At 31.7% G+C, this 101,375-nt stretch overlaps 3 protein-coding genes across 4 annotated transcripts; 2 read left to right on the forward strand and 1 right to left on the reverse strand.

Moving 5' to 3' along the window:
- Window positions 1-249: 249 nt before the first annotated feature.
- On the reverse strand, window positions 250-44,192 carry LOC134715847 (uncharacterized). The gene is made up of 6 exons (XM_063578352.1): window positions 44,106-44,192; window positions 43,343-43,514; window positions 42,484-43,034; window positions 21,727-21,847; window positions 2,650-3,200; window positions 250-1,196 (listed from the first exon to the last, which is right to left on the reverse strand). The coding sequence occupies exons 2-6, from the start codon at window positions 43,495-43,497 to the stop codon at window positions 937-939; spliced, it is 1,638 nt and encodes a 545-aa protein (XP_063434422.1). The 5' UTR covers window positions 43,498-43,514; window positions 44,106-44,192; the 3' UTR covers window positions 250-936.
- An 8,490-nt stretch (window positions 44,193-52,682) lies between these two features.
- On the forward strand, window positions 52,683-63,300 carry LOC134715848 (cornifelin homolog B-like). Its single transcript, XM_063578353.1, has 4 exons — window positions 52,683-52,779; window positions 56,902-57,022; window positions 60,452-60,591; window positions 63,046-63,300. The coding sequence occupies exons 2-4, from the start codon at window positions 56,902-56,904 to the stop codon at window positions 63,139-63,141; spliced, it is 357 nt and encodes a 118-aa protein (XP_063434423.1). The 5' UTR covers window positions 52,683-52,779; the 3' UTR covers window positions 63,142-63,300.
- Window positions 63,301-70,170: 6,870 nt separating this feature from the next.
- LOC134715850 (cornifelin homolog B-like) lies at window positions 70,171-73,167 on the forward strand. 2 transcript variants are annotated; one of them, XM_063578355.1, is made up of 4 exons: window positions 70,171-70,306; window positions 70,880-71,000; window positions 71,357-71,496; window positions 72,905-73,167. In XM_063578355.1, the coding sequence occupies exons 2-4, from the start codon at window positions 70,880-70,882 to the stop codon at window positions 72,998-73,000; spliced, it is 357 nt and encodes a 118-aa protein (XP_063434425.1). In that variant the 5' UTR covers window positions 70,171-70,306; the 3' UTR covers window positions 73,001-73,167. The 2 variants fall into 2 exon arrangements, with proteins under 2 accessions (XP_063434425.1, XP_063434424.1); XM_063578354.1 differs by having other exon boundaries at window positions 70,173-70,306; window positions 70,877-71,000.
- Window positions 73,168-101,375: the final 28,208 nt, after the last annotated feature.

The following is a 101,375-nucleotide window of genomic DNA, read 5'->3' on the forward strand; positions in this document are numbered from 1 at the left end:
TATATTTTATTTTGCAGCAACCGCACTTCACACTAAACAAACAAATAACAAACGACAGAGACATCTAAGGGTCACATAGATCTGCAATAATAGAAAAGTAGAAACTGAAAATATTTGCCTTCAACTGGTTTGTTGCCCCGATTTTGTTTTTTGTCCATGAATTTATGAGTTTTGAACAGCGGTATACTACTGTTGCCTTTATTGAATAAGATTTAATGACGACTAGAGACTACCACTTAATGACATTAATAAATAAAAACAATACTTTATTTATACTTAGTTGAACTATCTATTATCTAAATAAAAAAGATGACAGTTTCATAAACAGTCGTATTGGTAAATCGGCCCAAACAGGACTCCTTTGTTGATTTTTTTAATCTTTATTATGTATATCATTAAAACAGTTAAACTGTATAATAGGAAGACAATCGTATAGAAAAAAACTTCTTCTACAAAAATTGATCACTGAAAATTTCTACAAGCCAAATGTTTTTCTTCAAAACTGTAAAAGATAGATATAAATTGCAATTTCATTAGGATTTTTACCAAACATGACTATAGATGAAGATTTAAATGAGCGACACTGGCTCTTTCTGGCCTATTGTTTGTTCCCTTAGAAAATTGAATCATTTCTATATCTGGCCTATAGATTTCAGAAGCTAAATGTACAGACTAACTCCTGCCGACAATTGGAAATGTAAGCGACACACAAAATGTCCGTAGACTAAATTTGTTAGCAACTATGTCTTTCTAAAAATAATAGTTTTCACGAACTATTCTTTTGGACAAAATGTATAATAATGAAATATATAGCATTAAGATATCTTTGCATTCAAAAGGTTAATAGCATAGACGTTCGTGTTCTGTTCAAAATTAAAATCCTTTTCAGTACCGTAATTTATCGAATACTGTTTGTTTCCTGATATATTAACTATATCAGAAGGCTTGAAAAGTTTTTAAAACAATGAATAAAACAAACATCACGTTAACACATAAACGGCATCCTCCATTCCCATCACCACTTTGATCATTGTTATTATTTGTGTCTGGTTGCTGTGGTCCATCAGGACAGTTTGCAGGACGATTTGGGTTGTCTGGGCGACATTCGATTGGTGGGGGCAATCCACCTCCACCCGTTCCTCCGCCTCCACCGTTCTCTGGACACTCACACAGGTAATAGGTCCATGCGTCCCAATCTGCAATATTTTCAAATTTCTTAAACGCAGGTTTTGCTAACTTATGCGCGCATTCAAAATAATTTAACAATACTTTTAGCAGTTAATGACATGCCTATATGTCCATTTTGTTATGAATAATGCCCTAAGCTAAAAATACTAAAACATAGCAGACCTGAAGAGTAAAAGCTTTGATTAAGCATGCAGGTTCGTGATGAATATGTGACCACTTAATACATTTTTTCAAAGCAATAGAAAAAATATAAAAATCAAGATTTATAAATATGTTAAAAATCAATAATTATTGACATGTTAATTATAAATTATCTACATATATACAACTGTTACCCGTAAAATGAACGCGCGCAAATGTATCTAAAATGCTTTGGGCTAACTATAATACAAATAAATATTAATCCCCGAATGCGCAAAAAGTAATTCTGTCAAAGCTATGTATTGAACACGATCGTGAGTTTTATAAATAACAAATGAGACGTAACTTATTTAAACCTGTTAGTCTTTCTGATATTAAATATCATGTGATGTAAATGAATTACTTCAAATAGGTTCTCTCCGGATGCAATTTCTCAAATAAATACTGAAAATTCCAATTATTCATTTAAGGAATAAAATGTAAAAGTAATTTTGTATTGAAATTTAAATAGGTATTCCAATCTTTGCATGTTAAAACTTATGAAAGAAATAAATGTGCATATTTAAGATATTTCGTATGAACACAAATCTAATTATTTAATCATCTAAAAGCATGTTTTCTCAGAGGAAGATAATGTTAAAAGGACAATGAAAAAAAAACCCACAACACATGAAGGAAATAACAGAATATGTCTTTTTGTTTAAAAGTGTGTTTAACACAGTTCGATGGATCAAATTTTACAACTACTGACAGTCAAGTAGATTTTTGGTTAGTTCACAAATTTGACCACAAGCATACAGTTAGATTAGACTGATAAGGGGATGACAATCATTTGGAAGTGACCATCAAATAAAAACAAAATGAAAATAAGTTTTTTTGCAATTGAATTGTATCATATTTTCATAGGTGTTATAGCCGAACATCGGGTGTTTTCCTCATGTTTGTCGACCGTACGTTTGCTATTTCATCCACTTTATTTGAACTTTGCTGAATACTTGTCTCATTGGCAATCAAGCCACATTTCTTTTTTTATAGAAAGAAAAGTTTCGTTTTCAAATAGTCTTGCAGTAAGTCTAGAAGACTATTGTGAATGACATTAAAAATTTCAGCGAAATTAAGAATATAGTTGCAATGAAATCAAATATAGGTCATTCGATATTTACCAAACTTTTTTGATCAAGGTTCTGTTAATCTTTAGAACATTTTATTTCAGCCATAATAAACGTGCATTAGTTTTCCTCATTGATGAAATTTACCAATTTTGTGATTTTACTAATTTTAGTTGTTGTAATTGTTTAAATGGATAAGTGTTATACTTACCATTACTATTCAAATCACAATCGTACGTAACGGTTACAACATCAGTGTAAACAGTACCGTGGTAACATCCGAGAAAATATGGCCACTGTTCGGTCACGTGGTATCGATATTGGCCGTCCACTTCTCTCCCGTGGCATTTGTCTAAATCCGCAGAAGTTATCCACCTGTCAGATATGTCCGATACATTTGGTCCATATATTGGGAATCCATCAAAAGCTACACCAATTAGTTCATCTACAGTATTATTATATAAGCAGCTATCGGGAATTTTGTGGTAATGATATGATCCATCGGGTGACGTATGTCCATCACAACTGTCAAACGTTTCTGCGCTGTCTCCTTGTACGGCATTGACTGACCCGCCGGCCAAGGGGTTATATATTGCTACGCCTGTTCTTGTCAGTCCTATCTTTCCAAATGGAACACATGCTTTTGTAGGTGATACTTCTGGTATTTTACGAATTTTTATATTGTAGTTTTGGTTTGTCGGAGTGTTTGGATTCACATTTTCCCAAGGATGATCTGGTATCCCAGATGCTGCGATCAGGAAACTAAAAGTGTAATAAAATCAAGACTAAAATATAACTAATGGTGATAAACATTATTGAACGTGAAGATTCAGGGATTATTTAATTGAGTCAAACCATTTCAATGGATATTTTATAGTGTGTCTTTCTATGTTGTGATGTTGCACTATTGTTTCGGAAATGGGTGGAGGTTGGTACCTGTTAAAATGTCTAAACCCGCTGCAATTGTGTGCACATGTCCTAATTCAGGAACCTAATGTTCAGTTGTTGTCGTTTATTGAAGTGGTTCATAGGTATTTGTCGTTTCTCAATTTTTAATTTAGATTATTAGACTGTTAAATGGTTTCCTTTTTTGAATGGTTTTACACTTTTAATTTTTGGAGTCCTTGATAGCTCGCTGTTCGGTGTGCACCAAGGCTCCATGTTGAAAACCATACTTTGACCTATAATTGTTTACGTTTATACGATTGTTACTTGGATTGAGAGTTGTCTTATTGACATTCATACCACATCTTCTTCTATAGAATCACTTATAATTATTTATGTTCATATATGACGATCAAACCGGTATCTCTTTTAAAGCTGAATTCTTTCTAGCATGAAATTGATAATAACACTGTATTAATACGAACTAAATTGATTTTGAACAGCAGTATACTATTGTAGCCTTTATTTATTGTTTAGGCGAAGTGCTTATATATTTTTGATGTATTTTTTTGTTTCCGTTTTTTACTGATCCTTTACAAACATTTTTAGATTTGCTTATTTTTATTTATTGTCAAAGAGGGAAAAAAGATACCAAAGGGACAGTCAAACTCGTAAATCTAAAACAAACTGACAACGCCATGGTTAAAAATGAAAAAGACAAACAGAAAAACAATAGTACACATGACACAACATAGAAAACTTAAGAATAAACAACACGAACCCCACCAAAAACTAGGGGTGATCTCAGGTGCTCCGGCAGGGTAAGCAGATCCTGCTCCACATGCGGCACCCGTCGTGTTGCTTATGTGATTACAAATCCGGTAAATAGTCTAATTCGGTAGGTCAAATTCATGAAAGGGAAGGGGATTGTAGTTACGACGTAAGGAACATATCCGATATCATTTGTGAAACGGTTATTCCATAACGGTCAACCAACTCGTGATGGCGTCCGTAAAATTTACGAAGGGATGATTTCAACTTCACCATTTGGAACTCTTGGTTTAATAGCTTCCTTGTGAGCAGTAACCCTCTATCAAGAAAATCATGATAGGAAATGCAAGCACGTGAATATCGTATCAATTGGGAGATATATACCCCGTATGCAGGTGCTGCTGAAATGTTGCTACTTAGAAATGGAACGTTCACAATTGGAAAGCTGAAATCATCTCTTTTGTCGTAAAGTTTTGTCTTCAACCGACCCTCATTGTCAATTTCTAGATGTAAGTCAAGATATGAAGCCGACTTAACTGTATCTGTAGTATCCTTTATCTCCAATTCGATGGGATAGATGCGATCCACATAGTCACCAAATTTTGAATTGTTTAGTGAAAGAACGTCATCTATATAGTGGAAAGTAGAGTTAAAGGATATTGTTAACTTCTTATCTTTCTTCCTAAGAAGTTGCTGCATGAAGTCAGCCTCATAATAATAAAGAAACAAGTCAGCAAGTAGAGGGGCACAGTTTGTTCCCATTGGGATGCCGACAGTCTGTTGAAAAACACGTCCTCCGAACGTAACAAATATGTTGTCAATCAAGAAATCAAGCATCTTGATAATATCGGTTTCAGAGTATTTTTTGTTTGAATCAGAATGATTCTTTACAAAGTATGATTTATCCCTCCCTAAGACAAGATACTTGTATCTACGTTGGCCGTTCTTTTTTATGAAGCAAAGTAATACCAACTCTTTTTTATAACGTGCTTTTCATTTTGTCACTTATGTATGGTAGTAGGATATGTACGTGTTTGATATGTGATCAGATAAATGTTGATAAAAACACCTACTATTCTGAGTTGGACTGGTCCACTGTTACTGTTGCCTCGTAATTTCCAGAAACAGTAAATTTGGATATTTCTTCGCTAGTTAAGCCTGATGATTCGGTATGCAGTGACCCAATACTTAGAATCAACCAAATCTGTAACCACATTTTTCGCTAAAGGAAAAGATACAAAATGTTTTGTATTATTTCGTAAGATGTATGTTATTGTTTTTGATGAATTAAAGGACTGAATTGTAAAGAAAAACAACACATTTTTGTCAACGTGTTTTAAATGCTAATTAATACGACGGAACCGTACCTTTAACTCCTTTTCAATTGTCAGCTTCTCATGGTTAAGTAGAGTTTTCTTTATATATTTAAATAAAATAAAAATCTATTATATGCTGAGCGAATTTATATCATCTATACTTTTCATTTTGATATACACTTTACTAGTTTAGTTTAAACATATTTTATTTGCTGAATTAAAGCAAAATGGATTAGACACAAGTAAATCATACTTATGAAGTCTTCTCCATAATACAATATAAAGTTACAATAACAGTATAATATAATGGACATGCATATAAAACAAACCAGTTTATACAATATAATACTAGCTTTCATAGGTGAACAAAGAGGAGACAAAGGAAAAAAGGAAAAAGAAAGTTTGAAAAATCGTATACTTCTGTGATGATGACTTGTGGATTGATGACAACGATGACGTCCTGTGTCAGCAATAATAACGCTCTATCAAGGCATAAGAAATCTGTTTAACCTTTTTATGTAATTCTGAACATGTTTGAAAATTTGAATATTTTGTTCGTTCGAAAGTTCCAAGTGTCCGCAAATTAATAGTTTTGTATCTAAAACAAAGTTTTCAGATAGCCAGTTAAGGTTATCGAATAAGTTTTTCCTACATAATGTGTATTTTGGGCAAACGAAGAAGTAATACACTTTACTACATCACTCATTTGATGAACTATCGACACAGGAAATTACTTGGCAAAAACAACACAAAACAAATTATAAGTATAAATTGTATTTAGCAAATCAATACCCATTATCGCTATCCTAGTGAAGATGACCAATACCACAATACTGCATGATCAATTTGATAAATTAAATTATATCAATAATTATTATAGCGCAGTCTTAGCAAAGAAACTGTATTTTGTAATAATAAATTCATGTAAATTTTAAATTATTTGAATTATTTTTGGTGTTTATACAGTAAAACATAACTTGCAAGTTTAATAATACTGACCATTGCTTCATATATCAAAGCATAAAGATTTTTCCAACATGATAATGCAATAATAAACGATACACCTGTGTTCAAACTATAAATAGACCAACTGCTCTATGAACTGGAACTTTGTCGTGACTATCAAACAATTGATTCTTTTTAATGCATAGTTTATTCTTAAACGGGTATTTTGTTACGGGTCAGATATTTTTTCACTGGTTAAGTAATGTTGTGAATAACATGACTTAGAATTTAGAAAAAAAGATTGTCTTATCGTAAACATGAACACCTTAGCTTTTATCCGTCATCGAATGGTATTTTTGACTTAAACGTGATTTGATTCCAATGTTTAGAAATTTTCTTTATTAAAAACAGTTGTTATACAATGCGAGTCCATCAATATCCATGCTAAGAATCCAAATGCATTTCCTACCCTGTATTGACATTTTTAATTTCGATTTTCTAGGTTTTGGCCAAGTCTTTCTTTTTCGAAAATGTTCAACAGCAACGACTTTTATAATCTTTTGAAAATTTCCTTTATTACTTTTATGATTTTTAATTATAACGATAACCTTCTATTTTGTGCATTTTTGGTTGCTATTTAATACATTGTTCTTCGTGATCGTTAGTATACTATGGTGTTGGGTTTTATCGTTACTTTTTCTATGGTGTGAACTTTTATCGGTACCTTACTTTTTTTCTTTTTGCCAGACCGTTAACTTTACTTTTTAGTGCTTCCTGACCGTTATCTTTACTATGCTGTGCCTATTGAGTGGTTAAGTGCTATAGAACCAGGTTCAATCCATTTTCTACATATGAAAACGCCTGTACTAAGTCAGGAGTATGACAGTTATTGTCCATTCGTTTGGTGTGTTTTATCTTTTGATTTTGCCATTTGATTAGAGACTTTTCGTTTTTAATTTTTCTCGGAGTTCAGTATTTTTGTGATTTTACTTTTGACCATTTCTTTCTACTGTGTTTTGTGATCGTCACTTCACTATGGAATTCTTTTTGGTAGTTAAACTTACCATGGTGTGGATTTAAATCGTTTCCCTTACTTATGTGCCTCTTTACCCTTACATTTATTATTTGTATGCCATTAGTGTAACCTTTACTATTTTGTGCTAATTGACCGTAACACATAGCTATTCTTTGCTTATCGGTCATTAACTTAACATTTTGTGCCTATTTACCGTAATCTGTACACTCATGGGATTATTGATCGTCACATTTACAATTTTGCGCTACTGACTGTTATTTCCTTTTATTTTTTTTATTTTTTTTTGTTGGAGTCATATTTTAATTCATTAAGTCACATTCTGATCAGAGCATGTTCATAATAAATTTTAAATAATACCGACCTCCCCTATACAGTTTGACAGTAACTTAACACTACTAAATCCCCTATACAATTTGACATTTACCTGACACTGGTAGGTAAATTTTCCCCCATACAATTAGACATTTACTTGAAACTAGTAAATCCTCCTCTATACAAATAAATATTTACTTGACACAAGTATATCATCCCTTATACAAGTTGACATTTACTGGACACTTATCAATCCCCTATACAATTTGACATTTACTTGACACTAGTAAATTCTCCCTTATACAAATTTACATTTACTTGACACTAGTAAACCTTCCCCTATACAAATTGACATTTACTTGACACTAGTAAACCCTCCTCTATACAATTTGACATTAGCTTGACACTAGTAAATCCTTCCCTATACAATTAGACATTTACTTGACACTAAAAAATAATCCCCTATACGAATTGACAATTATTTGACATACTATAAGTAAATCCTTCCCTGTACAAATTGAGGTTACTTGACACTACTGCATCCCCTATACAATTTAACATTTACCTGACACTACTAAATCCTCCACTATACACATTTACACTTACTTGACACTTGTGAATCCTCCCCTATACAAATTGACATTTACTTGACACTCGTAAATCCCCCCTATACAAATTGACATTAAGTTGACACTAGTAAAACCTCCCCTGTACAATTTGACATTTACTTGACACTAGTATATCCTCCCTTATACAAATTTACATTTACTGGACACTAATAAATCCCCTATACAATTTGACATTTACTTGAATCTAGTATATCCTCCCTTATACAAATTGACATTTACTGGACACTAATAAATCCCCATTACAATTTGACATTTATTTGATACCAGTAAATCCTTCCCTATACAAATTGACATTTACGTGACACTAGAAAATCCCCTATACAATTTGTTATTTTCTTATTGTTCACTCATTGGCCGTTATCATTACTTCTTTGTGCTAATTGACCGTAACCTTTATTATATTTTGCTTATTGACCGTAACTTTTAATGTGTAATGTTTTGAGACCGCTATTTGATTACATATGCATTGTGATCCTTACATTCAATACATGTGTCTTGTTTCCTTTTCTCACTGTTTTTGTTTTTGCGACGTGACATTACTATCTTCTTTTGTTTAGACCAATTTTACCATAATCATTTTCTGCTTTATTCATTTTGCATTTTGCTTTTTTTTGTGGTCGCCAGTTTATATTTGGGATCGGAAGCCATAGTGTTCAGAGAGAACGACCGACCTTCGATAGGAAAACTGACAATCCTTTGCAATTAAAATTGGAGTTAATTGCATCCGAACGAGCAGGGTTCGAACTCACAACCTTAGTGATGATTGGTTAGTGATTACAATAGTCACTACTTAGACCACTCGGCCACCGAGGCCCTTTTGTGGCTGAAAACGTTTCGTGCGTTAAATTTATCATATCGTGCTTATCGAAAGTTCTTGTTTGCGCTTTTTGATTTTGTCATTGTTATTTTCTTGTTCATCTTATGTACCAATTTGCACAAGAAACTAAAGAAACGATGAACAATCTTTCCAAATTTGAAAAAAATGTAACCCCAGGATATTTGTGTTCCGACTCGGTTGATGATTACCTGTTGAAGGCGGGTTTTGTTAAGTTTATATTGAGACGGTAGATGCCAAGATGTGGTTTTAGCTCAAACAAGTGAAAAACTTTTACCAGCAGTCAATATCTTTTTTCAAAATCTGTGTATAGCTTATTTTCAAGTGCATACATTCTTATCCAACCCAAGTGTGAATCGCTTATTGTGAAATTGTGAAATCAAATTTTATCATCATATCACTTCAATACTCAAATAATTCATGACAGAAAAGACATAAATAGTACATAAATAGTACATAAAAGTTTACGTATTGTGTTATTTAATTAAACAACGTGTTGTTATTTCGTTCTATCAAATAGTTTTCTTCACTTCGGGGATACATACATGAACAGAACATACAATGAGGACGATAGTTGAATCTGATGTATCGTGATCGTCAAACAAAACATGTATGTTGGTTATTTATTCCGTATCATGTATTTTACCTCAATACGCTAAATTTAAAGATGATCTGGACAATTGATTTAACAGATAAAATATCAAACCAAGACGATGCTATTGTTATATTTTTGCTAGTTCAACATTCATTCTAATTTCTTAACAGATTTTAAAAAAAATAAAAAATTTTAAACTCTATTGCAATGCCGTTTACTATAACTTATGAGAAAGAAAAAAATAACAGCAACAACAAAAAATGAAAGTCCATGGACAAATGACAAAATCAAAATCTCAAACACATCAAACGAACGGATAACAATTTCCATATTCTTGATTTGGTACAGACATTTTTTTATGTAGGAAACGGCGTATTAATAAAAATTCAGAATGGAAATTGGCAATGTGACAAAGAGACAACAACCTGACCATCGAGCAGACACCAGCTGAATCCTACAGTTGGTCTTCAAATCAGCAAGAAACTCCCGCAACCCGAGAAGTCCATCAGCTGGCCCTAAACAAGTAAGCACACTGGTTCAGTAACAAAGGACGTCATACCAAAACCAACAAGGACCAGAGGCTTTTGACTTGGACCAGACGAAAAAATGCGGCGGGATTTATAGCTAACTTTACCTCTCACTTGTATGACAGTCGCATAGAAAGTCTATTCTTTTTAGTTTATCACATTTCATAATATGTTAAACTTTTCGTATCATTTTTTGTAGTTTTTGTTGTTTTCATTGTGTTTTTACGGTGTTGGTCATTTTTTAAAAATAAAATTGAAAATGGAAATGGGGAATGTGTCAAAGAGACAACAACCCGACCACAGAAAAAACAACAGGTCTTAAATGTAACAAGAAATTCCCGCACCCGGAGGCGTCCTACAGCTGGCCCCTTAACAAACATATACTAGTTCAGTGATAATGAACGCCATACTAAACTCAAAATTGTACACAAGAAACTGAAATCAAAATAATACAAGACTAACAAAGGCCAGAGGCTCCTGACTTGGGACAGACACACACATGCAGCTTAGTTAAACATGTTTATGAGACCCGCTCCTATACATCTAGCCGATGTAGAAAAGTAAACGCATAACAAAACGCACATTAAAATTCAGTTCAAGAGTAGTCCGAGACTGATGTCAAGAGATGTAACCAAAATAAATAAACAAAATGACAATAATACATCAAAAACAACAGACTACTAGCAGTTTACTGACATTCCAGCTCCAGACTTCAATTAAACTGATTGAAAGATTATGATTTCATCATATGAATATCAGGCACGATGCTTCCCGTTAGGAGTTTAGTATCATACCGTCATTACATATATGAGAAGAACATAAACCATGTCATGCCAACAACTAGTTTTTGAATAAATGTGTTAAGTTCCGATGCAAAGACCCTATAAGTGAATCAATATTAACGTCAAAATATGCAATCTTTTATGACCAGACAACAGAATCGTAACCATATCCCGTCTTAAAAAGTCTATTACTGACATTTTTGTGCTTTATAAAGAATATTTCCATAAAAAATTGGATGTGAAACACCTGAACGTGTAAGAAGTCTGCATGTTGAGCTTTATTTGCGAATGGTGTCCATATACCGATGATAAAATTTAGTAAATGTTTTGACAAGTTTGTGATATTGAAAACCCTGGTGTAATAATTTTTCAGTACTTCATAAATTTCTCTCGTTAAAATCTAAAACATTGTTACATACACGAGCGAATCGTACAAGTTGAGATATATAAACACCGTGATGACGACAAGGGAATGTCACCATCTAAAACTGTTCTGATACGACGTCTTAAAGGAGTGTGACTATTTGAATATGTATTCTCTTTTAAAGCACCTACTATGACTACTTTTTTTCATTGGAGTTTGATTAAACAAATTGTTTTCACTGTTTGCATGAATCTTTTCAAGATTTACGTTACTTGCAAAGTTACTTTTGATTTCACTCGGTCGTATTATTCAGTTCGTGTTTGGCGGATAGTTGTTGAACTTATATCCTTAACCTATTGATAAGTGTGATGTACATGTCAGTATGCAAATAAACAGAAATGATAAGGAAATGTCTTTACTATAAAGATATTGATGGCATGGTGAATAAATGCTCATGTTGATTAAGTGTTAGTTAGATGGAGGCATTATCCACACTGCGAAAAAAAAATGGAAATGACAAAATGCTATTTAAACAAAGTTTACCAAAGTTGACCTGAGTCTCTATCGCTGTTATTAGGGATGTATGGAGTCAAGTACAGTTATCTTAGATGATGACTTTTGTTAACAATATAACAAAGGAAGATGTTTAATGATGTCAAATAAAAAACTGTCCATACAAATTTACAAATATGTTAATTATTCTTCAGTTTTAAAAATTACAAAATTTGGCCTCACTAAGATATACAGCAGTAAATGGTATTTAAAACAAGTCAAAACTTGAAAAGAGAGCTTCCAAAGAAAACTGTAAAGAAAACATATTTTAGAAATTAATCTACATAAATAGACAATTGTAATATTGGCCGGAAAATGTGCTTTGTTTATTGACTATCTAATTCTATACTTCTAAAATAACATATAAGTATATAAGTAAAAATATTTTAGCCGGGAAAGCGTTAAACGACGAATCAAAGAATTCAACTTTATATTTAACTAAAACAGGACAATGTTGTTGATTAAATATTACACAATTTCAGGCACTTTTGTTTTCAACATACTTATGATTATAAATAATAAACTAGTTTAAAGTCGCATTCAATTTTGAATGCAATAATACTTGTTAACTAATCAGTACGTCCCGCCTCTGTCAGATGAACCTACAAACGGTGTTCTGGGGATTTTCTATATATATATATACGTGTCACAAACCCACCTTTTGTCATTATACAGGCATAGACACTACTAAATTTAATCGTTGACCTAAGATATATTTCTTCAAGTAGTTAAGGATTGGAGTGTAAAAACCAGGATGGATTAAAACCGAAAGATTTTGAAAGCAAAGAAAAATGTGCATCATATTGTCATGACAACATCCAACTTCCAGCAGTTTCTTACACGCCTTTATAATCATTGTGTAATGGATGAGCACTTAACCCTAGTAGTATAAACATATAAGAATATCAAAGAGACACTTGCTTTCAAGTTCGTGTTCACCAATTTAACTCAAATCCTTCATATTTTAAATGTAACAATCTGAAACGTTTATCTAAATTATGATAAGTCTAAAATGAACAATTTATAGGGCATGGGCTCGAGATCTGTAGCTTTGTTTCGTTCGTATTTTGATCTAAACTCCTTCTAATTAACTATCTAGTTGACCTCCGAAAACCGCCAATAGTCATACAATAGTTATCAAAGTACCAGGCTTATAACCTTTTACGCTAGACGCGCGTTTTGTCTACATAAGACCCATCAGTGTCGTTCAGATAAAAACAAAATAGACCAAAAAGTACAAGCATTAAGTACCTTAATTCCAAAACGTTGTGCTAAATACGACTAAAGGTAATCTTTTTCTGGGATAAAATAGAACATCCTTATAAGCGTTGTAAACATAGATATAGATATAAATAGATATCGAAACTTGTGCAATTTGATTTTTCTTGGTCTATTTCATTTTATATCATAGATTAAAAAATATAAATCAAATCCTCGATTTTACCGGTATAAGAATGATTTTTGTGTTGACATGAATATGAACTATATTTAGATTTTAAACAGCGGTATACTACTGTTACCTTTATTTGTGGATTGAATCAGTAAATCAAATGATATACCTTTGTTTCACTTTCAATGCTGACATTATTTTCCTTTAGATAGCGGAACAGGCCTTAGGCATACCATATCCGTTTTGAATTGAGATTGAATGTGGTCGAATTGATGTCTTGCAAATGCTTAATTCATCATCAATGATTCTTAGCTTATTTTGACAAATCTGTACCATATTGGCTGCTAAAAGTTAATAAATATTTCTTTATTTTACTTTCTTAAATGATTGGTTAAAAAAGAATCATTATTAGATTTTGTATATGCTTAAGACCATATGAGTATTTGGACCGTACGCATACGGTCTGGACTGTGTACGTATACTCGAACGGTCCGGTACGAGCTGACATACATGCTACTAGTATTGGATCATATGGGTTGAATTTATACAAGCATTTATCACAATCCTAATTTATAGTTTTACAAATTGTTATTTTTATATTAAAAAGTAGATGGATGAAATGAACAAATGAAAAATTGAAATTAAATATTTGTTTTATTATATATCTGAATCCTTTTTTTGGTACTCTCGCCTAAGGTGACACTTGATACCACAAGTAACGTTATATTTTTTACTTTTACATGTTTGCAAACCATGTATGTTCCTTTGCATTTGCATTTTTTGTAAAGTTGTTAAATATTCTAAAACAATTGTCCTTCCACATGATGTTTACTTACGGTATTTTCAATTTAAGTTATCATAATTCATTTAATGTATTACTGATCGACATGCTAAATACAAGTGATTTAAAAATTTAATTAGCGTGAATTTTTGAAGTAGTTAAAATATAAAGTTTTTATCTTAATTACCATTGAACTTTTTTATATTAATTTGAGTTAAATTACGTTGATCTGTTATATGCATTTGTATCTAATAAAGTTTACCAACTTTCTGATATCAGTCAGACGCGTACGGTCCAAATACTCATACGGTCTGGAACATCTATACCTCGTATTTAGTGTGCCTGTTAAATAAACTAGCAAATCGAAAGAGTAAAAGTATCTATTTAGCTCGCAGGTTCGTGATGAATATGTGAGGCCCACTGGTTATGCCCGCGTCACACCATCCCGATTATTACGCCGATGGCAACACGATTATGGAAATTTTCAAAATCGGAACTGATCGTATCCCGATCGGGCTATTCGTAGTGCCATCTTTAACCATCGTAGAACCATCGGCCATCTTTTCTAGCCTTCTGGGACAACTTCGGAAAGGATTTAAATTTTTGAACATGTTAAAAAATCTCCACAGGTGCGTCCGATGTTGAGGGTTCGTATTGGGTTCGTATCACCGTCCTCACCATCGTAATGTCACCGGGAATGCATCTTTGAACATCGTATTGCATTTATGTTTCCATCGTTTCCATCGGGCAGTTTTGACATTACAATGTCTACACGAAGGAATCACTAAGCTACCCGATGTTCTTACGATGGCAACACGACTTCGTGAAGACCTCGTAATCCCGTCGTGTTGCCATCGAATAAAAGTACGAAGGCGAAAAGATGGAACTACGACGGCAATAAATCCAGCTAAATGTAAGTTAGTTTTCGCGCTAAAATACATTTAAAGTGCCATGCGCGATATGCACTGGTCAGTCTACTACGACAGTTAAGAAAGACGTTCACAAAACATGGAGCTCATATCATATGATTTTATGAAAACAGGAAAGGCGAAAGCGTTGTTTCTATTAATTCAAATGGAACAAGAAGAGCAGCTATTACAGGCTCAGGATTTACTTTTACAAGTAAAATATTATTTTTTGTCAATTTTTCATATCAAGAAACATAATGAAAATTATAAACGTGCCTCGTACACCAACACTGCAGGTACATGTATATAGGGACACCTACTTTTTCTTCATTATTCTGATTTTTTTATGTATCGTCTGAGTTATTGTCACACGAATGTTTACTCCATAACCATTTAGTTTTCTATATGTCATATTTTGCGGTATTTGTTGCTTTCCCCACATCCTTACTTTTGTCTATATTATTATGAGATTCTCCTGGAAAGAGCTCTTTTTGAATAAAAGTGATAAACGAACCCATTACCTTACCTTTAAGATAGACCAGTAAACATGGGCATAAGTATGGGTGATTATTCAGACTAGTGCACACATTTTACAGTTCAAAAAAGGCAATGCCGAGCGTGGCATCCCCTCGTATGTAACATGTAACTGGGGACAAATATGGACACTATATTTGTATAGGACACTTGCAGAAAATGGTAAATTGAATATGCATATTTGATACATAAACTATTTCTCTGTGCTATGGGTATCCGATGTCGAACTTTCCACTTCTGTATTTATTTTTCTTTTGGTCTTGTATTTTCCTGTTAGACTCATACCCCTCCCTTTTCCTTTTTTTTCCTCTCCCTGATTTTGGTGTCATGATATGCAGAGACTCAAAGTCAAGTTTAACCCTTCATGCCCACGGTCTTCCAGAAATGAATTGTACAATATAACATATATTCAATATTGATAAAATAATTTAAACGCGTGATGCCTTCGGCATATAAATTAAATGCATCGACGTCTTTGGACATCGTATGGTCATCGCGCCATCATCGTAATCCATCGTGTAGCCTTCGTGATCCATCCTGTAGGCTTCGGCTGAGATATGAAGCTCTAATACCAAACTTCGGTTACCCTTCGTATGTCCATCTTTTCTATCGTATATAATTTCGGCACCATCGTATATTCATCGTACTTGCTTCGGTCACATTTTGGTATTTTAACGAGATCGGGACCAACTTCGTACGAACTTACAATTTTTACATTCGGGTGTCCATCGTATATAAAAATCGGGACAGTGTGACGCGGGCATTAAGGAAATATCCACCAGTCAAGTTCTTTTTTCTGGTATTTTATTTTTAATTTCTCCCTCAGATATATGTATTCAGTTTTGTTTTGTTTTACTTAACATGCGAATTGCTGCTGATGTACAAACATCCGTTTAATTTTGATATATGTGGTGGTTTTGAAATTAAATAATAATGTCAAGAAGCAATATGAACACTCAATATAATTTTTTTAAATCAATAGAACAAATACATAATTTAAATATAGATATTTTCAAATTCGATAAATATCGACATGTATATTATAAGTTATCTTCTTTTTTATAGTGTATCCGGTAAAATGAACGCACGAAAATGTATCCAAAAGCTTCGAGCAAGCAATAAATTTCAAAAAAATATTAACAATCGATTGCGAGCAAATGTGATTTGCCCTAAGCATGAAAATGAACTAGTTCTGTTAAAGCTATCTGTTGGATATGATCACTGGCTTCATGACCGATATACGAATTCCTTGTCGCGTGGACATGACTTATTATGACCTGTTTGTCTTTCTTATTTCAAATATCATATGATGTAATGAATAACTTCGCAAATGACAATTGGAAATTCCAATCATTGTTTTTAAAGAATAAAATGTAATTTCTATGGAAAGTTGCTACTCTTTAAAATATGTCACACATTTATTTCAATCTTTGCTAATTAAAACTTGCCATAGAGAAGGAAATGTGCATATTTATGATTTTTTTCCATGTGAACATAAAATGTTAACTAAATCATCAAAATACATGTTTTCTGAAAAGAAGATAATGTTAAAGGTATAAAAGATACAATACCCCCCTTTCCGACGATCGAATTCAAAAAAGTTAAAAAGACCAAATAAAATACCAAGTTGAAGAGCAAGGATTTTTTGGGGTAATGAATAAAATATGACCACATGCAGTGGCCTTTGAGTACTGAAAAGATGATGACGGACTTCTGGAAGTGACAAGCAAATAAAAACAAAATAAAAAGAAGTTTTCAAAATAAGATTGTTTCTCATTTTATTAGATTTTATAGCCGACATGTTTATCATGGGTTTACCTCGTTGTTGGTATGGGTTTTGGTTTTCCTCGTTGTTGGTATGGGTTTTGGTTTTCCTCATTGTTGTAGGACGTTCGTATGCCACTTATTGTTTACATCTACTTCATTTAAACTTTGGTGAATATTTGTCTCATTGCATGATTGGCAATCATACCACATTTCCATATTCTTATTTAATAAAGAAAAAATGTCCAAAGGATGCTCTGGTATGTTGTTATCTGGAAACTAAAAGTGTGACAAATGCAAGAAAAATGTAATTTAAAGTTATAAAATATTACATGTAAAGATTAATAAGTATTGGCAAAAGTAGTTTTCAAAGGTACCAGGACTATAATCTTATATGCTAGACGCGCGTTTCGTCTACATAAGATTCATCAGTGACGCTCAGATCAAAAAAGTTATAAAGCCAAACAAGTACCAAAGATAAAGAGCATTGCGGACCGAAAAATTTCCCAAAGTTGTGCCTAAACGGCTAAGTTTTGTAAACAGGAAATTTATAGAAATGACCATATAGTTGATATTCATGTCAACACCTACGTGCTGACAACTGGACTGGTGATACCCTCGGGAAGGAAACATCTACCAGCAGTGGTATCGACCCAGTGATGTAAATAGGTATCAAAGGTACAAGGATTATGATTTAATACCCCGGACGTTTTGTCTAAATAAGACTAATCAGTGACCCTAAAATAAAAATAGTTTTAAAGCCAAACAAGAACAAAATTGAAATGCATTAAGAACCCAAAATTCCACAGGTTGTGTCAAATACGGCTAAAGTAATATATCAAAGCAATAACATTTGTCCAAAATAAACGACACACAAAATATAGATAGACTTTCTATTTATGACTGGAACTTTGTCGTGACTATCAAAATATTGAGTATTAACTATGCATAGTTTATTCTTAAATGGGTATTTTTGTCAGAGGTCAAACATTTTTTCACTGGTTATGTAAATTGTAAAAAACATGGCTTAGAATGTAAAAGGAAATGTGTTGCCTCAGCTTCAATTTAAAATCATGCAACAACAATAACCTTAAAAAGAGGATAGATACAGACAATATCTCTTGATATTGAATTTAAAAATTAGAAAGATTTTGCCATAAAGAACATGTGTACTAAGTTTCAAGTTGATTTGACTTCAGCTTCATCAAAAACTACCTTGACCAAAAACTTATATATGAAGCGGGACGAACGAACGAACGGACGGACGATGGGACGGACGCACAGACTAGAAAACATAATGCCCCTCTACTATCGTAGGTGGGGCATAATTAGAAACATAAGAATTCTTTTCAATGTTTATTCTTTGATAAATTATTAACAATCTTGTCAAATATTTATCTATGATCATATAAGATACATCAAAATCTATATAAACTACCTCGAGTTCTTTTTTTTTGTTCCCTTAGCCATCAGAATCTTTACTTTATCTCTCACATTAAAGTCAGGAACTAAATTTTCAAACGAACTAACAGCGAATGTATGGTTTGTGAAAACACTACGTAACATGTTAGTAGATTAATTTATTTACTATGACCTCCTTTTTATTTGTTTAAAGAATAAATTTTTGCTGAACTAACCATACAGAGAATATTTCATTTAGACAACAGTTGAAACAATGATATAATTAACTAAGCTTTGCATAAAACAGCTGCGTATCACATATAGCCGTGTGTTTGCTGTTCTAAATTACAATCTGTCTAAGTTCTGTAATTGAGCGAATTCTGGATACTGTGATACCAACTATATTAAAAGGCTTGAAGGGATTTCAAAACGATAAATATTACAAACATCCAGTTAACACCTAAGCAGCTGCCTGTATTCCCATCGCCACTTTTTATACTGTCGCTCATTGTGGTTAGTGGCTGCGAAGAAATCGGTCTACTTTGCATGTTGTTTATAGTTGTGGTTACGTTTTCCTGCGACGGTGGTGGTCCATCAGGACAGTTTGCAGGACGATTTGGGTTCTCTGGACGACACTCATATGGTGGAGGTAATCCCCCTCCACCACCACCTCCGCCTCCACCTCCTCCCTCTCTTTCTGGACACTCACACAAGTAATATTTCCATGTGTCCCAATCTGAAATATTTGAAAATATCTAAAACATAATAATTTCATTCTTTGTAAAACTATATATAAGTATTACCAATACTGTTCATGCAAACTTAATATTGAAAGGAGTTGGATGTTGATATTATTGTTAGGTAGTCATAGGAAAAGAACTTGGTGAAGATCAAGTATTTCATGGCTTATTCGTCATTTTTACGAGTTTATTCCGTCACATATGTTTTTCCTCCTTGCAATTTAGTTACAGCAGCTCCCATGATTTTTCACAATGACCACTATAACATGTTCTATGATGAGTTTATGTACAGCACCATGTGTTTTCGCATTTAATTATTCCGTTAAAACTATTTGTGGAACAAAATAAACTGCTTACAATTGGAATATAATATGCCAGACGCGTGAAAAAGTTTTGGAAGTGACAACAGAACTTTTATCAAAAAAGATAATGCCAAAAGTAATTTTGGATAGCTATTATAAATAAAATTGATATCATCTGTGACAAATTTTGTGATTTAAATAATTTTTGTTGCTGCCGTCGTGGTTCAAATGGATAACATGTCCATACTTACCATTACTATTCAAATCGCAATCATATGTGACTGTAACAACATCAGCGTAAACAGTACCATGGTAACATCCCAGAAAATATGGCCACTCTTCGGTCACATGGTATCGATATTGACCGTTCACCTCCCTCCCGTGACATTTGTCTAAATCCGCCGACGTTATCCACCTGTCAGATATGTCAGATACATTTGGTCCATATATTGGGAATCCATCGAAGGCTACACCAATTAGTTCATCTTCAGTGTTATTATATAAGCAGCTATCGGGAATTTTGTGATAATGATATGATCCACCGGGTGACGTATGTCCATCACAACTGTCAAACGTTTCAGCGCTACCTCCCTCTACAGCATTGACTGACCCGCCGGCTAGAGGGTTATATATAGCTACGCCTGTTCTAGTCAGTCCAATCTTTCCGAATGGCACACATGCTTTAGTAGGGGATACAGTCGGGGTTTTCGGAATCTTTATATTGTAGTTTTGGTTTATCGGAGTGTTTGGATTCACCATTTGCCAAGGATGATCGGGTATTCCAGATGCTGCGAACATGAAACTAAAAAGAAGATAAATTCAAGAAAAATAAATAATTTACTCCCAGTGATGATTAATTGTAAGAAAAAATAAATCAAAGAAAAAATATAATCTAATGACGATTAAATGTTGTAAGTAAACATGATTTCAAGAATTTGCTAATCCTATGGTGATAAATTGCTGATAATTAAGTTAATAAGTATAATAATGATATAAGACGATAAAAACTGAGACCTTTTATAATGAAAGTATGAAATCATCAATATTTTTTATTCAATACCAATAAAAGAAAGCATAATTGCAAAATAACTACAGTGTCTTCAATTATTTTTTTTTATGTTTACACGGATAAACATTATCTTGATTTAAATCCCATTTTTGCAAATTTTCATGAGTCGGTTTTTTTGTGGTGTTATCCATTCGTGTTACAGACACACAGTTCGTAAATCAACATTTTTGTGTACTATTCTAAATTAATTTTAGTTATTCGATGTATTTAGATCTGTGATTAGCATGTTGAAATGTACTTTTATATTATTTATTTATGTATTTCTCTGTCTTTGGTTTTCTTGTATTTATTTGTACTGTATTCCCGTAGTGTAACGTTGTCATTCTAACAGTATATATATACATTGCCATAAAGCGCGGAGGTTTGGCTAGCCACAAAACGTGGTTTAATCCATATTTTTGTTCTTAAAATGTCCTGCACCAAGTCAGGGATATGACAGTTGTTTTTTAATAGTTCGTTTCTATGCATGCTGCATTGTAGTTTGTTTTTTGTTGCACTTCAGTTTTATACTGTTTTGATGTTTTTCTTGTATAGATGATTTTTTCTTCGGTTTTAGTTTGTAATCCGAATTTGTTTTCTCTCAATCGATTTTTTTACTTTTGAACAGCGGTGTAATATTATTGCTTTTATTTACATTTGTTTTCGGTGCTTATTTTGAATTTTGTTTACACATTTATAGGATGTTGAATTTTTCATCTTCTCATCTCCATTGAAATCAATTTTTAAGATTTAGTTATCTATATTTATTGACAGATTGTGTATCGTGTTACCCTTTTTGTCACCTATGGGCGATAGTAGGTTGTATCGGTGTTTGTAATGTGATCAGATAAATGATGATTAAAATACCTACTATTCTGAGTTGGACTGGTCCACTGTTATTGTTGCCTCGTACTTTCCAGAAACAGAAAATTTGGATATTTCTTCGCTCGTTAAGCCAGCTGATTCGGTATGCAGTAACGACGTAGTGACAACTAACCATATTTGTAACCACATTGTATCGCTAAATTAAATATAACAAAATCTTACTAAATATGTTGTCAAATATTTATATATATATATGTATATTCTTATGAATTCTAGTGATACCACGAATTCAAAGAAGCATGTCAACATCTGTAAAACGATTATTTTTATCTCTTTACATTCTATGTTATTAAAAAGGCACCGAAAAGAAAAATGTGAATCAATGAGAATCAATTACAAAACTAACGCCATTAATTATAACAAAGCAATATAAAAAGAAAATGCAAACATGAACTAATTAGAACCACTGTACTACATAATTCTGACTAGGCACATGCACATTAAGAATATGATTGTGTGTTGAATATGTTTGTGTGCGCTTATAACCACTATTCTGGGACATTGATGTAACAGCACAACATATGAACAAACAGTACAGCTGCAGTTGGCTTAATTCCAATGAACAGTGCAAGGCCGCTACAAAAAACGGCTAACATCAAAACAGTAAGCACGGGAATAAGAGTACTTAGAGTTACTGAAAACTAATTCAAAGTTAATTACAACTTTTAAATAAATCATGGTCTTCCTTTTTTTTTCTCATTCTTATTTATACTCAGACAATTTGTGTATTCAATCATTCATTAACCTCTCGAGGAAAACACTTAGTGGTGTCATCATGGCTTATTATATATTCACGACGGGAATTAAAATATAACGTGCAAATATAATTAACAAAAATCTCAAAAGAAACAACATTTAAAAAGTTAAAAAAATCCGTACCAAAAATTTTGCTATCTGATAATTCAAATTTAATTAATTCATAGACACATTCAATTTGGTACATGTATAGTTGTGCTAATAACTAGTAAATTGATGCACATTTTAAAACTATTTAATGAAATTTAAATTTTATGCAATAAAATATAATATTAGTAATACTGACCTTTTATTTCAGATATCAAATCCTCAACATGTGTTCAAAAAAGATAATTCAATAATAAACGATATACCTGTGTAAAAAATATAAATAGACCTAATGCTATGTGACCTGGAACTCTATCGTGACTTTGAAACAATTGATGATATTCTATACATAGTTTATTCTCAAATGGGTTTTTTGTCACATGAAAGATATTTATGAACGGGTACGTAGAGTTGAAACATTGTAATTTAAATAATATGACTTGCATTTGGATGGCAATAGGTTGTCTTAGAGTGAGACACATAGGTTTGACCACCAATAAAATAATCCGCAATACATTTTGACGAGAATAAAATTGAGAACGGAAACATGGAATGTGCCAAAAAAGGCAACAGCCAAATTAAAGACGGGTTAATATCACAAGGCAAAAAAATGGGTCTTAAACACAGCGAGAAAATCCCGCACACGGAGGCGGGCTTCAGTTGGCCCAAAAACAATCATTTTTACTAGAAACAAGTAAAATCACAAAAGTACTGAACTCCGAGGAAAATTCAATCGGATAGTCCATAATCACATGTCAAAATCAAATGACAAAACACATCAAACGAATGGACAACAACTGTCATATTACTGACTTGGTACTTTAGTTCAGCGAAAATAAGAAGTCACAGGAAACTTCGAAACATATTAATGAACCAAAATAATGATAAAAACTTCAAGATTATCAAAGGCCAAATGTTCTTGACTTGGGACAGGCGCAACAAATCAGGTGGGGTTCAAAAAGTAAAATACAGTTCAGACACATCATCTTAGTATTTGGCCTTTAACAGGATTTCTTTTAAATGTTTAAAAAAATATCTATATCAAGCAACTGTGGTGGTAATTTTGTGCGGAGCAATTATTTAGTATAACTTAAGTCTTCAATACATATGCTAAGTTACCATTTGAACATCCAAATCTTAATATTTTTATTGACACTTTTCGAGCATCAATGTTTTGGTCATATGTTATGGCGGTTTGGGTATCTTACATTTCATGTCCATTCTCATATTCTTCACAAGAAAATATTTGAAATAACAAAAATACGGAACAAAGAGTACAATATGAAAGTCCGTAAACAAATGACAAAATCAAAATCTCAACCACGTCAAACGAATGAATAACATCTATCATATTCTTGACTTGGTACAGGCATTATCTTATGTAGAAAATTATTGATTAAAGCTTATTTTTACCTAGCTTAATCGCTCACTTGTATGACAGCCGCATGAAATGTCATTATATTGACAACGAATAATGTTTTAATAAGGCAATATCTAAAACATTCTTAAAATTTTACTTCCCGTTGTAAAATGGACCGTCATAAGGACAACATTCCGGTTGTTTACGTTATTAAGCTCATTACTAAGACACATGGAAACGTGCCATTTCTGTTCTGCATTCTAGATTCTATTTTCATGATGATTCTATGTGGATAAGTGACAATGATGATATACTGGTACAAAATTAAAGATTGGAAAGCTTGAAGAAACTTTTAAGTCTTTAATACTGAGTCATGGCATACAGTTGTTTCTCAATCTAATCCTTTATTTTGACCTACAGGGGAAACAAAACTAAAGCAAATACAGGTGAACTTTAAGACACATATAATGTGTCAACGTTCCGTCATCAGTAGCAATACAGTTCAAGTAGAAGGTGTTACATTGCAATAAATTACACCTGCCATTTTGATACTATTTGAAGACAATTTTCCTAAGTTCTCTGATTGTTTCCTTTGTCATTTTGGGGTTTTAAACTGTTACCTTCTATGTTGTACATTTTAGTTGTTACCTTTACGGCTTGTGTTCGTTTATTTACTATGTCTACCTTTTGACCGTTTCCTTATTAAAGAATTCTTTTGACCGGTGCTCATAATGGTGTTCCTTATGACTTCTGACTTGTAACCATTTCTTCACTTTGAATACTGACGGCCCAATTTAAAACAAAACAATTTCCGAAAAAAAAATATGATAAATATTTACTATGCTGTATTTCTATGGTGCATTTTCTTTGAATATAAGCTTTATGGTGATTGTGCACCCCATTTGGTTTCTTGTAATCGGTTAAAGGCAAGTATTGTTAAATTACGACGAGACGGTTGATGATATGAGGTGGTTTTAACTAAATATCTTTTGTCATGGAGACGATACATTGTTTACTCTGTGTAAATAAACTCATCATAGATACCGGGACTAAATTTAGTATATACGCCAGACGCGCGTTTCGTCTACAAAAATCTCATCAGTGACGCTCGAATCGAAAAAGTTAAAAAGGCCAAATAAATTACGAAGTTATAGAGCATTGAGGACCAAAATTCCTAAAAGTTTTTTCAAATAAGTGCGTACAATCTTTTTCAACTAGAGTGTGAATTATTTATTGTGAAATTAAATTTTACAAGTATATATCGCTTCATAATTTAAGTATGTTTTCTTTCAGAAAAAAACCATCAATTGTTTTTAAAAGTTGTTTATGTTAATTTTGCAAATTGTTGTAAGTACGGCTATCGAATAATTTTCATCAGTTCGGATATACTTTAACTTGAATCTGGTATATCTTGATTGTCGAAAAAAATCACTTTTGTTTCAGTTATCTGCATTTTGTTTTTCACTCCAAAAGACTAAATGAAAAGATGATTTTGGTTAGAAATGTCAAAACATAACAATGACATTGTCATACTCACGATGTCCTTTTTCTTTCAGAGCACCCACAATTACCTCTGATTTACATCGGAGTTTGATTTACCAAACTGCTTGTTATAAGTGTTCGTCGTTTGCATTAATGTTTTCAAGCAGGAGGTTTTATATGCCTTTAAACAAGGTCGAACCCCCATTTTTACTTAAAATGTCAGGAATATGGCAGTTGTTATGAAATAGTTTGTTTCTATGTGTGTTGGTGTTTGTTTTTGTTACACTTCGGTATTCCTGTTGTTTCTTTGTGTTCTTTATATAGCTAATGAATTTCCCTCGGTTTTGGTCAAGTGTGTAACCCGGAATTGTTTTCTATTATCGATTTACGACTTTTGAACACTGGTATACTTTATTTGCCGTTCTTTAAAAAAAATGCTTTTGATTTCTCTCGGTCAAATAATGTACTCGTCAATTTGTTGTTCTAGTTTCTTCTACGTATTTTTCATATTTTAGCATATGAACTCAAGTCGAGCTTGTAAATTAATCAACGTATTTTGTCCTTACACATCATTGGCTTTCAGATATTCAGTTAATAGCGTTCCTGATGAAGGTAGATCAGGAAATGCACTTCGGAAGCATGACATGTATAACGTGTTTTCATTTCTTTTACGACTAAAGGTCACACGACAAAGTCATTGATTGCAATAGAAATACATGGAAATGGCGACTAAATGTCATTATTGCTTACTGTGATGGTACATGTAGATAAGAACTAAATGTCATTAAAACAGACCCCTGTCTACAATGGGAATAAATGGAAATGATAAGTGAATGTTTATTAACACTCCACAGTGAGGATTGGATGAAAAAAAGTTTAAAAAAAAAGCAGAAGTATCATTGAAGAACCAAAATATCAAATGGATTTTCCCAATGTACATTTTGAGTGTAATACAAAAAGAAACAAATCAGTGGTTAATCAAGAATGAAATAATATTGTGTTTTAACATCTTTAAATATTCAGATATAAACGTTGAAAAAAATAAGATAAAACCGATATTTCTTCTTAAACCTACGACGATTATCTGATATACTGGAAACATAAGTAATATGCGGTTTATTCGTGACTTAATTTTTGAAAAACTCGTGACCATTGTTACATAGTTTTTGTCATGTGATGTTTACGATTTTGTACATCAATTATTTTTATTCCTTTCAATTGAATTCCTCCACCGAAAACTGTGCCAATTTGCATACTTTTATCTCAATTATATAAGATTCACATTCTAAATATATATTTAATATTTTATTCACAAAGAAGTTCGTGTGTGATTTAAATACCCATACGAATGAACATGACCCAGTTATCTGAATGAGGATATACACTGACATTTTTGGACAATTCTGAATATCTCAAATTATGCCACTAGTATATCCACTTGTATTAGAGAGAAGATATTTGCTAAAACTTGACATTGATTCAATTTCACATTGCGTAAGAGGTATATATTAGAATGACTCTGAAAAAAGAATAATATCAATCATTTTACTGATTATACAAAGAAGGCATAGTAAATGGGTCCTTTTTTTTCACAAACAAACGTGTTCGATAACAAACCGGTAAAAGCAATTTGATAAGAGCATGATTAGTTTGAATACAACTTTTATTTTAACTAATCTTCAATTGAAACATTAATTTTGTCTCATGGCATCTGGAAATAACTGATTTTATGTAGACATTTTGAAAAAGTATATGAATGGTCGGCGCCATTAGATTCGTGTTACAAGGTATATACAGAAGACGTCTCTATCTAGAAGCATATGTGGCATTGTATTTTCCATGTGCATGATGAGTGCATATCAATACTTAGTATATATAAAACGACATTTCAGTTATAAAGTCAAATAAAGCTTCATTACACATCAACGTCAATATATGTATATTTTAATGAGTATTTTCACTCTGCATTGATAATGGTTATCCATAAAAATTACAAAGAATCAATTATCAAATATGTCATGTAAATGAGAGAAATCAATTATACTACTTATGTTCAATTTGAAAAGATATTTTTAAAACGGTTATTCTATTCGATAATTGTTTTAGAATTCAGCAGATAATATTCCATCTGTCATAGCGCTTCAGGTCGTATATGTTGAATCATTGTAGCAGTAGGTCAATGCTCAGTTCTAGCATGGAAACATAGATATTGTTGGGTTTTTTTCTTTTTGCAAAAGGGTGGAAATGATTTAAAATTAAAGATTTTATTTCCCTCGTTTTGAAATGCCTCTTGTTCATCTCGTTGTTTAGCATGACAACGTTTCTATTAGTTTTTAGATCTTCATATTACTAAAGATGCAATTATTGCAATCTTTGCACCGCTGGTTTAATGTTTTTACTATATTAAATATTTTCACTATACCTCTTTCCCTTGAACCACGTAAAAAGCCGTGACTAAGTATTTTACAAGAAATTAAACAACTGTCGGGTTCTGTGAAAAGAATGCTAGTAACCTTTTTTTGTGTTTCTCACGATTAAAGTTCCTTCACCTTAAACCTGTGATAATCTGCATGTTTTCAGTTAGTCAAGGCTTTAATAGATGTAATTTCTTATTTAACAAAGGAAGTCGTGACTGATTTAAATATAGGTTTGAATGTTCATGAATGGTCAACCAAAATTAGAATGATTTACAGACTATTTAAATTGTCTTGAACTTTGATAAAATTGTTGTTTTCTATACACAACACCACACATAACGATGTGACAAAATTGCAAAATTTAGATCAGAATGCATGGTTGTATAGCTTTTCCCTTTTGCTTGCACTCACACTTTCCATATATTATGGTTTTGCATTTTTCTTCTTTTTCAAATCTTAAATTTCGTATTTTATTTTTCAATATATAACATGAAGTTGAAGCCATGGGTCAAACTATTGAAAACAATATTTAATTACTAAATTTTGTGCTTTTCTATATTTACCTTTATCAGAAAAGCACAAAACAAACACGTTGAAAATCATGAAATCGTAGATACACAACAACGTTATACAGCTTTTTATTTAAAAAAAAAATCAGGGATTTGGAACCTGATAATCTAAATAATTTCTTAATCCATGAAAGGAGAAAAAAAATATGTTTCTGTTATCAAACCTATATATATACAAATGATAATTATAACATGTATGGCCTTATTATCCATTCAATTATAATATTCAGCTGTTCTGTCACGCGGAGAGGAGTAAAAAAATATCATTTAATCAATTAATGCGAAAAAGCATCAATATTGAAAAGTATCTCGACAAACGACATTTTTAAGGATATTTCTCAAGTATGCACGATAGATCTGAAACTCCGCCTTAAACGAAAAATAAAATTAGTATCTGAATACATTATAGAAAGTTTGCAATCTTGTAATAAGTCCGGGAACTTTAATTATCACAGAATCTGTAGAAGTTTATTTAAAGCAGTCTAGGGCAAAAATAGTAGCCATTTAATGTGATTCTGACAAGAACGAATTCAAAGTTAATCAGATCCACTGTCCTAATCCTGACTTAGTACAGGAATTTTTAGGAACGAAAACGGTGATCAAATTGTACATGAGTTTTTATTCATAAAATTTAGAATGAAAACAACATTTACTTCACAACAACTGGTTTGATACAGTTTTCGTCGAGTCATTATAATATAATTGCAGGTCCATTTTTTAAAGAGACACTTGATATCCTTTTCGTGGTTAATCTAACAATTAAATGTCCTACTTAAAATATGTGTCAATTTGCGTTCTTTTCGTCCATCAAGATTATATTCAAATTAATACAAGTGTGGACACAGATGAGTGTGGATAGTATGTTTGGATGTTTGACAGTGTCTTATGACAATAAAGTTTTATGTTTTTCCTATATGGTGTTAATAACTGTGTTGCACGGTGACAACCGATCTGAGCATTAGGAGTGTTATTTATTTGATATTTTTTTATGTTCAATACAGACATGGGGAGACAGTAATTACATTAGTTACCAAATGATTATGATAGAACATGTTCTACATCTTTGGTTTTGGATACATTTTGTAGCTGGGAGAGCAATTGTTAATTTCTGTGTCGATTTGGTCTCTTGTGGAGAATTGTCTTATTGGCAATCATACCTCATCTTTTTTATATGTATTTGCTTACTATTGGTATGGTTCTATTTACATTACTTTGTGGTGGATCGTCAGTATCATTAGTAATTTTTTTTGTTAAAATGTCGAATTTCTTCCTCATATTAGAATACATTTATTGGTTTTAAGTAATGACAATGGCTTATGTCTGACATGATTATTGGGGCTAAATAAGATAGGAAGTAAACCTCTGTGCTGATTTATATCAATTCTTTATATCTCCTCCAAAGCTGGTCGAAGCAAAGACAAATTTTGACCAATATAAAAATGATTTCACCAAAATAACCTTTGTGAGCATGTTTCAAAGACATCATCAACATCTACTTAATAAGTCTTAATATGTCTAAATACCTAAAAATCTATTTAGTACTCAAAAGGTATTGCAAAATTATTCCTTTTCATTTTTTGTTTTGTTATATGGATACAAATATAAGTGATACATGTACCAATACAGTATTTGTTGTGGTATGCAAGTGGTAGTAATTAACATTTACTGTAACAATGTTAATTCACACAAATTAAGAAATAACAAATGAATGGAACAGATACTCCGCAGGGTGCTGCTTTATACGACTGCAGAAGTGGAAACCTGAACGGTTGGGGGTAGTATGGACACAACATTCAAGCTGGATACAGCTCTGAATTTGGATTGTGGTTAAATAGTTGACACAACATAGGTTTCTGGCACAGAATGAATGTGTTCTAATGAACTTAAAATTTTTGTTTTCTCTTAGAGCAATTCACTATGCTGTTAAATATTAATCCTCTCAAAAAAATGTTTGAAGAAATTTTCTTTTTATTTATGAAATTTCAAATGAGAATAAATAGTTGACACAGCATAGGTTTCTGAAACAGAATGAATATGTTCTAATGAACTTAAAATTTTTGTTTTCTCTTAGAGCAATTCACTATGCTGTTGAATATTAATCCTCTCAAAAAATGTTTATGAAATTTCAAATGATAAAATTGAAACCATTCTTTTAATCACATCCCCCTTTCCCTTATTCCAAAACTAATCTCAATTAAAATTTCTAATGGAGTTTGCAACAATAACTACTCATTTAAATACATCATAAAATATTAAGATGTAAAAAAACTGCTTGTTATCACTGAATTTATTAAATTGGACATTTACCTATTTTGGTCCAATATCCAAAATCTAAATACATGGTTAAATTCAGAATATCATAGAACTCGAATAATTCAATTTTTGATGAAATCAAATAATGTTTAATTTTTGACCCTTTAGACCTCCATGTGGACCAATTTGATAACCGGGCCCAAATATTAAAAATCTAAATACACGGTTAGATTCGGCATATTGAAGAACCCCATATATTCATTTTTTGTTGAAATGAAACAAAGTTCAATTTTTGACCCTTTGAATCTTAATGTAGACCAATTTGAAAACGGGACAATACTGTGCAATTGAATATTCCTGGCTATTGCCAATACTGTGCAATTGAAAATTTCTTGCTATTGTGCAATATTGTGCAATTAGATATTTCTTGCTATTGTGCAATACAGTGCAATTAAAAATTTCTTGCTATTGCACAATACTGTGCAATTGGAGATTTCATGCTATTGTGCAATACTGTGCAATTGAACATTTCTTGCTATTGAACAATACTGTGCAATTAAAGATTTCTTGCTATTGCAGAATACTGTGCAATTAAAAATTTCTTGCTATTGCACAATATTTAGTATAATAATTTTTGACCCCGATTGGGACCAACATGAAAACTGGGCCCATAATCAAAAATCTAAGTACATGTTAAGACTCGCCATATCAAAGAACCTCAAAAATTCAATTTTTGTTAAAATCAAGCTTATTTTAATTTTGGACCCTTTTAAATGTAAATCAATTTAAAAACAGGACCAAAAATTAAGAATCTTAACATTGTTAGATTTGGCATATCAAAGAAGCACGATAATTCATTTTTTGATGAAAGCAAACAAAGTTTAATTTTGGCCCCTTAATCCTTGGGACCAAAACTCCCAAAAATAATCCAAACCTTCCTTTTGTGGTCATAAACCTTTATAGATTTCTATTAACTTATATGCTAAAGGTATTGTTAAAAAAACCAAGAAAAATGCTTATTTGGGACCTGTTTTTGGTTCCTAAATCCTACACTGTTGGGACTAAAACTACCAAAATATATTCAAACCCTCCTTGTGTGGCCATAGACCTTATGTTTAAATATCATAGATTTCTGTTTACTAATACTTGAGTTATAGAGCAAAAACCAAGAACAATGCTAATTTGGACCCTTATTCCTAAACTGTTGAGACCAAAATACCCAAAATCAATCCCAGCCTTCTTTTCATGGCAATAAACCTTGTGTCTAAATTTCATATATTTCTATTGACTTTTACTTAAGTTAGAGTTCGAAAACCAAATGTCTTTGGATGAAGACGATGACGCCAACGTGATACCAATGTACAACCAAAAAAATTTCAATTTTTGCGGTCGTATAAAAATGATCTCAAATCAAATTTCTAATGAGGTTTGCAACAATAATTATTCAACTACTCATTTTAATAAAACAAAGTATTAAAATATAAATGTCATACAGTCATGGTGATGATGCCCCCTCTAGCATAAAACGTTAAAAAGGTACATAAAGTAAACTTAAACTGATTTTAGAGGTAATAAGCATTATATACACATTTCACTAAATTTAGTTGAGACAAAGTTCGAGAAATTTTTCCATTTGTGAAAGGGCATAACCCTAGAATGATAATCAAAGTGCTTGTAATCACTGAATGGCTATTAAAGACTGCTTAAATTAATCAGTTGGTAGTAAAGTGAATTTTGCATTGTATATTGTATATACATGTATAGCATTATTCTAAGTTGATTCAACTACTATTCTGGACAGAGAAAACTAAACTCCAATTTTTAAAGAAGATTTCATAAAGCATTGGTTTAAGGTAATTCAAAAACCATTCTGGACAAAGAAATAACTCCAATATATTGTCTGGAATCTACAAAAATGTTTGTTTATGGCCCTTAATTCCTAGACTGTTTGCCCCATAACCCACAAAATAGACCTCAACCTTCTACTTATGGTATTCAATATTATGGTACAATTTCAGAACAATTGAAATACTTATACACGACTTTTTGTAAAAATTAAAGATTAATGCTTGTTTTGGTCACCTTTGGAACCCTTATTCCTAAACCTTAGGGACTATATAATATAACCCCCCCCCCCCCCCCCAAAAAAAACCCCAATGTTTGTGGCTTTCGTGGGAAGAGTCTAACCACGAAATTAAATGTTCAACCATTAACAAATTTTCTATAGGCTTGTATGCAGATTTCGGCAAAACCACAAAATTAAATATCCATGAAAATGCAAATTTTCTTTAATCCACGAAAATTGGTACCCACGAAAATAAATGAATCCATTACGAATGTTATAATTTTAAGGCTTCCTTTTTACTTATACTGAAGTTATTATCTGGAAACCATCCATCTTGGGAAGACGACGACAGGATACCTACATGTATTTCAACTGCAAAAATTTGTGTGGTTGTTTAAAAATTTCAAACATGTACAATGAAATATTGTTTTAGAAATTGATAAGCCTAGATATGCCTTATAATTTTTCCCCGCAGAGTTGAAGGACCATTTACACTCAGAACCAAGTCATCAGTAGGCAGCTAGTACAGATGTATTAAAACAACCTAGCATCATATTGCTAGTAGTGGTAGTAGCATTCTCGGGTAAATTTGTTCCTTTTTTATAATATGTTTGGTTCAAATCAAAATAGAATGCTTTTATCTCCCTAATACTTACATTGTAAATAGAGGTGATACTACTTTGACAAATCCTTGTACATGAGAGTTTTCTGTCAAATCTTTATTTCACAAAGAATGATTTGCATAACAATGAACTGAGCTCAAAGCAAAGTATTCAATAATACACTTAGACAAAGAGCTAAATTCAGTGATATACTTTGTACTACAGGTCCTTCATTAACATCCATCGACCAAAACCACATCTCAAAAACATTCCATACTACATGGTTGGATTCAGAAGTCCTGAAATAGACATGATTTTCTTTATCATATTTTTTTTAAGTATAGATACACAGGTTAAAACTTTCTTGTGGTACAATCATTCCGTACCTAGCAACTATCAATTTGCTTCATGCACATATTGATATGTGTTGAGTTTATTACCTCTGTTGGAAATAACAACACACAAACCATCACCTAATTTTAGTCAACGACAAAAGATTCAAAAATATAAAATATTATCTAAGACTTGTCAGTGTCTATTTACCATTGTCACTGAATATATGTACACATAATTATATACATGCAAGACTAAAATTATAAAGTACATATATAAGACTAAAACTGACATTCAGTCTTTACGATATCTTCATTCCCAAAGTCATTTTCAAATTTGACTTCATGGTAAAATAAGATTCCATATCTACAACCAATGAAAAGGAAATATCCCTCTAATAGACTAGCATTTAAATCACAGTTTTCGAAAATGGAAGCTAGGTCACCGTGGAACCTAGAACTAAAAAAATCGAAACAATATATCTTAAATATTTCAAATGCATGTACATGAAATAATATTAATCTCTAAAATTCACCATATTGTTCCCTTTTTTATCTTCTGTTCGATACTGTATATCCAGTGGCAGATCCAGAAATTTTCTTAAGTGGGGGCCCACTGACTGACCTAAGAGGGGGATCGCTCCAGTCACGATTCAGTGATTCCCTATAAAAGCAACCAAATTTTTTCTCAAAAAGCAGGCCCCCCCCCTTAATCCGCCTCTGATATCAACCTCTAGACGTCTTTCAATTACATTCAGTTTAGTGTGGGTTGATGTTTGATTGTTGTACAGGTTACAATGAGCAAATTAAAGCCCATACCGCAGTCAGCTATAAAAGGCCCTGATAAGACAATGTAAAACAATTCAAACGAAAAAACTTACATGTACATGTCTGTTTAAGGTTACATCATCAAAATATGCAGGGTAGGTAGGTAGGTCGGTATTTTCTTTTTATTATTTTGTCCATTTTATTTTTTGCGCCATGATTTTTAATTGTGTGGTCCGTCTTGCATGGTCCGAGTAATGTCAATGGGGCGAGAGTTCCCCTATTTATAATGATTGGATTATTTCTTACGATGGCAATAAAATGGCTAAGGGTGGGTGCTCAAAATAGGATCGGTCAGGTACCCGTAAACAAACATAATTTTTTGGCCTTACCGAGAGCACCATTGAAATATATACAAATCACGGATGGGATACGCATCAACTATGTAAGACCTAATTTCAACACCCCTAAACAGTGAATATTTTTTTTATTGCAAACAGTAGAATTTCATTACATAATCTGAAAGATGAAACCTTGAACTTCACAGGAAAAATACTCCCATTGCTGGGAAAAATCATTTAAAAAAGTATCAGTTCAATATGTAAAGCCATTATTATAGCATTTTTTCAACTATAATAGAATTTTCAGCTAAATGATAGCATCAAAGGCATACACCTTGCTACTTAAAAGTAGCAAAAATGTTTTTGTCTTTTAAATGTACATGTACTTAATAAAAGATATCATTTAAATCTATTTGTTTTAAGTTTTGAAAAACTAAAAAATCCCAATTTGTGACTAAACCTTGCAAATTGAATTTTCTACTAAAAAAAGTGATTTAAAAATCACTGATTTCAGTAAGTCCCCTGCAATACTGAACATACAAAAAACTTATGATAATGTCATGTTTCTGTATACCAATTTATCTGTTTCCTTCAACATATATTTAGAAATTATTTACATCGTTTTCATTATAAGAATAAGAATAAGAATAAGAATAAGAATTTTATTAGTTTGAAATCCAAACAATAGGATTGTTACTAAAATACACAACAAAAAAACAAACAAACAGGCATATTAAAATTACAAAACGATAGTCAATAAACAGTTACACTACAAACATGTAGCATTGAAAGAAAAACAAAAACATAGATCAATAGTATTAATTATAATACTATTTTTGACAGCATGCCTCCTCTTTAAAGTTATGTATTAAAATATTATGCTTATGTATCAAAAAATATGTTATAATATACATTACACAGTTCATATATTGACATTATAATTGTTTCTCTCATTATACATTTCACTTATGTAGTTAACAATGATAAGTAAAATATCACATTCTTCGCAGGAAAATATAAAATCAAATTTATTTTCTTCACTCATGGAATTAAAACAGGGGACAATATTAGAAATTTCATTAAACATTTTGATCCTAGTTTTATTAATTTCTGAACATGTAATGATGAAATGAAATTCATCTTCCAACTCTTTATGGCATAAAGGACATATTCTATTTTCTAGAGCTGTTTTGTTGTATCTTCCACGTTCAACAGCCAACATACTATTACTTATTCTTATTTTAGCATAATTTTTTGTAACATTTTTATCTAAATTCAATAAAAGGTACTTTTCTAGTTCATACTTAACTTTAAATTTTCTGTAGGTTCTTAGTTTATTTCCATTTATTGAATTTTCATCATTAAAGAGACAATTTTTCCAAAATATAATGTAATTTTCATTGAGCTTCTTCACGACGGCTAATAGTAATCGTTTTTTAGAGAAGGTACATTGATTTTCCCAAACATGAGTGAAATTTAATTTTGAAAGTAGCATTTTAACTTTTGAAGCAAATCCATCATTTAACTGCTTGTTAGCTTTATAAACATTATATAATAAAGACTCATTTTCATTTGACTTTAAAATATGTAACCAAAATCCTATAGAAGACTTAAGGGCCTGTATACCAATAGGGTACATTCCCAATTCAGCTAATACAGCTGTATTTACTGCCTTTGAATTAACATTCAGAAGACCTTTCGCAAATTTGATTTGGAGTTTTACTGATTCCATAGATAAATATTGAGATTCAAGAGTTTTGTTGTTCTTCACAATATTTAGCGACCATATCTCACTACAATACAGTAATATTGGACTAACACAAGAATTAAATAGTTTCATATGGGAAGAAACATCCATCTTATCTGAGTAGAGTATTTTTTTAATACAAAACAATGCCTTAGAAGCTTTTTTACATAGGAGATTTACAGCATTAGTGAAAATTCCTGATGGCTTGAATAGTATACCTAAATATTTATATTCTGTGCAACATTCAATTAATTCATTATTTTCATTAAGACACCAGATACGACTAAACATGTTAACAACCCCTGTTCTACAATGTTATATGGAATCGTCCATAATGTAAACCCCAACATACAATGTTGTACGGAATCGTACATAGCAGGCGAAAGACAGAATTCGCGAATACACGGTTTCCGCTGTTAATGCCAGTGGTATCATGACTGACATTAGGGGATGAAATGCATATAGATGTCTATAAACAGCTGATAAAGTCTATTCAATAGTAACTTTTTTGTTCGTTGAAATGTGTACATGTGGGGTTGTGCAGCACGTGTCATCATAACATGTGTCCCTTCGCGGCCTTCAGTTTAGATTAATTATAGACTAGAGAAGAGACTAAATGCGTACAAACCTGATGTAAAATGAAGATATACGGAATTTAAATAACGTTGATCCTTTAAATGTACGAAGCACAAACGCATATGACAATTGTTCATATAAAATAATAGAAAATTTTTCCAAATGAACGTCCATTAAAATTAAGTCTCTGATGAATATTTCCCGCGCAAATGTCATGGAATAGGCCAAAACGAATTGTAGGTGTGTGTTGTCATTAAAACATTCGGGTCAATGAACACAGTTAGATTAAATATATAAATATGTTAACTATATTTATATTGGTTTTTCAGAAAAGTGACTTTACCAGATTTTTTTTTGTGGCAAACAACGGTAAATAGCCTATATCATCTTGACATGACATATGAAAACCCCTTAAGCATAATGGTGTGTGTATGGAATAGTCCATGGAATTGTCCAAACCGATACAGGTGAAATACGTAGAATAATATTGCTGTGTCTATTGTGGACACAGCAATAAAATCAGATTTAAGATCCTCATGAGCCCGTAGTAAAGTAAAAAAACCTGTAAAAAGCCTTATTTAATAAAATTTGCTCGATTAACCTTGAAGTGAAGACTAATAAAAATTTGCGTGTATAGTGAACCCCCTAAATAAAATAATACTGTGTTCTAGACCACTTCCCCTTTCGGTGATCTACAGAAATGATTTTTTACTATATAGTATGTTAACGATAGAATATATTTCTGATCTAAAAAAAAATGTGTGTACCACGATTAAAATACATGTACACACTCTGTTTGATTGAGAAAAAAGTATAAATGTACAATATTACTTCACTGAACTTTCAGGAATAGGGAGAGGAATACCAAGAATTAATTCTACAAAGATTAATATACTGCTGTTTGATTAATGTCCAGTGGCAAATATTTTAAAATGCATATAATTACTACAATAGGTATGTTTCCCAATTTGGCTTACTGTAATCAAGGGCGAAATAGTTTTACTGCAACTGGAAAAATGAGTGTGCATTGGACAGAGGGCAGATATCGTCAGGACACTTACGGATAATCCAAGAATTGGTATAAGGGTTGTCTATCGAGCCGCAAGTATTGTAATCTCCTTATGTAGAAATATAACTTGATGCCCCTCCCTTGCACAAGAGTCGAACACCTCTAATAAATGAAGAAACTTTGAAGTATTCCCATATACCGGATCGAGTTTCTACGTCGACTTAAAGGCCTATGAATAAAAATGATGGTCTATATGGATAACTAAATAAGTTCATCCAGACGCGCGGTTCGTCTAAAAAAGACTCATCAGTGACGCTCGAATCCAAAAAAGTTTAAAATGCCAAATAAAGTACGAAGTAGAGCATTGAGGACCAACATTCCTGATATGTTCCTAAACATTCAAACATTTGTATGGTTCCAATGGCAATGCGAAGCCGATAAAGATTTCATCTAGTTGTTGACAAGGATCATATATAATCCGAAAGGTTTTCATTCTAAATCTTTATTTCACAATCAATAGCGATATAATGCATTTTGAAAATAACATTAAGATTTGACAAATAATTCTTGAAAACTCCAATTAATAGATTATTTAGATTCTTTTTGAATTCAAATAATTTTCTCTCCATTTTGACCATATTTGTTAATTTACTGTAGGTGAATCAAGCATACCTATTTATTTTGTGAAAAGTATAGACGACCTTTAAACTGGCTAGTAAGAAATGAATTCATCATAAATACCAGGACTAAGTTTAGAATATACGCCAGACGCGCGTTTCGTCTACAAAAGACTCACCAGTGACGCTCGAATCAAAAAAAGTTAAAAAGGCCAAATAAAGTACGAAGTTGAAGAGCATTGAGGACCAAAATTCCTAAAAGTTTTGCCAAATACAGCTAAGGTAATCTATGCCTGAGGTAGAAAAACCTTAGTTTTTAAAAAATTCAAAAATTTGTAAACAGTAAATTATAAACATAACCATATCAATGACAATTCATTTCAGCACAAAAAAGTAAAACGAGATATAATTGACAGTAACAGAACAAAACATTTGTTTCTTTTCAAATGTGTAATTTATCGATGCATCTGGTTTGAAATGTTTTTAACCATGAGGCTCGAAGACATACATTAATGTCTCTCTCATGCGCGCGCGTGTGTTTGTGTGTGTGTTGGTGTGTAGGTGTGTGTGTTTGTGTTTCATATGGTTGAAAGGATTTTTAAACCTCTAGGCTCGACGAAATACATCAATATCTCTCCTGCGTGTGTGTTTGCGTTTGAAGTGAGTGAGAGTTTGGGAGAAGGGTAATAGTTTCCTTAAATGTACTTAGAAGAAAATGATTACAAATTACAGATTTTATTCATCTATGGTTAAATGAGATAAAAGTTAGCTGATAATAAACATTTACAGATTCTAAATGCAATAATGCAACAACATTTCAAAACAAAAGACCTAATAAATAGACAGTATTGGTTATACCAGTCATGATGGGTATGTATCTTAATTAGTGCCAATATAATTTCTTTTAAAAAGAAATGTAATTCACAAAACTTTGCCTACCTTTCTTTCGGAAAAATCAATTTCTTTCTAGAACAAACAGTCGCGTCCTTTCTTTGTCTATTCTATCAATCATATGGTAATAGTCGTTGTATCTTTTCAGAATGCTCTACGGTAAGGCTTATGTGTTCACCTTTACCAATGTTTCATGGGTATCATGAATAATTAAGCAGGATGCTGTACATCATAGAATTTGAGAATGGACTTTCGGCAGTCTATTGATTTCTGTTGTTTAATGATGATGGTGATTTTAACGGAATTCAATAAATCTGTATTAAATGACATGAATTCATTTTGGTCATAGATATGAAGTAATATTTGTAACACTCCGAAATGTGTCATTTATATAAACGCTCAGATGTGTTCATTTCCCCAAACGTGTCAATTTATAATGCATTAAATTCGATATGACGAAAAATAACAATTAATACAACTAAAAAAGGTTCGAGTCTTAAATATGGAAATATATATAAAGACGTTCGAAACTGAAATTTCTGACTTTTCAATTATTTAACTAATTAGGTTGAGGAAGTCAAATATAATATATAAAATATCGAGCCAATTAAATATGCCGGTTTAATATAATTGATTTTATATTTTGGATAAGTATGGTGTCAAGGCATGATGTATTAAAATTACAGCATAAGTAGCATACTTTACGCACCAATGAATAGATTCGTATTTCACTAAATTATCTGATGAAATAATTAAACTCATCATAGATACCAGGACTAAATTTAGTATATACGCCAGACGCTCGTTTCATCTACAAAAGACTCATCAGTGACGCTCGAATCCAAGTAAGTTTGAAAGACCCAAAAAAGTACGAAGTTGAAGAGCATTGAGAACCAAAATTCCTAAAAGTTCTGCTAAATACAGCTAAGGTAATCTATACCTGAGGTAGAAAAGCCACACATTATCCATATTTCTACGCATCCAGCGCGATTTTTTAGTTTAACATTCATAGTAATGGCACTAATGCTCAAAGCAAAACATTTGAAAAACAGAGGATGTTTCAGTATCGAAATAAATTATTAGCTATAACGGGCTTTATAATTGGATATTTGATCATAAAGTGGTCATGTTCGGTCTTTTAGTGAGTGTCCACATTAGTGTACATTTTCCGAATTTAAAAGGACATTTGCGCACACTGGCCACGAAGGAGATGCATGTAAGGAAGTATCGCAAGGTCCAAACATCCGCAATATATTTGCATACATTCTATGTAAATAATTACATATCCTATTGATTGTAGTAAGTTAGGTATTAGTACCGTTCGCGCAAATACTGTAAAGCCAGTCAAAGTCGTTAAAAACTTCCATCGTCGTCATTTATGTGAAATATCATTCTACGACATATATATAATGAGAAAAACTTTCTATTTTTACATTCCGTACATTCAATCCAACGCAACCAACAATAACATAATGCATGTATATAGAAAGGCTTTTGTACTTTTAGGAACATCTGTCTGATATAATCCCACCCGTGTCATTGATTGGTTAACAGGTTTTGTATCAGCACATTTCTCTGTTTGTCTTTTTTCATGTTTAGCCATGGCGTTGTCAGTTTATTTTTGATTTATGAGTTTGACTGTCCCTCTGGTATCTTTCGTCCCTCTTTGGCTGACACAGACAATTCTGCATGCTGGTAATCTGAAAATCTTTTTTATAGGAATGTCAAAGAATACATTCCCCAAATATCTCGAAATCAACGCACACTATATTTAAAAAAAATATATAAAACTTAAAATCATTGAATTTTATAAGAACAATGATTTTTCAAAAATTGTTCGTCATTTTCATCTTCTCTCTTTCTTATTTATTTATTCAAAAATCATGGCATACATCAGAAGTACTATACAATAAACATGTATCCATGGACTTAACAGAGATGCATTAGAGTTGTAATCGGAGTTAACATTAGAGAGAGAGTTAGGACATTGCTGCCCTGGTGGCGGGGGTGGATTACAATCAGTATTTGTAGAACCAGTACCGGTGCCTTCTGGACATTCACATAGGTAATACAACCATTGATTCCAGTCTGAAATATAGGAATAAAGAAGGGTTACTATTGTTAAAATAGTTCAAATATAGCATTCAGAATGGCAACATGTTGATAAGATATGAATGTTAAACAAGATCGATGAGATGTGATTTGTCGATCAGCTCATATCTCGATAACATTACTTATAATTATACATCACGCCTGAGACGGCAACCGTTTGCCCCTTCTAAATGCCGCACTTATCCTTATTTTATAGTTGGTCGAGAAGTGGCAAGTTATATGTTGACTCGGTTGGTGATTGAACAAACTTAATAATCACCTGTAAACGAGGAAAGTAGCTGTTGGATGATTTGTGCCATATACTATTTGTTTTTGTTAATTTTAAGCCAATTTATATCAGCTCGTAAATTTTCTTGTTTGAATTATTTCAGGTCGAAGTTTTGTTTAGCTTACTTTACGGTATGAAAACTGACTATTGTTGAAGGTAAAACGATTAACTAATAGTTGCTTAAATGTACATTAACGTAATTTTGTCTCTGGTCGGATATACTTGTCTCGTAAGTAACTATGTCAAATATTATTGCTTTGTAAGGTTTTGAGTCAATACGTTATATTTACAATGTATCTGTTTGTTCCCTTTGCTTTTGAGTCGATACCGTTATAAGTCCATTGAAATAACTTTTTGATACTTCAGTGATTGATTGACTTAAAATTCAACAGGCTTCTTTGTGTGTAAATTTACCCCATGATTCAAAGTTTAACATTGAATGCCTGTGAAATTTCCAACCCTCGACCTACAACAACAGATTTCATATCGCTTACCATTTGATGATAAATCACAGTCATAAGTAACCGTGACAACCTCGTCGTAAACAGTCCCATGGTAACATCCTAGAAAATATGGCCACTGCTCGGTCACATGATATCTATACTCGCCACTAACTTCTCTTCCGTGACAGGAATCTAAGTCCGTCGAGTTTATCCATCTATCAGAAATATCTGATACATTAGGTCCATAGATAGGGTAACCATCAAACGCCACACCAATAAGTTCATCTACAGTATTGTTATATAGACAACTATTGGGAATTTTGTGGTAATGGTATGCTCCGTCAGCCGACGCATGTCCATCACAACTGTCAAAAGTTTCTGCGCTGTCTCCTTCTACAGCATTGACCGATCCAGCGGCTAGAGGGTTGTATATTGCTACACCTGTTCTCGTCAGTCCTATCTTTCCAAAGGGTACACATGCTTTAGTTGTTGCTACTATAGGTGTCTTAGGGATCTTGATGTTGTAATTTTGGTTTGATGGTGTGTTTGGATTCACCTCCTCCCACGCATGATCGGGTATTCCAGAAGCACTTATAACGTAACTATGAAAAGAAATATGAACATTTGGTATATATATGTAGCACGTCTTTTACGAATAAGCGTATGTGATTCACCAAAAAAAATGCATATCAGAAAACTGGAGCGACGAGAGATCAGTTTTGAATTAGATGTATACTTACTACTCCGAGTTTGAGCTGTCTACGGATACAGATGCTTCGTAACGGGAGCGATTAGAGATCAGTTTTTAATTAGATGTATACTTACTACTCCGAGTTTAAGCTGTCTACGGATACAGATGCTTCGTAACGGGAGCGATTAGAGATAAGTTTTTAATTAGATGTATACTTACTACTCCGAGTTTGAGCTGTCTATGGATACAGATGCTTCGTAGTTACCACTAACTGTAAACTTTGCTACTTCTTGGCTCGTCAGTCCTGCTGTGTTTATAACATCTACGACAAACACTAATGACAGCAGTCTAGTGAATATATTTTTATACGACATATCCCTACAAGCCGTTTCTGAAATATAGACAATTGAATTTTAATGTAAGAACGTGTCTAGTTGATCAAAATTGTCAGCATTTGTACATAAATTAAACGTATGAAAGCGCGCACACCAAAGTAAAATTATAATTAACAGCAATAATCAAAGGTTTTACTGAGGTATAATATTTACGGGAGAAAAAAAAATCCCTCGCAAAGGTGTTCAGTTAAACAGTGTCGGATGTATAAATGATCATTGTATAAATACACAGCAATATTTGGGGGAATTGCAACATCTATGTGACTGGATTAAATTTCCAGCCTGTCATCCCGATTGACCTACCTTGCAGAAATTTCCTATTCTATACTTTTACCTGGTGCATTTTCACTGAAGAGACATTTATTGTCGAAATCCGCATCTTGTAAAATAACATTGCGAATGTTATTGTATGATTTTTTTGATTTTTTCTCATACCAAATGTGCATAAAACATTGGCACTGTACATATTAAGCAAACTATAATCCGCCAATAGCTGTTGTGTTCTTATTTTAAACATGTAATGGTACTAGATGTTTCACGTTATTGGTTTCTGCAATCTTCTGAATAATTTTATTATGTCCTTTTACCTTTAGTGAGTTATTTACTCTTTTAATTTGTTGAAAGACGTTACCAATATACAAATAACATAAGTCCATTCTATTCCTTCGTCTTCATCTCAAATACAAATCTTCGGAAATAACAAAGTTGACTTCCTTTTAAAGACAAGAAAGCACGTGTTAATTAGGTTTTTAATCGGGGATCTAGTGGAGAAACCGCCTAGCAGTATAAGGTACTATAATCAAGCTACAAGTATTTCACTAGGTATATTTACCATGACTCTGTTTCATTTGTAATCATGCATATAGTCAGTCGTATATCTTTTAACTTCTGCACATTTCTATATTTTAAACAATATTACAACCTATTACATATATTTCATCTTTTCAATTGTAGAGCCCTAGTGCCCTACATTTGCTTTAAATACAACATTTAATATTTACAATCGATACACATTAACGTGACTTTAAAACAATTAGTTTTTAACAGATTATTTATAAGATTTAAGATAATGAATACCAACAAATCACGGTCGGTCAGATCGTGTTCAACTACTTCTATGGACAACTATTTATGAATGTATTTTTAAAAAATTATAGACATTATATATTTATCGTAATAAACAATGATATTTTGATAATGTGATATTTGGTGATTTATATATTTCCATTAAAATGATAACAGTGACAAATAAGAAAAATCCACGAAAATAAAAAAACGAGATCATGATTAAATAGATGACATTCCTACATTTGTAATAGGTCAAATTGTTAAAGATATTATTTTGAACAGCTGACAATATTTAGTTATTGAGCAATGAAGCATGTAGATTTGTTTTTAAAACTTTTTTAGCAGGACCTTTTGTTTAATCAGACATAATTTTTTGTCAGTTTGTTTGATTAATTGATTATTGATTGCTTAACATTCAGCGGCAAATATTCCATGCATGTTCAGAACAAGAACTAGTTGTATATTGTTAATATGTATATGTTCTCTGTAACAATTATTTTAAGAGAATAAAGTATTTATTCATTCAACAATAAATACAAAATGTAGGTCATCGATCCGGGATGATGGTCGAGGAAATTTGGACTACCACTAGAAAATGAGGGTATATTGGATAGGGACAGAAAGTTTGACTTGTAACAGGCCACCTACGGACTCGTCAAAGAGTTGTTGCAAGGGTTCTTAACTGAGTCTCTTTACATGAGGCATTCGATTGAACGTCTGGGCGTGGCTATAAACTTGATATATCCCGCACAACTAAACGAACGCCCCACTTAGGCAAGCGTTTTACTGCCGATCGGGAAAAGACCAAGTGACCATTTTTCAATTTCTCAGTCACCCTGGGGGAATTTGGTTTGAAATACCAAAGGTAGACTTACTACCTGGTCTTGAAGTTTCTGGTGATTCCACAGGTTTTCAACTAACTTTGAATGTCAATTAGCGTCAATACAGGAATTCGAAACATAGGAGAATTTTGTCCTCCAGCAGAATAAGAAAGTCAAAGAATTATATAAAAGAAACGTGTTTTACGATGACACAATAAAAGTTGTGGTTTAAGAAAAGAGGAAAATGTAACACTGCAGATTGCTGTTACAACAGGGTAGAGAAAACCTGAGTTCAAGTATAAGGAAAGAATCTTACGTCTTCACTCATTTAGAAACACACACTTAGCTAAAGTTCGATGTATAAAATATTGCGGAAAACTTCTTTCTACGGTACTTCCGTTTTCCTTGCTTTCTTTGCAAAAAAAATATTCTGTGGATATCGAGTTGAACATGAACCACAGCGTCGACATGTAGGGACTTGGTCAAGAAAATATATACAGTGTCGATATCAATTTTTCGTTCATAATTTGCCATTCCTCGACACACTTCGCTTAAACAACAACATGTTAATGTTTTAATGCAAAGAGTTACAAATCTTAAAGGACGCTTCACATTGTAAGATTTTAATAGTACATGTAATATCATACATATCTATATATGTTCTGGACCATATGAGTATTTGGACCATACGCGTATGGTCATGACCATATGCGTATACTCATATGGTCCGACCATACGCGTATGGTCCGACCGTACGCGTATGGTCGGACCATATGAGTATTATACTCGTTTGGTTATAAACGGGCCGGACCATATGAGTATTTGGACCATATAGGTATGTTTTCAAATATACAATAGAAATAATACGTATTAATTTTACATTTCAAAAGCTACGTAAACATTAAATATTGATGCCACAGTCAGTTGATCTTAGTTTTCATCTCTAATTGTATTCGTGTATGCTTTTGTAAACTTAGCAATGACATTCACACGGTACCATACGTGTAGCTTTTCTGCGATTGCTTGTTTTGGCTGCGTGCAGTGATATCGACTCGGACAATTCCGATGTGTCTACGATGTTTTTAAGAAACTCTTCTTCTCCAATATATATCGTAAAATGAATATCACATATCAAATTTAATAAAGGCAGTAGCTATTTCATGGCTCTTAAATGCTATTTTACCGGTATTATAATTAAGATAAAAATAGAAGTTTAGAAATAAAGAATAGAGAAAAAAGAAAGAAACATACACTTTTAATATTTTACTATTCAAAAATGTCTTAAAAAATATCATGATCCTTGCCGGTGATGTCATCTACTTTAAACAATAAAATTCCTTTTACAATATGTTCATTTGATTTTGACATCTTATAATTGTACTTACAAAAAGTAAGTAATATTAACTGTGTGAAACTGGTTTTTTAATAAGTTTTTTTATATATAATAAAATGACATTTTAGTGACGTAACAACCAAAAGGGTCACACCTAATGAAGAGTTTAAAAGTATACGTATTGATTACCCCGACCATACGCGTATGGTCGGACCATATGAGTATATACCCATATGGTCATGACCATACGCGTATGGTCTAGATACTCATATGGGCCGGAACATATATTCAAAACTGTATTGTAATCTCCTAATTCAAGCTTGATAAATGTATATTTTTGGAAAATGACGCAGTCATTGTTCCATTACTGCCGACCTAAACTTCATTACATTTTTGGAAAATTACGCAGTCATTGTTCCATTACTGCCGACCTGAACTTCATTACATTTCTCTGCCTACCGCGCTTGGTTTCGTATTTACTATTTTCCATACAAACTGGAATCTGCTTGTGTTATCATTATGCATGATCATTGTGTAGTTATCAGCCAGGAACCAGTTTACACTCGGTTTCATATTTACTATACAAACTAACTGGTTTCTGCTTGTATTCTACTATACTCGAACATGTGTTGTAGTTTGACGGGAACCAGTTTAGAATTTGTAAACTACAAAACGTAATCGGTTATTGTTCATTCCGTTTTGGTGTTTCATACCGACTTAAATGGTTTGAATAAGCTTAACACCCTTCAAACATTAATGTGATAGGTATATTAAAGACTGTTTTACAAAAGGATGGAACTGTTTTACTTTCAAATTCGTACTATAGTGATATCTGTCCTGTACGGATTTCCACTCTCACCGGTTAATTTCTTCTTTTACACGTGCTTTTGAAACTTCCTGTTAAAACATCACAAGTTTCAAAATTGTTATTTGAGTGAATTAAACTTATTTTTACAATAATGAAGCGTTCCAGAATCATTTTCAAGCAGTTTCTACTTCTCTTTGATGATGGAAAATAGGTTTTCTCAAGAAAATACCGCAAACGATCGCAGAGGAATTGAAACGTACAAGTCAAGTCGGCACCTGGTTTAATTGGCATCCAGTCAAATCGGCACCTATTTGACGTCAATTCGGCATCCAATAATATTTGTTATAATATTTTCTATTCAATTAATTTATAACTGTTACCAAGTACATAGTGAATATGTTGTTGTGTATAAAGGTAAACAACGAAGCCCTTACCCAACTGTTGTTTTAACAATTAGACAATTATTAAAATAAAATAGAAAACTATGAGTCCCTTTCAATAAATCAAACTGTCATGCCAAATAATTAGCAAATTCAAGGTTGTTTTTTTTCAGTAAAGTTTACACAGCATTAAACCAACAATCCGGTAAAATGCTCAACTGGTTAAAATAATGCATAAAAATATCCAATATCTCATGTATTAGTCCAAATAATTATGTCGTCTGGTAAGGATATTTTAATATTTTTCTGGGACGCCTTCCAACAACGTTCGTAGGAAGGCGTCCCGGAAAATAATTAACATAGTCTTGCGGTCATAGGAAGGTGTCCCAGAATAAAATTAAAAAAGCCTTGCCAGACGTAATAATTATTTGGACTACTCATATATATATCATTAAAAATACACCAAAAAAGTCATTTAATTGAGACAAATAAATATATACAAAATGTACATGAACACCAAAAATGTTAAAGTTAGTATTAAACTCTTTTTGCTTAAATACTGAAAAAAATTCTGGCAACCCCTTTCTTATTTTTACTCTTTTTGCTTAAAATACTGTTAAAAATATATATTTAACATGGGTGACGAAATGACTATATCAGGTGTCGCTTTAACCAGGTGCCGATTTGTCCAGGTGCCAATTTAACCAGGTGCCAGTTTGACTAGAATTCTTTGACAAATGCTTGAAATTACCTGAGTTTCATTAAACCTTTGATAACAGTAACAAAAAGATTATTTACTTAATATTTTGTGGAAGAAGGGGGTTCAGACTGTGATATCAAGTCTGTTCGCGCCCAATACACTTTCGCACCCTACACGTTCGCAGCTCGCACGTTCGCATCCAAGGTCCGTTCGCACTCTACTCATTCGCGCCCAATTTTAATCCAAATTCAAGTTGAATAATTGGAAAATCATGATTGTTGTTTTCAATTGTTTTGGTGTAAATACTGAATGTATTTATAGCTTGGTATGAGTAAAACATTGAAGATTTTAAAGGAAAAAACACAAAGGATAATTGTTTTTAACAGCTTGGTCCCTTTGATCTGAAACTTTTATTCAACACACAGAAAAAAACATAGTCAGAATCTCACTTCATTTTGAAACAAGTCAATGAAACAAATTTATAGCAATACACTAACCATAACATGATTAAGAGTTATTCCACACAAAATAAAACGTTGACAAAATACCACTTTATTTAGAAAGGATTATTATTATTTTTAACAATACCCTATCCAAAACATGATTAAGATTTATTCAACACTTTATTTTGAGACACTTATACTTATAAGAAAACACTTACTTACAGCGTTATTAAACACAAAATCAATTAAGATTGGGTGCGAACATGTAGGGTGTGAAAGTGAAAGGGGGCGAACATGAGTGGGCGCGAACGGACCCGGATTCAGACTATGTACCAGTGAGAAATATACAAGCCTTTCTACGGTATTTATTTGTACAATTCAGGTAGTCTTGACCTATTCATTTGTCTCAAAAATAAAACAGCCAGTTGTCACCTTCACTTCACACACACACACATATACAAATATCAATTATATGCTTACGAGACATGTTGCATTGTTAAACTAATTAAGGTATGTGAAAATCAAGACTTGCATAAAAACTATCCCAATGTTAGAGAGAGTGGCGTCATTTACCTCAGAGCTTTCAGCTCTTTGATTAAATGATGTTTTCTAAACCATGATCAGAAGTTGATCTCCGTTTATCTATTTTTTTTATTTGTTTTTAATAATGAGATTTTTTTCATGTTTTTTTTATTGGTTGAGAATTACATCTGACATCTTCTTTTAATAGTATTTTTCTTCATAAAAAAATAACTAGAAAAAAGTCATTAGACATTATTACTGATACAAAGTAAAATAAATTAAAGAACTATATATTAGTCATGAAAAGGATCAACTAACGATCAAAATGACAGAGAAGTGAAATACTTGAAGAACATGAGAAAGTATTGTAGTTCTGTCATGTAATATTGTCATTTTAATGTTATAATCAACATTGCCATTAAAGCGGGAGGTTTGGCATGCCACAAACCAAGGTTCAACCCACCATTTTTATTTTAAAATGCCCTGTACCAAGTCAGGGAATTGGCCATTGTTATATTATAGTTCATTCTGTGTGTATTACATTTTAATATTGTGTTTCTGTTGTGTCGTAGTTCTCTTAGATTTGATGCGTTTCCCTCAGTTTTAGTTTGTAACTTGGATATGTTTTTTCTCTATCTATTTATATTTATAGCGGTATACTACTGTTGCCTTTATCTATGCCCATTCAGTATAACCATGTTACCTACAAATAATTAGCCCTGATTAGTGAAATCTATGTATACATATAATGCCCTAGCTCAATCCAAATGCATGTACACAACACTGAACACTAAAGAAAACGATGTATTGTACTTTGATAACAAAACAAAAAGAACTACAACTGCATCTATGTCTTAATAACTTATAACGTCAGGTTTCAAATTGTAGTGATATGTTATATCTATTCAAACAACACACCATTTGTTTCTAATGTTGAATATTTTCCTTCAGACCTTGGAAATGCTTACGTGCAGTTCCGTTAAATATAACAGAAATAATCTGTCTTTAAAACAAACGTGACAAACATCAGCTCTCAGTTTTAAGAAGGCATTTTCTTCCTGGTCAATTTAACTAGTTCATGTTTGCCGATGAAAATGCCGTTCCTGGCATAAGTGTAATTATTGGATAACGGATTCGTAAACGGACACAGATAAATAAAATTGAGAATAGAAATTGGGAATAAGTCAAAGAGACAAGAACCGGATCGAAGTGCAGACAACAGCCAAAGTCCACCAATTGGTCTTCAATGCAGCGAGAAACTTCCGCACCCGGAGGCGTGAAACAGCTGGCCTCTAAAAAAAATGAATAAACAATATAAAAAAGAAGATGTGGTATGATTGCCAATGAGACATCTATCCACTAAAGACCAAAATGACAAAGTTCAGTGATAATTGACGTCATTATAATTTCCGAAATATACACAAAAAATTAAATTACAAATCATACAAGGCTTACAAAGGCCAAAGGCTCCTGAATTTGGACAGGTGTAAAAATGCGGAGGGGTTAAACATGTTTGTTTTTAGATCTTTACCCTCTCCCTATACATGTCCATCTAGACAATGTTGAATAAACACAACAATTTGTACAGTAAAACCTATTCAAAAAGACGCCCAAGTCCAATGTAGGAATAGATAACAAAAGACAGTTACTGACATGCCAGCTCCAGACTTCAATTCAACTGATTGAACGGTTATGACTTAATGATAGGAAAATCAAGCACAATCCCTCCCGTTCGGGTTTGAATATCATACCATTATAAAATATACGAGAAGAACAAAACACGTATCATGCCAACACATGGTTTAAGAATAAATGTTTTTATTTTTAGATGCAAATGACTGAATCAATATTTATATCAAAATATGCCATCCGTATTGATCTGAAAACAGTATCGTAACAATATCCCTTCTTTAAAATACATTAGTTAAGAGGTTTGGTTAGATTTTAAGGTGAATAACGACATTTTTTTGCTTTGTGAAGAAAATTACTATACATGATTGAATACCTGAACGTATGAGATGTCTTCGTGTTGATTTATATTTACGAATTGTGTCCTTATATCTATGATAACAATTAGTATATGTTTTGACTAGTTTTCGATATTCTTGCGTTAAAATAAAATACTTTGTTACATACACGAGCGAATAGAACAAGTTGAGATATAATATAAACACCATAAAATATGACAAGGGAGCCATCTAAAAATGAAAAATTAATAATAGGAAACAATAAATCATCTCTTTTATCATAAATCTATTTTGGTAGTAAGGTTCCCGTTAAAGATGAAGACATCAACATCCAAGAAGGGCAGGGTTCATTGTTGGAATTAGCTTTATTTTATGTCATTTCGGCAGGATAAATCTGTTTGATGTGCATACTTTATGTTATTGTTCTCAATATCATTCATCCAGAATATGGTTCAAATCAACGTTCTTGTTCATTCGTTTTTGATGCGTTTTGTTTTTACTTGATTTTGCCATGTGATTATGAACTTTACGAATTGATTTTTCTCTAAGTTCAGTATTTTTGTGATTTTACTTTTTACCCTCTGAATGTAACTGTCAAAAAAAGAGGATATCATTTTCAGTTCACGTTTTCATAAATGTTATATTTATTTTAGCTTGTAACCTATGGGTAGTCCGAGATTACTTTGAAGTCCAACGACTGGTTTGCTAGACAAACTGGGACCGTGCCCGTCTGACAAAACAGTCGTTGGACGTCAGAGTAATCTCGGACTAAACAAATAGGCAAAATATAAAAGCTTAAAGTCGTTCTATGTAAACCTAATCATCTTTATTTATAGTTTATCAATCATTATTAATAGTATCTGTTTATTTGATAGGATACAATTCTGTTGGAACAAGTAGTTCACTGTTGTGACGTATCATGGTAAAATTCATTTGGTTGAGGCCCACAAGAATGGCACATTTTCAAGATATCGCTGTCTTATTGGTTACGAAATAACACATGAAATACCAACGACAAATGTCGATTTGATATACATGTACGTTTTATGTTAAGAATACTAAATATTTTTAAAATGTGGAAATTGAATTTACATTAGGTTTCAAGGTACCCTTCAAAAGGCCTTCTCCACTTCAAATAATTTGATTACTATGTATAAAAGGTTGATTGTATAACAAAAACATTAATTGACAAGTCTCAAGAGGATAACCAAGTAAGAAGGTGTGTATTTTTTTACTATTGTATTTAGGAGTTTGAATATATTTTACATTAGGATAAGTTTCTCTGTAAATCAATGCCTCTCAGTCTGTTAGGTTTATTTTACTTGTTCCTTTATTTTAAGTATACGTATATATATCTGGCGAATATCGGAAAGGGGTGGGGTAGAGGGAAACGTGCTTATTAGTTTTCTTCTATAGCTGTCACCAGGAATGGTACACATGGACGAGACCAAAAGTTTGGGATGTAAAATGTATAAAATAAATATATATATATATAAAAAATATCCAAATCAATGAAACAAATTCCTTTTTTTTTTATTTTTGTTATACGGGTATTTACTGCAAAGCTAGATGGAAATTTGTTTTCCCCATAAATGTGGAAGAAGTACAAAGTGTATGACTTTCTTTCTGATCTATTGTTTTATTATGATAAAGTTTATTAGTACTATTTTGTCACACTCGTACTTGACAGTCGTCAGTCTTCCAAGTGAATTAAAGGCGCAATTGAGAAATGGTACACATTGTTCGTTAAAGTTATGTAAGTGGTTTAACAGTTTCCGGTACTTATAACTTCTTATTCAGGTTTTAGTAGTTTGCGTTATCTCAAGTTCGCTGAGACAATTACGAGATGTAACATACAAAGTATAATAAAAATATGAACTCCAACGTAAACTAAAAGAAAATGAAAAATCCATAAAAATTTACCAAATCAAACGTTATCAACAAACTGATCGTAAATAAAAACAATTTTATTCTAAAACCAGTTGTTGGTGTGATACAGGTTATGTTATCTCATACTTTTTATGATGGTATGATACTAAACACCCGTGAACGGGAGGGATTGTGCTTGATATTCATATGATGAAGACACAATTTCAATCAGTTCATTTGAGGCCTGGAGCCGGCATGACAGAAACTCCTAGTAATCCTTTGATTAGTTATACATCATTGTCATTATGCTTAGTTATACATCATTGCCATTTTGATTAGTTATACATCATTGTCATTTTGCTTAGTTTCTTTTGTTACCTATTCTGATATTTCAACTGTGCGTATTGCTGTGTATTTGTTTTTCTTCGTTGGCTATAAATAAAGAGGGAGGCATGGAATCTCAAAAGACATTTTAACCCTATTGTCTTTTTGCGCCTGTACCATACCAGAAGCATATTGCCTTTTTCAGTCTTGTAAGGGTTTTTATTTTTATTTTAGTTCATTTATATGATTTGGAATTTAGTTTTTTTTTCACTGATCTAGTACACATTTGTGCTGGATGCCAACTGAAGCCTGTCGCCATGTGCGACATTCACTCTTACCTGAAACAATAGTGTTACAACACAACACAGAGAAAGACACACTAAAAATATCAATTAAAATGGCTTGACTCAATCAAAAAACATAATAACACAAGTGAACATACATTGAACGAATACATTTGATCTATGACACAATGTAATTACAAAATTAATAATTGTTCATGTTTATCACAAATATATTCATACGGTGACAGTTTATAATCCAAATGGCGATTTTCGATGAGTATCAGAGAAACATGAGTTAGGGCAGTTAGTTGCTTTGAGAAACTATTCAAATGGGAAAACATGATAACTTGATTTTGTCATTCCGATTCTAACCTTTTTTTTTTAAATCTCTTTTAAAAACGTCCTTGATTAAATTTAAATCCCGCCCTGTGTGCAAAATTAAAAATAAATGTATATTTAACACATTTTCTTAGTCTATTTATCTGTTTAGATATAAAGTGTATCACAAGATACCTAAATAAATATGGTCGTTATATCATAGGTCAAGTACAATCATTTAGTTTAAGATAATGTTTGTTATTCTTTTCGTTTTAAGGTTATCCTTTAAGTACGTACAACAAGAGTGTTCGACATTTTTCACAACTGAAAAAAATGCTAACTATTCAGTTCAACTTTGCTTGGCGTGTTATCTTACTAGAACATATATATGTGCATGCAATTAAGATTTAAGAAAAAACTATACATTAATTGACCTTGATTAGTAGATCAAAGAACTATTACATTTCGATCAGAGGACGCTAGTTTTGGTAATTACTACTTCCCTTGTAAAATAAGCTTTTATTTATAAACGTTTGTATCAACTTTGTATTCATATATGTTTTTCCCAATCAACATTGATGAGACAATAATAATCGAAATGCGCATCTGGTGCAGTGAAATTGGTACCGTTAATGTGTAACTTAATGACAAGCCTAACATCTATGATGCGTTCATTTACTGTAATTTTGTCTATACCTCTGTTGGTGAACTGTTAGTTTATGATGTTATCAACAGCCCATTAGCCAAAACACCGGTATGGACATGCCCATGTTTACTGGTTGTTTTTTTTGTTGGTATATCATCAAAAACAATTTAAATCTCACTCATGCATAGCTGTAATTCTGTTTCGGTTCATATATAATTTTTGTTGCGTTTTGGTTTGATCAGCACTTCAAAGTTTTTGATATCAAACTTTGGATTTTTACATTGTTTAGTTCTATCATTAATGAAGAGACATAAGAAGTCGAACTACGCATCAGGTTAATGTATTAAAAGAGAATCGAGAGATACCATAGATATATTCAAACTCAAAAGTAAAAAAGATACCGACAAATCCATTGTTAAAAAAATATGACTAAAAGACAAACAACAGTACACATAACACAACATAGAAAACCAAGACCAAGTAACACGAACTCAATCAAAACGAGGGGTGAACTCAGATACGCAGGGAGGAAAATGAGACTTTACTCTATATCTTGTAACCGTCTTATTAAGTTCTACGTTTAAGACATTCCTCCTTTCATTATAAACAGTACTCCTTTGATATTTTTGTTGAAGCTTTTTATGAAATTAAGGACATTTATTTCATCTCTTTCTTATCTTGTTTTTAACCAGACGTCTGTCTTTTATACTGATATGATATTTCATCTGTCACTTACGATTCATAAAGTGTTCACATTAAATTTTCTTACTTGTTTCCGGTCGATATATGGAGTTTTACTAAGTAATCTTTAAATACAATAAATGGTCGACCACTATAATTAATAATACATGAAGTACTCGCTTTTATTTTAGGAGAATTATGGTATTACTATTCTTTTATATGTATATACTGTTTAGATCCGTAATCGCAGAAACCTTTTGACAATCCCGTAAATTTTTTGAAAGGATAGTGTCAAAATTAACCCTTGAATTAATACATGTTGCTGTAGCTCCTTGTAAGTAGTAACCCTCTTTTCTCAGGCCATCATGAAAAACAAACGCAAACTTTACTATGGATTATGGTTTAATGCGTTATATAAAGGAGTAAGTCTACATATAAGGAAAGCTTACTATCTGTATGTGTGGTATTCATTTATTTCCAGTTCATTGAAATAGATGAAGCGTGCATAGTAACTAAACTTTAAATCATTAAGTGAAATGGTCATCATGTATAAAGTAAAAGGTAAAGGTAATCGGTAACGAGCTATCTTCTTTTTATTGTTTCCTGAGAAGTCTCTGTGTAGAGACTGCATAATACGAATGAAAGAACGTTTTAATAAATCATTTTTCCTTTCAAGAAGATATTTGATGACCATTCTGTTTTTATGAACAAAAATTGATTGTCGGGGTTCGATAATACATTGGTAAACGGATTGATTGTCGTGGTCGGATAAGATAGGCCATTTGGTTGACGAATGGATTGCCTTGAATCTATATTCCGCTAGATTGACGATTTGTTTGTCGTTGTCTGACAGTCCATTGTGTTGACAGATTGAGTACCGCGGTTCTACGTTCCGGTAGATTGCAGGTTTTGCAGGTTTTCTTGTCGTTGTCTGATAGTCAATAACGTTGACGGATTGATTGGCGTGTTCAATATTCCGTTATTTCGACGGCTTGCTTGTCGTAGGCTGATAGTCTATCGATTGCCATGGTTCGAATATACGTTAGACTGACGGATTGGATGTCCATGGCACAGAAAAATTGTTTTCAAAATTCGACAGTTCATAATTTTTATCAATTGACTGTTGTAGTTTGATATTCCGTTAGTATTTGGTTTGATTATCAAAAAAGAGGTGAACGTTATGGTTTCTTTGAATCTAGATTGTTATTCTTTTTAACAGATGGCAGCACCAGTTACCACACAACCACAACCACAGGCTGGGAGTTTGCTTGTCTCAACAGTTCATGGTCATCGAAATTGGTCCACTGGTATTTTTGACTGTTTCTCAGATCTCAAAACATGTAAGAAAAACGTTAATGTACAAAGTCTTATAACAAATTTGTATATGTATTTTAAAATATTTGTTTGAAAGTACAATGATAAATTGAAGAATTGTAAAAAAAAAAATGTCTTAAAAAATTTAAATAGAATTATTAAATCAATACAATCTTCATTTTTGTATGAACGCACTGTATCATTAGATTATGTTTTGTTTTTATAGTAATTAATATTAAAACTCAATGTTGACTGCTGATACAGCATGTTTTTGACATTTTTACCTATTATGTCAGTTTGTCTAGTTAACACATTATTGTTATCGATATTATAACATTTAATGGATTGTCATACAATTGAGAGGTTTGCTAGCTAGCTACAAAATGAGATTTAATTTCCATTTTCTACATAAGAAAATGCTTGCACCAAGACAGGAATATGATACTTGTTTTCCATTTGTTTGATGAGTTTGAGCTTTTGATTTTCCCTTTGATAAGGGACATTCCGATTTGAATGTTCCTTGGGGTTTTGGTATTTTTGTTATTTAACTTTTTAACGGTACTCAAATGGTTTATAACATACCTTTTCGAGGTTAGACATTATTATACATTTTCGAGATCGGAAGTATGTTATGTGTAATATAAACTTGATGATCTTTCAGGCCTAATGTATTTGAGCGATCTTATTGAAGCGTTATATGCACATATGATTTATATTTTTCTTTTCATATTATAAATTTAACATTATGAAACACACATTTAGAATTTGATAGGTATAGCACGTAACTATACGTATTAACATAGTATAAAATCATGTTCAACACAGAAAACAATTGTCCGATTATTTCCCGGCGTTTGATTCTTAAGGTTTGTTTTTAACAAAATATATTAAGTGTCTGCTAATGTATATATATGCATATATATAAACTGAAACTGAATCACAAATATGCATCGAAATAACCAGTTTTATTTGCTAATTGAAAATTAAGCGGAATAAAATAATTTAAGACAGCAGAGAAGATAATTCTGTTTAATTGGTTATTACTAACCGACTTAAATAAAAGAGTGAGCTATTATTACTGTAAATGTATAATGTCTCTAGTCTGGTCAAAGGGTCAGAGTGTCCTAATTAATTAAACGATAAATTGTTGAAATTAGATAACTTGTTTTCACGTGCAGAGAAATTTCTTTTATGACCAATGCATGACCGGATATCATCTTTCTTATTGGTCAATGGCATTGCGGGTCAGCACGAGTTCACGTGTAAGTGCATTGTGATCACTTCCTTTTATCATCAGCATTTGATGTGTTAACTTGTGATTATTATCAAACAATTTGTTCAAAATTGGGGGGGGGATCCACTCTTTTAGCCTTAGAGTGGATTTCACATCCACTCTTTCAGCCAAAGAGTGGATTTGTGGCAGGTTTTTCTCCCCACCTTTGCTATTCTTTGTCATTTATTCAATTGACATAATATTAGTTGATGTAATTTCGTAGTAATTATGTATTATTATTTCATATTAAATATGAACTTTTATGTCAAATGTTTTATTTGCAAAATGTATTTTTTGCATTTTATGATTTTGAATAAATGACCTTTTTTCGTCAGTTTAGTTTTTATATCATATAGCAAATCAAGCTCAGTCTCTGGCTTGTGTATACGTAGTATGTTTATGGTATCTAGCTGTCTGTCTTAAAACCAGTTTTATTTGCTAATTGAAAATTAAGCGGAATAAAATAATTTAAGACAGCAGAGAAGATAATTCTGTTTAATTGGTTATTACTAACCGACTTAAATAAAAGAGTGAGCTATTATTACTGTAAATGTATAATGTCTCTAGTCTGGTCAAAGGGTCAGAGTGTCCTAATTAATTAAACGATAAATTGTTGAAATTAGATAACTTGTTTTCACGTGCAGAGAAATTTCTTTTATGACCAATGCATGACCGGATATCATCTTTCTTATTGGTCAATGGCATTGCGGGTCAGCACGAGTTCACGTGTAAGTGCATTGTGATCACTTCCTTTTATCATCAGCATTTGATGTGTTAACTTGTGATTATTATCAAACAATTTGTTCAAAATTCCCACCCACATACCGCCCTTTATATTATCTTTTGAAGTAGATATGTATCATATGTTTATTTATGGGGCAGGTTTTTCTCCCCACCTTTGCTATTCTTTGTCATTTATTCAATTGACATAATATTAGTTGATGTAATTTCGTAGTAATTATGTATTATTATTTCATATTAAATATGAACTTTTATGTCAAATGTTTTATTTGCAAAATGTATTTTTTGCATTTTATGATTTTGAATAAATGACCTTTTTTCGTCAGTTTAGTTTTTATATCATATAGCAAATCAAGCTCAGTCTCTGGCTTGTGTATACGTAGTATGTTTATGGTATCTAGCTGTCTGTCTTAAAAGGTATTTCTTTTGTCATGCAAATAAGCAGATCTAGGGAAACATAGATATACAGCAGAATTGTCAGAATTGTTTTATTATGTTGCAGGTATTATACTGTGGTTCTGTTAGCCATGCATGTCATGTTATCTATCAGGCAAACTTGGTTATTGTGCTTGTATGCCATTTTGATATTATGTTACAGGTATTATATCGTGGTTCTGTTTGCCATATATGATATGAAATATATCAGGCAGAACTGTTTTATTATGTTGCAGGTATTAAATCGTGGTTCAGTTTCCCATGTATGATATGTAATCTATCAGGTAGAAATGTTTTATTATGTTGCAGGTATTTATATCGTAGTTCTGTTTTTCATGTATGACATGTAATCTATCATGCTGAATTGGTGCTTGTGCGTGTATGCCATTTTGTTATAATGTTGCAGGTATTATATCGTGGTTCTGTTTGCCATGTATGACATGTAATCTATCATGTAGAAGTGTTTTATTATGTTGCAGGTATTATATCGTTTTTCTGTTTGTCATGTATAACATGTAATCTATCAGGCAGAATTGGTGCCTGTACTTGTATGCCATTTTGTTGTAATGTTGCAGGTGGTATTATATCGTGGTTCTGTTTGCCGTTGATGACATATAATCTATCAGGCAGACTTGGTGCTTGTGAATGTATGCCGTTTTGTTATGTTGCAGGTATTATATTGTGGTTCTGTTTGCCATGTATGATATGAAATATATCAGGCAGAACTGTTTTATTATGTTGCAGGTATTATATCGTGGTTCAGTTTCCCATGTATTATATGTGATCTATCAGGTAGAAGTGTTTTATTATGTTGCAGGTATTATATCGTGGTTTTGTTGTATGACATGTAATCTATCAGGCAGAATTGGTGCTTGTGAATGTATGCCATTTTGTTATAATGTTGCAGGTATTATATCGTGGTTCTGTTTGCCATGTATGACATGTTATCATGTTATCTATCAGGCACAATTGGTGCTTTTGCTTGTATGACATTTTTTTTTTGTAGGTATTATATCGTGGTTCTGTTTGCCATGCATGACATGTAATCTATCAGGCAGACAAGGTGATTGTGCTTGTATGCCATTTTGTGTGCCTGGTGGGTCTATTACCATGAGATCTAGGATCAGAACACTTGGCGGAATTCAGGTGAGAATTTGCATTTTTCTGTCAAATTTAATTGTTTAATTTTGATATTTAATGGGATAGAAATCCATTGGTCATCATTGTGTTATTATCTTAATCACTATAAAAACCAACAAATATAAATACAAATATTTACCATGGCAAAATAAAACCAGATGCTTCGCAGGGCGTAGCTTTATACGACCGCAGAGGTTGAACCCTGAACGGTTGGGGCAAGTATGGACACAACATTCAAGCTGGATTCCGCTCTAAATTTGGATTGTGATTAAATAGTTGACACAGCATAGGTTTCTGACACAGAATGAATGTATTCAAATGAACTTAAAATTTTTGTTTTCTCTTAGAGCAATTCACTATGCTGTTGAATATTAATCCTCTCAAAAAAATGTTTGAAGAAATTTTCTTTTTATTTATGAAATTTCAAATGAGAAAAATTGAACCCAATTTTTTAATCACATCCCCCTTTCCCTTATTCCAAAACTAATTTCAATTAAAATATTCTAATGGAGTTTGCAACAATTACTACTCATTTAAATACATCATAAAATATTAAGATGTAAAAAAACTGCTTGTTATCAATGAATGGTAAAGATTTTTTAAATTTATCAGTTGGTAGTAAAAAGTGAATATACATTGTATATTGTATATAACAAAGATTTAAGTTGATTCTGGACAAAGAAAGATAACTCCAATTAAAAAAAATTCTTGCAGATATTTCTTGCTTATTATACTGGACAAAGAAAGATAACTCTTAATTAAAAAAAAATTTGCTATTTCACAATATTGTGAAATTAGATATTTCTTGCCATTGCACAATACTGTGCAATTGAAAAGACTTGCTATTGCACAATACTTAATATAATAATTTTAGATCCGGATTAGGACCAACTTGAAAACTGGGCCCATAATCAAAAATCTAAGTACATGTTTAGATTCAGCATATCAAAGAGGCCCAAGAATTTAATTTTTGTTAAAATCAAACTTAGTTTAATTTTGGACCCTTTGCACTTTAATTTAGACCAATTTTAAAACTGGACCAAAAATTAAGAATCTACATACACAGTTAGATTTGGCATATCAAAGAACCCCAATTATTCAATTTTTGATGAAATCAAACAATGTTTAATTTTGGACCTCAATTTGGGCCAACTTGAAAACTGGGCCAATAATCAAAAATCTAAGTACATTTTTAGATTCAGCATATCAAAGAACCCCCAGGTTTCAATTTTTGTTAAAATCAAACTAAGTTTAATTTTGGACCCTTTGGACCTTAATGTAGACCAATTTGAAAACGGGACCAAAAATTCAGAATCTACATAAACAGTTAGATTCGGCATATTAAAGAACCCCAATTATTCAATTTTGATGAAATCAAACAAAGTTTAATTTTGGACCCTTTGGGCCCCTTTTTCCTTAACTGTTGGGACCAAAACTCCCAAAATCAATACCAACCTTCCTTTTATAGTCATAAACCTTGTGTTTAAATTTCATAGATTTCTATTTACTTATACTAACGTTATGGTGCGAAAACCAAGAAAAATGCTTATTTGGGTCCCTTTTTGGCCCCTAATTCCTAAACTGTTGGGACCGAAACTCCCAAAATCAATACCAACCTTCCTTTTGTGGTCATAAACATTGTGTTTAAATTTCATTGATTTCTATTTTCTTTAACTAAAGTTATTGTGCGAAAACCAAGAATAATGCTTATTTGGGCCCTTTTATGGCCCCTTATTCCTAAACTGTTGAAACCAAAACTCCCAAAATCAATCCCAACCTTTCTTTTGTGGTCATAAACCTTGTGTCAAAATTTCATAGATTTCTATTAACTTAAACTAAAGTTATAGTGCGAAAACCAAGAAAATGCTTATTTGGGCCCTTTTTGGCCCCTAATTCCTAAAATGTTGGGACCAAAACTCCCAAAATCAATACCAGCCTTCCTTTAATGGTAATAAACCTTGTGTTAAAATTTCATAGATTTCTATTCACTTTTACTTAAGTTAGAGTGCGAAAACTAAAAGTATTCGGACGACGACGACGACGACGACGACGACGACGACGACGACGCCAACGTGATAGCAATATACGACGAAAATTTTTTCAAAATTTGCGGTCGTATAAAAATGAAGGGATTTTTAAGTACACAGCAACGTTATCTATAACAAAGAAACACAAAAAGTCATATAGATAAAGCATATTAGCAAAGATGAATGATAAGAATGTAAAAAGTATCACAGAAAAATGACTGGATGTATAAGTACAGAGCCATGTCTTACTCGAACTGTTTTTGAAGTATATTTTTATCGGAAGCAGATGATACGTCTGATATTAAAAAATGATATGTTATGATCTTTTTATCCACTGCTTCAACAATGCCTGTGAATAATGTAAATGCATTTCTTTTGGCAGTGACGTACTTACTAGTAATTCCATTATTACAATACTTTTTTTTAATTTCAGGGTACTGTGTGCAATGACTGTCTTGTGATGCAGTTTTGTGGTCCGTGCGCAATTTGTCAGATGTCTAGAGAACTTGACAATATGGGCATTCCATAACCAAGACAGACAAATTCAAATGAAAACATTTAAACAACATATAGACAAAACAAATTTTAGTCTCATAAGAGTTTATACTGCTCTTCAAACATGTTTACTATAAATCTTATTCAATCTTTTTGTGATTGAAGGCATATATATCACATTTTTTATAATTTGTTTTGTTTTGACTTTATTCTTTTCTTGTATTATTCATCAGCATTTAGAACATAACTATTTAACCTACCTATTCAAAAAGTATATTTTTCACAATTCATTGCTTATAAATCAAAGGAACTACACGATAATTTACATATTGTGGTAACACCACTCAGTCCCCGAATACAACATAACCTCCTATGAATATCCCTTCCCTTTATAACGTTATATGTAAGCGGGAACATCAACTTTCTCCCATGAACAAATTCATCATTTGTGTATTTTTATATTATTCTTTTCGCTTTGTTTAGATTGAATAGTTATCAAAGGTACCAGGATTATAATTTAATACGCCAGACGCGCGTTTCGTCTACATAAGACTCATCAGTGACGCTCAGATCAAAACAGATAAAAAGCCAAACAAATACAAAGTTGAAGAGCATTGCTATCAAAAGGAAGAAATGAGCACACTACAAAAAATAGGAATAGTCTCTTTATTATATAAAAAGGGTAACCCACTTCTTTAAGACAACTATAGACCATTTACTTTACTCAATGTTGATACAAAGCTTATGGCATATTCTTTAGCACAACGTCTTAAACCAATACTAACTAAAATCATCCATAATGACCAAAATGGTTACATAAAAAATAGGTATATAGGTTTCAACATTCGTCAAATTCAAGACATAATAGACCATGCAGAATACTTTAATATTGAAGGAGCATTGCTATTCATAGATTTTTCCAAGGCCTTTGACTCATTGGAATGGCCATTTATGTATGAAGCACTCAAGAAATTCGGCCTTCCAAATCCTTTTATCAAATGGGTTAAAACTCTGTACAAAGACATAACCGGTTGTATGTTAAACAATGGGTGGGTCTCATCACCATATAACATTAAACGCGGTATTAGACAAGGCTGCCCGTTAAGTTCCCTGATTTTTGTTATTGCTGTAGAAATTTTGTCCTGCAGAATAAGACAAAACAACAACATCAAAGGTTTTCAAATTAAGCTAGATACTAAAACACATAGTTTAAAGATTTCTCAATTAGCTGACGACACAACACTTTTTCTAAAATCAAAAGATGAAGTACGTCACACTCTTAATATTATTGAAATCTTTGGAACGCTATCAGGTTTAAAATTAAATAGATTAAAAACTGAGGGCATTTCGTTAGGAAAATTAAAACATTGTAAAGATAAGTTTGAAAATATAACATGGAATAAAGGACCAATAAAAAGTCTAGGAGTTTATTTTGGAACAGATCGAGCTGAATGTGACAAGCTGAATACTGAAAAAATAATACAGAAATGTGACAAATTAATAGGTTATTGGAAAAAAAGAAATCTTACAATGATAGGTAAAATAACAGTTGTAAAATCTCTTCTTATACCTAACCTTACATATTTAGCTTCAGTCACAAACCTACCACATGAATTTATTCAACAGTTTAAAACTATTATCTACAATTTTATATGGGATGGTAAACGAGAAAAGGTCAAACGAACCACCCTTAGCAAAAATACTACTGAGGGAGGGCTTAAAATGACAGATATAGACAATTATATAACTGCACTACAAATAGCATTGATAAAAAGACTTACTGCAGATGATTTTGCTAACTGGGAAGTAATTCCGACATTTTACTTTAATAAATTTGGTGCTAATTTCATGCTACTTTACATGAATCTAGACAACATTTACTCTATACAAAACCTACATAAAACTTTACCAAAATTCTACTTAGAAATTGTAAAGTCTTGGTTCAAAGTACAAAATTTAAATAATACCAAACTCAATATGAATTTTAAAAACATTAGAAACAAACTGATAAAATTTCAAGGAAAGTGTTTAGTTTTTATAAATTGGATAAAAGAAGGTTTTATATACGTTAACGATATAATAGACCAAAATGGTAATATCTCTCAAGAAATAATATCTAATAAAATATCCTCAAAATCTAATTTAATGTTTGAAATTTCAAAACTTAATTATGCCTTACCAAATGAATGGCTCAAGGTACTTAAATCAGAAAAATCAATAAAATCAAAAGTAAAAAATAAACTTAACCTTTGCATTAATACAAAAGAAAAAAAATAAGATAATAATATTACAAGTAATGGAAACAAAACAGATATACACACACATTAATAGTGGAAATGAAGGTTTCTTTAAATGGATACGTGTCCTAAATTTAGATTCGTTAATTCCAATTAAATCAATGCTAAACTTTAAATTTACTTATTTAAAAGATAACAGATTAAAAATATTTAAATGGAAATTGCTGCATCATATCCTTCCTTGCAAACAATTGCTTTTTCAATGGAAGATAAAAGAAGACAGTAAATGCGACTTATGTAATGTAACAGAAGATTATAAACATTTTTTCCTAGAATGTCGTTACTTTAAAACTTTTTGGGAAAAGATAAAAATACTATTAAATAAAGTTAAAATAGGTCATCATATCCTAAACTACAGAAATCTCATTATAGGATATAAAATCTGTGATATCAATTATTATGATATAAATCTGTTGGTGACACTCATTACATTTTCTAACCACAAGTGCACTCACAGTTCAAATTATAAAACTACAAATTTTGATGTGTATGCCCTGTTCAAAAAAGATTTTTTGAACTACTTAAATATTTCGACACTTTCAGGTGGTAAACATGGTAATATTTTGAAAGAAATTAGCTTATACATATAATTATTATTCTCGCATATATGCTATATGCTAATTTATTCAGCAATACATGTGTCTCTATATTATTTAATCTTAAAACCACGTGTTGTGGACTTCGTCATGATCATGATCAGTGATAAAGATTAAACCCCTACTATCCTGACGCATCCTTTATTTAATATATCACATACTCATAAATAAATATACTTATATAATGTACTTCAATTCGTAACCAAGTATGTTCACCTACATAATTATTATATAACAAACTGCTTCGACTGTTAATTTACCTCCATCGTGTAATCCTTGATCAATAGGTCATGACCAGGTCAACTAGCATATATACAGAGTCAAAGCGGTTCACGAATGTATTTTTTTCCGGAAAATAATTTCTGTAGTAATCTGTATAATCTGTATACACAATATTGTAACATGTAAATCTAACCTTTTATTATTGTTATTAATTTACTGAGCAATCTCCCTGTTTGTTCAGTAAAACTAACGCTTCAGGGATGCCCTGTCAAATGCTGTAGACATGGTATTAATTTTAACAGCAATAGTGCAATAAATCAGATTTTAGATAAAAAATTTAAAAAAATGGCGCTATTGAAAAATTAAACACAAAGTTCGTTACTGTATGTATGTGACTAAACCATTTGCATTAATTTTATTTATTCTTCAGGGTTTAAGTCGTAATCGTCTTTCTTCATTAATATTTAGCTTTTGATTTTGCCCTTTGATTATGGACTTTCTGTTTTGAATTTTCCTCGGAGTTCGTGATTTTTTTTATAATTTACTGAACTTTATTACAAACATATTCCTGTTTAAAATGTGCTTCATGTAAAATATATAAATATGAGACAACTAGATACCAAATGCAATAAAAGTTAACAACATGGGTCATAATACGTCATTCAACCATGAGCAACCCTTTCCCACATAGTCAGCTATAAAAGGTCCCCGAATTCTTCTTTCCTTTCCTATGATAGAAATGTAACAGTATAACATCAAAACAAACCATAAAAATCAGGTGACAAGTACTTCAATCATTAGATCGATACAAAGCAGAAACACAGCTTACAAAAACACAGACAAGACGTAGCAGAGTATTTATACATCAACACAACAAAAAGAGACATTTTTTTACAGATCTGAGAGTAGCTACTTCAAAGCAAATAATTTAAAAAAAAACAAAAAACATGTATTTACTGATTGACACTCACACCAAATCTTCCTAAATCTATTTAACTTTTACAAACTGTGACTTGGATTGATAGTTGTCTCATTGGTACTCTACCACCTCTTCTTATACATATTTAAGACAGAATACATTTTGTGGTCATATGATAAAACTGTATTTTAAGGTTGAATTGTAAATATTAAAAAAACACTGATGGGTAATATTGTTACATAGGTCAAGAAAAGTTATCTACTTTATGATATAAAATCTTTAGAAAAGAAATATGGAACCCGTGTTTTACATTCTATTCCTAATATTTTATCATCTCTTTTGACAAAACATTCACTAATATATTCATGTTTTTCCAATATTTCAAATAAAAAAAAAATATTGTTTAGCTGTATCACAAGATTCTCACTAATACATTACATGATTATTACATAAGGTGAATTAAATTTGCAGCACACTATCCAGTTTTGCTCTCCAACTTTGAAAAATGTGTGAATGGCTTAGTATCTCACAAATACGCACACCAGATTTTAGAGGTACTATACAATAACGCACATTGATTGGTAGATAAAATTAATATATTGATCAATGAAGAGGACGATAATGTTGGTTCTGCTTACTTCCCTTTGATAAACTTGTATCAAATAAATTTTGTATTGACTTCGGAATTTTTAATTATTTTGATTCGATCATCACTTAAAAACCATTCATTGATAATCTATTGCAGTGCAATAATTGGTCCTGTTAATTTATTTTCACCACTGGGTATATACATCTTCTGTCGGACTGCTAGTCCCCGAGGGTGTCATCAGCCTAGTAGCCATTAGTTCGTATGAATGCAAAAACGTATATTGTTTTTATTTAAAGGTGTTATAAACGTTGGTAAATCATCTAAAATAAAAGAATTTATGTGGTAACTTCCTGTTTACAAAACTTTGAATTTTTCGAAAAACTAACGATTTTCTTGTACCAGGAATAGGTTATCTTAGCCGTATTTGGCACAACTCTTTGGAATTTTGGATCCTCAATGCTTTTCAACTTTGTACTTGTTTGACTTTATAACTGTTTTTATATGAACGTCTCTGATCAGTCTTATGAAGACGAAACGCGCGTCTGTCGTACTAAATCAATATCCTGGTACTATTTACCCCATTCATAAAAACTCTGATTCCTTCTTTTCATTTGAATCGGACTTCATTCCGACACTTGTCAAAATTAGAAGATCATAGTCAGGTCATTTAATTTCACATTCAGATATATTGATGATGTTTTTTCCATTAACAATCCAATTTTTTTTATTGGGTTCCATTCATATATCCCTTAGAACTAGAAATTAAAGAAACAACAGAAATGGCTTCCTCCGCCTTATGTTGAGATTTATACCTCGAATTTGACATACACGGTCATATCAGTACCATAATCTTTGACAAACGAGAGGGTTTATATTTTAAAATTATCAGTTTCTTCCACCTTAGTAGCAATATACCAACTTCACCTGTATATTGGATATACATTTCCCAACTTATTCGGTATTCAAGAGCATGCATAAACTCTTCAGACTTTGTAAAACGTCACCATTTTTTACGAAGAAAGTTGATACACCAGGGGTATGTCAAAGAATGTCTCGTCCTTTTCCTAAAAAAAAACACCCAAAAGATCATTGGAAGGTACCGAGAACTTGTTGATAAATATTTCGTATCAACTTCACAAATAATACACTATGGTCTTAAAGTATAGATTCTGAATACTGTTTATCATCTTAATAACGTGTTATATTGTTCTTTTTATTTTTCTTTATGAATATTACTTTTACTGTTATTTTTCGGGGTACACATTGGCTCTGTGCGTCATTGTGTTATTGTTCTATGATAATATTTGCATTATGGTCTTTAAATTTTTGCTTATATGCTTTGTATGTATGCCTTTTTGTTTCTTTTTTACATATGACGTGGCTCTGTACTAATACATTCCGTCAGTGTGTTATTTTTCTATGATAATTGTTGTATTATTGTATTAAATGTTTTGCTAATATGCTTTTTCTATATGCCTTTTTGTTTTTTTTTTTGTTACATAGCAATTATAACTGTACTGATAAATCCCGTCATTAAGTTATTGTGCCATGTTAAATGTTTGTTAACATATTTGTTGTTTTTTTATAGTGGTTAAGATAATAACACAATGTTGAATACTGTTCCCTTATTTTTAAAATATTTACTTATGATGTCTGTTTGTTTTGTTCACACATCGTTGTCAATATTATGAAATTGTATGCAACTGTTGTTCAAGCCGATGGTTTAACTAGCTTTAAAACCATGATAACCAACCATTTTCTATATTAAATAAATGCTGAACTAAGTCAGAATTATGACAGTTGTTGTCCATTTTTTTTTTATGTGTTAAGCTTTTGGTTTTGCTATTTGGGACTTTCCATTTTTTATTTTTCTCCAAGTGTTTCTGTGATTTTACTTTTTGGGTATACTTTTCTTTCCCATTTCGTTTTGTTATCACTTCAATGTTTGTTTTTTGTATTTTGAAATTTGTTTGGTTCAATCACCTTACTAAAAAATGAAAAGGCATTAGTTGTCGACATGCGCATCTGGTGCAGTTACACTGTATTTCGTTCTATTTAGAAGAAATCCCCCGCCTTTCTAAACAATCAGCACCTGTCTTTTCCTTTAGATAATCAGACGTTTGTTTTTATACTGTGTAGATATAGTGAACATAATTTGTGTTTAGATGAGAAAATAAAAGAAACCAATAATTTTTAGTGAAGAATAATGATGTAAGAACACATGCAGGTGACGTAAGCACAAAACTATATTACGAATGCACAATCCGAGTCAATCGTAGGTGAGGTCACACGTAATCTGGTTTTTTTTGGGGGTTATTTGTTTTTTAGGTTTCAAATTGTATCTTTATTCTCTTTTTATCTTTTGTATGCACTATAATTAGTTAACTTTTCTCAAAGAGTTACTCAAGATCTTATTAAGCAGGGCAACATTTTATGTATTTACATGTTGAAAAACAAATATATCCCTTTTACACCACATCCGTTTAACAACATTATAAATACTGATAGTTTTATGTTGTATGAAATGATAAAAGTAAAACATAGGATATATCAGATCTCGGGGAAACTGACAAAAGGTAGTATCACATTACTATATCTTCGTTAATAATTTCAATCCATTCAATGGCATTTTTCAAAAACAATCAATACAGAATGAAAATGACAACAATTGCAAAAAGAAAAAAAGATATTCTTTCTATATTGCACACCATTTTAATTGAGTATATTCACTGAAATGTAGTATCATGCGTTTACAAACGATATATTTGAGTGTATAATTTCGTGATTTAAAGTTAGATTTGAATGTCTGAATTCAAGGCGAATGCTTTACTCGTTGATAAACAAATCAAACATATTTAAAAACTGTTTCATGATTTGATTTTGGTAGTATTTTCTAAGATTACTTTCAATATGCAGTGAAAACAGATAAATGAGTTAATGGTCCACATAGCAATAATAACCTAGACTTTCATTCGGTTCTTTTTCTTTGCGCTCATTTGAAAGTATACTGTGATTTGTGAATATGCTTTTGCACAATCATGGTTTAGAGCAATGAGACAGCCACCTAACAATATAATGAATAAAAAAGACATGTGTCTCAGAAGTTATTTGAAATGCGTATCGATATGATTTCAATTTCTAATTAGCAGATGGCAGAACCAGTAACAGCTCAACCACAACCAATTGAGGGAACTCTGTTAGTGTCTCCAGTTCAAGGTCATCGTAAATGGACTACTGGGCTGTTCGACTGTTTTACTGATTGCAAGACATGTTAGTATCCTCTTTAGTAAATGTAAAGGGGGATCCTCGTAACACTTAGAACATATTTTAAGGAAAATGATTTTTCGTGAATTTGCATTTATCTGATTTTCTAAAAGTGTCACACACATATTACTGAGTTCGTCCTCTGTCACAATTTTCATATCATCGATTGTGTTTTGTATGCCCTGTCTTGTACCTGATATATATAGAGTCTAAGAATCGAGATTTTTAATTCTTAAAGATTTTACATTATTACATTATGTTTATTTATCAAACTTATCTGTGATCATTAAAATCTTTTTAAACCGAGAGTGTTTTAATTGGTTATTGACAATTTCATTATCTTTCTTTAAACTTTTTTAAAGGTGTGATTTCCTACTTATGTCTCCCATGTATGGTGTGTAATATTGCTGTAAAACTTGGTGATGGCGCCTGTATGCCATATGTGGTTCCTGGTTCTACTATTGCAATGAGAACAAGACTCAGAACGCTTGGAGGTATCCAGGTAAGATTTCGATTAATATTTTTCATAAGGCTATCTCCTTCGTGTCATATATTCTTTTCTTCGAATAAAAGGAGATGTGGCGTTTACAACACAAGCATCTCAAAAACATTTCAGAACTCAAACTAGGTTTTACAACATACCAGTTTAAAATCAGATGATGTGGTATTATTACCAACAAGACCAAAAATCAATTAAAGATGTGAAAGATTAAACGTCAGCATACGGTCATTCAACAGTTAGAAAACCCCGTACTATAATCAGCTATAAAAGACACAAGTAAATATGACATAATGTGAAACAATTTAAAAGAGGAAAACAGCAGTCTGATTATTACACTCGACGGCAAACAATTAGAATAGACATCAACCAACGAAAAATACTAAATTACAGATTCATTGTTTTAAACATGCACATACAGATTGTGGCTGGATTGCCATGACTTGGCTCATCATTTTTGTACTTACAACAAAAATAAATAACAAAAGGCAAACTGCAACGAACTAAAAGCACTTGTAAACTTTAAATAAAGCTAGAAATGCTAAGAAAACGACAATATGTCAATCTGAGGTTAATAAAAATAAAAAAATCTGCCATCGACCCTTATTTTGACAATCAACAACAACAAGCGTATCGGAAACAATACATATCACATAATTTACATTGCGCAATAGGAAAAGGTATATACGTACATGTACATGTACTTTAAACAGCTTCCGTGGTTGATTTTGGCGATGTAAGTCAAGTGTGAAAATTCAGTGGTTTTGTTTGTCATCATTATAAAGTTGTGTCGGAGAAGTGCTCCATGCCAAGGTCAATTAAGAAAGCATACAAAACATTCATTCAAAAGACATATACTGAAAAAAAAAAATGAAAGAATAAAAAAGTTATCGAAGACGATCTTTAACAAAATCTAAAGGTTTGTAAAAAGAAATAATCATGAACAGATTCATCTAACGTTTATACTCTGGTAAAGAGTGTCGAAATCATAAATGGAAAAGAGAGAATATTATTGAAGCGAAGACAAACGAACATACAACACATTTACTATATATTATATATAAATGTAATAATTCATTATTTTTTTTCTGCGAAATAACTAATGATAAAAATAACTATTGGCAAAACATATTTTATATATATGCATTAATGTGTGTCAATAATTCCGTATGGTGATAGCCTCATTTTGAATTAGAGAAAAGAACCCATAAATAAGCTAAAAGCATAAAGCATGCAAGGAATTTGAGGTTTTTATTATTCAATTATTTTGGCCTCATTGAGGGAACATTAACTTTCGGAACGCGGATCTGTTATAGTAAAATTAACACCTTTATAATGTAATTGAGGTATTAAAATTGCTACAAAGTTCTAAAAAATAAAAATGTCTAACTTTTCTTGGTTTTTTTTTCAGGGTACAATATGCAATGACTGTCTGGTAATGTCATTTTGTGAACCATGTGCTATCTGTCAGATGTCAAGAGAGATCAACAACATGGGCATAAAATAACATACCAAACATAGTAAATACATGGATATTAACACCCGTGGTTTTAGTAAAACTTATCTGTATTTAAAATAGCTTTTCTGAATTTTAGACATTTGATTTGGCAGCAGTTTCAGTAACACATATGGGTTTGGAATTTTCTTGACCAATTAAAGACTTTATACAATGTTTATATTCGCCTATTATGAAAGGGATATTGTTTTGAAAAGTTATGTTATAGGCGTCTGGAGAAACGACCTACGTCATATTATAGGCGTCAAGATAAGCGACGGAATTCATTGTAAACATTCAAAGAATCGACCAAGGTCATAGCATAAGCATCCGGAGAAGCCACCAAAGTCTTATTATATAGGGAAACGGAGAAACGGCCAAAGTCAAATAGTTATATATTTAACAAGTCGTCACCTTTCATAGCCTATTATACTGTTCGTTTTTTACTCATTGTAGAAATTAATTGATTATAAAATGGGGAATGTGTCAAAGAGAAAACAACCCGATCAAAGAGCAGAAAATAGCCGAGGCAAACATTAAAGTCTTCAATACAACGGAAAAATCCTGCACCCGGATTCAGGCTTCAGTTGGCCTCTAAACAAAAATATGTACTTGTTCAGTGATAATTGACGTCATAAATAACTCAGAACTGTGTAAAAGCTACACTAAAATTAAAAATCTTACAAGACAAACAAAGGTCAGAGGAGCTAGAATTTAGACAAACGCAAAAATGAGGCGGGGTTAAACATGGTTTTTAAGATCTCAACCAAACTCCTATACCTCTAGCCAATGTAGAAAAAACAAACACATGTATCATTTTGTCACTGGACTAATATATAAATCCTATTTCACTACAAGAATTTGAAAGTACGACCTGACTAGTTTGTTCTACAAATAAGTCATCATCATATTATATGAGCTAGAATATCATGCGATAAACGATGAACATTTGATTGTTAATGGCTTGTGTATGAGTGCTTACTTTTACATTTAAGTCACCTATCAACGTAGTTTCGCCGTTAACGGGAAATGTGTCCCGCCCATGTTCTTTGTCAGGTAATCGTCAAACGAATGAGTATAATTATATGGGATAATTTATTCTTATCTTAAATAAAATCTTAAATTAACCTATAGAACGACTCTTTTAGTTTCAGTCATGTTCAATTCTTGAACAAAAGATGTTTAAGTCAATAATTATTTTTCACAGTGTCTTTTACATCTATTATTTTTGTTATTTCGTCACTTTGAAATACAAATCACAAATTATGAGTCTCAGCATTTTCATGTTACTTTTATCAAACGCAAGTCAGATTTTATCATTCCCCCACCACCACCACCAAAGTCCGCACGGATATTTCATGATGAGTTAGTTCTCTTTGTAGAGACGATATGCTGAATTATACTAGGGCTGTGACATATTATACATGTCATGTAAAGTTATTATATAATTTATGATTATCAATTTGTAGCCAAAGGGAGCCAATCACAAACAAAGAAACAAGTGAAAAACAACTGTCATAGGTACGGGTATTTTCCTAAAAACTTGTAGGTTAAACCTTGTTTTACAGCTAGTTTAACCTCCCAGTTATATCAAAATTGTGTATAGTTCCGTTATATTGACATAACTGGTTGAACAATCGGAAGAAGAAAAAAACAACACCCATAATTGTTAAACTGTTATTAAACTATTTTACACGTCAACAATGACACGTATATGCAAAACAATCCTATTTCATAAAAAATACGTGTTATTCTTAAAAATATCAGTAGTTTGATTTCATAAGGTGGAAATAAACATTATTTTATTTACCGATTTGCAAATAAGGGGTTGTACTAAAACGAGAAACGTCTACAAAAGGAATTGTTTTAAATCTATATTTTTTGTCATTTTTTTTGTAAGATTTAAATGTTTTCTATGTCCATTCTGTTTAGTTTACGGTTAAAGAATCATGTTTAATAGCAATCTTTCGCACTCGCTCATTTTCAAGGGATATTGAAAATTTCTTGAAGCGAAGATTGATTTAAAAATTCGAAAGTGTCTAAATTTTGGTAAGTCAAGTCACTTCTTCCAATCGTCAACTTCATAATGCCTTAATACAGATTAACGATTTATCACCGGAAATTTTAAAGCAAGAGAAACACCATGGTAGTCACTAATGGATAAAGAACTGTTGATCCTTTTTGAACATATTAATCCACCTCTGATTTTCCAAAACACACAAGTTTCATTGCTACATTGGAAGACTTTCTAAGGTGTCAGAGGTTTGATATTTTGAAAATGATAATTGTTAATGGTGCAAAATAAATATATGTACTCTGGAAATGTGAAAAAAAACATTGATTAAAACTTTCGCGTTAAGAAAGACAAACAAATCCAGCCGGGTTATGAGGAATAATGAAAGTCTTATAATATCATAGTTGAGTCACGTTGGAGATGAAAACTTATCCTTACCACCCATACCAACACCTCACCCATTTTTATCGTGTCAGTTGACATTATCACCCCTTTCTATTATCACATCACCTCTCCACAAACTTATCTGACTGGTGATTTTATTCAATCTAGTCTCGAAATAAAACATGTAATATTACATGTAAACCGAACTGACTCATTGTTTTATTCAATTATTTATCTCGTTTCGTTTCGTTTCGTTTTGTTATATCTGTTAGATTTGTTTTGTTATGAAATGTTATCTTTCGTTTATTGCGTTTATATTTCGGTCCTCATTTTACCACAACCCGAAAATAAACGGGTTTCACTGTAAAAATGTAAATATATGTAAGAAAACTGTAATGCTATACATGTACACTACTCTAAAATCGAACATTTTTTATTCTGTAACCACCATCTGGCTTGTCTTAGTCTACCTGAGCAATATGTAGTAATTGAAATACAATGAATTATGCATATTTTTCAAACATAAATAAAAAGCATTTGATAAACTGAATATTCATAAACCAACGACATTATGAATGTAAAAATTGTTAACATGAAACATGAAATAAATCATTTCAAACTGTTTTCTGCCTATTCTCCTTAATCTTCAACAAAAAGGGATAAGAAAATTTAAGAAACAATGCAATGACGTAACTTCCTTCGTAAAAAAGACGGGCGAAATATAACAGAGGGACAGTCAAACTCATAGATCGAAAATTGACTGGAAGGTCATGGCTATCAAAGAAAAAGACAAACAGACGCATAATAGTACACACGCCACAACATAAGAAACTAAAGGACAAGCAACAAAAAACTTTGGAAAAAAAATCTGATGTCTCAAACCAAACACACTTAATTCCTTTAAAGTTGTGACTATAGCAACCCACTTGTAGATACATATCTATATATGAGTTGTGTACCCACTTGTAGATACATATCTATATATGAGTTGTGTACCCACTTGTAGATACATATCTATATATGAGTTGTGTACCCACTTGTAGATACATATCTATATATGAGTTGTGTACCCACTTGTAGATACATATTTATATATGAGTTGTGTACCCACTTGTAGATACATATCTATATATGAGTTGTGTACCCACTTGTAGATACATATCTATATATGAGTTGTGTACCCACTTGTAGATACATATTTATATATGAGTTGTGTACCCACTTGTAGATACATATCTATATATGAGTTGTGTACCCACTTGTAGATACATATTTACATATGAGTTGTGTACCCACTTGTAGATACATATCTATATATGAGTTGTGTACCCACTTGTAGATACATATTTACATATGAGTTGTGTACCCACTTGTAGATACATATCTATATATGAGTTGTGTACCCACTTGTAGATACATATTTACATATGAGTTGTGTACCCACTTGTAGATACATATCTATATATGAGTTGTGTACCCACTTGTAGATACATATTTACATATGAGTTGTGTACCCACTTGTAGATACATATCTATATATGAGTTGTGTACCCACTTGTAGATACATATTTATATATTAGTTGTGTACCCACTTGTAGATACATATCTATATATGAGTTGTGTACCCACTTGTAGATACATATCTATATATTAGTTGTGTACCCACTTGTAGATACATATTTAAATATGAGTTGTGTACCCACTTGTAGATACATATTTATATATGAGTTGTGCGATTCTCGTCTTTCAAATAGAGATTTTTTTTGTTCCTTATATTTATGGAAGTTTACAACCCTATTACTGCGTCAGACGCAAAGGACTTTTAACATATAAGAAAAGAAAATGACAGAAGTGTATTTATAACTTATGTCAAATTAAATTAACGGTACCAATTTTCTTGCACCAGATGCGCATTTCGACAATACATGTCTCTTCAGTGATGCTCGTGGCCAAAATATTTTAAAATCCAAAGCTTATATAAAAGATGAAGAGCTAATAATCCAAAAGGTCCAAAAAGTATAGCCAAATCCGTGAAAGGAATCAGAGCTTTGCATGAGGGAGATACATTCCTTAATTTATAATAATTTATGATATTTTCTAACAGCAAATTTTATAACACAAAAAATCCGTATTTTCATGCCAATACCGAAGTACTGGCTACTGGGCTGGTGATACCCTCGGGGACTAATAGTCCACCAGCAGAGGCATCGACCCAGTGGTAGTAATTAAATTAACGGTACCAATTTTCTTGCACCAGATGCGCATTTCGACAATACATGTCTCTTCAGTGATGCTCGTGGCCAAAATATTTTAAAATCCAAAGCTTATATAAAAGATGAAGAGCTAATAATCCGAAAGGTCCAAAAAGTATAGCCAAATCCGTGAAAGGAATCAGAGCTTTGCATGAGGGAGATACATTCCTTAATTTATAATAATTTATGATATTTTCTAACAGCAAATTTTATAACACAAAAAATCCGTATTTTCATGCCAATACCGAAGTACTGGCTACTGGGCTGGTGATACCCTCGGGGACTAATAGTCCACCAGCAGAGGCATCGACCCAGTGGTAGTAATTAAATTAACGGTACCAATTTTCTTGCACCAGATGCGCATTTCGACAATACATGTCTCTTCAGTGATGCTCGTGGCCAAAATATTTTAAAATCCAAAGCTTATATAAAAGATGAAGAGCTAATAATCCAAAAGGTCCAAAAAGTATAGCCAAATCCGTGAAAGGAATCAGAGCTTTGCATGAGGGAGATACATTCCTTAATTTATAATAATTTATGATATTTTCTAACAGCAAATTTTATAACACAAAAAATCCGTATTTTCATGCCAATACCGAAGTACTGGCTACTGGGCTGGTGATACCCTCGGGGACTAATAGTCCACCAGCAGAGGCATCGACCCAGTGGTAGTAATTAAATTAACGGTACCAATTTTCTTGCACCAGATGCGCATTTCGACAATACATGTCTCTTCAGTGATGCTCGTGGCCAAAATATTTTAAAATCCAAAGCTTATATAAAAGATGAAGAGCTAATAATCCAAAAGGTCCAAAAAGTATAGCCAAATCCGTGAAAGGAATCAGAGCTTTGCATGAGGGAGATACATTCCTTCTCAAACCTGCATGATCAAAGTCACTTCAGCAAGTTTTGCCACAAGGAGGCAACACTAGATGTATAAGTCATTATCATATCATTAATTCGTCGTTTTTGTTTATTCCTAAAGCAGATTATGTTTGTCTATATAAAAAGGAGATCGATATTATCAAGACGAGTACAGAACAAAGCATATTATCATACCACATCTTCTTTTTTATATATTAAAGATTTTTCGTCTTATAGATAATTACATCTTTTTATTTTGTCAAATCAACACGAAGTCAGTATATTAAAGCAGATAAAAAATGCACCCATAATTTCTAAACTGTAAGTGAACTATTCTATACATAAACAATGGCCATATGAATGACACGTATATACAAAACAATCCTATTTCATGAAAAAGTATATATTATTCTTAGTTATATCTATAGTTTGATATTATTGATTCAGATTAACACCTGTTACAGACGTTTTTGTATCGATTTCATATGAAATGCATGTTTATGGAGATAAAAACAAAATTTGTTAGAGTTTTCTTTTTTCTATCATTCATGTATATTTTACAGCAAAATATAAGGCTTGAAAGATAGATTTTTTAAACTCTATGGTGATGTGTACAATTTCAGAAAAATTTCATTTTCGAAACAAATTCAAGATTTTATTCTAACCTTATTTTTAACATTATCATCGTTGTGAAGTAGTAAAACTCTGCTTGTACCGAATTCAGTTAAGTCGAAGAATGAAAAAGATCTTGTCCAATTTTACTATTCGCGAATATCTTTAAAAAAAAAAGGCGGGTATTCATTGTAACAGATATTTTAATGAATTTACTCTTTTTGTGTGTACATTTTTAATACATGTTTCGAAATCTCACTTATAAAGCTGCTCGATTTGCCTGTTAAAAAAATAAACATGACTCAGAAACGGTCTGAAGGAAATATTAGAAAACCAATTTTAAAATATTTGAACTAGTAGTTAGGAGGAGAAATGCGTTAAAAGAGATAACTTTAAACGAGCAGCTTTTTGACTAGGAATAGATATAGACAAATTAATGTTGTCGATATCAAAATTGCTTATAAAGAAGAACATTTATCATCACGATCTAAAAGTTAGGTACACAATTGTTTTTACGCACACGTTGTAGACACTCTTTTGTAGATAATGGCTCTAGGAACAACATATAATAAAATTAACCCTCTCAACGTATCAAAGAAGAAGCTAATGTTAATCGAAAGTGCTCGTGTCAGCTGATATTATCACCCCTTTCTATTATCACATCACATCTTCACAAACTTATCTGACTAATGGTTTTATTCAATGTAATCTCGAAATAAAACATGTAAAAGAGGGACGAAATATACCAAAGGGACAGTCAAACTCATAAATCTAAAACAAACTGACAACGCCTAGGCTAAAATTGAAAAGGACAAACAGAAAAACAACAGTACACATGACACAACTAAGAAAACTAAAGAATAAACAACACGAACCCCACCAAAAACTAGGGGTGATCTCATGTGCTCCGGAAGGGTAAGTAAACTCATCATAGATACCAGGACTAAATTTAGTAAATACGCCAGACGCGCGTTTCCTGCTCCACATGTGGCACCCGTCGTGTTGCTTATGTGATTACAAATCCGGTAAATAGTCTAATTCGGTAGGTCATATTCATGAAATGGAAGGGGATTGTAGGTACGACGTAAGGAACATATCCGATAGCATTTGTTAAACGGTTATTCCATAACGGTCAACCAACTCGTGACGGCGTCCGTAAAATTTACGAAGGGATGATTTCAACTTCACTATTTGGAACTCTTGGTTTGATAGCTTCCTTGTGAGCAGTAACCCTCTATCAAGAAAATCATGTTAGGAAATGCAAGCACGGGAATATCGTATCAATTGGGAGATATATACCCCGTATGCAGGTGCTGCTGTATTACATGTATACCGAAATTTTGGAAATTTTGGAAATTTTGTAAAATTGTGTAGACACAGTTAACATTATAATTGATTACATAATTGTTGTATAATACTATCATGGCATTAATTTGAAAGAGGAATTTGTTAGCATTATAATGAAAGTTACAGCATTTTAAAACTTGGAAGTTTCAGATACAAAATCTCTGTATTGTGCTACCTTAAATGTGATGTCCTAGTTAAGGCCCTAGATAAGGTACTCTGAACTTGCTGTTTTTGTCCATACCATATTAGATACTACCTCCACTCATCTCCTGTTGTATTTGCCCAGACAATATTAGGTACTAGATCCACGAGAAAGATAGAGAACTTCCCGCGGCACTAGTACTTAAAATGATCCTAGGTTTTTCTCCGGAATCATTGCTGAATTACTTGTTTCCAGAACCAGTGCTTGAATATCTAGCTTTCCCCAAAACCATTGCTGGAATATTACGTTTTCTTTCTAATCATTGCTGGAATGTCTAATTTCCCATGAATAATTGCTGGAATACTTTTTTTTTTTCATAAACCATTGCAGGAATGATTGTTTTTCTGTCTGTGCATGTGTCTGTAAATCTGAAAATAAACAACTGATTTGTCTTTTCTCTGTTTGAACTTCTTAGTGCTGATTATTTGTTAAGTTTGACAATTGTTATTGTAGTTCATCTGCAATTCGAGCAAGTAAAAATAAATAATGCGGACTTCAATATCGACTAGAAAGGGGAAACATAGATACGAATAAGCATATACCAGACGACATAAACTCATCTGCACTCAATTCTCAATTCTCATTTCTCATCATGAAGCCATTAGTTTGATCGTTTATAAAAAAAAAATAACCTTCATTAATAAATTGACAATCATTTTGATTTTTATCAAAAATAGAAAAACCAGCACCTTTTCCTACACTTCATTGGAGAGAGTGATTTACATTCCCACGTTTTAATAATTTAACATTTACAGTATTAGTAAATTGGTTCCTCTCTCAAACAACCTCTGTAGCTTTGTCGATCAAACACTGACTGTTGCCACCACATGAGACCAGTCTAACAAGGCAGGTAGGATTTTTTACATGCGCTAGTTTTACAATTGTGCATTTCTTTGACATCCAAAATGATGATACCACATTAAAGTTTCTTCACCTCTTAAACATTCCATTATGTATATAAATGAGTTGTAGAATTCATTCCGCTGTATAGGGACGTAAATACATCAGTGTTTAATCATAAGTAATATACGATACAACTTGAACACTTACAACCTAATAATGTAGATTGTGTATAAAGTTACAATCCTATAATGTAAATTTTGTTAAAAAAAACTACAATCCAATAATGTAAATTTTGTTATAACCTTGTGAAAATATACTTTCTCTTATGTTGCTTCTGTACTTAATTTTCTTTGGTTAACAAATTATCGTATGGATAGAAAAAAATATTGCATAACTGAAACAGCAAACCAACAGAAATCTAGAACTCAACTGTGATAAGTTGTAAAAATAAGAAGATGTGTTATGATGTCCAGTGAGACTATCCACTAAAGAACAAAGGACGTAGATACAAATAAACTCATCATAGATACCAGGATTGAAATTTTATATTTACGGCAGTCGCGCGATTCGTCTACAAAAGACTCATCAGTGACGCTTGAATAAAAAAATTATAAAAGGCCAAATAAAGTACGAAGTTCAAGAGCATTGAGGACCAAAAATTCGTAGAAGTTTTGCCAAATACAGCTTAGGTAATATATTCCTGGTGTAGAAAAGCCTTGTTATTTCAGATATTCAAAAATTTTGGTAACAGTTAATTTATAATTATGAACATATCAATGACAATTCAAATACTGAACTGGTGATATCCTCGCAAAAATAAATCTCCGCCAGCAGTGACATTGACCCAGTGGTTGTAAATAATCTTATCATAGATACCAGGATTGAAATTTTATATTTACGCCAGACGCGCGTTCCGTCTACAAAAGACAAGCCTTATATTCCACTGTTCACATGTAATTCGAATTAGTTTAATTTGAACGCGTAAAGCTTTACGTTCGCATGTAAATTTTAATACGAACTGCAATTCGTGTAAAATTCTCGTTATTGTCCGAACGTCCTTAACTTATAATTCGCATTATCATTTGATTAATTATAATTTCAGTCGAATTACACTAAAGAAAGTGTCCACACCACAGTTTAAAAGGAATTAAAACGATTAACTAATTCAAATAAATGAAAACGCATTTATAATGCGAATTGGTTAATGCGGATTAGCCAATTCGAATTCGATTCGAATTGAAAACAGACGACTGTGGAAACATGATTAGCGAACTCGATCGCTTTCATTTCGAATTAAATCCGAAATAAATGTACGTATGAACGAGGCATACCATGTATCAAAATTCCTACCGAACTCTATAGCAGACTCGTCATATAAATAAACTAATTTCTCTAAATCAATTTGATGTTGGATATTTACAGATAAATGATTTAGTCTTAAATACATGATTTTATTTTTGATTGTAATTGGCTTTGAACTAGCTGTCAGTATCTGCGAGAACTCTCAGATGCGTCCTTAGTGTCTGTTTGTTGTTAGGATGTACAAGTTCCCCATCACGTCCATTTTTTAGTGTGTTTTTATGTTGTACTGTTGCACTTCCATTCCAGGTTAGTGAGAAGGTTATGCACTCACTAATATGTTTAACCCCACAACATTCTGAATCATTATGTATGTGCCGGTCCATAGTCAGAAACCTGTTATTCAGTGGTTGTCATTTGTTTTTGTGTTACATTTGGTTTTTTTTTTCGTTCATTATTTCGTACTTGATTAGGCCTTTAGTATTCTCATTTGAATTGCTTCACATTTTTATGTTGGGACTTCTATAGCTGACTATGCGACATGGGCTTTGCTAGGGTGACCCATTGTGGTTAATTTCTGTGTCATTCGGCTTCCTGTGGGAAGATGTCTCATGGACTATCATACCACAATCTCCTTTTTTTTTTATAAAACAAGAAAAACAAGAAAAAACATATTCTATACAACTATATAATTATCAAAGGTACCAGGTTTATAATTCAATACGCCAGACGCGCGTTTCGTGTACATAAGAATCATCAGTGACACTCAGATCAAAATAGTTATAAAGCCAAAAGTACAACGTTAAAGAGCACTGTGGACCCAATCTGCAAAACGTTGTGCCAAAAACGCTAAGGTAATCTATTCCTGGGATAACAAAATCCTTAGTTTTTCGAAAAATGCATATTGTTGTAACAGGAAATTTATCAAAGTTATCATATAATTGATATTCATGTCAACACCGAATTGCTGACTACTGGGCTGGTGATACCCTCGGGGACTTCCACCAACAGTATAAACGGAGATTTTGGGTTACTCCAATGAGACCACAACCAATCGACACCCAAGGTATTAAGAAGACCCCTTTGGCACTTAACCAAGCCCTAAATCGCGCGGAGATTGGAACTTTATGAATACATTTTTCTATTTAGAATAGCATATGCTAACTTTTTAAACCAAACGAGAGTGGTACCAATTAATTTCAAAGGGTTGTGTGATACCATTTTATTTCAAAGATGAAAAAATAATATAAAAAGTATGTTGTTTATTATCAAAAATTTATAGAAATGGAACGATTAATGATAATTCAATAACATTGTCAAAATGGGCTTAGTAACATTTACAGTAGTTAGGTATGCTCGCAAATGAAATATCTTTCCTTCCGAGTTCAAATTACATGGATGACGGCAATTATATAGGCCGAACACCCATACCGTATACTCTGACATAAAAATGTAAAAGAATTTAAACTAGAAAATTGACGGCATAGTGTAACATAATCAATACAATTTACGAAAAACAAAAATAACAGACATGAATTAATGACAACCTACTGACTCCTGACATGGGACAGGCAAATATAGAATGTAATGCGTTTAAACATAGTTGTGAGGGCCCAACTCTTGTGACATTGGCGTACGAGCACATAATAAGAAAAAAACTGTAAAATCGCGCATTGTTTCCTATGGAGCTTTGGTTATTTTAATAAAAAACATTATTAAATTCAAAAGTTTAAGTAAACTCAACAGTTTAATAGACACAAATTTGTCATCTAAAGACGCTTGAATCACTGATGAGTCTTTTGTAGACGAAACGCGCGTTTGGCGTATATATAAAATTTAGTCCTGGTATCTATGATGAGTTTATTGAAACAAAATGTCTTAACTTATCACTTTTTAAACCGTAACAAAAGATTACGTTTTCAGTGAATGATTTTTTATTTCTGAACGTGTAAATTCCGATTGCATATTAAAAAAAGTTCCGCTGTATTTTGTTCCTTTTTCTACAACGACATGTTTAAACTCTTTCTATTCGTTATATTATTAATGTTAAAAATGGAGCATCTTCTTAATCAGTGCAGAAAGCAGAACAGGAAAACCAATTTTTTTTAACGATATACTGATTATAATCATATTTTTTTTTGGCACACACTGATTCAGTAACTAGCAAAAATATAAAGACCAGTTTCTCCTTTCCATGCAAATATTCAAATTATCCACGGGCAATAACTTCAGTATATTTTTTTTAATTAATGTTCTATTAAAAATATAATCGTGTGATCGCTCATAAAAAATGAAAATTTCCAGATAATACTCTTTTCCCAAATAGACATTACTCTAATAATAACTTGTGAAACACAATCTAACTATGGAGACATACCGTATCAAGCAACTTTTTTTTCATGTAAAAACCAAACAAAAGTGTTCGTAAAATAAAAGAGAAAATAATAATGCAAAAGCAGTTACAAAATATGAACTAAATGCAGTAGTAGTCGTTTGTTGATGTGGTTCATAAGTGTTTCTCGTTTATCGTTATATAAATTAGACCGTTGGTGTTCCTGTTTGAATGGTTTTACACTAGTATTATTTTGGGACCCTTAATAGCTGCTGTTCGGAGTGAGCCAATGCTCCATGTTGAAGTCGTAATTTGACCAATAAAATTTACTTTTATAAATTGTGACTTGGATGGAGAGTTGTCTCATACCATATCTTCTAATATCTATGAATGAAAATTTTCAGAATCAATTTTTGAAGATTTCTATTGTAAAATTAAACAACTTTTGTCTCGAAGTACCTGCTTTATATATTAACTTTATACAGTTACTTTGAGTACTATTGGTTGAGATAAGACATTTACAACTAATATTACAGTTAGTTCTTCTGTGCTGTGACATCACTGTCCAATGTAAGGGGAGTGTTGAGCGCTCACAAACATGTTTAATCCCCCCATAAAATGAATGTGCTAGTTCTTAGTCTGGAGACTATAATTAAGTAGTTGTTGTTTCGTGTTGTAAATCGACGGTTTAAATGGGTTCGCGTGCGTTAGATGTATTTGGGATTTTAATTTGGTTAATTGATAAAAGACTCTTAGTTTTGAATTTGATTGGACTTCGGGTATTTTTTAATTTTTTTTTATAACGGCGCCTTTAATAGTTAGCAAACAGTATAGCTTTTCTCATTGTTGGAGGCCTTTGAGTGACCTATAAGGAATTACACCGATGTCATTTGAACTCTGGTGAATAGTCGTCTCATAAGAAATCATACAACATATATTTCTTTTAATATTCTATAAAAAAAAAGAAGATGTAGTATGATTGTCAATGAGACAACTATATACAAGAGAACAAATGACATAAAATAAAATACTATAGATCATTGTACGGCCTTAAACAATTAAAATCGCCCATACCGCATATGACTGGTTTTGTTGACTTCTAAAACCTATATATAGATATAAGAAGACGTGGTATGAGTGCCAATGAGTCAACTCTCCATCCATGTCATAATGTGTATACATGTTATTCCCCCCCCCCTTTAAAGCTACATTAAAAAAATCAGTACGCATAAGTTTGATGCTGGTAGATTATGCTTATTACATCAAAAGTGCAATGTAAAATTGGTTATCATATGTTAACATTAGTGCTAATGTTATTTTACTCAATTGTTCTGAGAAATTTTTTTTATACCCAAAATCGTTATATACTATCTTTACATTTCATAGCTAAGGAAGCTTTTCATTGTCTTTGTTTTAAAGGTTTCATTGTGTTACATTTTTTGTTGCTGTTTGGAGAGAATCTACATTTCTTTAAATTTTTTATAGACATCAAATTAGACCCCCCTTTTTTTCTTGTTTTTATTGTGTAATTGTGTTGGAGATTGCTCTTTGACAAATACTGCTCATACACAAGGATGCTGAAATATTTCCTTGGTCTTGTTCTAATAAGATTTTTCATAAAACCTTGTTTGTCTTCCTGACGAATTTTAAAACATTTTTTTCGGGAATGGGGAGGGGGGCATTTATCTTCATTCATTTATTAAAGACATCCTCACAAAATAATATTCACTTTTGGTTATAGTGATTATATAAATCTAAGAAAAAACATACTGCTAGTTTGCTAGTTGGCTGTATTTTTTGCAGCTCGAGAACTCTAGTAAATTGAAAGTGATGTCATTATTAAGATATTTATTTCTATAAATATGTTTTGTTCATATGGAATTGTAGTGTTGAATAATCAATATATATTATGTACATGAAATCCAGTTACAATGCAACAGATGTATATGTTAACATATAAAAAGTTAACGAGTTTTATTTCTGTAGATTGCGCAATTTGTTGTTTTCTTTCTGCAATTCTAAATTGAATCTTAGTTTTTAGAATTTCAGAAAACCTTAACATTATTTTCAGACATTTCTTCAAGACATTCTGAATCATAGTTCTACTTAAATGAAATAAACATTTTAAAATGGCATAGCTCGCACGAAAAATCACAGAAAAATAAATTTATTGTGATGTTTGAAAGCTATTTCTTCCCTCCTGAATACAGGGGTTTTGCAGTTAAAAGATGTATATAAATTTGTCTGTAACCAAATTTCATTATCGCTGGCTAAAATATCAATTTTAGACAAAAATTGAAAATAAAAAATTCACTCGTTCACTAAAATAACCAGTTTTAATTAGCAAATATTTTCGAACGTTGTAAACGAATTGTTTTACTGTGTCAGTCACTGGTGGTTTTAAGGCTTGCATTTGGTTACGTCAAAGTTCTATTCCTCAGTTGATTTAAACGAACGATGAGAAATTTCCTTCTTCTGTTGGTTTTAATGACGATGAAAGTTTCATTCTTCTGTTGATTTTCACGTACGATGAAAGTTCAATTACTCTGTTGAGTAAGACGTACGATGAAAAGTTTTAACACGATACAAAGTAGTGATACGCTGGTAGATAAAAGGTAACGGTACCCGCGGCACCACTACTTAATAACATGTTAAATCCATCAGGTGTCTCTTCTAATTCTCATTCAATCCTGAACCATGTCTGTCATCGTAGACTCCACTTAATTCCTAGTTTCTAAATGGAAACTTCATAAGACACATAATACTGGTCTAAAGATATGTGAAACATTAATAATCCATTCACATCAATTCGGACCGATGTAATTCAAAAACTGAAGAATATAAAGCTATCTACAACATTACAATTTCACCACCACCAGGCAGTAGAAAAGTCCATCATATAATCATGTTAGGAAAGCTGCATGCATTATAAAAGAGAAAGGTTATATTTCATGCACGGTTTAGGTATTTCGTTACAGGTTGACGTCGATTTAAATAAAAACAACGATGAAGAAAACTCCTTATTTATACTTATATGCTTTAAACCAGATGTGACCAAAATATTGTAGTGTGCTTTTTTTGTACAATTTTTCAAAGGGCGATAACAATGCGGATTAATTGTAAAACATGGGTATTTACAATGGGATTATAATTCTGTCTATTATTTATTTTCAAATTATGCTTCATAAATACATGCATTACTGTTTTATAAAATTTGCACCTTATTCATTGATTGGCTTATGATTGGTGTAACATGTTGAGAAAATTGGATAAATATATTCACAAATCAATATGCAAGTTTAATTTTGATTGGATTATTCTCTACACATTACAGTAACATTTCCATTAATTAGCTACACCGTAAAAAGAAATCTTTTCCGAGGGGTCATAATTCTCTCTGGGAAATTAATTTTTGATAAGTTTATCAATGTGTAAAAAATGTCGAAGTACTGAAAGATTCTTATATACTTAATAACCCTTTCTTTTTTTATAGATCGCTAATAGAATATATTTCGAAATTTTCGATATATATAATTTACAAAACAAAGAACTCATACAAAAGTTAAATACTTAGCGAATGTTTATATCTTTGTCTGTTTTATACATAGTTTAACTTAGTCATGAAAGGGCAAATGAAGACTATACATGGTAATTGTTTGGTCCAATCTAGCCTTCTGTAACTTTCTCATGTACTCGATTCGTAAATCTACGCAATATCAGACTGATATCCTTCGGTTATATGTATTTTTATATTTTAATGATTAAGAGCTTTTGCAGAAAAAAGATCCAAAGTACCAGTCTAATTATATAGCCCTCTAAGCCGATAGAAATTGTTGTTTATAGTATTTTTCACTTGGAGATGTGATTTCACCATTTGCGTGATCGTCATAACGAGAATTCATCGAAGAAATGCCCATTATAACGGTCACAAAAACAGAAAAACCTACTTTCCAGAACAGAAACAAGTTAAAGAACTACTTGGTGAGAAGAGATGTAAGCTATATATCAGATAAAGCATATCTATTATACAAATCTTGTCAATCTTTAATAAAATATGATACTAGTATGTTATTTTCATATTTTGAACATCGTTAAACTTAAGAGTTATTTTTGGGACATATTTTATACTTCTAAATTAGCCCTTTGACTTCATGGCCTATGCTGTTGCAGTGTTGGGGATAAATAGCAAACTTTTATTCACTCTACTTATAGCAAATATAATTCTAATGTCCATTAAATGTTGACCCTTACGAGGAGTTTATAAATTTACTTCAAATTAACTTTTTTTTAAAAGTCTTGATAACGACCTCCTACTAAGCTACACATAATCTCTAGCTCGTCCAAAACATGGAAAGTATGACATTTTGCAAAATATGCGTAATGGTCTTTTGTTACCGTTATAAAATGTCAAATAAGATTTTTTTTTCTTTTTCTTAATAGATATAGGAAGATGTGGTGTGAGTGCCAATGAGGCAACTCATTTACTTAATATTGTCCTTATCCTTCGGTTAAACGTATTTTCCTATTTTGTTTTGAAAAGAGCGCTTGCAGCATAAAAAAAGTTCCAAAGTACCAATCGAAAATGTATAGCCATTTGAAGAGAGAGGAAGATATGATTTTATTCTCTTTCACTTGGAGGGTACGATTTCTCCATTTGTATGATCGTCAAAACGAGCATTCGTCGAATAAATGCCCATTATAACGGTCACAAAAACATAAAAACCTTCTTTTCAGAAAATAAACAAGTATGAAACTACATGATAAGAAGAGATGTAAGCTGTATTTTAGATAAAACATATCTATCACACGCATTTCGAATGCAAAGCTTTTATCAAAATTCCATGTGGAAAAAAAAACAATATTGAGAAATTTATCCAAGAATAAAAGGCATAACTTTTATGAATTTAAGATTGTATGATAACTTATAATCTAGCCTTTAATTTTGGGCATACTTAATACTTCATTGTTCTTAAACCTTTGAATGATTCACTAATTTACTCAATATGACACTATTATCCCTCGGTTAAATGTAGTAAAACTTATTTTTGTATACGAGCGTTTGCAGAAAATAAGTTCCAAAGTACCAATCTAAGTCCTCTATACAGAGAGAAAATGATATGTTTTAGTATTTGGAGATGTGATTTCACCATTTGCGTGATCTTCATAACGAGAATTCATTTTAGAAATGCCCATTATAACGGTCACAAAAACAGAAAAACCTACTTTCCAGAATAGAAGTACAAAACTACTTGAGAAGAGATGTAAGCAATATTTTAGATTAAGCAAATACATGTATACACTTATTAAAGATGACAGGCTTATAAATTATATACGAATCGCGCGTTTATTTGACATAAGACTCGTCAGTAGAAGACCAATTTAAATACGACGTTAAAAATTATTAGAAACAGACAATTCCATAAAACTTGAGCCAATAGTTATAGAGGTACCAGGATTATATTTGAATAGCCAAATAAGGCTAAATATATATCATAGGCATCTACAAATCCATAACTTGTCCTATCAGTAAAACTACTTGACAAATTTGTAACAGGGCTAACTGTGTAAATTTTATGAATTATTCTGAACAATTGAATTAACACCAAACAAATCTGTTATGTTAAACACCATTTTTTTTTGGTAAAGATCACTAATCCTATTGAAAATATCGTATTATAGCATGATAATTTAAATTTCAATAATTGTTTGGATAATAGGAAATAATAGTCTAATGTATAATTTATAACATAATTATTCTAACTTTCATTTAATTTTGCATGTCATTCCTTTCGATAACGCATTTTATATAAAATAATATATAACAAGTTTATATTAATAGTTCATTAAACTTTTAGTGTAATGGAGGTTTTTTTTTCTTTCTTTTAAATTTATTTATGGTTAATTGCTCTTTTATTTGGATGCTGTACACACATTAGACAACAACCCAAATACACAAACTCAAAATATTAATAATAAACAAATGTCTTTTTTAAGCTTTTACTTCTTTCAACCATTGCATTCTTTGATAAGTGGACTTTTCTTTTCAGTCATTTTATTCATTTATAAGTGCAGACATTGGGCTATCCCTCAATAAAATGAATACTTTTGTTTGATGATCAGCTTACTTAACTCGTCATCACAATTGATCGAATTTAGATTTGAATTATGACTATTGTACCTTCATAGTGCCCAAGGCCATCGACGACAACAATCAGATAACATTTATTTTCATTAAATGACACTACTTATGTTATCATCATTATCGTCATCATTTTTATTTTAACTGCATATCCTAATGTCGATTTTTATATAACAGTTTTACGATATTTTATTACTTGATTAGTTTCTACATTTCTCTAACTATTTCCTTAACATATTTGATCATTCACAACTTTTTTTAACTTTTGCCTTTTAGAGTTCTTGTTATTTTTAATTCTTGATTTAATAGTCATTGTTTGATTATCATCGAAGAAGAAGAAAACATTGCCGAAGACGTTGTAACATGTGGTATAATTCATATATGATAGTGACAATTTCATCTTAAAATAAAACTAGAAAAATGAAATAATTGAAAACATCTGATAATATGAACTCGTTCACAAACATCATATCGTCACAAACACGAATTTGTTGATCTATACGCTATCATTGTGTGAACTCACTAAAATGTTTCGTCTTAGAATTTAGATACTTAAGTCATAGAATTTGTAATTTTAATGATTACATCTTATTGGCAGTTTATACGTATGTACCAGGAGGCGCAAGCCCCGGTCTCGCTCGATATTTTTGGCTTTATGCTATTCTTTGGATATGTCTTCTTTATCGATTTCTGAGATGGCTACGGTTGTCTGTATTCATACTTAACTCAATTAAATGATGCGTTTTGCTAACCCTTTCTTATAACCTAAGTTGTTCTCGAAACTCCACCGCCTGATTTAAAGTCATTCGACATCTTTCCATGTGTTATTCATTATTTAGTCAATAATATTCAATGTATAAGGATACAATTTAAACATTTAAAAACATTCAATTACATTCCTGAATTGTTTCATATTTTCCCAAGTTGTCATTGACATCATTTGTGAGGCAATATATACTAAACAGAGGGATTCTTTAACCTTATACGAGTTCATGTGAATCCCTTACGGTTTTTTTTCTGTGGTTTTGTATATTCTAAATGCATGAAATTTATAATCTTCTTTAAATTACTATTGATTTGTACTTCTAGAGTGTAACTGGACAGAAATATATTTTAAAACATCACTGTAAGTTTAGGAAAATCTGTATGTTGCGAGGTATTATAATATATAATTTATATCGAATTTTGTTCTTTGTGAGTTACAAGGACGTTAATTAGTTCGGTTAGAAATAAAAAAAAAATAAAACAACTTTATAATTCCATGCGTCCAAAGCGCTTTAAAAAATGAATAGCAAGTGAAGTTTCAAATGTTTCAAAAAGAGAAGTGCATTTGTTTTTTACGATGTAGTGTTTTGGTAAATCAGCAGTATACAATTGTAAAGACTGGTATGTTGATAAAGTTATGAAAAGGACAGACAAGTTATAAGTATATTCGACTTATAATATTATTATTATTATTATTATTATTATTATTATTATTATTATTCTACTAACTAAAATATTTTGTTTGTTAAGAAAGTGAAACTGATAATAAATATAAATGTGCATGACGTGTAACATATGAAATGTATAATCTAACATTATGATATTAGGATTGCATGAATAGTACATAAACACTAATATCGAATTATACATTCCTTTTTTCAAATGCAACAAAGGGGAAGCGGTATACTACTGAGCAAGAATGTAGCATCTGTAAGCCTCGTTTTGACAAAAAGGCAGCTGTGTTCGTGGTTTTGATTACAGAGTACCTGTTATATTTTTCTTCCATATCAATAGGCGTGGTAACAGGTGTCAATCGATCCTTGGGGGTTTAACATATTATTTACAACGATATTATTGATGTTATCCGGAACTCGTGTAGACTTCCATGTAACATGGGATCAATATGGTTTTCGATAAATATGTATTTTTTTATGCATTTCTAAATTAAAATGAAATTGAAAGACTTATGTGAAAGTATATTGTGATTCTTCTTATTTAAAAAAAAAAGCTACAATTTAATTAATGAATCAAATTTAATCGTTTACTCTATACTGAATTTAATCCTGGATTGACAGTTGCATTTACAACCAAAAGATTACATGCTAATGCTGACTTTTTCATTCATTTTACTTTAACGCGAATAACATTTATTTTTACATTTGTTCTTTCATAATTGTACATGTGTTGAACTTAAATGAAATATCAATTATGCCCATATTTGTACATGTGTCAATACACATGTGAAACACCATCATGACAGGGAGGGTGGGATTGCAGGGAATCAAAAATGCAAATTCTATTTATTTAAAAAAAAATATTCAATTAACAGTACATTATTATACCAGATAAATTGTTAATGAATGAATAATCTTTTTGTATTGACTGATCTAAGATACATTTTAATTATTTCATTGCATACCAAATAGAATGTTATTTATTACAATTTGAAGAAAATTTGAAGATTATCAGTAAATAATTGTCTAAACCTGAAATTCCAATATCAAGTCTCAAATATATTGTCAAAAGTTAAAAACAATACAACAAATTCAATTACAGAAAAGTTTGTGAACACAACTTCAATTTAAAACATAAATAGAAAATACTTTAAGAATGCATCTTTTTAAAATATACAATTAAATTGCTAAGTGGTATAAGATATATCTTCCAAAACATGTTCTATAGCGCTGAAATTTATACATATGACAATAGTTCCTCCACGTCATCATTTAAATCAGGTATATAGTAAAATATAGGAGTATTCGTGACCTTAACCAATCTATTGTTAGAATTCATTAGGACCAATTTTATATTATTTACATCAGTAATTCCAGACATGAAAATTTACACAGTATGTCGACCACTTGTGGCTGATTGCACTGGTGACATTTTATTCTAACTTAATTAATGTACAATATAATGTCCTGGGTAACATGTGTTTAGCTGACTCATAAATCATCATTTTCGCCTTTTTGAAATCAATAAGATCAGATGATCCCTGTATAAAATATTTTTCTCTAAAATGTTTATCCAAGCTGAAAATCTTAAGTAGTATAACAAATTGTGTATGAAAACAGTAGAAATATATCAATAATCCAAAGATTTAAATAGCGCTTCATATCAAACGTTTAACATCGCTTTCAGTTGCATTTATTATTTAACATATATGAGTGAAGTCAGACTAAGATCTACGATCGTTTTTAAATGTTAAATAATTTGTATAAGACAGAGACAAAATGAATGATTGAACAAAAGACAAAAGTAATTTGCATGAACAATTTTAACTATATAGAGCACCAATTCGTCATATAAAAGTTGTATTCTTATTGATACACACTTTAAACTTTCCTTATATTTGATATCTTCCTTTATTTAGCTTAATTGAAATTCAATATTTGTCTCCTAAGTATATATTACGATTTAAGAACTTCAATATGTTACTCTTTTAAATGGATAATCATTCATTTAGGAGTAACAAGATTACAAAAGTTAAGTTGCTTACCTTTGATTAACTTTCTCTTTTCTTTATCATTCTTCTATTCGGAACATCTTCACTGTTCAATATCTGTTCATACATTGACGCATGCTAATATGACAGTTTTGTTATATTTTAACTTTTTTGTTTCAAGTCGGTACATCTACGAAACTAAATGCTACAAACGTCCCATCTGTTGCAACAGGGAAACAGCTGATAGAGATCGCTATTGTTTAAACGGAGAGTATTAAAATCCCCATGTTTAATATCATACATAGAAATAAATTAGATATAAAGTCCAGATTTTATAGACAATGGTTGACAAAGGTTTAGGATCATTTAATTCTTTCCACATCACTAATTTCAGCATCATTCATGTTCTCAATTTTCCCATCAAAACGCGAACATGATTGCCCATCATAGAAATTTATACTGCTCCATTTAGTACATATTATAAATTTGCAATTTAAAGAGACAATTATATAAAGGACTTATTTGAATTTAATTATTTTTAAATGCACATTGTTAAATTTGATTGTATTTGTCGATTTTATTATCAGTTATTAAGTAAAATTTGTAAAGAAAACCAAAAAGAGATAACTCTTACATTGAAACAATGTTTGGAAAATAATTGAAATAATCATACATTGATAAAGATTTCAGACGTTGATTACTTTGTCGATATGAATTAAAAGTTTCTAAATCTTATTCAATGTATGATATGTATCAGGGATGTTAAGAAATGTAAGAAATTCAAAAGAGTCAAAATCATTGATAAACATAATTCTTTTTTAAACTTTTATAAGTTCCAAAAATTGCAGATCAAAATAGAGGGCAGATATGTTGGATGCAATCATAAAACTTACAACATCATAGATATATGAAAAATAACAAAAGGACGGAACAGTCCATAAAACTCTACACAAAACGCTAAAGATTTAAATACGTGTATCCACCAAAAAGAGATAAATTCAATTAAAATATCTAATGAATAACGATGTTGTTGAATATTGAAAATCAAAAGTTCGCAAAGTTTTTATGAAATCTTGCTAACATGATTTGGTACTTGGGTATATAAATAAAGGCAACAGTAGTATACCGCTGTTCAAAAGTCTTTAATAGATCGAGAAATAGAAAAATAAATCGGAACAACAGAAGTACTAGACTCTATATGTCGTACTGTTTAAATGACACTCACACTTTCGGAACAGTAAATTCATATGAAAATGATAATATATTATTGCGAACTTAAACATTAAAATCACAAGTTAGATAAGATTCCTATTCCACATATGAAATACAAAATTTGGTAATAAGTCGTACTTGTAATATTTCTATTGTCGTAAAGAGGGTGGGATTTAGGCTACGACCAGAGGAATATATCCGTGGTCAATTGTGACATATATTCAATAAGGGTAAACCAAATCATAGCTGCATCTATAAAACTTACAATCAGATTTACTCAAGCTGCAAATGTTGAACATTTATATTATTTTTTGGGCGAAAAATTAAGATCTCAACTTCATTGTGAACTTTTATATTAAGATAAAAGCCGTATTTCATGTAGTCTAAAAAAGAAGATATTCTTATATCCGCTAAACAAATTAGATTTACATTAAATAGTATTTCTATGCATACAAGAATGCGAAATAAAATGCAACCACATAGTGACTGTTTGAAGCAAAATAAAAACAATTTTAATTTGTCGTATTTGGGTATTAGTATCGCACAATCTTTATCAGCTACATAATTCTTTAAACTTGATCCATGCATAAATGGAGAAATGAGGTTAACACGACTAAGACAGCAACCTAATGATACGAATAAGAGATAGCTTTATAATTTTTTCAACATGTATGTTGATTAAAGGTCAAACTCTAACTCATTAGCTTAATTTATCAAAACCTTGTGGGATTTAGGATCTTTAATACTCTACAACTTCGCACTTTATTTAGCCTTTTAAACTGTTTTCGTTCGAGCGTCACTAATGAGTCTTTTGTAAATGAAACGCGTGTCTTGCTTATGAAATCTCTATCTGGTATTTATGATGAGTTTCACCACAAGGTATTTTACAGAAATAAACGCTCTAGCTATTTCTGTAATAAAGGTAAATGAGGAAAATTGTGTTAAATACCTTTAAATTGTGATTATCACGATTTATCCCGCATATGTTGCTCTTGAGATATTAGTTGATGTCATTGATCGCTATCAACATTTCAAAGGCAACCTGTATTATCAATGCAAATATTGAATCCTGATTTAACACCTTCGATTATCAAAAGTGGAAAATCACAATGTCAGCATTCAAACAAGACTTTCCTTTTTTTTAGTATCAAAATGAGGGAAATCAGGAAAATATCAGGTTTTTTTTCTGTTTACTGTTAAGCACTGCGTATTTCTAATTATTTCAGTGACGAATCTAAGCAGAACTGAACAGTCCAATGTATTAAATTTTCTCTTCATATGTTATCTGTGCTAGTTCTTGGTTTTTTTATACGTTGTCTCTGTAAATAAAATGTCTGGTTGATTTTTTATACTTCGGAATCATCTATTTAACATTGCTGACCAAGTGTTTCTCTGTATTCATTTTAGATAAAACTGTCTCATTGCAATCGGGTTTTCTGTACACGTTACGGCTAGGGAAAAACATATTTTAAATTAAAAGTCAATATTCTAAGTTGGATCGGTCCTTCTTATGGGGTCAATCCAGACTCTATACTCGGTACATCTAAAGAGTATTGTTTAAGAGATAGAATATGCTTTTTAATCAGTTTCTAAAATTTCTCATGTGTTATATACTTATTTATCTGGTACTATAATTTCTATCTCACAAATTAAGTTGATATGATATATGTTTTCATTATATGTAAACAAGTGTTCGGGTCTAATGATAATCTGCTGTTTTCATATAAATCAGCGGATAGGAAATAAACTCTTTTTATTCCCGGTTGTTTTCACTTTTGTTTTATTATCTATCTCGTATAACTTAAATGTACTATTTTTTCTACAGTTGGTAGAATGAACCATTGACACTTAATTCAATTGATTGCGATAGTTTGTATGTTTAGTCTTACGAACTTTCATATCAATGACTACGCTCTATTGTGGCAGCATATTTGTGAAATTTGGAGATAGACTATTTCAACGGCATATCTGAAGAAACAAACTGAACGCTAGCTATAAAACCAGGTTTATCCACCATTGTCTACTTAAGAAAATGCCTATCCCAAGTCAGGAATATGACAGTTGTTATCCATTCGTTTGCTGTGTTTGAGAATTTTGATTTTGCCATTGCTTAATGGTATTCCTGCTTTAAATTTTCATCAGAGTTAGGTTCTTTTGTAGTTTTACTTCGCTGACTATCAGCCTTAGTTCAGGGCATACGATACAGTTACAGGGGAGGTAACGACGTTGCTAATGTAAAATGTTATTTTCGCGACGTCAAACTGTGACATATCGGGAAAAGATTCATTTTTCGACTGATTTTTATCATTCAAACTGATTTAATTTGAAAACGAGTGCATGGACCCCCATTTTTTAAACCGACACTTTGTTTCAACTTTCAGGGAGATTATGTGGACCAAATTTGATAAAACTATAAATAGTGCATTTTTTTTAATTTTCATTAATATACTGCAAACAATTACGTTTTTTTTCTCAATTCATGACCATTTGATAAATATGAGTTATTTCTGAACAAAAAATGCATAAATGTTTAGAATACTTTTAAAATACAGAAATTACAAATTATTTAACAAAAATAAATTTGTGTTTATCTTTTAAAACAAAAAAGTTGTGTCTTTCATTCGAAAAGGAAAATACGGCCACAAATACGAATTTTGAGCAAATATACAAAATTTCGACCTCATTTAACTCAAAAAGTAGCACATATGAAGGTATGTTTTTATAACATATTCGATTTAATCAGGTAAAAAATAGCCTATATGCAAATTTTCATCAATTTGTAAATACAGGATCAAAACTGTATCGTATGCCCTTAAGTATGTATTTACCCGGTCTAAACTTTAAGTGCTTGGTATAAAGGCACGTATTCTCTTTTAGTTTGCGTTCTTTACATTTATTCGATTTGTTTTCTCTTGTGTTTGAATTTTAATTACAGCTTTAACAGAGCTGTGTACATTTTGAGTTTTAGAAAACAACATCTAGATGTAGTACTGACCAAGGAAATATATGGGGATGCAAGAACAGATGAATTGAGGTTTCTGCTCAAAATGTGTTACCTTTAAAAATCATATTCGCAATTCGCAGTGTTAAAATTGGATTTTGATAGTGTCAAATTTTACATTTAATACATTTATATAATTTGAAAGAACATTTGTTATATTTCGTTTTTACATAAATATTTTTTCAAATGACATTGGTAGATCGTTCAGTAAAAGTACAATTTTTATTAATCAATATCACAACAGGAAGGCTGAAATTAAATACATTTTTATGGCAACAGATTTTTTACTTGTTCGGCCAAATATGTAATTTATTTCAAATATTATAATAATAGATCGATTGCCGTGAGACAAACATCAAATTCAGTTAATTTTGATTGAATTGTTTTCTTATTCTTTGGTATTTTTATCTTATTTCAGCAGAAATGTTGGTTCTTATTTTCAATTAGTTTTTTGTTGGAGATGAATGCATGTTTTTTTTGTATATTTTGTTTTTCACTTAAAATTTCCTTGATATGGTGAAATTCCAGAAATCTAAAGTTTTCAGATTGGTCTAGTTTTGTAAAAAGCTTCGAGACAAATGCAATTTACGACAGAAATTGAATTTCTTAATTCCTCAATTGTACAAAAGATAATTCAGCACGCAGACAAATATATTACATCTATTTTACGTGAAAATCTTTGTGATATAATTCATTGTTCAAGATGTCGGTCTATTGTAAAATTAATACCTATCAACATATTTTGAAGCGAACAATGGTTAAAACTTAATGAAAAATATTTACTTTAAAAAAAACATAGATATACAACTAGAGAAAATATAAAGTGTGAATTTAAATCTACCAGTTTATGATGAGTCTTATGATGATGAAACGCGGGTCTGGCGTACTAAATCATAATCCTGGTACCTTTGATAACTATTTACAACACTGGGTCGATGCCACTGCTGGTGGACGTTTCGTCCCCGGGGGTATCACCAGCCCAGTAGTCTGAACTTCGGTGTTGACATGAATATCAATTATGTGTTTATCTTTATAAATTTTCTGTTACAAAACTTAGAATTTTACGAAACTAAGGATTTTCTTATCCAAAGAATAGATAACATTAGCCGTATTTGGCACAACTTTTGGGAATATTGGATCCTCAATGCTCTTCAACTTTGTAATTGTTTGGCTTTTAACTATTTTGACATGAGCGTCAATGATGAGTCTTATGTAGACGAAACGCGCGTCTTGCGTACTTAATTATAATCCTGGTACCTTCGATAATTATTATAATTGATACTTTATAAATACTTATGTTTTTGTTCTGTGCTCCACTATATTTCTACAACAAAAACAGTATAGATCAGAGATAACTTGCAGTTACTTGTAGCTAGTCTAAAGTAGAATAATTAGAAGTAAGGATGAAAATAGGGAATACGTCAAAGAGACAATAACTAAACCAAAGAGTAGATAACAGCCGAAGGCCACCAATGGATCTACAACGCAGCTAGAAAATTCCACAGCCGAAGGCCAGCAATGGGTCTACAACGCAGCTAGAAAATCCCACACCCGGAGGTAGGCATCATAGATTTCTATAATATTCCTCTGAAACCTTTAGAAAATATAGAAACTAAGGTTCAAATTAATCAAAAGAAGGTTGACTTTATGTGTTAATCCTTTGGGACTGATAGCTCTTCACATATTTGTATTTGTACATCATTGACCTTCCAATTTTGGGTAAGATCTTAGTATCTTCGGATGATTATTTTTAGAAAAAAGGACGAGACGTTATTCGACATAATTCTGGTTCGTCAACTTTCTGCACTGTTGACGTTTTATAAAGTTGGAAACGATATTGAATAGCTAGACTATTTTATCTGTTTAATCTTGTCATGGGATTAAGAAATAAGGAATCCAAGATAAGAACTTTCTATCATTTTATTTAAAACGAAAGTTCTTCAATTCCTTTCTAGGGGTAAATCAAATATACGTCATTGCCAGTCAAAGAATCAGTTATTTTGCTATCATGGCGGATATATTATGCTTTCTTTTCTAGAAGGGGTAGCGTCAGTGAATAAGAACCACAGATTTCTAACGGTCAACGTCGCCTAGTGATTTGCAAAATAAGGTTTTGCACAAATTAATCTTTAATAAATATCGGACATAATCATTCTCTCATTAAGAATGAAAACAGCGCTTATTACATGCGTTCGAAGCGCTTTTCTGGACTTAATCAGAATGCCAAATATGTGTAAGCCAATGCTATCTAAGAAACGATACAATTGAAGAGCTATATTACAAAAACAGGACATAAATCAATCTAATGTCCGCTTTGCCTGAGGGAGTTGAAACCTTAGTTTCTTTATAATTTATAAATTCGTATCGTACGGACAATTTTTGGAAGGCTTTTCATAAATCATGTCAGTACAGAGCTGGTGATTTGTTTGGGGTCTAATAGCCCACCAGTAGCTGTA

Source organism: Mytilus trossulus, chromosome 4 (assembly GCF_036588685.1).
Source record: "Mytilus trossulus isolate FHL-02 chromosome 4, PNRI_Mtr1.1.1.hap1, whole genome shotgun sequence".
Lineage (NCBI taxonomy): Eukaryota > Metazoa > Mollusca > Bivalvia > Mytilida > Mytilidae > Mytilus > Mytilus trossulus.

What these genes read in the sequence shown, in the direction of transcription:
- LOC134715847 (XM_063578352.1), bottom strand. Translation starts at nt 43,497, where the DNA reads ATGTCGTATAAAAATATATTCACTAGACTGCTGTCATTAGTGTTTGTC. An exon ending in GACAGCTCAAACTCGGAGTA is followed by an intron (nt 43,035 to 43,342) that starts GTAAGTATACAT and finishes TTCTTTTCATAG; the next exon opens with TTACGTTATAAGTGCTTCTG. An exon ending in GACCAGTCCAACTCAGAATA is followed by an intron (nt 3,201 to 21,726) that starts GTAGGTATTTTA and finishes TTACACTTTTAG; the next exon opens with TTTCCTGATCGCAGCATCTG.
- LOC134715848 (XM_063578353.1), top strand. Translation starts at nt 56,902, where the DNA reads ATGGCAGCACCAGTTACCACACAACCACAACCACAGGCTGGGAGTTTG. An exon ending in TTTCTCAGATCTCAAAACAT is followed by an intron (nt 57,023 to 60,451) that starts GTAAGAAAAACG and finishes TTTTTTTTGTAG; the next exon opens with GTATTATATCGTGGTTCTGT. An exon ending in GAACACTTGGCGGAATTCAG is followed by an intron (nt 60,592 to 63,045) that starts GTGAGAATTTGC and finishes TTTTAATTTCAG; the next exon opens with GGTACTGTGTGCAATGACTG.
- LOC134715850 (XM_063578355.1), top strand. Translation starts at nt 70,880, where the DNA reads ATGGCAGAACCAGTAACAGCTCAACCACAACCAATTGAGGGAACTCTG. An exon ending in TTTTACTGATTGCAAGACAT is followed by an intron (nt 71,001 to 71,356) that starts GTTAGTATCCTC and finishes ACTTTTTTAAAG; the next exon opens with GTGTGATTTCCTACTTATGT. An exon ending in GAACGCTTGGAGGTATCCAG is followed by an intron (nt 71,497 to 72,904) that starts GTAAGATTTCGA and finishes TTTTTTTTTCAG; the next exon opens with GGTACAATATGCAATGACTG.